The 139,144-nt window shown below is 54.2% G+C and overlaps 5 protein-coding genes across 13 annotated transcripts; 2 read left to right on the plus strand and 3 right to left on the minus strand.

Moving 5' to 3' along the window:
- The first annotated feature begins 4,364 nt into the window (after positions 1-4,364).
- KLHL30 (kelch like family member 30) lies at positions 4,365-16,228 on the plus strand. Of its 2 annotated transcripts, none has more exons than XM_019740952.2 (8): positions 4,365-4,470; positions 6,357-7,170; positions 8,494-8,629; positions 10,514-10,600; positions 11,138-11,293; positions 12,544-12,732; positions 13,614-13,759; positions 15,279-16,228. In XM_019740952.2, the coding sequence occupies exons 2-8, from the start codon at positions 6,397-6,399 to the stop codon at positions 15,528-15,530; spliced, it is 1,740 nt and encodes a 579-aa protein (XP_019596511.1). In that variant the 5' UTR covers positions 4,365-4,470; positions 6,357-6,396; the 3' UTR covers positions 15,531-16,228. The 2 variants fall into 2 exon arrangements, with proteins under 2 accessions (XP_019596511.1, XP_074171984.1); XM_074315883.1 differs by having other exon boundaries at positions 6,357-6,963.
- A 7,051-nt stretch (positions 16,229-23,279) lies between these two features.
- Positions 23,280-31,088, plus strand: ERFE (erythroferrone). Of its 2 annotated transcripts, XM_019740880.2 has the most exons (8): positions 23,280-23,858; positions 26,291-26,413; positions 26,954-27,056; positions 28,229-28,473; positions 28,545-28,653; positions 28,758-28,848; positions 29,761-29,839; positions 30,962-31,088. In XM_019740880.2, the coding sequence occupies exons 1-8, from the start codon at positions 23,436-23,438 to the stop codon at positions 31,058-31,060; spliced, it is 1,272 nt and encodes a 423-aa protein (XP_019596439.2). In that variant the 5' UTR covers positions 23,280-23,435; the 3' UTR covers positions 31,061-31,088. The 2 variants fall into 2 exon arrangements, with proteins under 2 accessions (XP_019596439.2, XP_074171993.1); XM_074315892.1 differs by lacking the exon at positions 28,758-28,848.
- A 3,318-nt stretch (positions 31,089-34,406) lies between these two features.
- Positions 34,407-58,532, minus strand: ILKAP (ILK associated serine/threonine phosphatase). 5 transcript variants are annotated; one of them, XM_074315905.1, is made up of 13 exons: positions 58,371-58,504; positions 50,945-51,010; positions 50,425-50,481; positions 49,107-49,292; positions 47,858-47,977; positions 46,516-46,642; positions 44,836-44,942; positions 44,363-44,456; positions 44,002-44,089; positions 42,610-42,731; positions 36,057-36,176; positions 34,887-34,968; positions 34,407-34,672 (listed from the first exon to the last, which is right to left on the minus strand). In XM_074315905.1, exons 5-13 carry the CDS (start codon positions 47,958-47,960, stop codon positions 34,532-34,534), a joined length of 984 nt encoding a protein of 327 aa, XP_074172006.1. In that variant the 5' UTR covers positions 47,961-47,977; positions 49,107-49,292; positions 50,425-50,481; positions 50,945-51,010; positions 58,371-58,504; the 3' UTR covers positions 34,407-34,531. The 5 variants fall into 5 exon arrangements, with proteins under 5 accessions (XP_074172006.1, XP_019596474.2, XP_019596475.2 ...); XM_019740915.2 differs by lacking the exon at positions 49,107-49,292 and having other exon boundaries at positions 58,371-58,529; XM_019740916.2 differs by lacking the exon at positions 49,107-49,292 and having other exon boundaries at positions 50,922-51,010; positions 58,371-58,499.
- A 20,066-nt stretch (positions 58,533-78,598) lies between these two features.
- On the minus strand, positions 78,599-80,725 carry HES6 (hes family bHLH transcription factor 6). Of its 3 annotated transcripts, none has more exons than XM_019740876.2 (4): positions 80,202-80,386; positions 80,042-80,128; positions 79,855-79,936; positions 78,599-79,619 (listed from the first exon to the last, which is right to left on the minus strand). In XM_019740876.2, exons 1-4 carry the CDS (start codon positions 80,280-80,282, stop codon positions 79,195-79,197), a joined length of 675 nt encoding a protein of 224 aa, XP_019596435.1. In that variant the 5' UTR covers positions 80,283-80,386; the 3' UTR covers positions 78,599-79,194. The 3 variants fall into 3 exon arrangements, with proteins under 3 accessions (XP_019596435.1, XP_074172023.1, XP_019596436.2); XM_019740877.2 differs by having other exon boundaries at positions 79,352-79,619; positions 79,895-79,936; XM_074315922.1 differs by having other exon boundaries at positions 80,042-80,725.
- A 3,931-nt stretch (positions 80,726-84,656) lies between these two features.
- On the minus strand, positions 84,657-122,975 carry PER2 (period circadian regulator 2). The gene is made up of 23 exons (XM_019740944.2): positions 122,834-122,975; positions 113,868-114,109; positions 113,210-113,272; positions 112,085-112,239; positions 109,829-109,950; positions 108,632-108,833; positions 106,388-106,439; positions 105,394-105,536; positions 103,750-103,828; positions 101,514-101,620; positions 100,799-100,952; positions 100,440-100,548; positions 99,561-99,686; positions 99,028-99,112; positions 97,682-97,841; positions 97,478-97,602; positions 96,624-96,788; positions 95,399-95,629; positions 92,544-93,352; positions 91,308-91,494; positions 90,191-90,383; positions 89,109-89,259; positions 84,657-86,797 (listed from the first exon to the last, which is right to left on the minus strand). The coding sequence occupies exons 2-23, from the start codon at positions 114,089-114,091 to the stop codon at positions 86,660-86,662; spliced, it is 3,780 nt and encodes a 1,259-aa protein (XP_019596503.2). The 5' UTR covers positions 114,092-114,109; positions 122,834-122,975; the 3' UTR covers positions 84,657-86,659.
- Positions 122,976-139,144: the final 16,169 nt, after the last annotated feature.

Here is a 139,144-nt window from a genome sequence, read left to right on the forward strand (position 1 = left end):
CCACTTGCAATCTGTATTGAAGGAGCAGATTCCAATGAACAGGGTGCCGACCCTGGGCTCCTGCAAGCATCTCAGCACTGTTGGGGAGGCCCCAGCTCTTGGCCTCAAAGCATGACTGATGGAGTTAGATGAGGGCTCCCCGGGGCTGGCCGGTGGTGCAGGTCTGAGGGTGGGGCTGGTGAGCCCTGGGGTGGGGGCCTCAGAAGACGTGGGTACCACAGGACGTCATCCTTGTGTGCTGCCTGATGAAGTGCTGTTCCCAGGGCCTAGCATGGGGGTGGGGGCCAGGGACCGGGATAGGGTCCCTCCTGTGGGGAGCAGAGTCCCCGCAGGAGGTGGCCTGGCCCCGGCAGGACCACACTCTGGGCCGTAAGGCCTGTGTGATGCCCATAAGACTGTTGTCCAGTTGGCAAAAACTCACAGAGGACCCAGAGTCCTGCTTAGGCTGCAGACCTCAGTGAGGTGACCAGACACACAATAAGGGGAAACCCCATGAGTTAGAAAAATGGGGGAGAAAGAGAACCCCTGCCCTTTCCCTGGCCTACACCTGTGTGCAGGACAAACAGGGAGAAAACAAAGCTGTAGCAAAGGCGGAAGCCGCTGCCATGTTGGAAGCAGCCCCATGCAGACACCGTGTGGGAGGAACTCAGGCCTGCTGCCCAGGTCCAACTGTCAGATGACTGTGGTGCCACTGAGCCCTTGGTGCCAGCTAGGGACAGACCGGGCCAGGACCACCCCAAGTAAGCGCTCCAGGAACTGTGTGAGATAATAAACATTGTTGTTTTAAGACACTGGATTGTGGGGTCATTTGTTATGCTGCGACAGCAAACTAATACAGCAGATGAGAAAATGTAAAGGGGCAGCGAAGTGACTCACATTTCAGGTATGAAAAGATCATAATTGGAGAGCAATACTGTGGGGACAGAGCCAGGAGTGCAGTTTCCAGGCTCTCGGCCTCACATGGAAAGGTGCTGGCTCAGGTAGTAAATGGGCATCAACTGTGATGGGATGGCCATCAGCTGTGGCTAGTTGGCCGTCAGCTGTAACCAGTGAGCCATTGGCCACTAATGTAACTGCCATGGCTACGCTAGCAAAAAAAAGGGGGCTAGCAAGAAGATGGTGGCTGAGCTAGCAAGCACGGATTGCAGTTAGCAGGGTGGTTTGCAGCTAGCAAGTGAGGTTGGTTGGCAGAGACAAGCAGATGGCAGGTTGTGGATAGTGTGGCTCCTGCTCCCTGTGTCTCCAGCCCAGCCGCCAGCGAGACTATAGTGGTATGAATCCTACCTATGGCTCCGTGGGTGTTCCTTTTTGGCCTCACCACGTTCTATGTTCTTATGTGGGGAGCGGGACTAGAGACACCGCATGACACCCTGCATGACAAATAGTCCATCAAACATGGTGGTTCTGACCCCAGAATACGGCCCCTTGGATCAACAGACCAGAATAGAGGAAGCTGAGACAGTATGCCCCGAAATCACAGCCCTGAAACAGATGCCCTGGGGAAGAAGGCATTGTCCATATCAGTCCTACAGGCATTGGTCAGCTATTCTGGGGGGGGAGGGCGGGGGAGGATGACCTGAGAGCACCCCGTGCCCCAAATAAATACCAGGCAGAATAAGAGATACTGTAAGCAAGTAAGGCCGGAAGACATCCGAAGGGGGTGGGCGGGTCTGCTGCCCTGGGACAGCGTCGCAGCCTGAAGGCTCCAGGCAAGCATGGGGTCAGTTTACTGCCTGCTGGAGACAGTGCGTCACTCGCCCAAGCTGGACGACCCTCGTCACTTGTCCGTGCATCAGGCTGTAAAGACGATCACGCACCTTAACTTGAAGATGTCACTCTCTGAATCTATTCCAGGGAAGTAATCACAGAGGTGACACCATATTCCTCGTCATGGTCCGAAATGGCACACAACCCAAATGTCTATTAATAAAGTGACTGGTGGTCGCTTCCAACTTCTTAAGGTGTGATGGATCCCTTTTAGGGTGAAGTTTAAAAGCATAGTTTCAAAGCCCAGTCACATCAGAAATGCTCGCCATGCGACATAAGTGATAAAACAGGGCACAGAAACATACCTGCAGTCGTTCTAGCGTTGACAGTGTGACAGCCCGGAAGGGAACAGACCAATGTGTTAATTAACAGGGATTGTCTTTTATTGGTTGCATTTTCTGCTTTGTATTTTTCCACACTTTCCACCATGAGCTTGTGTTATTTTTGTCGTCGTAAAAAGACACAAGCAGCGTATTTTTAAAAACTGCACCACTTGGTAGTGACCTGTTGATGAGTATCTGTTTTGAGTCCCTGGTGTCAAGTTTCCCAAACTGACCTGTCATACGAGGTGCTGAGCCTCCTGCCCAAGCTGGGCAGGCCTGGTGACACAGCCTCTCCTCAGAACCCCCTGTCCTCATTTCCTCCAGCCTGAGGCTGGGGCGCATTAACCCTCTCATGCTCTGCCTGCAAACCGAGGGGGAGTGGGACAGGCCAAGGCCAAATCCTCTGTTGCCCCTCCAGTGCCCTCCCTGTGATAGGGCTGGATACAGTGAGAGCTGGGGACACCCACGAGGGTCCCCTCTCTCCACATGAGGCTAATGCCCAAGGCTGGGGAAGGTCCTGGGACTGTTTGGGGCAGGAGCAGAGCCTAGGACAGGGCTGGGCTGGGCTGGGCTGGGGAGTGAAGCATGGAATCAGGAATTTATATTAGCTAATCAATCATTGTGGTGCTTGTGTAACAGCTGTGTCCTCAACTAGCTTGCACAGGTTGTGAGAGCAGGGGTGTGTTTCCCAGCTCACAGCCATCTCCTCAGCAGGTAGCAGGGCCAGCAGCTGTGCTGGTGGGCAGATGCCATCTGTGCCGGACCCAATGTCATGGCACCTTGCTACATTGGAGAAATTACCTAACTCTGCCCGGAGTGAGGGCTGTCACTCTGGGAGGCACCTGGGCTTTTCAGCATCATAAGACCATCAAACCGTTCCTAGTGGCCCCGAGGCCTCCATAAGACTTGGCCTTCCCTGACGCGCCCATGTCCCCGTACACCCAGAAGTGGTTGTATTAGTAAGGCCCACAGGCGTAAAGGGGGTAAAGCAGGAGGGGCCGACAGGTAGAGGACCCACCTGGCCACCCCAAGCTGCAGCTTCTCTCTGTGTACCTGCAGGCCCGCGTGGGGAAGCTTTGCTCTGACCACTGGCATGAGAGGTGTCGGAGAAGCCGCCCAGCGTCCTGGGTCCAGATCCCAGTTGAGACTCAGACGTGAGGGCTCATCACTGAGCACCATGTGCCAGGATTGTAGGGGAGGCTGAGAGACGCTGCTGCTGTATTTCTTTTTTTAAAAAAATCCTCAATATTTTTTTGGGGGGAAGGAGAATAGGACTTTATTGGGGAACAGTGTGTACTTCCAGGACTTTTTCCAAGTCAAGTTGTTGTTCTTTCAATCTTAGCTGTTGAGGGTGCACTCAGCTCCAGGTCCAGTTGCCGTTGTTAGTTGCAGGGGGCGTAGCCCACCATCCGTTGCAGGAGTCGAACTGGCAACCTTGTGGTTAGAGCCCACTGGCCCATGTGGGAATTGAACTGGCGGCCTTCAGAGTTAGGAGCATGGAGCTCTAACCACCTGAGTTACCGGGTCGGCCCATTGCTGTATTTTTAGATGACCCCATTTCTTGGCTGTCTTTCGCTCTCACAACTAATGAGGACACCGGGGCAGGCCCAAGGTCAAGGTCATGATACAATGGGGACAGGGTCTCAGGATCCTGCATCCTTGTCACCAGCCTGATGGGGCACTCAGGGATGCCTCCTCACCTCTCTGGCACCCCTATAACCACCAAAGACTGCCCCATGGCCACCATGGAACCCATATTTTGGAAACCTTTGCTGACCGGCCTGCATCTCTTCGTGAGTGTCACTTTTTCCCACTTGGCAGAAGGACAAGAGGCCACATGGGTACCTGTCAATAACCACTACCATCGCGAGGGTGCCTGTTGGACCCTCACAATGACAGGGACTGAGCTGGGGCCTCTGTGTGCCCTCCTGAGTCCCCAGCACAGGCCATCCCACGGATGAGAAAGCAGATGAGAAGGCAGAAAGGGGGAGCTGCGCCCCACCCCAGTCAGCCCGGTGCCACTGGGAGGGGTGAAGCCCAGATGCGCCCCTGCCCTGGAATGTATCCTGCTATCTGTCCTGGACCCTGGTCCCAGAAGCCTCAGCCTCCCTGCCCCGATGTGGCTGACGTGCACTTTCAGAGCAGACAGTCCAGGAGGAGACACCAGTCTCCTTCCCCCACTGGCCCGTCCCTCACCGCCCTCCCTCCCAGTGCAGACAGAGGCTAAAAATACGATCTGGTTCCCACGTGGCCGCCCAGCCCAGCCCACCCAGCCCAGCCCAGCCCAGCCCAGCAGGCCCGCCATGCCCTCTCAGCTGGCTGGTCAGTCCTGTTCTTCAGCCTGAGTTCTCAGCAACAGGTTCCAGGGCCCAACTCAGAGGTAGGGTCTGGAGGGCTCTGGAGTGGGGGCTGATGAGGGGAGGAGGGGGTTACGGTGGGACAGCCCAGTGGGCTTGGAGATCACAGCGCTGGGCGCTTTGGCGAGAGACCCCTGACCCTGGTCAAGCCCATCAGGGTGGGGAAGGGGCTCAACAGTCATGCTTCCCTCTGTGTTCTAGCTGGAGGGGGGTGGGTGCTGGACCACACCCTGACTACAGCTAGGGCCATGGTATCTGGTCACCAGCCTGAGCTTGATTAAGGCCCTTCCTTTGCTGTCCTGCCCTCTCAGGCCTCCTTGGTCCTGGCCAGGACCCTCCAGAAGCCCCTACCCTGAGCTGGGCCTGCAGGGTGGCAGGTGTCAGCAGACTCCTCTGAGGCCCCACAGGAAGGTGGTTGGGCGCTCCTGCCTTCTGGCCCCTGTCATGGTAGTAGCCGACCAACGGGAATACAGCAATGATGGGAATGCATGGCCTGGGGGCGGCAGCTGGCAGGCTGAGCTCCTGTCCGCCCCTTGGGAGGACAAAGCCGCCATTACCAGCTAGAGGGCCTCCCTAGGAAGGGGTCAGGCAGGGTGGATGCTGGCTGGGGCCCACTGACCGGTCCTGTCCGGGCACAAGCCCAGAAAGGTCCTCAGGCCCCTGGGTGGGCTCCCTGGGTCTGCCCTGCATTGTAGGGTGGAGATGGGCACCAGTGGGGAAGGGGGGTGGTCTTCAGCTCCCACCACTGGAACCGGTATCATAGCCCAGCAAGGCCCCCAACACCTAGCTGCCCATAGGTCACCACTTCTCTTTCCGGGTTTTGTCATTTTGATCGTATTTATTTCACCGAGCATGTTGTCCCCACAGACACCCGGATGGCTCCAGAAGGCGCCCCCTGGTGGACAGACCGTTTCTCTGGGGTGCAGCCTTTTGCTGCTGTGGGGGTCGCTCTGGGTGACTGCCTCCATGCAGACCTTTTATTTCTCCAGGGTGGCTTTCTTAGGGTAAAATATCAGAAATACATAACTAAGTATGCAGGTGGCTAAATAAGCCCAGGAGTGGACTTATTGAATCAGAGGATATGAACACTGGGACGCAAAATCGCTCTCCAGAATGTTTCCCTTGGTTTGTCTTTACCAATTTACACATGGGGATGGGGAACGTGGGGTTCAGGACAGGGTCCCCCCTGAGTCTGGCTCCTCCACCTCCTGCTGTGTGATCTTGGAGAAGTGACTTGCGCCTTTTGTGTCTCAGTTTCCCCACCTGTCAAAGGGACACTAAGAGCACACACCTCACAGGGCTGTCGTGAGGGCTAAGTAGTGACTGTGTGAGCCCCCATGGGACGTGGCCAGGCACACGGGAGCACTGCCAGCGTGAGGTTGTGCCGGGTGTGATCACACAGCCCTTTCACTGCCAGCCTCTCCATCTGCAGATGAGGAAACTGGGAGAGAGAGGGACATGGCTTCCCAAAGGCACCCAGCAGGGCCAGCCAAGGTTCTGTGTGGCCACGGACAGTGAGTCCTCTCACTGTCCAACATTCCCTGTGCCCTGCCCAGCAATGGTGGATCTGGGAGCAGAGGAAGCCAATGGGGGGTCACGGGGATTCCCATGCGCCAGGGCTCTGTTCTGTGGGGCCCAGGGCTTGGGTTCCCCTGCTGGCCCCATCCTGTCCTGATTGCCTGGCCGTGGGTAGGCCTCCCCACCCCCAAGCCTCAGCCTCCCGCTGGAAAGCGAATGACACCAGTGCCTGCCTCACAGGCTACGGGGCTGGGTCAGGGGAGCTGTTAGGTAAAGCGCCTCACACATCACTGATGCCCAGCCAAGGCCTGCTGAGGGGTGGGAAGGATGCAGGTAGATGAGCACACCCCTGCCCGCCCCGCCCGCTGACCCTGCTCCCTTCTCGCCCTAGGGGCTCCTTCCCCAGGGGACTGGCCGGCGGCCCCGGCATCATGGTGCGGAACATGGACGACCTGGACTTCTACCTGCCCTCGCACGCCCAGAACATGCTGGACGGGCTGCTGCAGCTGCGCTCTCAGCCCAAGCTGGCCGACGTCACGCTGCTGGTGGGCGGCCGGGAGCTGCCCTGCCACCGCGGCCTCCTGGCGCTCAGCAGCCCCTACTTCCACGCCATGTTTGCAGGCGACTTTGCTGAGAGCTTCTCGGCGCGTGTGGAGCTGCAGGACTTGGAGGCCGCCGTGGTGGGGCAGCTGGTGGACTTCGTGTACACCGGCCGGCTGACCATCACCCAGGCCAACGTGGAGGCACTGACACGCACGGCCGCGTGCCTCCACTTCCCCGCTGTGCAGAAGGCCTGCGGCCGCTACCTGCAGCAGCAGCTAGACGCCACCAACTGCCTGGGCATCTGTGAGTTTGGGGAGCAGCAGGGGCTCCTGGGCGTGGCTGCCAAGGCCTGGGCCTTCCTGCGGGAGAACTTCGAGGCCGTGGCACAAGAAGACGAGTTCCTGCAGTTGTCCCAAGACCGGCTGGCCACCTGTCTGGCCAGCGACCTGCTGCAGGTACAGCCGGAGCAGAGCCGGCTGGAGGCCCTGCTGCGCTGGGTGCGGCACGACCCACAGGCCCGGGCCTCCCACCTGCCCGAGCTGCTCAGCCTGGTGCAGCTGGATGCCGTGCCCAGGCCCTGCGTGCAGCAGCTGCTGGCCACAGAGCCACTGATCCTGGAGTCAGAGGCATGTCGGGCGGCCCTGTCCCAGGGCCATGATGGCGTGAGTGAGGCGGGGGGGAGGGGTAAGAAGGGACCTCAGAGACTTTACCCGTACGGGGGTGGAGAGTACACCATTCACCCCCAAGTACAGATTGTGCCCTGTGTGTGCCATGCCCAAATGTGAGGGGAAGGGGAACCCAGAAGGGATCATTCTCCATCCCTGTCCTGAATGCCCCCTCCACTCTGTAGGGACAAACCTGGAAATACACCTAAGGTGGCATGAGAAAGGCCAGCTCTGGGCTGGGGGCATCCTTGGAGGGGCGGGCAGTCAGGGAGGACTCTCTGGAGGAGGGAGCATCTGAGCTGGGCTTCAGAGGAGGGATAGGAGCTCAGCAGGAGGGAAGACAATCAGGGAAGCAGGCTCAGCTTGCACACGGGCAAGGAGCACAGGCCGGCATGGCAGCGGCCACCACCTGCCCCTGAGGAAACTGCTCGAGCTTTGATGGGGTGCCATTTCCTATTCAGGCTGGCAGTGGGCCTGGCAGGCAAGACAGGTCCTGATGAAGTGACAGCCCAGGGTGTGGCCGAGACAAGGAGCCAGCAGGTCCACTCACTGCTGGGCAGCCTGCTGAGGGCTTTGCTCCAGAGGACCTCAGGAGCCAAGTCTGGGGACAAAGACATGGCTTAGACCAGGAATGGGTTGCATGGTGGCAACTAACCCCTGTACCGCCAGGCACGCAGGGCCGGCCTGGTGGAGGAGCCGGCTGAGGGCCTTGCCCCGACAGGTAGTCGCCTTGTAATTGCTGGTGGTGGGAGGTTCAGGCATTACGTAGGCCAGAGAGGCAGTGGGACCCCTGTGTCCTGGGAGCTCTGGACAGTGGCTACTCACCAACCAGAGAGGAACCATTCCAGCATTTCCTGCCAGCCAGGCGATCTTAGTTCAGGTTGCTACGTGCCGGCCCAGAGGAGCAGGGCCCCCAGGTACAGGGGGAGGCTTGTGTGGGGACTTGAGGGCAGCATCTGGGGGTCGGTTCCAAAGATGGGTGCAGGAATGCCTTCCAAAGGCCTGTGGTGACTGCTGGGAGGACAGCAGCCCTCATGCTTGGGGCACACAGGGACCTGCCACCCCACCTCTCCCAGTTCTGAGTTTTGCCACTGTCACCACATGGGCACACACAGGCACACACACACTGAAGCTCACTTCACCCACACACATGCACTGACACAGAGGCACGCTTGTCCCTAATTGTCCCACAGCTGCCCTAATTGTCCAGGTCACTACCTGCCTCAGAAAAGGCCACCAAGGCCTGTCAGTGCCCAGGCCCAGGGCGCGGGGAGACAGTGGTCGCCCTGGCTCTCTGACCACAGCTCTCCTGGCCCACAGGCATTGCCCACCCTGCCGCAGGAGCTGGAGGAGGTTCTGGCGGTCGTGGGTGGACGGGCAATGGAGGAGGATGAGGAGGGCGCCGAGGAGCCCGGCCCCCTCCCCGGGAACTTCACCTTCTACAACACCAAAGCCAGTGAGTACTCCCGGTGTCCTGACAGCGGCCACTTGTGTCCACCTTGGAGGTGGAGCGGGCGAGGTGCACAGAGAACAGGGCCTGTCCTGGGTGCGTCTGGGCCTCCGGGCTGCAGGAGGGCCTGGGGGCCACAGCATGGGCAAGGAGGCTTATAGCGAGGGGCATCGTGAGCCCCTCTCCCTCTAGCCACAGGCCTCAGTTTCGTCTTTGAGGCCCTCAGGTCCCAAGTAAAGGGTCCTGTTGCCCAGACTGCACCATGTGGGGTAGAGGGCCTGGACAGTTGCTGCCACTGCCCTGTGTCCTGATGGAACCATGGTCCCAGGCTGGGGAGCAAGCAGTCTGGGGGTGAGAGCTCAGATTCTGAATCGGCCCAAATGGGATTCTAATTCCAAACTTTAAGCAGGTCACTTCACTCCCCTGAGCCTCAGTTTCCTCACCTGTGAAGTGGGCTCCTCACACACTTGAAATGAGGAGCGATCAGGCATGGGGGCAAGGCCTGCCATTTGGATGTGGCTCTCTGGCCTGGGCCCCCTCACAGGGAAATGAGGAAGAGTGAGCAGGCAGTAGGGGTTTTTGGGGGGCCATGTTGACCCCAGGAAGCTCTTCGGACAGCATTGATGCAGGCTGGCTGGAATCCTGGGGCTGCCGGGCAGGTTGCCAGCCACCCCATGGCACCAGTGGCTTTCAGGCTCGGGGCCAGCTGTCCCAGGTCAGAGGCTGACGAGAGGGGATTTGGGGGCTGACGTCAGGAGATGAGCTCGCCCGGCTCCGCCTGGGAACAGCTGTCCCTTGGACCCCACTGGGAGGGTGGCAGGGGGGAATGCTGGCAGACAAAGGCCTGGCGACTTCTGGGCAATCCCCACCGTGGGGAGATACAGACATGAGTCAGGGGGACGCGTAGTTCCTGCATGACAAGGCCTGGCATTCCACGTGTCCAGAAAGCTGCTGTCAACAGTAAACAGTCTTCCCCAGGGCCATCCCCAAGGTGGCGTCTCTCCCACAGCCTTCCAGAAACACCCAGTGTGTCCACTTGTAGGACTTAAGTGTTCCCGCTGCATTCATTGATTTTGACTTTTTTCAAAGCGTTTTCTCATCTCTTGCCTCAGTTCACCTCCTGTAGGTCCATGAAGGGCAGGTCTGACTTTGGGGCAGTTCTGTCTGAAAGGCCACCTTTGGCTGAGCAGTTGCTGTGTGACAGACACTCGTCATCTTATGTGCTCCCCACACCTCCCTGGGAGGTGGGAATTATCCCTATTCAATAGATGAGGAAACTGAGGCTGGGGCTTGTCCAAGGCCACACTGCTGGTGCGTGACAGCTGGGTGTGTGGACCACTCTGCCTGCTGCAGGCCAGCGTCTGGTCCCCTGTGTGCCCGAGTCACGTGAGCACAGAAGGTGCTCAGGATGAATGAACACGTAAGGAATGAGTGAATGAACGATGTTTCTGTTACAACCCACTAGTGACTTGAGATCAGACCCCTTAACCCATCACTCCTCCGACTGAGGTGGGACCAGACCAAAAAGTCCATTCAGGGTCAGTGGGGTCAACTGCAGGGTCAGGGTGAGACCAGCCTCCCGAGCCTGGGTTGCCTCTCAGTTCTCCCTGGGGCAATCCTGTGTCCAGCTTGGGTGCTGGGCTCCGAGGGGCAGCACTGGAGAGGTGGGCGCTGCCAGAAGCCAGGCTTAGCAGCATACGGAGCACCCAGGACCGCTTTGGACCCCGCCCCACTAGGGGTGTCCCCTCACCACTGTGGTAGCTGAGACCCCCACTTTCTCTTCTGCTGATGAGGGGACATCTCTGCACCCAGAGTGGAAGAGGTGCTGAGGGGGAGGGAGTCCCCAGCAGTGAGCTCTGCACGCTGACCCCTCGCCTCTCTCCCTGCCAGAGAGATGGATGGCGCTCCCAGACTTCCCGGACTACCACAAGTGGGGCTTCTCCCTGGCCGTGCTGAACAACAGCGTCTACGTCACAGGTGGGCAGGGCAGGGCTCCCCAAAGAGCCGCGTAGCAGCCCAGCTCCCAAGCAGCCTAGCTGAACGTAACACCCTTCACTTTGTGACAGTTTAGTCAAGACTCTTCCAGAGCTTTCCATGACATTAAAACAAGGAAATTAAAACTCCGCGGGTGCACACAGGGGTTCAGGGAACAGCTCGGTGTATGCTGTCTGACGTGGACCCCAGGTGCCCGCTGCAGCCAGAGCTTCCCCAGACGGATCTGTGTGGCGGGTCTCTGCCTTTTTATAGCTTAGAAGTTGGGGTCCTTGTATGATTTGGTTGGGAAAGAGCTTCCACTGATGGGGCTCTGAAACCACTGCCCTCGTGCCCCTTGCTGGTGGTGCTGCCCAAGTCACACAGCTAGACTGTGCCACCACGGTGCCACCAGTGTCTGGCAGCACGAGGGTGTGGTGTGGCAAGAAAGGAGCAGGACCCTTGGTGCCCACTCCCCACTGGCTGGTGGGCAGAGACCCCAGGCTGCTGGGCACCTGAGTGACAGAACCTTGGTACCCGCAGGTGGCTCACGGGGCACCAAGACGGACACCTGGTCAACCACCCAGGCCTGGTGCTTCCCACTAAAGGAGGCTGCCTGGAAATGTGTGGCTCCCATGCTGAAGGCCCGCACGAACCATGCCAGCGCGGCGCTCAACGGGGAGGTCTACGCTATCGGTGGTAGGGCCACCCTCTCCACCTCCCCCCAGGGCTACATCCTGCTCATCCGAGCCCCCACCACACCTCTTTGCAGACTGGGAGCCTCTCAATCCTGCAACAGTAGCACCCCAGCCCCACGCTGGCCTCAGGGACGACAGGGGTGCTGCTCCCACTGCTGCCCTCGGGAGCTCCCTGTGAGTCTGGGGTGCACAGGAGACATGCCAAGGCCCCTGGCCAGGCTGGGCATCAGAACCACACCTGGGCTATGCCACCTGCTACCTGGACATCATGGAGGGAGGCTCAGGCCCTAGGTAGCCAGCCCCCGGGGATTCTGATGCGCTCCAGAACACAGGACAATGAATCCATCCCCAGAAGGGACCTGTGAGGAGCTGGGGCCCCAGCTGCCAGTGGAGATGCCACTCCTGTTTCAGAGCCTGGAGCTCAGGTCTCAGCGGGGGCTCCTCCTCAGTGAAGTCCCTGGGGTAAGGGGACTCACAGGGGGTCCCTTGCTGTCACCTTTGTCCCTATGGCCCCAGCCTGAGAGCAGAGCAAGAAGCCAGCCCAGGGATGTCATGGTTGGATGACTATTGACAAACAAAATGCATGTGGCACGTGGCTGAGCAAGAGTTTCCTAAGGCCTCTGTGGGTGACAGACTGACCCTAAGGTCACTTCTAAATTGTTCCTTGTCCTGGCCGGCCCCTTTTTTATCAATGACTGCCGTGTTCGGCCCAAGAGCAGAGGACACGCACAGGTCCTGAGCCCAAGGCAACTCGGGGTCCCCTGCATGCCTTCTCACCCCTGGCAGGCCCCCATCATCACCACATCCAGGCTGTACCCGGGGCTGGTACGGGAGCTGCCTACAGCTCTCCCAGGGAAGGACTCCCACCATGTGAGAGGCCTGGGGGGCTGGCCTCCTGGGGGCTCCCACCAACATCCTTCCAATGTACCCTCGGCCCTGAAGAGCTGAGAATGGCTGGGCTTTGTTATGAGGCTCCATCATCCCTGTGCAGTCGGGAATTCCTACGTCCAGGTACTCACCGCCCTCCACACTTCTCGGCGGCGTGGCCTCGGGAAAGCACCCTATCCTCTTAGAACCTCACCTGCCCTCTGAAATGGGGTAACGCACCTGCCTGGCAAGGCCATGCCCTCCATTACCTTCCCCTCTAGGGGCACCTGGGGTGGGTCTTGCCAGCTCTGCAACGTCCAGACCCTGCGTGTCCAGGAGACTTCCCTTGCCCCAGCCCCCTGCAGCCTGACCCCTACCCCACAGGCACCACTCTGGACGTGGTGGAGGTGGAGAGCTATGACCCCTACACAGACACCTGGGCGCCCGTCAGCCCCGCCCTCAAGTACGTCAGCAACTTCTCTGCAGCCGGCTGCCAGGGCCGGCTCTACCTGGTGGGCTCCAGTGCCTGCAAGTACAATGCCCTGGCCCTGCAGTGCTACAACCCGGTCACAGGTGAGGGGACAGCAACATGCAATGTGGGGTCTGGTGGCGAGTGGGTTGGAAGGGAGTGCCGGGGTGGGCCCCAAGGGACAGGGGAGAGTGGCCATCGGCCCCTCTGCAAGGCTACAGTCTCATCTTAGTGAGTGGGAGGGTGGGGTACCGAGGACAGATGGGGCCCAAGGTAACTGAAAGGGTCACCAAAACAGAGCCACAGCCCCAAACCACACTAGAGGGGGACTAGGGGTCAGTGACAGGGAAGCACATCCATGAGTCCAGAAGCTGTCTGGCTGCTGCCGGCCTGGAACCGGCCACATGGGCCAGGAGCAGCGGTGCAGACGCTCACAGCCCAGTAGGCACCAGCTCGGGCTCTGGACTCAGTGCCAGGGTTTGGGCCCTGGCTAGGCTCACTCTGGCTTGGTGGCCCTCCCTGCTTCGTCTCTCAGCCACTGTCTCATCCCCTGAACGGTGGAGATGACAACAGGACCCATTTTGCAGGATGGGTGTGAGGATCCCATGGGAGACCAGCTAGACCCAGGGTCAGGTGGGGCCCCCGGGTTACCAGACCAAGGGGACAGGGCAGGAAGGAGGCAGAGGCCCAGGCCACCCAGTTGGGGTGGGGCGGGTAGGGTGGTGGCCAGGCCAAGGCTTCTGAAGCCTTCATGCCCCTGCCAAGGACCTGAGGACGAGGCTCCGAGGGAGTCCTACCCGAGGCCCCCCCATCCCCCCCATAGGGAGAGTGAGGCTTAGTGAGGTAGGGGCAGTGGGCTCGGGCCTGTGGAAGCCCCACCCCACACTGCAAGGGGCCCACTCCCAGTCTCAGGGAGGTGCTGCCTCAGGTCAGCCCCACCTAACCATCCTGGTGACAGTGAGCCTCTGACTTTGTGTCCCCGCAGAAGCATGGAGCATGATTGCCTCGCCCTTCCTCCCCAAGTACCTGTCCTCGCCACGCTGTGCTGCCCTGCAGGGGGCGCTTTACCTGGTGGGTGACAATACCAAGAAGGTCTACGTGTACGACCCTGGGGCCAACCTGTGGCAAAAGGTAGGCCTCAGCCTCGCCCCCCAGTGTGACCCCCCCCCACCCCCGAGACCCATGACACCACAGAAAACAGATCTGGGGGCACCGGGACATGGGAGTGTGGCCACAGGGGCAGGACAGTGACAGGACAGATGAGGGCACAGAGTCTGGGCCAAGCCTTGTGATGATGGGGAGGCAAGGTCCCGGCCTGCAGGTCTCGGTGGCACTCTGTCCCCAGCACGGGCAGCCTGTGAGCCTTCACAGGGACAGCTGTGGACTAAGAGAGGGCTCTTCCTTCCTGGTGTTGGCCAGGCCCAAGAGGGAGTGAGTCTCCCACCCCCGGGGGCATTCAAGCAGGGGAGAAGATTCCTCAGCTGTGGGTGAGGTGGGAGCAGCCAGCTTCTTGGTGCCCCATTTCCCAGGTCTGCTGCTGCTCTCCTCTTCTGCCACTGGCCCAGGGGAGCAAGCAGGAGGTAGGTATCTCAAGACGCGCCCTAGGGGACACCAGAGCCTTGGCCTTTCTCCTGTTTCTTCTGGAGAAGGAGGAGAGACATTGCCCAGAGCCCATAGTGGCCACAGCAACAGCCAGATGCCCTGGGCCCACCCCACCTGCCTTGAGATTCTCAGTCCCTGGAGACCCTAGGAGGTGGCACTGATCCCTACAGCCACCCAGGAAGGCTGCTGCGCTGGCCAGGCCACAGCAAGACCTCGGTGATCCTGCTGCCCACAGCTGTCCCCTGGCGTCAGCACTCAGCTGACCGGAGGCCTCCGTCAGAGCAACTAAACAGGTGCAGGGTGCACCCTGCCAGGCGAGGCTTTCTTCCTGGGCCCTCTCAGCTAGGCCTCAGCGGGGCCTCCCCGGGCCCACATCCCTGCTCTGGGCAGGGGTCCCAGTCACACAGGGCTCCACTTGCCCTCCCCAGGCCTAGGGGGCGGTCTTCAGGTGGAGCCCACAGACAGACCTCTGCCTCCCGCCGCCCTGGGCTCTTCCAGAAGGTCCCACATCTCTCTCTGGCTTCTGGCAAGCTGCTAACCTTGACCCCGCACCTCTGTTCAGGGCGCTCCTGAGGCCATGGGCCAAGGCTAGGGGTGGCAGACTGAGCGAAAGTCCCATGGGGCAAGTGGCCCCACACATGCATCCGTCAGTGCTGAGACCACCACATCTGTGCCTAGAGGGCAGCTGAGAGTGGGAGGCCGGCCAGACCTCGTCCTGGGAGGCGGCAACAGGCTCAGGCCGCCATGTTCCCCACCTCCTCTGACTCCCCATCTTTCAGAAAGGAGCAAACTTGGACGTAGGAGAGCAAGGGGGCTGGAAATATGGCCCTGAGGTGCGGGTTGGGGAGGGGAGCAGTGGGGTCTCCCCACTAACACAAGAGTCAGAGGGGGAGGAGGAGTGACAGGGAGGCTGGGCTGCGGTCCCAGGTGGCAGGTGTGGGGGTGTGCTGGATGGGACGTCTGGCAGGGCGCTGGCTGTCCTCTCTGCATGTCCCCTGGCCACCACCCTCCGGCTGCCCACAGGAGGCTGACCGCTGACCATTCCCAGGTTCAGTCGCTGCACAGCCTGCACGAGAATGGTTCGCTGGTGCCTCTGGGAGATGCGCTGTACCTGACAGGTGGCCGCTGGCAGGGCATGGATGGCGACTACCACGTGGAGATGGAGGCTTACGACCCTGGGCGCAACACCTGGACCCGCCACGGCGCCCTGCCCCGGCTCTGGCTGTACCATGGGGCTTCTGCCATCTTCCTGGACGTCTCCAAGTGGACACAGCCCTTCAGCCCTGCCCAGGAGCACTGAGCGGCTCCTCGTCACATCTGGAGGCAGAGGCCGGGTGATTCCCCCCATAGGAGGGCCATTCCTGTTTAGTTTTGCTTGTGTGTTCACTCGGGGCCACTAACCCCTCCAGGGCTGGGGCTGGGCTCAGGCCACCAGGGAGCTCAGAGGGACAGTCTTGGTTCCCAAGGCCACCACACAAAGTCTGAGCTGACCAGTGGCAGGGGTGGGACTCTGGATGCCTGCATAGAGGGAGGAGCAGCTCTCCAGCCCTCAGGGGTGTCTGACCTGAGGAAGGGGCCGAGGGGTCCAGGGAAGCACTGTGAGAACTCCCGTGCTCTCCCCATGTTGGCTGTGGGCTGGCCCTGGAGAGAAAGTTGCACAAATGAGGGGTGACACCAAGTGACTCAGGAAGCTGAAGCTGTTGGGGAGGGTAGGCAGCCTGCTTCTGCCTGGCCCACAGCTGTGTGACCAGCAGCTGCCGGCCCCTCTCAGGGCCCCGGGCTCCACGTCCATGGCACACAGACAGCTCAGGTGGGCTGTTGGCATTCCCTGCCCCCAGCCTCTGCATGTTGACACCTTGTTTCCAAAGGTGCTTCTGGGGACAAAGGAGGCCCTGCCCAGCTCATTCTGTGTCACACCCTGGGGAGTGGGGGCAGCACCCCCTAGGCACTGGAAGGAAGGAGGGGGGCATGGGGCCAGGAGAGGGGCTGCGGGGGGTGGGGTGAAGTGGGGGTGGGGAGAGGGGCAGTGAAGTCTCCCGGGAGGGCAAGCAGGAGGGGTGCTCACTGGCCAGGATTTCCTGTTCCTTGGGGGTGGTTTGCTTCCAAACGAAGGCTTTTCATCAGAATGGAAGTCCACAATGGGGGCCCATGGCCGGGGTGGGGGGTCCTGCAAATACTCCCAGAGACGCCTGTTGGGTATACTGGTGGCTTGCTGCCTGGTGGCCTCTTGAGCAAGGGCAGCACGCTGTCGGCTCCTCCTGCCAGCATGTGGCCTAAGTCGGGGAGGCTCGGGCCAGCCCCTGAGACCCCTGAGACCCCGAGTCCCCAAGTTTGACTGGAGTTCCAAGTAGAGCTGGCTCAGGCTCCCGGTGTCTTTTCACTCATCCTGAATGAGGCACTGCGTTTGTCACCAAGGGGACAATGACGGGCTCTCATTGGATGCTAAGTGGCCCTCCCCTTTGTCACTGGCTTTGACACAGGGCTGCAAGTAGGGGTCCTGCACTGACTGGCTGAGGGCCTGGATAGGTCCCGCCTGTCTCCCCTGGACCTGGGTTCCTCTCCAGGGCCCCGGGCTCCTCCTTGAATCCCACCGGGGACCGGACGCACGCCTGGCACCCTGGACCTGAGGAAGCACCCCTGGGCCCCCCGCTTCTGTAGACTAGACCCACTTTGCTCCCAGACCTGACTTCTAACACCCATTTCTTGTGGGAGAATTGAGTTTGCCCCCAAGCTTCAGACAGCGGGGCCTCCTAGGTGTCTACTCCCAAAGGGACACGAGCCCCAGGCCCGAGGACACCTGGGCAGCTGGTGGGTGAAAACAAGGATGAAGGTTTTGGGATCCTTGAATCTTTCTGTATGAAAACCTGACAGGTTTTCCAGATTCCTGATAGTTACTAAAGGTGCTCAGCCAAGTGCTGTTTCAAAACAAAGACTCAGCAGGACAAAATGGACTTGCTTTTTATCACAAATGGGTAGTTGAGAGCATGATGTCCTGGGACAAGGCCTGTTTCTGCTCCTGCACACCCTTGTGGCCAAGGGGGGCAGTTCCCGGGGTGCGGGAGCAACCCCATTCCAGGGCCCGGTCCTCAGCTTGGGGTGTCAAACTGCCCCTCCTCTGATTGTGTGGCACCTGGATCAGGCCAATTATATCTTTCAGGGTCCCTGGAGGAAACAGACAAACCCTCAAATTGAGTAATGGAAGAGGGTTTAATGAAGGGCCATTTCCAAGGTGTGGGCAGGCTGAAGGAATTCAGCAAGAGTTGGTGAGGTTCCCAGAGCAAGCAACAGTGGGAAGTCGAGCTCACCTCTCTGGCCCCGGGGGCAAGGGAAGGGGCAGATGTGAACTCCAGAAAGAGCTGGAGGGAGAGGGCTGCAGAGGAGCCGGGCCTTTGAGAAAGGAACGCAGCCATTGCCACTAGCAAGTGTGACCCAGCAGGGAGGCGGTGGAGGAACATGGACCCAACCTCACTCTGTTTCCTGCCCGCCCCCCACACCATCTCCCATTAGTGCCTCCCCTTTGGCCCAACCCAAATAGAACCAGAGGGAAGACAGGCCATTGACACCGTCCATAGCAGCCAGCCCCAGGGGACCAAGAGCAGGAGGAGAACAGGAGCGTGGACAGGGCACCAGGATGGGCCCACAGAAGCTCCCTGGCATGTCATCAAACACTCAGAGATGCTTGTGTGAAAGGCCACCAATGTGCTGATTCACACAAGGAATGTCCATGCAGTCAGCCAAGCCATCCTCTTCACTTATCAAAGTCCCCAGGAAAACAAGGCCTCTTTAGAAGGTTGGGAGCTGCTATGGACTTCCAGAACAGGTAATGGACAGCCTTGGAACATGTGCAAAGCCCACCAAACTCTCAGGTCCATGGTGGAGGAAAACCACTTCCCCAGTCCCAGAGGGCTCATGTCTGCCGGGTGGGTGCATGCTGTCTTTCCCACAGTGAGTGTTGGGTAAACTGAGACACCCCCCACCAGACCCCAGCCTTCAGTGACCACAGTGCCCTCCATTGCCAGGCCCAGCACCGCCAACTTGGGCTCAGCTCCCTTTGGTTCCCAAGTGAATCAGAGTCTGAGGATGCTCTAGCCACCTCCAGTGGACGTGGGTTTTCCAGGACCTCCCCAACAAGACCCTTTTATTACTGAGCACCTTCCCTGGACTAAGGACAATGATTGCTGGAATCAGGCAGTTGACACTCCCATGAAAATGTTTGTAATTAAAGGGACTGGTCCAATGACAACTCACTATAGCTCATTTAGACCACCATTCCAGTTGGTTGGTCGACCAGTTGGCCCAGTGGAAAGTAGGTATGAGCACAGCAGGTTCTCAGATAACATTGTTTTGTTATAATGTTGATGAGATGCCTGTAGCACTTAACTCTTGGGGTGGACGGATGGCTCCGGTGGTTAGAGCGTGAGCTCTGGGCAAAGGGGCTGCCAGTTCGATTCCCACATGGGCCAGCGAGTTGCGCCCTCCGCGACTAGAATGAAGTCAATGAGCTGCCGCTGAGCTCCCAGGTGGCTCAGTTGGTTGGAGTATGTCCTCTCAACCACAAGGTTGTCAGTTCGACTCCTGCAAGGGATGGTGGGCTGCGCCCCCTGCAACTAACAACGGCGACTGGACCTGGAGGTGGACTGCGCCCTCCACAGCTAAGATGGAAAGGACAACAACTTGACTTGGAAACGTCCCGGAAGTGCACAATGTTCCCCAGTAAAGTCCTGTTCCCCTTCCCCAATAAAATCTTAAAAAAAAAACACCCCAAAAACTTAACTCTTGTTTGTATTAATTAGCCTGTGGTAAAATTGGTTTGTTAGATGTCATTTTGCTTAAAGTTGTAGAACCTGTTGATGATGTTAAGTGAGGACCTACCTTACTGACCTGGAATCTGTCAGTGACTTAATGGGGGGAGAGGTGAGCACAGCCACATACGAGATAAGGACGCCTACTCCTCCAGGGCCAGGTCCTCGTCGTTGGTCCCCAGTGCCCAGCCTAGAGTGTGGCTGTCGTTGCTTCTCCTGAGCGCCCAGCACCAGGCATACAGCAGTGCAGCCAGGCGTGCAGCTGCTTCTGAAGTATGCCATGCACGCCACAAGACCTTCGCGGAGGAAGTAATCAGTCCCTTGTGTGGAATGAACGTGGCAGGAGCCCACATGACGTCCTCAAAACTAATGGACTGTCCCATGGTTTCTTCAGGGCCAAGACCTGGGGTTATTTTGGTCACAGTCACATTTGAGAATGTGATTCTTACCAAAATGGCAAACAGAACTACAAATATCTACCCTTTTGCATTAAACTGAGAGGTGAACTAAAATGTAATTTTTGAAATTAATCTACTGGAAACATGGAAACAATTAGCAAAAAACAACCGAAGAGACCGCCTGGGCGGAAGTGAGAAAGACTGGATTGTGCAGAGCCCTGCCCAGGAGGGGCTGATGACAGACGTGACCCTGCGCCTGGCACCCAGCAGAAACTGAGCAAATGTTCGCTGCATTGAATTGGGCCTGTGGGTTCCTCAGCTGTGGGGGCTGGATCTGGACGAGGTTTCCCTTGGCGGCATCGGGACCTTGGGCCAGTCCCGAGCTGAGCCTCACTGTTCTCATCTGTGCAGTGGGGACATTACCTGACTTGAGAATTAGATGATGTCACATGCTGGGGAGGCTCCAGTAAACAGCAGAGGTTGCCTGTCTGTACACCGGGAGGCCACACAACAAGCCGACTTCAGGCTCCCACTGTTTTTGCGGCAAAGGGAGCTTTCATTCCCATGACTTCATCCGCAAAGGTCCTTCCTCTGGAGGAAGAGAGGAGAGTGGGAACAGCTTGACTGAATCAGGCCTCTGGGAACCCAGGGCTGAGGCCGTGACATGACGGCCCAAGAATGAGGATTAGATTTCAGCCAGCCGTGAAGGCACGTGGGGGAGGCCACCTCGTGCTCCGCCTGAGCCCCCTCTGCGGCCCCTTACTCAGTACCTCCACCCTGGGATCCGTTAACCACCCCCTCCATGCTGCCCCCATGGGCTGCTGCTGGGGGAGGGGCATCCAATGCCATCTGGTGGTTGGCCTGTGTGAGTCTTTGCTAGGCCCCGCCCTCCTTTGATGGATGTGGTTTTTGAAATGTGACCCTAGAAACACTCAGGGAGCCCCACCTGAAGGCCCCCTCTCCTGTCCTGGGCCAGGCTGTGTCATTACCTCAGGACAGTGTTCTAGGAGCTTCACCAGCACCAGAACCGATTTGATTTGGACCCTCTGCAGGGCCTATGACATCACTGGGACTGTTCACTGTTTGGAAAAACAATTGTTTTCACATGGCAACAGCTCCTGATCTCAGCACTGGCCTCATGCGGGCCGGGGCCCCCCACTGTGAGGTGGAAATGGTGTCACATGAACATCGTAAGGATCACATGGGCCCCAAATTGGGTTTCTCTGTCCCCACACATTCCTGGTGTTGCTGAAGGTGGCAGAGCCTGAGCCTCACCTCCTGGGTGCAGGGGGGTGCCCATGGCACCTGGTCCTGAGAGCAGCGTGCCTCATGCCCCTGTGGACAGAATCTGGGCTCTGCGCTGGGGGTGAGCACCACGGTTCCTTCCTCCTGGCCTTGGCCGAGCTTTATGAGCGAGATCCAGACAAGAGCTCAGGGCCACCAGCTGTTATCATGCCTACTTTACAGACCAGCAAACCGCGTTTCAGAGGGGTGATTGCTGAAAGGGCGCAGATGTGCCTCTTCCAAAACCACAAATGACCTTTGCTCCAGATGGCTGTGCAAGAATGAAATTTGCTGAACAAACCCACTGCTGGGTCAGTCCTGGGCTCCGACCATGTGGCCCAAGCCTCTGCCTTCGTAGGTCTAAGGGCACCGCCCTGTGGCGTGGTGCTGGTAGCCCAGCCCAGGGACCCATACTTCTCAGGCAGCCTGGGAGGCAAGCAGCGCCCACCGTGAACTCAGCTCACCCGAGAGCAGGCCCCAAGAGCTCCTGTGCATTAATCCTTGCTCTCTGCAGGGAAACTGAGACTCCAAGGTGCTCTGGGACAGGCCAGCCACCAAGCAGAGACCCTTTCCTCCCACTGTGTTGGCTGCACCCGTGGCATTCCCTCCTCGCCCCCCAGGGGAAGAAAGCTCTGTGGACAAGCCCCTGGGCTCAAGAATGGCCAGGCACACCTGTTTCCCTGGGCTTCCCTCATAACCAGACACCACAGGAAACGCCACACCTGGGATACCTGCTTGCCTTCAGGGAAAAAGCAGGGCCATATTGTCTTCCATAACCTTTGATCTCATCACAGAGCTCAACTCTCACACCATTTGCAACAGGAAGGACCTAATGGGCCCAATGTGTGGCTGTGAAGATGTGACCCAGCTGTGTCCCTGGGCAAGCCAGCCACCTTGCTGAGCCAATCAGTGGGGCCTGTGAGAAGCGGTGGGTGCTGGGTGCAGACCTTCACAGAGCAGCATCGCCTGGGGATGGGAGCCCCCTCTACCAGCCAATCGCACGCAGGTTTCAGCAAAGAGAACAGTCTACCCTCAGCGTCCTATGGTCACAGTCTCCCCAGATGGAGGAAAGTAAACAAAAGGTTAATACTTAACACTGAAGCACACGCCCCAGCACATACAAACATGTCACTATGAAGTTTCACCAGCAGGCTTCCTATCAGACTTTCCTCGTGGGACCAGAAATGAGAAACCACCTGAGAAATCCTTCATTCTTTGAGGGGCTTTCCAGCAACACCTTCCACGGATTTGGAGCGAATGTCCTTATTTGTAACAAAGCTGATGAATGTTTGCAGATGAAATAAGTTCATAGAATGTGTTAAGTGCAAATTCCATAAACCGTGTTTCTCAACCATCTTAGAGATCTACAATTTCTATAGGAGTTTTGATTTTTCATTCTACTAATAATTTTTTTTAATTGTTATAAAGATAAAGACAGAACTTCTTTTTCAGACATCCTCGTAGAGTAACGATGGGACACACTGACTCCTGGGGACACGCACTCTCAGGATGGGCAGGGTCATTTTCTTCTTGTACCCTATCCCCCCAAGAAAAACCCCTCTACATCCCCCCACACGTCCTACAGGAAAAGAGGCAGAGTCACAAGGAACAATTAACACCTAATACCAGGCTTTTTCTAAACTATGGAGCACTTCCTGTCTGGGGCAGGAAGCCAGCGCTGGAACAGTGTCCGAGGGCAGGAGACCAGGTGATGCAGGGCTCCTGACTGAGTGTCACCCAGGGGCCCTGCCCAAGGCTGGGGGGCGGCATCTCCTGCTCTCAGTTGGAGGCACCACACTCTGTGAAATAGGGCAGAGTGAGGCCTCTTCTCTTCCCAGAAGAGGTGAGAATCATCCCTTGGTGTGGGTGGCAGGCCTGGGAAGGGGCATTCCTCAGCTGTGCCTTCCCCATGCTTGAACAAAACGCACTGTGTGCCCACTAGGTGTGGGGAGCGGGGGTGGGGGGGGTTGGGGGTAGGACGTCGCAGAGAACCTGGAGTGCTGACCTGATGTGGTTACCTTGGGTGGGGGACGCTGACAGGCAGTAGGCACTTAATAGAACAAAGAGCCCAGGGAGGGGGTGGGGTGGGGGCTGGCCCTTCTCCTGGAGGTGCCTGGAGTTTAGGCCTGAAGGGTCTGGTCCACCTGTCCTGGTGGGGTGCCCTGCGCTGACCGGTGGGCAGTGGGCAGCGTGCTTCCTGGTGGTGCCTGCTCCCCACACCTGCCTAGGTCACCACAGGGCTCAGCTCTCTCAGCCCAGGTCTTGTCCACCCGCACAGCGTCTGCCTCAGGCTGTGGATTTGCTTCGGGCACCACCCCTCCAGGTCCCTGTAGGTGCTCCCGAGCGGGGAAGAACGGTGCATCCCTGAACTTAGGGCGCCCCAGCCATGGGGAGAAAGTAGCCCCGGAAGGGAGGGTCCCCTCCTGGGAAAGGGACTCCGAAGAGGGGCCCTGAGGGTCTTCCCGCTGATGTGCTCAACCTGGATTTCGCAGGACGCTCCTGGGGAGAAAGGATGCCCCGGGGCCGACAAGAGGGAGGTGCCCCGGCTCCCTGCGGAGAAAAGGGAATCGACAGGGCGGAGATTTCAGGGCAGGGAGAAGGGGCACCCCCGCTCCCCACAAAACAGAAGTGCTGGACAGCGCGCACGGAGGGACCCCGGGAGCCCGCAGTTGGAGCTGAGACGCGCTCGACGGGAGGGGGCGCTCAGGCCACCTGGAGGAAATGCTCCCTGCACCCCTTTCCCTACCCTGCGCCCCAGCCCACAACTCCTCACTGCAGCGTCCCTGCACTGCCCGCACCTCCGCTGCAGCGCGCGGCCCAGCCGGGAGGGGGCGCCGGGCGGTGACGCGCGGCCCGGCGAGGCGGGGGATTCAAGCGCTTTATAAGGCGCGGAGCCGAAGAGCAATTCCGAGACGCCGCTCTGGGAGCCGAGAGGCACCCGCCGCCTGCATGGCCCCCACCCGCCGCCCGGCTGGAGCCCACTTGTTGCTCCTCTACGCGGGCCTGCTGGCTGCCGCCGCCGGCCTCGTTCCCCAGGACCCCAGTGCGCCCTCGGGGAGCCGAGTCCGCGAAAAGCCGCCACCCGGAAACGAGCTGCCCGCTGGCTCTGGGGAGAGCCGCGCTGGGCCAGCCACCCGCCCGCCGGTAAGACGCCGCGACGCGCAACCGGCCCACTCGCGCCCCGGCCCCACTGCTGCAGACACTTCCGGACCTCAGTTTCCCCACCCGGAGTCTGCACCTCCCTGAGGTCCAGGACGCACCGAGAGAGGGAGGCTTGCTTCCAGGGCGGTGTAAACGCGGCGTCGTGGGCAGGGACCTGGCCGACTTTGGTGACCTCCTTTCTAACGTGGGGATAAAAACACTTAGCTTTCGGGGTGCCCTGGAGACGGGGCGGGGAGGGGGGGCGTCTGGACGCCGCCCCTCTGCGCCGCCGAGTGCTGTAAAGGCTAGCTAGCCTTGACCTTGGTTTTTGGTTAGTTTTCTTTGGCATTAAAGTAAAATTCTACTAGGCCAGGGAAAATGCTGTGTTTTGAAGAACAGAAAGAGGTTGGAAAATAAATCTAAATAACTTAATTCTCATAAAATTGGGAAGAACGTACTTGTGGTAAACGTGTGAGCAAATTACTGACCCGCACCCCCAATCTATTTGGTGCAATTCCCTGTGAAAAACAAAAACTGCCTTTCTGCAGGTCTGGGGGAAGGAAGTGTGTGTGGAGGTGCAGAACCCCCTCCCATGATGTGTGGTTTCTGGCTGTGAAGGGGTGACCTTTAGCGCTGCCCGCTGCCCCGCTGCTTCATTCCCAGCCGGTGCAGAGGGTGGTCAGGTTGGAGAAGGCGGGCATTTGGGGGCTTTGGGAAAAGCCCTCAGTGTGGGCGCGGCCTTTCAGATGGGAAGGTGGTTTGGGTTCCATGTGTTATCAAGATGCTTATGGGAAATGCAATGGGCCGAGCGTCAGTGGGGCCTCAGGCCTGCACCTCTCTGCTCTCAGCATCACACTTGGAACCACGAAGGCCAAGGAAGCCCCGACGGTGGAGGTGGCTGCCAGCCCTTTAGGCTCCCTGGGAAGGGCCTTCCAGAAGTCGTGTCTCTACCACCCAAGCCACTTTCCCTGGATGGAAGGCAACCCCGCCCAGACAGGCAGCCACACCCCCAAGGGGCGGGGCCACAGATGTCAGGATATGGTTGCCAGGAAGCAAAGGGGGAACTGGGGTGCTTCCAGGCAGGGTTCTGGCTTTAGACCTTCTGTGGGGGCCAAGGTGACACCAGAGGCTCCCCAGCTCTTTTCTGGGAACCCCTCAAGGCTGGAGACCTCGGTCAGCTGGCACAGCTGCCGGACACCCATCCACACCGCCGCAGGCCTGTCTCATAGGTCCCCAGACCCCTGTGGCTCCACCTGATTCTGCTTCCCCGAAACCACACTGGTGTTTGAGTCCACCCAGAGGCCAGGGGTCCATCTGCGAGGTCAGCTGGGCATGCCATCCAGCCTTCATGGAAAACTCCTGCCATGTGTTTCCACCGAAGTCAGGCTTTAAAGTGGGATGGCATGTCCTGGGGGAGCAGCCAGCAAGGTGGCGCCTTGCAGGGCACCTGCCCAATGAGCCGTGGAGAATCTGGGAAGACGGAGGGCCCCGGGTGCTTTGAGGCTCCTGCCATGCAGAAGCCCCCACCTTCCCGCCACAGCACAGTGGCTCCTGAAGGAAGACTGAGGTCCCTGCAGAGTGGCTGAGGGACCGCAGTGTCTGTCTAATGGAAGGACCTGGCCAGCTCTAACACCCCGGGACCTTCCATCAGCCACCAGAGTGGCACCCATGACCTCATCTAAGCCCTCTTGGGCCAGTTTCCTTCCCAGCTGGCAGCCTTGTCTGGAACCCAGACCATCTGAGGCCCACTGCCCAAAGGGCCAAAGGCTTCTTCCTGCCAGATCCCGCCTGGAACTTAGTGTCAGGACGGTCAGAATGCAATGTGCGGAGGAATGGATGGGTGTTTCTGGAACCGTCACTGTCCTTGCTTGGGCTGTGTGCCAGACATCCCAAGGAAGATGAGCGGTCACACCCTATGCACAGACCTCGAGTCATGGTCTCACTGCTGGACCACCCAGACCGCCTAACCTCCCTGGACTATGAAGGCTGAAATTGGGCTCCCTGGAACTCTGGAGCATTAAGGAGGGGGTGCTGCTGGTAGCTGGAGACCCCAGTAATCAGTCACCTCTTCCTGGGCACCTGTGGGTGTCAGTGGTCCAATCCTCCCAGTAACTCTCCCGGAAAGGTGTGTGCACTGCAGCTCCTATGGAAGAAGCAAGAAGAGGCCTGGTAGCCCAGTGGTGCCAGGATTGCCACCTGGTACAGAGCTCTGCACCCCATCTTTTTCTGCCCTGTCCTGGGTGCTCTTCTCCCACAAAGTCCAGGCTGTGGTGTCACCTGTTCCCTAGGGGTCGTCCCCAGGAGCTGTGCAGACTTTGAGGGCACCACTGTTGACAAGGCCAGTCCTACCTAGTGACCTGAAAAGTGTTCCATCTGCTCAGTGGGTGCTTTGGGGGTGAGGGGTGGGGAGCAGCCTGATGGCAGCTGTGTTCCAGGAGCCGACCACTGGGCTAGCACGCAGCGTCGACCCCCGGGACACCTGGAGGCTCTTCGTCAGGCAGAGTGACAAGGGTGTCAATGGCAAGAGGGGGGGCAGAGGCAAAGCCAAGAAGTTGAAGGTGAGTAGGGGAGCCCCAGCAGTGTGTGTGTGTGTGTGTGTGTGTGTGTGTGTGTGTGTGTGTGAGAGAGAGAGAGAGAGAGAGAGAGAGGCCTCCACCTGCGGGTCCTCTCACAGCCCCACCATCATCCCCCACGCCCCTCGCCGGCCCCCACTGGCACGCCCTGAGCATTTGACCCAGCCTGGGGTCAGGGAGCACAGAAAGTGCCACGCCAGGGGCCCAGGAGACCCTGTTTGGGGGCTGTTCCCATTGGCCCTGCACCCTTGGCATGTCAGGCAGCCCCATGGGCTGCCCCTTTCTCTTCCCTCTGCATCCTGGCACTGGAGGCCTGCGTTGGCCTGGGAGGGCAGCTTTCAAGCAGGGATGCTCACTGCCTTCTCAGCGGAGTCGGAAGCCCCTGTGGCTGACCTCTGCTTGGAGGTTGGGGTCACAGTGGGAGCCCTTCTCGCCTGCCTCTTAGGGGCAAGAGCTTGCAGAGCAGGTGCCCACGGTTTGCTTCCTGCCCATTCAGATGTGCTCACTGCCAAGGTTCCCTTTCAGCTTGGCTTGCCAGGGCCCCCAGGACCCCCTGGCCCTCAGGGCCCCCCGGGCCCCAATATCCCCCCTGATGTACTGCTGAAGGAGTTCCAGCTGCTGCTGAAAGGTAGGGGTGCACACCATGTGGGCACATACCCCCCTCTCGGGTGTGAGTGGGCCCGGGGAGGTCCTGGAAGAGTTGAGACGGGCCCCTGCATGTCCGCAGCACCCAAGGAGGCCCCTGTGCTGTGCCAGGCTCAGGGGCCCCCCAGCTGGCCTGGGCCAGGCCGAGGGTCAGGGGCCGGGGGTGGGAGAGTGGTAAGGAGGACACGCCACAGAGCAAGGTGGACTTGGCCACTTGGTGCTCGGTAGGTGCAGGGGGACCAGCACCCACGCCCCACCTGTAAGTCAGGTGAGGCCAGGAGACTTGAACCCCTACCCCCAAGTGGGACTATCAGGGAGGGGTCAGGGCTCTTTAAGTTTGCAGAGTGCTCCCCTGATCCCCACAGTGACTCCAGGGAGATCTGAGGCTCACCCCCTTCAACATAGGCCCTGGCGATAGACACCAGCTTCTTCCCCTTGTCACCTCTGCTTCTCCCTCTGATAGATCTCAGCTGCTGGCACAGAGCCTCATGGGAGGGCACCAAGAGGGGTAGGGAGGACAGTGAACTGGGGCAGCCCACCTTGGCATCTGGGGATGCCCGGTTACCGCCAGGCCCAGGTGGGACAGTGGAGCTGGAGGGCAGAGGGAGACAGCAGAGCTGAGCTGTCGTGCTAGGGGCTGTCCCTGCACTGTGAGCAGATGCTCATGGATGAGTCACGTTGTTCACTAGATTGATTTCGTTATGAAGAGTTAGTGAGAGAGCATTTTCCCCATCAATTCGATGTTGCTCATTGAAATAAACCAGCTTCAGCGGCTGAAGAACCTCCATATTTCCAATATAGCTACAATATTTATTTACACCCAGCTTCTTCCCAAAAATGACCAGGGCTGGCTGAGACCACTGCATTTACCAATAAAAACATAAACAGAAAAAAACAGCAGCACGAAGGGGGAAATGTGAGTAGGATAGGGAGGTGAGGCACAGAACAAGGGCACCACTGGGTGTGCGTGCCCTGAGCTTCCTGGGAGCCAAAGAGTAAAAGGAAACAGGAGCATCAATAGAATCGGGAAGCAAAGTTTCTGCCCGCCTGCAGCCCGAGAGGGGTGTCTCGAGCCAGGATTTGGAGAATGGGTCCGGGGCACGGAAGGGAGGGCAGGGTGCGCCCGGCACACGGCTACCACTTGCTTTGTGCCAGGCGCAGTGAGGCAGCGCGAGCGCACGGAGCCCGAGCCCTGCACTCGCGGCCCCGCCACTGTCCTGGACACCACTCGGGAGGACTACGAGGAGGCAGCCGGGGACGCGGGCGTGCTGGCGCTGCTGGCCGCGCCCCTGGCCCCAGCCCCACGGGCTCTGCGCGTGGAGGCCGCCTTCCACTGCCGTCTGCGCCGGGACGCATCCGTGGAGCGACGTGCGCTGCACGAGCTTGGTGTCTACTACCTGGTGAGTCAGGGCCGGGCGGCCGGGGCTGGGAGTGAGGCAGCGCTCGGGATGACCATGCATGCGCCCCGCAGCCCGACGCCGAGGGTGCCTTCCGCCGTGGCCCGGGCCTGAACCTGACCAGCGGCCAGTACACGGCGCCAGTCGCTGGCTTCTACGCGCTCGCCGCCACGCTGCACGTGGGTGAGGCCCGGCGCCGGGTTGGGGAAGGTAGGGGGGAGGAGGGACCGCCCATACCACCCACACCACCCACCGCCAAACCCTGACCACCCGGCCCCCGCCCGCAGCGCTGGCGGAGCAGCCCAGGAGGGGGCCGCCACGCCCCCGGGACCGCCTGCGCCTGCTCATTTGCATCCAGTCCCGGTGCCAGCGCAACGTGTGAGTGGGCGTGACGGCGGTGGGGGGCGGGGGCAGCAGGCAGGCAGCTGGGGCTGTCACGCTGCTAAACAGACCCGGCTCCTCCCACTGTCGTCCACCCCCCCCCCCCGCCCCACCCCCGCCCGCTTGGACAGACTGTCCTTCATCCCCACCGCCACTGTGGCGTGGGTGACCCTGATGCCTCCTTCCTGCTCCCCGGGTCTGCTCCCAGCCCCATCAGCTGACCCTTCTCGGCAGCGGGGGTGGAGGGGGGGCGGGGGGGACGGGGGGCTCCTAACATACACGGCTGCCTGGGCACACCCCCCAACCCCTTCCCAGAGCGTGGGAGCCTGATCCGCCCAGCCTCTCCTACGCCCCCAGAGGGAACTCTGTGGTCCAGAGGCGCTGTCCCCTCCGCATTCACGCTCCCACCCGTCTCCTGTGAACATTCTTCACGTACCCCTCTTCTCTGTGTACCTCGTCTGGGAGTGTAGGCCTGCTCCCTCTGTACCCCAGGACAGACCAGCCACACATAGGCACCCCCAATGGCTGTAGAAGGCATGAGTGAATGACGCTCAAAACTTCTGTGGTTTTGAAAGACCCTCCACAGATTGGCCTGAAACAGCTTTTTGTGGCAGCACTGCTTCCCACCCACACCCCCAGCTGCACCAGCCAGTGCCCTGTTCCCCAGCAGAGCTGCCCCCTGGCTGGGGCCCAGGTTGGCCTCTCCTGACACATCTTTGACCTTGTGGAGACTGTCCTCACCCCTTTTGGCAACCCAATTCAGATACCACCTCCACCAAAAGACCTGACCAAGACAACTGTCCCCAAGGCACTTTGCTGGGCCCCGAGTCTTCTGTGAGCACATTAGGGTTGCAGTTGATGGGATCAGGGTGGGGGCTCTGGCTAACCCTCTGTCTGCTCTGGCTGCAGCTCCCTGGAGGCTGTCACAGGCCTGGAGAGCAGCAGCGAGCTCTTCACCATCTCGGTAAATGGCATCCTGTATCTGCAGGTACGGGGCAGGCTCGGGCATGGGGGCACCACCTGGGCATGGCGGTGGGTGACCTGGCAGGGAGCTCTGGGGCCAGTGCCGACTCCTGGCCTGGGAGAGGTTCAGGGCAGTGCCACAGCACTCAGGCAGAGCCTTCCCCCAAAGCTGCTGAGCCCACAGGGCCGCCCATCCTCAGCAGCTTCTCTCATCCGTTTGCGGCTTTCAGATTTCCTGAGGGTTGGTGCTCCACAGGGACCTGGTGGAGCGAGGGCACAGGGGTCAGCTCCATGGCCCAGGCTGACCTCATGACACCGGGGCCCACCGCCACTGCAGGAAGCAGGGCATGTAGTTATGTCCTGCACAAAACCCGAAGTGACAGTCGCTTTCTGGTACTGTGGGCAAGTAGTTAAGGAACTGTCAGGGTGGGACTCACTGAAAAAGAAAAAATGTAAGAGGGATGTGTGGACAACAGCTCCCATTTAAATAGCACTATGGCAGGCCCCCTTCTAAGCGCTTCACATAAATGAACCATTTAGTTCTCGCAGTGCTTTGAGGTTGGTACTAATATTCCCGTTTATAAATGGGAACTAAGGCACAGAAAGGTTGAGTAACTTGCCCAAGCTCAGACAGCACTCAGGATTAGAGGCCAAGCTGTCTGGCTCGGCAGCTGTGGTTGCTGAAAGGCATTTAGTGGTCTGGTCCTGGGCACCGCAGAGCCTGCTGGGAGAAATGAAATGGCACACATGGTGCACCCAGGGTCCCCAGTCTGCAGTTCTGGGAGTTCCCAGAGGAGGGGACTCTGCTGGTGCCTGGACCACACTTGGAGCAGCCAGGCCAGAGCACTGATGGGTCAGGAGCCAGGCCTGTGGGGCAGGGCCACCCTGACACCCGTTTAGAAACCAACAGGCTCCTCGAGCAGTGGGGAATCCCGTCTCTGTCCCTCTGGCCCCGAGCAGAGGCTTGCTCCCACACACGTGAACTGTCGCAGCCGTGGGCATAGAGCAGGGGTGTGGCGTTGGGAAGCACTAGAATAGGGGTCGGGCACTGGGTCTGAGGGCAAGGCGTGCCAAGCCCGGCCGTGGCAGGGCCGAGCGGGCAGGGGGTGTGGCTGGCCGTGCGCAGGCTGACTGCCCTTCTCCGCAGACCGGGCAGTACACCTCCGTCTTCCTGGACAACGCCAGCGGCTCCACGCTCACAGTGCGCAGCGGCTCCCATTTCAGCGCCGTCCTCCTTGGTGTGTGACTTCAGTGCTGCCCTCCTTGGTGAGGGGTCACCACCCGGCAGGGTGAGCTGGGGTCCAAACTATATCTGGGCAGTGTGGGAATGGCACTGGCCACGTGCTGGAGGAAGCCCACTGGAACTGCCCACGCTGGCCACACGGCCCAGCACCAAGATGGCCACTGCAGACAGCTGGGGGAGGGCCCATGCAAACCTGCGTGGGTCCCAGAACCAGGACCGACTTCAGGACCCATCTTTACAGGGGAATGGCCCTGGTGGGCTGGGGTCCTGGGACCGTTTCCAGTCGGGGTCAGCGTGCCCAGCACTTGCTTTGTCTCTGGCTGCGGACCGGGACCCTTCCTGGCCTATTAGGCAGCTTGCCTCCAGCCTCGGCTTCTGTGGCCCAGCCCCACCATGCCCTTCTTTCTGTGTTCTCTCCTGTGGGCCATGGGGGAAGGCTGGGCTGCCTGCTTGGGTGCCCTGCGTGGAGGGCCAGCCTGTGCAGGGATGAGGGGCCTGGAGCTGAGCGGTGTGCTCAGGTCTGCAGGGGACATGCACCCGGCAGGCGGATCTGCCCTCTCAACTCCTCGGCCCGTCTGTTCACAGACAAGGTCCCTCTTCCGTCGCCTTTGAGGCTGACTCACTGCTGGGATCCCCCTGCCAGATGACACAGCTAGAAACCCTTTGCAGACAAAGCAGAGGCTTCCCAGCAGCCCACAGCTCCGGGTGCCCACCCATGGCCTAGCTGGGTCGTCTTCCCCACCTGGCTGGGAATATGGCCCTGGGCTCCAACGGGTGGAGGAGTCCGTGCCGAGGAAGAGCCGGCCGTGGGGAGGCTGGGGACCAAGTCCCTGGCGTTGCTGTAGCAGTGATGGGACCTGGGGTGGGGGACATACCCAGGAGACGGGTGTCAGCCTGCAGCATGTTTCTTCCACGTGCAGGGCTGTCCCAGCTAGGTGTGCCCTCCCGCCCCCCCGCCCCCACTGCCTGCTGAGGAGGTTACCTCAACCCCCCTTCCTACACACACTGGGCTGACACGACACCTGGTGCCACGGGTGTCCCAGGGACCAAGCTGGGTAGTCAGACCTGGGAAGCAAGGGGGCAATGGCTGCTGTCACCTTAGCCTCCTAGCTGGCCTCAGAATGAGCAGGTGACCAAGGCCTGCCTGTTCCCCAGGAGCCCGAAGCTCCCATTCTCAGAAACATCTCCCTCCCAGCCAGGCCCCCCACGCACAGTACACACGAACCCACCACTCTGCCCCTTGGCAGGTCTGACGCAATTCTGAGTAGGACTTGCACCCACCCTACCAGGAAGTACCAGCTGGCCTGGCCTGCCTCCCTACGGCTCCGATAAGGGGCGGTGCGGCCACACCCTTTTCTGGATTTCACTTTGTATCCAGTGGACACAGATATTTTAGAAAATTTATCTTTTACCCTCGAAAAAGCCACAGATCTTTCATTTTCTCAATGTGTGATATGCAGCAATTTATTGAAATATTTATTATATAATATTGCCGGGTGAAATATATTTATATATATGACTATGAAGTGATTCAAGTACTTAAGAATTGTGTTGTGTGATTATACAAAGTGACAAAAAACAGCATAGACTTGAAGATACGGAGTCATCATTTAGGCCGGGTCCAAGGATGACAAGGGACTTCGGGGTGGGGGAGGGCTTTCAGGGAAGCCACAGTGCCCAGCCTCCCAGCTCTGGGACAGTGGCACTCTGGGAATTTGGGACGTGTGAGTCACAGATTAACACCTAGTTTGCTACAGGAAGATGTTTACTGAATAAACTGTTCTACTTCCGACTCTGAGGTTCTTTTGTTCAATGACGACATGCCACACTATGTTGTCACAGTCCTCAGCAGAAAAGGAACCTGGCTCTTGAGGGTGGGGAAGGCTGTGCTCCAGACGCCCCCGAGGTCCTGGCAGGCAGCAGGGACAGCAATTCCACCAAATGAATTGACGGGCAGATAAGGCCGAGTGTGTGCTGGGCGGGGCCAGTGAGCATTACAACAGCTTCAAAGGCAAGTTTGGAAAATCTTACATCATCCTGAGGCAAGCACTTAACACACAAATACCTACGAGCTGCTTTACTAGCAGGTCAGTACAGCAACGCTGACTTGTGCATAGAAATACGGGCTCGAGAAGCAGTCTCAAGTTCTCCCTGGGCTGAGCACACGCCTTCCTCCTTTCAGCACCTTTAACGTGGGGTTCCCTTTGGGGTGTCAGTGGGCAGACCAACCTCAGCCCAGCAGAGCCAGCAGAACATTCCTAAGCGGTAGGTGGGCTCCAGGCCACACCAACAGCAGCCTGGCTGCCCACACCGGGACAGTGCACATTGTACACCGGGGGCCTGGGGGGAGCCACCCAGCTGCACTCAGCCCTCCGTCCAGACTGCATGTTACCAACGGAGCCAGAAACAACTCCGTGCTGCTTCCGAGGGCCTGTCGGGGCACCTGTTCCACAGGACATGACCTCGTGGTCTGTCTACTCTCCTGGCTAAGGCCAGATGAGCTACAAAACGTTTTGTGAGCTTTTTATACGGAAAGCAGAGAGAAGCCAGAGGGCTCCCACAGCCTGTGGTCAGGACCTAGCCTGCCTGAGGCTGTCATCACCTCAATTTCCTCACTATAAAGGGCCATCATGAGGGTGACGGAACACAAAGTGCCCCAAAACTACAAGGTGTGATAAAAAAACCAGTGAATGTTTCAATTTAAAAAAATGTATTACCATAAAAGACACATTGCCATTAATCCCCCTCAAAATACTCTCCCTCACTTCGAACACATCCCATCGTTCTGGCCACTTTCTGAAGCAGTTCTGGAAGTCCTCTTTCGTGAGTGTCTTTGGTTGCGCTGTCATGGCTGCCTCAATGTCCTGAGTCATTTTGACTTTGGGAAGAGCCTTAGGTCGCACGTGCCAGATCTGATAAGGTGGATGAGGACACACTGCAGTGCTTTTATTTGACAGAAATTGCCATATACCAGAAGCGATGTGTGACACGGAACATGATGGAGGATGAAGTAAAGACACTCACGAAAGAGGACTTCCAGAACTGCTTCAGAAAGTGGCCAGAATGATGGGATAAGTGTGTTCGAAGCGAGGGGGAGTGTTTTGAGGGGGATTAATGGCAACGTGTCTTTTACTGTAATCATTTTTTTTTAATTTAAACATTCACGGCAGTTTCTGATCACGCCCCGTACGAAACAGTGCCCAACAAGCAGTTGTGCTTCATTATTACAAGCTGATCCTCCAAGGTGCCTGCAATGGTTTTAACACGAAGACCCAGAGCATATTCAAAACCAAACAGAACCTCCAAAGGGTCAATCTAGAGTTGCTCAAAATGTAGTAACTCAAAAGACTAGAAAAAAAAGGAACCTTTATTTACAAGCACAGGAGTCCCACGGGAGTACACGGAACACAATGCGCACACACAAATCAACGCCTGCAGTCGCCAGCACCGCCGTGCGTGCTGGGCCGGGCGCCCTCACAGCCCAATCCGCACCACCATGACCGTGACGTTGTCGGCCGAGCCCCGCTGCACCGCCTTGCTGGCCAGCCTGTTGCAGGCCGCTTCGTAGCGCACATCGATGGCGGGCTTCCCTTCCCGGCTCTGGATCTTCTCATCCTGCCGGACAGGCAGGCTGGTGAGTGGGGGGCCCTGCGCCGGTCACCCTCCTGACACAGCATCCCCACGAGGAAGACGTGCTCCCGTGTCCATCAGGGCAGGCGGGCGGGCAGAGCTGCTGCTGATACCACACAGGGCTGCCCGCCAGCAACGGGGAAGGACGGGGTGTCTCAGGACTTCCCTAAAACCTAAGGTGCAGCTGGGACAATCTTACCTCAAGGCAGGACAAGATGAAGTTCACAGCTTCTTCTGGGGTGAAGACCTTGAAGAGGCCGTCACAGGCCAGCAAAATAAACCTACAGGAAATATAAATGGGTTTTAACGGTCAACTTTATATGAGAGGTAAAATAAACACTTGTCCAGTTACTCAAAGGCTAAGAATTTTAAAAACCAATTTAACTTCTACGAGACCAAGATTAAAACTACTTAAGAACAACGGTAGGTGGGTATTATGCATGAAAACTGGGCCTCCCTTCTGCTCGCCAATATAAGAACGGATTAATTCAAACATGAGGTGATGCTCTTAGAGAAACCAGGAAGGCACCGAATGAAAACATGAGGTATTATGGTAAGTACTATACACTGAATTTCCGTCACCACGTGCCGTGGGACATTTCCCAAAGACACAAAGCTGGGGATGCAGACCTACATGGGATGTCCCTGAACACTCGCCCCCCACACGAAGGCCACGTGTGACGTGAGTGGGAAGCCCCGGGAGGATATCTGTCCACTCTCTGTCTGAAAAGCCCGCCCTCCGCACATGCCAAGGAGTCTTCGGAACAGTGTGGCGCAGACGAGAAGGTCCCCGCTCTGCTGGGAATACTGCCCTCGGCTTCATCACCTTTCTTTTCTCACTGTGACACCCAGGTCTCAGCTTTCCTCTTTGGACGGGACATTAGTCACTAAGTATTTACCGAGCACGTTGTCTGCTTGGGACCAGCAGGCACGAGTCCGAGGAGGCTCCTGCCCCCTCCAGTGAGGTGACAGACCCTGAGCAACTGATCGCTCAAACCCATGACTACAACCCAGAGTGGACGGAGCTCGCGCAGCACAAACGACAGGGGCCGGGTCTGGGGGAAACATGTCCCAAGGCCCTCGGGTTGGCGAGGAGGAGGCACGGTGAGGGCAGGCGTGGAGAACGGGGAGAGGCTGGGCAGGGTGAGACGAGGCAGCCCCCCCGAGACACAATGGACTGGAGGCAGCCATTCGCTCGTGTGCTCCCTGCCAGCCTGTGGAGCCCACCGGAGCAGAACCATCTTCTCTCTCTCAGCACCCCCAGGGCCTGGCACAGTACCTGAGACACGGCTCCTTCCACGAGCTGACAGAGTGAGGAGAGGGACACGACCACAGTGTGCACACCCGTGCCTCTGGTGGGCACCTTTACCTGTCATTGGGGGTCAGCTGGCAGCGTCTGATGTCTGGCACGGATGTGACCCCACAGCGCTTGTACTGCCCGTCCCCAATGGAGCGGGACACCTCCAGGACACCCAGGACACGCCCATCCCTGAAATGAGGGGACACATTCAGACTCTGTTGGCCTGCCTGTCCTGGGGCCACAGTCCTTACCACCTGAGCTGAACAGAGACGCGCAGCCGCAGAACTTGCATTACTGAGCAGCACTGACAGCCCTGACCGACCACACACAGAAAAGGGCGCTCAGCCCTCCTGGTCTAGGTCATGAACATGAACACCCCCGGCCCCTGGCCCAGCAGCACACACGCGGGAACAGCGCCTCGTCTGGAGGCCGCTTAGGAGGCGGCACAGGCCTAACCTGTAGATTTGCCCACCGTCCAGATGGACTTGCCTGGAAGCACACTGGCTGGGGGCCTGCTTTGTTTTCTGTTGTGTGTTTTTTAGCTCAAAGCTCCTCTGGCGACTTGCGCAGGCAGCCAGGTTAAGAACGGGGAACAGAGGGCTATTTCGCATTTCAATCTAATTCGACTGGGAAGATACCAGGAAGTGACCACTGCCAGGTCCTAAGCACCTCTTCTCTCCAGCGGTCACGGGTAAGATGTCATTAAATACCATCGGTAGCAGTCTGCACAGCATGACACTTTTGCCCGTTCTGTTTTTAGGTGGGGTACAGAGATGGGGGGTGGCCTGTAAATGGAACGCGGTGAGACAGTTCTATCAGCAGGGAAACACTGTGGCTCGTCGCCCCCGAGAACTATTCAGAGGGGGCTTTCTCATCGAGCAACCTCGGCAGATGCCACCTCCCAGGCCCTCAGACCCTCGTCTGTACAACCGATGAAGAAGCCACACTGGACAAGGTGTGACACCAAAGCTGCGCCTGGAGGTTTAGCGCCACTTGGGGCTCCCAAAGGATGGCGCAAGCAGCTCTGGAGATGCTGCGGCACAGTGCCCGCCCGCAGCGGAAGTTCCTTGCCTGGGCCTGGGCACCAGAATTCCTCTGGCCCTGCACTGTGCCCACAGTGACCCTCCTGATGGAACAGCTGAGGAATGAGCGATGAAGATGTGTGCTGGCATCTGTGAAAAGCCGAGCACTCCTCTCCAGTGCAACTGTTAGAATGAACAGCGAGTGGCCGAGGCGCACACAGGAGCAGAGCTGAACACCGGAGGGGGTGTGGGGCTCTGCCCTATGAGCACCATTTAGGAAGCAGCTCAAAGAACAAGTACCAGGAGAAACCAACAAAGTGCATCTCCAGTGACCAGGTACCTGGTGTGTCATAAATGCACCCTGTGTTATGGAGACAGTGCAGTGACAAGGCCCAGAAGGCCCACACTACCAGCAACTCTGGGTACAGCACAGCTGAGGACAGGAAACGTGGAACAATTCCACGTATACACCCCCCCCCCAGGAGCTGCCATTTTCACTCGTGTTTACTGAGCAAAGTCCCACACTGTGGAAATCTCGCACTCACTCAACAACTAGTGACAGGACACAGCAACAACGGACAGAATCATGGACCCAGGCAGTCACTCAGATTTCAGAAAACGACACAGCAAACTGGCCTGGCACTCTGCCTGCTCCTAGTACAATAGCCTGCACAGGACGTGCGTGTGCAAACGCCAGCCAGCTCAGCGAAGGCCGATCAGAGCGCCAACTCGAAGACCGCACATCTGTGGAGCACAAAGCCACCCACGGCCCTTCGTGTGCAGTTCAAGTTCAAGAGGACGCTCCTGCCCAGGCCGCGCAGGAAACAGCCACAGCGGGTGCGTGGGCTCTAGGCTTCCAGCCTGCGTCACCCTCCTCAATGGGACTCTACCACGTACTCCATACACAGCCAGCCTCCTGAAGCCACACCACTCTGGACACTACAAGTTTTGCAGCAGGCTGTGCCCCAACAACCTGCTGAGAATTCATTCTCCTTTGGTACCCTCAAAGTCCCCCCAAGACCACCGTGCTGATGAGGGAGGCGCTGTAAATCCCAACCCAGCAAGCCTGGGGACCACCTGTCCTTTAGCATGTGCAAGGCTGGCTTCACACTGCTTTAGTTCCCACCCCCTCTCCACCTGCCCATCAACCAGAGAACCCTTTCCTATTGGTGGGCAGGCCATTCAACAGAGTGCCCTATCTTCACTATTTCCGCTGGCACTTTCTGTTAGTTCTTACTTCACAATCAGAGCGAGAGACGCTGAGATGGCCGAGCTGGCTGCTCTGACTTCAGCTCCTCCAGCACGTGAGCAAAAGCAGGGGCATGCTCTGTCATGACCTGTTTACAAAGCTAAGCCTGGGAGGTGTTAGACGGCAGACACCCAAGTCCAGGATCTCCGGATACTGGGTGCTACAGAGAAGACTCAAGGTGCCATCCAGAACGGTTCCTTTTCCACACCAGAGCCTGAACTTGTCCAGGTCCCAGACACATAGCACTGCCCATGTAAAACTCAGCGCTACATGTGTAAGCTGGCCTCACCTGCTCAGCTGCCTTCCTTGTAAAATAAAACTGAAACTGTCTTCACCTGCTCAGAGGAACTCACAGGAGAAAGCTGAGGCATTGCTGCATACAGTAGTCTGCCTTCGGTGTAGGAGAGCAGGCTAAGTAAGAATAAGCACACCGATTTGCTTATTTGGTAAGAAGCACTAGAAAGAATCAGGAAATGGTGAAGGGGACAGAGATGGAAACATGGTATCTCTACATATGCCTTTTTATTTTATTCAGCTATTTAACCATGTAAACGTGGGTTTTCATTTTTCAAACTGTGGTAAAAGTATACATAACATAACATTTACCATTTTAACTATTTTAAATGTCCAGGACAGCAGCACTAGGTACGCTCACTCCGCGACCGTGACCGCCATCCACTAAACACTCACCCCCTCCTGACAGCCCCCACTCCACTGCCTCTGCGATGAACTGGCCACGCTACGGCCCTGGTATGAGTGGATCCCGGTGTGTGTCCTTTTGTGGCCGTCTTATCTCACTGAGAGGGTGTCACGCTTCATGCGCGGTGTGGCGTGACAGAATCCCTTCCTTCCTGAGGCGGAGCAGAACTCTGTGGATGGACCACTGAGGGACGGCACTCGCGCTGCCCGCTCCTCTGGCCGGTCAGTGCCGCCGTGAACACGCGTGTGCCGCACCTCTGCAATCCTGGCCTTCCATTCTCTGTACCCAGAAGCAGGAGCACATGGTAATTTTGTATTTGATTTTGGAGGAACTGCCACTGTTTTCCACAGCAGTTGCACCATTTTACATGCCCACCAACAGTGCACACGGGTTCCAATTTCACCATGTAAATGACTTATAATCAAGGGGAAAAAGCCCTAAAAATCTAAAACTAATGAAAACCAATGATCGTAACAACCCAGGTGGTAACACAGGCAGTGAAAGTAATTGTTCCACGTTTGCACACAGCACCCTGCACGTCCTTCGTGACGACCAGTGTAAGGACAAGAGAACTAAAGGAACTCAAACTTCATCAACAGTGATAATGCCAAGTCTATGATTTTAAAGCAACTCTGCAAATAAATATACTGTTATTAGGAATCAAGATTTTCAGCAGAAAAGAAAAGAGCTACAACTACTGAGACCAAGAAATGAAGAGAAAGGCCTGAACTATTGTGGGGGCAGAGCCCCAGAAAGTAGTTTCCAGGCTCTCGGCCTCACATAGACAGGTGCTGGCTCAGGTAGTAAATGGCCATCAACTGTGATTGCATGGCCATCAGCTGTGGCTAGTTGGCCGTCAGCTGTAGCCAGTGAGCCATTGGCCACTAATATAACTGCTGTGGCTACACTAGCAGAGAGAGAGAGGGAAAAAGAGAGAAGAATGGGGCTAGCAAGAAGATGGCAGCTGGGCTGGCAAGCGTGGATGGCGGTTTGCGGACAGTGTGGATCCAGCCTCCAGTGAGAGTATAGTGCCGCCAGAGAGAATATAGTGGTATGACTCCCCTACCTATGGCTCCGTGGGTGTTCCTTTTTGGCCTCACCATATCCTGCGTTCTTGTATGGGGAGCGGGACCAGAGACCCCACAGGCCTCCCTGCATGACAACTATTAAATGAGTAAGAAAGAGCGCTCGAAGCTCCCTTTCCCAGCTCTGGCCTGGACCAGGCTTAGAGTAGTGAGCCCGCAGCTGAAAGCAGCGCCCCCAGCACATGGAGCTGGGTTTCAAATGACTGCAGCTGCCTGAGGCCCTGGAGTCTGGAAGTCGCTCCCGTCCCTGGCCGCGCAGGGGTACTGCTCGGCCTAGGCTCGCACAGTGTGCAGAAAGCCCAGCGGCAGTGACTCCCAGGGCATGGGCACGGCAGGGTGGGCGGCGGGGCACGGAGAGGGAGAAGCAGAGGACGGGAACGAACGCGGATTTCCCCCACGGCAGACGGCTGGCTACCTGATGCTGCAGACTGGTAAGGAAAGAACTGCCCGTTACCCTGCTTTCTGCGAAGACACCAGCTCACTCCCATACGAGCAAGGCCAGCCTTTCTCTGTACACACAATGCCTGCTCAGACCTGCGGCAGGAGTCCCAGAAGCAGAAAGTCAGACTTCCTGTGACATACTGATTCAGGCAAAAATCACTAAGCGGGGTTGACACCATCAGGCGAAAAGCTGACAGGGCGCCAAAGTACCTCCCCAGGCCACCTGCTGACACGGAATCTGTCCTTTCACTCCGGGACTCTATGTTAGTTACCACGGCAACCCAGGGCTGAGACTCAGCATCACCTAACGTGACCTGACCTACTGACGTAAGGGACTACAAGTATAGAATATCCCTCAGCAAACCTTTCTGCTAAAAACGTTTCCCTGAAGCTATCTAAAGAAACCTTTAGACCTAACTTCCGGGGCATAGGAACTGCATGCGAACAAATTCAGTGACACCATGACAACGCTGGCAGGGACACTCAAGGTGGTGAGCCGGGCAGGCTGCTGGCCTCACTACTGCACCGCCCAAGCCGAGGGAGGTGTAGACCATTCTACACTCAAAGATGAGTCCACGGGAAACACGGACGTGGCTGGAGCCTGGCTTCCAACACACACACTCTGGGGACGACAACAGGGAAACATGAACACAGACAGGATGCCAGACAACCTAATGCAACGCAAGGAATTACTTTCTGAGGTGTTACATCTGCAACTAATAGTTAGTTCAGCCATACACACACTTTAGATAGTTCAGCCATACACACACACCCCCACACGCAAAGCAAAAACAGCACCACGTTAACTACTGAATCCAGGAGGAAGATACTGAAATGTTTGCCTTCATTGTAAAAAATGCCCTCATTCTGCACATTAGAAAAGGCTCCTAGGAAAAGTGGGAGGGGTGGGGGAAGAGAAGCAGCGCCCTTCGGCCGGAGCCGACGGGGCCGCAGCCTGGCCAGGCCGCAGTGCGAGGTCAGGACGTCTGAGCTTCCCGCCCCGCTTCTTCGCAGTGAGGGCTTCCCCGTGGGCCCAATTGTCAAAAGGTCCCTAAGGCATCTGAGCACGGCCCTTCCTAAGTGGGCACTAGGAAGCAGGAAGAAACGGCAACCTAGCTGATTGTTCAGCCCCAGCACCATCCATGTCCAAAGTCTTTCCCGGGAGTTCAGGCAAAGTTGTAAGGGTGGCAGAGAAGGTGATGCCGACAGTAACACGGTTCCCACGCTGACAGTGCACTGCCTTCCACAGCAGTCACGGGGGGGAAATCGGGTCCACGGCACCGGCCAGGGTCTGACACCAGGCCTGCGAGCCCCTCGGTGCTCACATACGTGGTGGCAACCCCCACTCAAGTCACCTTCCCTGACCCAGCAGTCTGAGGAAACGGGCCAGTTCTGCCTCCTGTCAGGCTGTCCCGCACCGCTGTGGGTTCGGCCTGGGGCGTCACCTCCCTAGACACACAACACATCCAAGGACAAGTGACTGCAACCTCACTTCTCTCTCATCTCCAACAAACTACAATGAACCAGAACACACTTCTGGTCACACCCACAATGCCATGTCCCTGGGGTGGGACCCTACAGTGGAGAAGTGACTCTCCTTTCCTACTGTGGACACAGGGCAAGCGATGGCTCAGGACAGGCACACAGTCCTCAAACACTGAGGCCGATGGAAGTGCCGCAGGCGGAGCCAGGCCCCAGCGGCCCCCGTGCCAGAGGACTACTCCCCCGGGAGCCCAGACAGGGTCAGCCAACAAACATTTACCGTCTGAACCACTTTAGATGTTCTCTCCGGAGAATTCGCCGAAAACTAGCTTCCTCGGTGGGACAAATGCTAGTATTTATGATAGCTCCTAGGCACACAGAAATGTTGCACATGATGAACTGCTATCTGAGGCCAGTCTCCTCCTTCCGCAAATTGAGGGAGGCATGTTTCATGTCCACACTGTTCGCTCCCACAAGACATACGTGAAATCCTACAAGCTCCATTCACCTACTTCACTGGGCCAGACCTCAGTTTCACTGCACTCACGGCTGCACCTGGAAAGTGCTACCCTCAGAGGGCTGCCCTCCGCTTTCACAGTGGACAGCCCGCCTCCCCGGGTCCCGGCAGCGCCCGGTTGGTTACCTGACGTTCCCTCCAGCCTTCTGTATTCTCATTCGTTCTTCGTACTGGGTTGGATTATGCTCCTTACTGAGGCTTAAGGCTGCGTGTTTTTGACTCTCCTCATTGTAACGACACAGGATTGCCTGGGGAGATGGACATTACAACATGGTGAAATTCGGGGAACAAGCGCCCTGGGTTAGCAGTCCAAGGGAAGGGGTGACAAAGAATTTCAGACTCAGACTCCCGCGGACAAACTCGAGTTCAAAGTCGCAGCCAAGTGTCACAAAGACACCAGTCGGGGAGAGGCCCCAGTGAGGGTCTCAGCTCGGGTACACGCTGCTGGATGACCACAGCCGGGCTCAGCCTCCCATGGCCATGTCTTCTCATGGTGACATGAAAGGGAGCCACCTAACGACTATCAAAGTCCCTGGGGCCAAGTCCCCACTCAATAAGCCTAAGATGAGGCCGAGTTTGGCATGCTGACAAGCGCGTCCCCGTGTGTCCCCACCACGGTTACCGTGCAGTAACGTCTGGCTAAACCCGCAGCTGACAGAGGAAGCCGAGGCCCAGAGGGTAAGCATCACGCCTGATGGCATACAGCGCCAGGGCTCAAATCTGAGCCCGACTGACTGCAAGTCCTTTTGTTTGCCCAATTTTACTCATGCTGTTTTTCAAGTTATTCGGTCTAAACTCATCCGTACTAGAGACAGCCTACGGGACAACCACCAGAATATCAACCCTATCAGGCGGGGACTGTCACCTGTGACACTCACCGCTGCGTCCCCAGTGTTCATTTCCTCTGTAAATACACAGAAAAGGCCATGAGAGCTGAGGGGACAGCTGTCTCCCGGTCTAAAGCTGCTGCCCAAGAGCAGGGAGGGTCACCTCATCACCGTGGCCACTGAAGGGACACAAGGCTGCCCGGAAAGCGGCCATGGCACTGATACAGGGGGAGGGGCTGAAGCCAGCCTTGTGAGGGTCATTTCCCACCACAGTGACTGCGACCAGGCTGTCACTAGTGGGAAACGATTGGGTTTTCTCCTTCAGCCACGTCGCCTGGGCTCAGTACATGAACGGCCCACACCCAAGCACTGTGCTGGCTACAGCTTCTGACTTCATCTGAAATCACATGATTCTGAGAGGCAGGGATTCGGAAATACTTTTCGTTCATGCTGCCCGAGGTCAGAGAGCGGCAGTTCAAGCATATTTCAGTTACCTGCACACACAGTACCACCCAGGTAATGCACACACAAGAGAAAGCAAAGCAAACGAAGACAAAAGAGCAGGTTTCAGTCTGAAAGGGGTGGCGGTTCCAACCCGCCACCGTCATTTTATACTACTGAGCAAGCGCTTGCCACGGACTTCCCCGCACGACATGCTGGTATCTCAGTGGGTGGCTCTGGGGCCACATACCCGACTATCTCCGAGGTTGGCAATATAAAGAATGTTGTCTACAGCCAGGACACACGTGGCAGTGGACCCATCTTTCCAGGCAGGCTTCCTACGGGGAGAGACATGAGAGACACAATCAGCACCACCACGCCGGCACTGAGGCTACTTTCCAGGGCTGAACGGGCACGTGTCTTATACTTTAACAAGGGCCAACTTCCTTGACACCTGCTTTCGTTCCGCTTCAGACTCAGGCAGCGGTACAAGAGCTTACTTGGAGCTAAGTACTTCGCAGTGAGCATGAGTAGGAAACCAAATCAGAAGGCCTGAAGCACGTGTAGGAAACACACACACTGCACTCACATCTTCCCGCGGCTGTACTCACTGGCTGGAAGCTTGTTTAAGGAACTCTTCATCAGTGTGCTTGAAAGTGTCCAAAAGGCATCTCTTCACGGTTTTCTCCACACTGATGACATCTCCTGTTACAGAGGAACAGGAAACAAACGCCCAGGAGGGGAGGTTCCCTCCTCCCACTGTCACTATGTTCACTAGGACCACAGGCCACCTATGTCCTCGCCTAGGACACAGTGCCACTTGCACTGGGTATAGTGGTTGCCCAAATGTAAAGACCAGACACGCACTTGCGCCCAGACCCTTCCTGAGAGCTACCCATCACTCAGACACGAGAAGTGCTACAGGGTACACGTGCACGGCCGCTACACCTGCTTCCCTCGGGGCCCACTCCTCTGAATCCCTGTCACCAGCGATTCTCTGCTAAAGCCAAAATGACCTTCCTCACCGACTCACACAAACAGCAAACATTGAATGAACACAAGCCGATTCAGTTCTCAGCCTCACCTTTAGGAAATTTCCTGATTAAGTTCTGATGCAAATTCTGCGCAGCAAATTTTGAGGCTCGGATTCCTCCGTGTCCATCAAAAACAGCAAAATACGAAACGCGAGTACTAGAAGAATGAAATCAGAGTCAATGGGATGCTCACAGCAAACATCGCTCCTTTCCGTTAAAGCTTTCAAATCTTATCAACAAGACACAGCAAGTCCCGCGGTAAGACACCAGTCACACTGTTACGAATGGAAAAAAAGGTGGTAGGTAACATTGAGAGAAACATTTAAGTGACTTTCATGGTACTTTCAAATGAAAAGTTAATCACTCAGACTTGTTTCAAAAATCAAGATCTATTTACTCTAATTTCTCACTGAAGATGAAACTAAAATTCAGAACTTTTTCCTATTTAAACCGATTTAGTTTTAAACACTAGACACAGGTAAACAATTACTGATCCCAGACAGTCAGAATATCTGTAAGAACGGGGGTAGTTCCAGAACGGTTCCTCAAACCCTGACGGGTGTCCATTCTTAAAGACTGTCTTCCCACGTTTATTCCCATTCCATTCCAAGTTTTGCCCGAAAACTCACATACATGACATAAATAGCAGTAAGTAATAAACTGCTTCAAGAAAACAAAACAAAATGCCTGGGAGAAACGACCTTTATTCTGCAGAGCTGCTCTTTTTCCTAACATTTTTTGAATTGCTTTTCAGTTTGGGACATCATGAGCTTCAGAAAAGAAACGTCACGTGGTGCGGACGTCAGAACTGTGAGCTGACAGCACGCTCTCTGCCAGGTGGGTTCAGTGCTCCCAGTTAAGTCCACCCCAAAGGATCTGTCCCTGGCGCCCTGCAGCAGGGCGACCCCACTGCACCCTCCTGACGTTGGCAACCAATGGGTGCACGTGGGCAGTCACCTCCTCCTCAAGCCTCAGCCACTGGACAAAGCCACTGGCACCAACGGCTCCAGCGCACTGTGTGGTAATGACCAACCGCATGGAACGCAGCGACTGTGTGACTCTGGCAATGAGGCGGCATGTGTTACCAACACACACATTACCAGACGTGTGAACACAACGCATGGCAATGGCCGCCTCCGTGTCCTACCTTCCGGCTGCTTTCTCTCCACGCCTAAGACCCAGCCGGAAGGCTTCATTTCAGTTTGCACAGATGTAGGAAATTCTCCCCCTTTTTCTTCTCGTTGATGCCATTTCCGTGCCCTCACTCCCTGTACTGCTCTCTGGATCGCCACTCACTGCTGGACTCAGTGGCTGGCACCTCTATCTTCTGGGTCACAGGCCCAGAATGGTCCCTGCCAGCTCTTCAGACACTAGTGAGGAGTAATACACCCCAAAGGCCCACTGTGGGGAGCCAGTGCCCACGGAGCAGGCCTTCTCAACCTCAGCGCAGCTGACATTCGGGGCTGGACAATTCTTCGCGTTAGCTGTGGGGTGTGGCAGCCTCCCTGGCCTCCCCCACCACATGCCAGCAGCGCCCTTCCATCGTGACAACCAGAAATGTCGGGGGAGGGGGCAGATTCACTCCCAACTGAGAAGTACTAAGCTTGGAGCAAGCAGCTCGAGTGATACATGCCAGTCCTAACACGTACAAACTGGACACAGCCCCACACCCGTCAGACTTTGGTCCCGACACGTGTCTGCAGCCAGGCTTGCTGGAGCGTGGAACTCACATGAGGGACGATGGCGGACTGCACTCCTCGGTGATGTCGTTCAGGATCACATGGGCGTCCTGCATCTCCTCCCGCTCGCCTTTCCGCTCGGCCACGTAGCCTTTCAAGCCAAAGATCACTGAAGAGGCTGAGGAAAAGAGAACAGAGCCAATACAAAACTGTGCCCTTCCCTCTGGAAGCCCTAGTCCCAGAGCAAAGGAGAGCGACCTCTGGCGGTTGAACGCAGCAGGGTCCTAACAGAGCAAACACACAGCTACACCCCACAGGGCATCTCCCCACAGCAAGTCTGGAACCCCAATCAGACCACTGTTGAGTGGGGCCCATCTCTGCAAGGCTGAATAGTGGGCAGCAGTTCGTACAGGAAGGACAGCTTGTTTAAGAAGGCAACAAACGAGAGCACCAGAACAGGGCGTGCTGTCACCCCAGAAGTGGAATTGGAACGGGGAAGGAATCATGTGCAAATCTAGTCTTGTCAGTAATTTTATGAGACAGGAAAATTTCTACCTCAGAGACATGCAAGTAACTAGAGTTTATCCCAAGAGCCCTGTTGGGCATCACAAAATATGCATTTCATGCTTGAGGCTAGTGAAGAATTTGAACAACTGAGGAAGAAAAGGAGACAGGAGTCCCCGTGGGCACAGAAACCTATTTATGTTTAAGGGCCAGGCTGGGCGAGCTCCTGGTCACTTTCTGACCCCTGGGGCCATGTTAGGAACAAAGGAGCTTCTCAAAGGCTGCTGCTGGCAGGCACGGAGCAGTGTAGGCTGGGGGTGACGTGCTCAGCTGCGGCCAGCAGAGTTGAGAAGAAGGGCCTTTCATACACGTCCTTGGGCGCTCTATGGCTTCGAAGGACAAAGGGGTCGGGTGCAGTGCCCGAACACCCACAGCGATTTCTCCTCGATGCTTTTCATTTCTTCCCCACTATGACAAGTCACAAAGCTGCCGACCAACTCCGATGGCCTTCCCAGTGCCGGGCTCTCCCGGGAAGCCGCCCACTGAGCTCACCACTGACCCTAAGGGCTGATCATCAGGCTGGGACAAGACAGGGACTCGGAGAGAAACGGGCGGGCAACAGGCGGCCTCCGTAAGAGGGGTGCTTCTGAACCCCCAGAACAAATGGAGGCTTCCCGTGTGATAAAGGTGGGGTGAGGGTCCAAGATGCCCACGCAAAGCAGAGAGGAAGCACAGCTAAACACAGAAACCTGTCTGCAGAAAGGGAGCCCTCCCCACTTCTCAAATACAGACACAAAAAGGAAGGCCTATCAGAAAGCTGAGCTTGGTTTTGCTCTGGGTGGTTTTAAAATACCAAGTCTAATACATTTGTTTTCAAACTGTCTAAAACCTTTACAAACTTTCTTTTCCACAAGCTCTTCGCTGCCATTCTTCTCTTCTTCAGAGGTTTTTCTCTTTGCTCCTTTCCCTTCATTCTTCACCATTGTGGACATGGAGGTGTCAAGAGAACCTGGAAATAAAGTGAAAGCCAGACAGAAACACAGCTGTAGACTGTTACACAAAGACCCCCAGGCAGACTGGGGCCGTCCCAGCCCTTGAAAACAAAAGGACATTCCAGTGCGGCCTGGCTGAGCAGGCACAGCAGTCGTGCCTCCACGGCAGGGCGCCTGGGCACCCCCAGGGGAGGCCACGAGTCAGGGTCCAGGCCCTGCTCACACCAACCTGAGAGGCTTTGCAAGAGAGGCTTCTCTGGTCAAAAGACACACAGGTGTGTGAGCTTTACATCCACGTGCTCTTATTTATAAATAGGGAAGTTTCCAAAGTCCACCAAGTGGCACTTCCTGAACAAGTTCTAAAAATTACAAGTGCCAAAAAAGGCTGAAAATGCAGTCAATGTCGGGCTTTAAGAACTCTATGTATCCCGAGAGGCACAGCAGGGCTGCTGAGGCCATTCCCAGCTGTGAGGGGTGAAAGTGCACCCCAAGTCAGCGCTCAGGGCCCCTGCAGTGTGGACGAGGTTAGAAAGGTCTAGTTTCAAGTCCCAGTTCTGCCACTCACGAGGAGGGGTGTCCCTAAGGCGTTACTTCACCTTCCAGCCCGTGTGTTACCCATAGCTCGGAGAACACGGTCATCTCAGGGTTGTTTTGAAATCGATGGGCACCACAGTGCCATCGAGTAGCCAACAAACGGCCGCTGCTGTCCTAAGTGGCCCTGATATTCTCCACACTTAGGTGTAAAGGCATGTGACCATTTAGTCAACTACTCTTTGCCAGACATTTCCGAGCACTGAGGGAAAAGGAGGAAAATGTCCCTGCATTTTTATAATCGGTCCTTTTGCAAGTAGTTGACTCTTATGTCACACAACAGTATTAATACAACACACGTGCCACCCCACGTAACAAGGCAGATTAACTGAGAAAATGTCAGGGACGTTTCCAATAGACTCTCCCAATGGTCTCGCCACTAGCCTCCTGTCACTTACTGTCTTCTGTTTTCCCAATGTGTACGTACAAGAATCTTCCTTTCTTTTAAGTTGCAAAACAGAGAAATTTTTAAAGCTTTGTTACTGATGTCTAATTGAATCACACTAGCCAGAGAATGTGGTCTGTACGTGAAATTGATTCTTTATTGGGACTCACTTTATGTCCTAGAATGTCGTCAATTCTTGTAAATGGTTCTTGCCTCCTTGAGAAGAACATGTCTTCTCAAGAAATCCAAAATAGTGCATGCAAGACTGGATTCTATGTCCAAAAACATCAAACTCATTAATGGTGGTGTTGGCATCTCAGTTGTTCCCAGTTTATTGTCTTTCGCCCTGTGGACAACTAAGACATAGCTATGCTGAGTCGTTCTTACTTTTACTAAATCTGTTAAGAGCCCTGTCTGCACACATTAACTTTCATTATAACTAAATGTCCTATCTTTATTGGGAAGGTTTTAGGCTAAACTGTGAGCATGACAATGCTGTAATTTTTTGGTATGGGTATGTAAGATGATTGTAATACTTTTTCTAAATATAGGAACTATATTAATTCAAGCCATACTTTCTAGACTAATTCCAATGATTTTATGGTAATGAATTAACAATACAAAAAAGCTATCTGAAAAGCAGAAAGTGTTCTATTTGACAACTGCATGTGAAAAAAGACAGCCTGCAACCCCACTGAGCCACGATGGCAGTACCTTCCCCTCACTGCGCGGAATTCCACGTGAGAAGCTGTCAGTGAGAGAAATACTAGAGCCCTCATGCGACACAGAGGAATCTGCTCCTTCCCTTCTACTTAACTGGGCCATAAAAAGAAGTTAAACATTGACAGAACAGGTAAAGCCAATGTTAATAGGCTTGACAAAAATAAAATTACATCAGTAAACAGAATCTTGAGAACCTATGAATTGACTGGAAAATAATTAATGAGGGTCTGGAAAATTCCTGCACATGGTCTGTACCAGTCACTAAACCAGTGTCATTCAGACTTCATTTTTTTAAGTCAAAATTCTTTTTAATGTAAGTAGCATAACATAGAAGACCTGTTTATCTGTATTTATGGGTTCAGGGAACTGAAAATATTTTAACTGTGTTTCATATATTCAGACACCTGCCGGATACATTTGGATCTGTTGGGAACATAACAAGGAAACCAGAATGACCGATACTGATTTTTTTTTTTTTAAAGTTAATAAAAATTTCAAATTAAATTACTGAACTCTTAATTCTTAGTCGTAAGAGGCTGAACCCCAAGAAGTTAAAAAAAAAAAGTGACCCAAAAATGATGCAGTGTTTAAGTATCTAATCTTTCTGCTTCCACCCGATGGCGCCTATTTACTTCTAATAAACCTCCTCTGTACTATGATCTAACGTCACCCTAAACCCTGTTACAAACTTTAAATCAATTCCACGTAAGAGTAAAATACATAGTATTTCCATTAGCACAGTGGATTTTTTTCCCTTCCACTTACCTGAATCACCACTGCTGGCTGGTGGGAGATCATCAAAAAGCAAAGGTCCCCCTGACCCTGAAACACAGCAGAACACTTAGTGAACCCACAAAACCTGGATGAGGCCTAAGCTTCAGAATCCATCCCACCAGGACACCTACGCAGGTCATTGAAATAAACTCAAAACTCTTGTGTCAATCCAATGGCAACTCAGACTGCAGTAAATAAGGCCTTGAACCTATTTTAAAGTCCTATCAATGAAAGGAAACAAAACCTGCCTTACAGAGTTAAATCCTATTTCAGCTAGTAAAATAAACCCTCAAACGAACCAGAGAAAGCTGCTCAACATCTTTACGCAGTTTCTCAGGACTAGCGACTAGTGGATCTTCTGCCTTACCTGACGCCATGGATTCAAAACTTAAGACAGTCCAACACCTAAAACATCTGTGTGTTGAAAACGGGGGAAAGGGAAAAAGATTGAGACAACTACAAGCCCAGGATGACACGTTGACACACACCTGGGACAGCCTGGAGACTGTACCTGAGTCAGCACTGCTGGCTGGAGGCAGGTCGTCAAAGAGCAGAGGTCCTTTCTGGGCTTCTTTCCCTAGGACATGGACACATGCTTAGAGTGTGGTCATCGGCCACCAGGGACTTTCAAAGGGGGAGACGTCTGAGACTGTTGCTATTAAACAGCAACAGTTTCTCCTCCCTATTGGACAAAATTTATTTTTAAAAATATCTTCTTGACAGCTATTTAATATGGATGTTTGTTTCCAACAGTTCCAGTCAACATAATAGTGAAAGATGACCCAACAAGCATTTTAGGGGACACTGGGTAATTTGAGAAAAACAATTGTTTTTCTTGGTAATTTCAGTATTGAAAGCAACAAACATTCAAAAATGTTTCTTTCAAAAGTGAATCCTGAGAAGAAAAAAAACGATTCTAGAGCAAGAATACAAAATCCCATTTCCGTAACATTCCGAATTAACCACCAAGTAGAATGGGAAACCAACGAGCACAGAGATGAGAGGCTGAAGGACGCAAACCTGTCTTACGTGGCGCCCCTAGCACTGTCAGACTCAGAAAGTGTCTACAGAGAAAATATGGCGAGGAATTTGAGCTACTCCAAGACCAACTCAGGAGAATGCCAGAGAAATTTTTATCTAAAAACCTGAAGGCTTACACAACAAAATACTTGTCTTAAATGTTTTACTCTGTTATCCCTCTCCACGTAACATTTAACCACAATCCCTTATTCCCCAGCTTTCCCCCCAATTTCTATTTAAGCTATTAAACATAGGAGAGGGCACACAGGAACGTGGGCGGGGGTGGGAGTGGGGCGAGCGACAACACAAAGGGCTGAAGATGCTGAAGGTACAAGGTCACACCCTGTAAGCTCAACACTCGACTAAACAGACCTTGTTCTGTCACTTGTTTCTCTGAGTTCAAGCACAGAAATGCACTCATTTAAAACCCAATTCATCCATAGCACCTTTTGCCTCTATGTAGGAATAAACTGGGTGTCAACTGTACTCTTTTAAAAACAAAAAATTTTAATTAAAATTTATAAACTCCAAGGAAGGAAATGTCTTCAGGAGTCTTTAGGTCAGAAGTACTACCTTAATACCCAAATAAATTCCTGATTTAGCAAAAAGTAACTCTTCTGCTTTATAGCCCCAATGCAAATGGGAAATGACGACTCCACTAAATCATATTCTTCTCCCTCAGGATTACCCTAAACAAATTAAGTATTACCGTTGCCAGTACTTTCCTTTTTCTCACCAGCGACATAAGGACTGTCTGGCAAGTATTCAAGAAGGAGCATTAGGAGGACCTTCAAAGGCACTTAGGAGAACCATTTCCTCACTGCAGTAATCCTCCTGCAAGAACCCCAAATATCCTAGCAGGCCGCTTCCAAGGGAAACCCACACTGCACTGGGTGTAACCGACAGAAAGCCCATTCTCCTGACACTCAAAGATGCCTGGGCTTTCAGCGGGGACAGAGAGCCAGGCATCGTGGGACAGGGGACATTACAGGGAGGACAACCTGGAGAACAAGCAACCCTTCCACTGTGCCTCGTCAGATTTTAATTTCTGAACTGAACTCCCCTCTAAATCAGGTCTCTCCACTGCCTGTGTCCAATGGGGTGGGGTCCTCTTGGACGCAGGCAGCACGCATGCCTCACAAGAAGCCCCGGCTTTAGCCTAGGCTGGCCCCTCTCCTTTAACTACAACTCAGTCGAGGATACTCCCCACAACTGAGCATGCTCTGAGAACCACTCACCTCCTCCTGCTGAATGGAATGGCCCCTCTTGCCTCACTGGAATACGATGAGTGGTATTTCAATGAAACACATGAGATCACCACACCTTTGTTGTCACAACTGAGAACTGTTAATAAAAATGATCACTGACATTCACTGCCTGCCAGGCTCTCTTCCAGTACTCTCCCAATTTTAATGCATTTAATCCTTATACTGACCTTGGGAGGTAGATTATTATTACTGTTGCTCACTGATGAGGAAACTGAGACACTTAAGTTAAACAGCTGCCCGACAGAGCCAGTGAGGAGTGGGGATTCAAACCCTGGCTTCCTGGTCCCCAGTGAGTTCTTGGCAGGGCGCTACCCTGCAGCCCCCCCACCCCCACGAGGTGCCACTGGAGGACGGCACGGAGACCAGCTCACTAAGCCAGCACAACCCCACGACGATAAACTCGAGGTCTGAACATCTCCGGAGTACCTTCTGTCTCAACATAAGGCTCAAACTCAGTGCTAGCTCGCCTCTGGGTCTTTTTTAAAAATCCATAGGTCACAGATACTCTAAGGGGAACTTCTGATTATCCAGATCCTTACATCCTATTCTAAACAGCAATTCAAAGTACTGGGGCTGCTATCATTGCACAAAGTATGACCTTGACCCAAAACTTTGGAAGAGGCCCCCCAAATTCATAATATAAGAACCCTAATAATGAAACAAGGCTGAAGACAATTTTTCATTACAGTTCATGTCACCCAGGACTTTAGTTACCTACATTCTGAAGCTAAGTCTGCTGAAAGTGACACACTATGCTGAGAACAGTGCCCGTGGGCCGATTCCATTCAGGTTGGCGAAAGGTTGCTATGGACAATACAAAGATCAAATATTTTGCCTAAACTGTTTTTGATAACCGAATTTTCTTTTCAACTCCATACATGTGTCCCAAACTCCAGAGAGGTATTAGCATTAGGAAACGGCCCCGCCTCCCACCACACTTCCCAATCACAGTAACAGTGGAGCGTACGCGTCCCACTTTCCTTTATGCTCATGCACTTGCATTTTGAGCACAGGACACTGCGGACGTCACTCATTCGTAGGGTCACCAGGAGTCAGAGCCTACTCAATGGCATGTAACACACAACACACACACTGTACGTGCATTTTAGGTTTTTAAAGGTAGAAGTTTGCTGGGCACAAGCCTCTACACGTCTCACTATTCACGCAGGCCATCAGGGCACATCCCCAGCCAGCACTGCGGGGCCTAATTATTCTTTCCAACAGTCGCGTACTATTCCACATGGGAAGCAGAGCCAAGCACTTGTCCAGTTCTCTTAGTGATGGGCGTGCAGGCCAATTCCAGTTTTTTACATGACAAACAACGCCACAATAAACAACCTTACACACACATCTTTAATCTGCTAGACTGCTGGTCAAAGGTATTAGTAGTTTAAATTCAACAGGTGCCAAAAGCTGTTCCGAAAACGTGGTAACTTCCACTCCCAACACACTTCACGAGAATGTCCATTTCTCTACATTCTCACCATGCTGCCAATTCTGAAACCTGACGGGTGAAAAGCGTGGGACACCAGTGACGTGCTACTCCTCTCCTCATGACTGGTTCCATTGATGGGTCATTTGCACTTCTTCTCCATAACCTGTCAGGATACATCCTTTGACCATTTTTCTAATGGGTTATCTGTCTTTTTCTTATTAATCTGTATGAGCCTTTCACTTATTAGAGATAGTAACCTTAAGCGCTATGCATGGCAAATATTTTCTCTCAAATTGTCTTTTGCCTTTGTGGTATTTTGTCCTGCAGAAATTTTTAATTTTAACATAGTTAAATCCATTTTAATTTTTTATAACTTGAGTTTGTTCTTGCTAAACTCTGAAGTTTTACAATTAGTCCAAGTTTTTTCTAACATCTTAAAATAACCTTTATTTTATATTTAGATCTCCAATTTTTCTTAGAAATATTTTGAAGATGTCCTGTCAAGCAAATATTTATTTAGTCCTTGACAGCTGACCATCAGTTTTAAAGTGTACTGATGTAGCAACGTAGTATGTGAAAGAACTACGCTATAAAACAGAAACCTAGCGACTGGCAAAGCCACCTTAAACCAGCACACCTTTAACTTGTTTGGATTACCAAATAAGCGCTGTCAATCTTAAAGACACCCAGTCAGCACTTTTATGAGAGTGATACAACTGAGCAGTTCCACTTCTGTCTGATGTGAACAAACGTTACCTCCTCTTTTAGGAAAACTACAAACACACACAACTTGGGTTTGAGCCATGCAGGTCCACTTTTACACAGAGAGTTTTCAACTGATTCGAACAGGTCACCTCTGCAGTTGGGAATCCACGCATGCTGGGCACCGCTGTAGTTACACATGTAGTTACAGCAGATTTTCCACCGTGTGGGAAGACAGCGCCCCTAACCTCTGCACTGTCCAAGGATCAACTGTGTGTGCGCACGCATGCACGTGTGTAAACTTGATTCAGCAATCAAATCTGTAAGTGCTGGAATGAAAAAACTTAATTTAGCACAAATTCTGAAAACATGAACAGGCACACCTCACTTTACTGTGCTTCACAGATGTTGAGTTTTTTTTTTTTAACCAACCGAAGGCAAGACACTCCACCAGCAAAAAGATTACGAGTTACTTTATCAGATTCCTGCTTTATTACGGTGGTCTGGACCCAAACCCGCAATATCTCCGACGTATGCCTGTAATGCATTCTTTCTACATTTGTCTTCAGACCATAAAAAATTAGAAGGCTTGGAGGTAGGAATATAAGATGTGATGTTTAAAACAAAATTCAAAGAACTAAACAAAATACACCTGGTGATCTGAGCTGGCTCACCTATCTTCCCTTTGGACACTTAAGTGTTTCCCACAAAACCCACTGAAGAGTGCATCTGCTGCGCCCCTTAAATAGCTGTTGAAGCTAAAAGTTATGCACTAACATCAACCAGGCACTGACCATGTGCCGCCCCCCACCCCACGCTGAGCTCTACAGTGCTTTCTCTAATCCACACGTTAACAGGAGGTGAGACCCCCACTTCACAGATACAGGAGCAGCCACAGAAGGTAGTTAGTAAGGACAGAGTTCGAATTTGAAACCTCTAATTTCATGTCCCGAACAACTCTTCTTGGAGACTCTGAAAATGACCAGGTCTTTTATCGCTATTCCTGCATTAATAATAAAATGTGCATTTTATTCACATTCCTGCATTAGTCAAAAATTTGTGGCACCTGCACGTCAGGTGTGAGGCTCAAAATGGTGCAGTTTAGCTTCATCTTTCCATCCACTTTAGAAAGCCAACTTATTTTCCCTTTCATTTTTCCCATTTTTAATTTTATCAGTCAATACCATAGCTCTTCTGAAAAACTATGGCGGTTCACTTTTCAAAAATCAGTATTTTCACAAAATCAGATTCTGTTCTTATTAAATAATTTTTTAACCGTTAAATCTCTTCTTGTTTTTAACTACTTGTCAAGAGAACTTTTGATCCCAATTCTGTCACTCACTTCAGTAGTTATCCCTCTCAGCTTCACGTCATCTACAAACATACATGCCTTCTTTGTTTTTAAAATTATTTTAAAAAATACACTCAGCCAAGCAGGGCCCATCACAGTGCCACGACCCTTCCTGCAGGCAGGGAGTACCCCACTAATCCACCCTCCAGGGAAGGGGTGTTTAAACGCCGTGCAGCCCCCCACCCCGTATCTGGGAACAGGCTTCCAACTGCCCACTTGTAAGACTTAAGAGTTGTCAGGTTTTTCACCAGGATATATATAGTCAACAATAATAACTATGTATGGTGTCACGTGGGACCTAGACTTACTGGGGGATCACTTCATCAGTTATATAAATGTCTAATCATTATGTTGTGCACCTGAAAGTATTATAATATTGTATATCAACTATAATTGAAAATTTAAAAAAATTTTTTTTGAAAAAGAATTGTCAGGTGTTTTTTTTTAAATCATCTTAAAGATGCCTTCCTCTAAACAGACCCATGTTGATTTCAGGTAAAAAGTTATGATGGAGTTTTAAAAACAAAACAAAACACAAAGGATATGCTTCCAGGCACGTCTGCGAATCTAGACTCTGCCCCAAACATATTCAGATAGAAATTATACTCCATCAACAAAGACTACATACACAAAACCAGAGTTTTTACGCACTAGAACAATCTAGAAAACAAATGGCCGAGTGGAGTACACTCAGCTCAAGGGCCAGTTGTTAAGCCGCTTCAGTACATCAAAACGGTCAGTGGGGAGGAGCACGGTGCCATTAGTGGGAAGAATGGCCTAGAAAGACTGGCCAGGCCATTCACACAGGACAAGTCAGCATCCAGGCCCCGTGGGGGGCAGACCCACACCTTCTTTAGGGCCCAAGTCACACTGCTCCTCTGCACTGTTTGCTCCGGCAAACTGGAGAACTAAACGTTCCCCTGTCAGCACATCGTTCCCTGGCCGCCGGGAATCCCTGCAAATCACAAGCATACTCATGTTCAGAGGACCAGTTCCAACACCACCGCCTTCCTCCTTCCCCACTCCCTGGATGGACTACAAACATCACTCCCGCCAGCACTCAGCAGCTCCCACTGTCCTTAACTTTGCCAGTTTCGATTTTGATCATTTGCACTCAGAATTAAGCTCTTTGAAAGCAAAGGCTGGATCTTATTCACCTTCGTATTCCCTGCAGCAGCAGTTCTCAAACCGCGGGGTCCAGGCCCCTGCTGAGCGGCGGGGGGTGGGGGGGAACACGACTGATTTAATAACACTGATTCCAGGCCCCACCGCAGACTTTCAGACTTTGTTTTTAAAGTGTTCTAGTTTTCCGCCAACAAGTTAGGTCTGGAAATAGGCCCTAAACTACAGCATGTAGCCCAATGTCTCGTATATGAAAACATGAGGAGGACGCGCCACGTTAAACTTGGAGCGACTGTGATGCACCCGGCACAGGACTAAAGGGCACTGGTCGCACAGGCGCCGACGGAGCCCGAGCCCCAGCCCCCAGGAGCTCACACGCCGAGCTCGGCCGGGCAGCGCAGCCGTGCGGCCCCGGGCCAGCGCTCTGGGCTTCGGGGAGACGGGGACACCCTGGGATCCAGCTCAGAACAGAAAACCACGGTTAACAGAAACCTCCGAAGCACAGAGAGCCAATCCTCTTCTCTGGGCTTCGGAACCACGGAAGATTAAGTTGCTGATTACTTCAAGCTCCGGGGTAAAAACAAAGCCAAACAGAACCCCGAACGTGCGCATCAGGGAATAACGCTGCTCCAGGGGAAAGCGCTTCAAACGCAGGCCGGAGAGCTGCGGGGCAGCGGCCCGCGCGGGGCAGCTCCGGCTCCGGACGCCGCCCGCCCGCGGAGGCGGCGGGACTCCGGGCGCTGGCTCCGAGGGCGACCGGCCCGGGGCTCCGCGGGGTGGGCACGTGTGGGCCGCACACAAAGAGCGCGGCGCCGGGCGCTGCCCTCGGCCCCGCGCCCCGAGCGAGAGCCCTTTCTTCCTGCGCAGCGAAAATGGCGGAGGCGCTCAGAGCTCCCGGTGCCCACGCCGGGGTCCGGCCCGGCGCAGGCCGCGCTCGCCCTGCCGCTCCTCCCCGCCGCCCGCCCTGGGCGCCGCGGGCCTCCAGGCCGCCGTCAGCCCGCCGCCCTTCCCCTCGCCCGCCCCGCGGCCACCCGCTTACCTGCAGCCGGACGCGGCGAGCGCTCAGGCTCCGGCAGGTCCCCAAACAGGTCCATGGCGGCGGCGGGGTTGGCAGACGCGCAGCCCGCGAGCAGCGGCGGGCCCCACACCCGGCGGCAGCGGGCTCCACACCCGGCGGTGGCGTCAGCGACGGGATGGCGGGGCCCCAGCGCCGTCAATCAACCGAAGGCGGGTCCAGAACGCCACCAATCGGCGCGCGGCGTGGCCCGGCCGCCCCAGAGTTCTGCGCGCGAGCGGGGTGGGGCGGTGAGGGGGCGGGGCGGCGCGGCGCGCACGCGCGCAGGCCGCCCCTCCCTGGGCCGGAGGAGTTGAGGCTGCGGCTGCCATGTGTCCAGTAGTGTCCTGGCGCGGGCGCGTCCTGCTCTCCCATGGCTGGTTTCAAGAAGGCGGGTCCAGAGACAAATGTCTGAGCTCAAGGGCGACTGTAGTGCCCTGATGTCTGGGAAGACTTCATGGGGCTTTTACATGCGGGCCGTCCCTTTGTCTTCCCAGCCCCACAGCAGACCTCCATTCCCAGCCCACTTTACAGATTGCAAAACCGAGGTTTGGTCAACGGGCTCTGAGCCTTAGGACTGAAACCCCGTATGATGCAGGATGTAGAGGAGGCATCCCTCCACGGGTCTGCACCCACCCGGGCACGTGGGGGGAACGGGAAAGAGCGGCTTCCACGTGATGTTCCAGAAAAGCAGCCGGGACACCTGGGAGATGGCCTGGTATGCACTGACCGGCCTTGTTGTTCTATTGAATGTACACAATTCCATATCAGGCTATGACAGCAAAAGACAAAAACGAGGCCACTCTACGTCTGAACACAGACAATATATGAACATGGTCCAAGTTACAAAAACGCCCAACATCCCTCTATCTTGGCTAATAAGAGTGATGGCTGCTTCTTTATCAAGTACAAGGTTAGCGGTGGTCTAGTTTTCCTGCCTTCTATTAATAGATAAGCTTTATTAAGACACCCAGTCAAGGAATTACCTCCTCTTTCTGACAGTATCCAATCCAGACCAAAGCTGCGCTTCCTTAAATGTTTCCCCGAATCACCTAACACAAACCCAAATCTTACAAGTCCCTCCAACATCCCCTTCCTGAGGCTTCCCATGGTGATGGTCTACCTGGCTGTGACCAGTCATAAACCCGACTCATTCAATGGCAGATGTGTTTCTGGTGATCTCTGGCTTTAGGACATTGATGGGCCCAGCAAGCCTCCGTACCTCTAAGGCTCACTCACCACCATGTGAAACCTTCACCGCCTTCTCCTCACCTTCAACGCGTGAACTGCCTCCTCCCTTACGGCAGAAATCCACTAACAATACTCACGATCTCCGTTTCCTTCCCTCTCATCCCCTCGGCCCACCGCAACCTAGCTACACCTCATCCCTTCTGCACTCCAGCTCTTGCTAAGCTTACCAGTGACTCCCCACTTTGTTGCTAAACGGGACTGACCTTTTTAGCCATCATCGTGCATGAATCTCTGCAGCACTGACATTGTTGTCCTCCCTTTCCCTTTGGTTTGTGGGACACACCCCTCGCCTGGGTTTACTCCTGTCTCTGCTCCATCTCTGTCTCCTTTGCAGACCCAGCTTCTTCTCCTGGCTATTAATTAATGGAATTCTTTAGGACTTGATCCTGCTTCCTTTCTCCATTCCACACGCCCTCCCTTGCCAAGCTCATCCACACCTGGCTTGAATTACCATTCATCTGAATGTGATTTGTTAATTTATATTTCCTACCAGCTCCACATGTTCAAGTAAGTACCATGTGATACCTGTTTGGATATCTCAAAAGTACTTCAAACTCAATGTGTCCCAACTGAGATCATTTTCTCTACTCCCCACCCCGTCTCCTTCAATCCGCCCTCCTTCCAGGGTCAACACCTCCCTTACAACAGAAATACTCTTAACTCCCTCCCTGTGTTTCTACCCTAGAACCTCTCTATGGAACATAGCCCCTAGGGTGCCCCAATCTCCTACTATTCAGCTCTTGTGAGCACCTCTGCCTTTGACGGTGGCCAGGGCCTGTGTCTTGCTCTGGCTAAGAGAGTCCAGCTAAATGTCAGGCTGTATGTGATTATGTGGATATGATTCCTTCACACAGGTTTGTGACACCCATCCTGCTAGGACACTCTCTCTCCCTTGCTGGCTTTGCAGATGCAAGTTGTCATGTTGTGAGCTGCAGTGTGGAAGGACCATGGCATGGAACTGAGGGTGGCTTCCAGCTGACCGCCAGCGAGAGACTGAAGCCTTCAATCCAAGAGCCCACACAGAAGTGAGTGCTGCCAACAGCCACGGAACGTGGAGCGGATCCATCCGAGTCCTGCCTCAGACGAGGCCCCAGCCGTGGCCGACACCCTGACGGCAGCCTCGCAGAGGACCCAGTTGTGCCCAGACTACTGACCCATGGGCACCGTGTGATAATAGATGGATGTGGCTTTAAGCCCCTAAGTTTGTGGTAATTTTTTACGCAGCAATAGATGCCCTCCGTAACCAAGTCCTATCATTTCACGTCCTGAACGCCTCTGAACCCACCCCGATTCTCCACCCCCATAAAGTCTCTGGCACCAAACCACAGTGTCCTTTCAGGTTCCTCCCTCAGGTCTTCTCTCAGTCCCTTGTACTTGTCTTTCTTTTGTCCCAGGACATTTTCTCCTGTGGGTCCCTTGGCTTGCAATGTTCTCCTTGGCCCCCTCCTCCTGGGTAAATCCCATTCTCTCCTCAGATTTCTGCAGAGTCGTCAGTTCCTCAGGAAAACCTTTCATGAGAGCCCTAAGCCGGACCCTCTTTACACCTGTCCTTTATAGCTTTCTCATAGTTCCAGTTGTACATTGATTCATGCCATCGTCTTACATGAATGACTGTATCACCCATCAGAATGTAAAGCGCTACAGGACGGAAACTGCTTTTGCACATTGCTGTACCCCCAGCACCTGGCACATAATAGACACTCACATATCTAGGTTGGATGAAGGAATGAATGAATGAATGAATGTGTCCATTTCTGATGCTCAGAGTACATGACCCAAGCCTTCCTACCTCAGGAATGTCAGGAAGCTTGGGGCAGGGAGTGGTCCTCCTGTGTGCTTGCTCAGGACTGCCCAAACGAAGTTCACTATTGTGTTCGTAGAAAAAGTCATAGGCTTCTGATTTTGAGACCTTAAACAGTCTAGAAACAAGGAAAGCACGTAATGTCCCAGGACATTGGCTGCCCATGTGACACATGGTATTTTCCAAAGTTTTCTGTAACAATATCTCCCGTTCCATGAGTTCGTCTAAGATGTGTCCTTGCCACTCCCTGTCTCCTTCCTTCCAACCAGAGTGGAAGGTGTACCAGGATTTTCGAGGCTATTTCATCAAAGGCCATGCAGCTTCTGCCTGGTTATCTGGAGACGCTTGCTCAGGGGAAGTCTGTCACCGAGTAAGGAGCCCACGTCCTGTGAGGCTCCCTGCTGGACAGGCCACACACAGGCACTGCGTTAATGCCAGCTAAGCTCCCAGCCACCAGCCTCCGCTGCTGCCAGCCTTGTCAAGTGTGTCACCTTGGACATTCATCCCACTGGAACTGCAGGTGGCCCAGCCCCAGCCAACGTCTGACCCCGTGAGAGACCCCGAGCGAGGATTGACTGCCCAGCTGGGCGCTTCATGAATTCCTGACCTGCAAACAACTACAAGCAAGATTTTTTACAAAGGGTTTTAAGCAGCTAAGTTTAGAGTTCACAACCACAGTAACTGGAAGAGAAATTTGGTACCAAGTGCGGTGCTGACCCATCAGAAGCCCCGAACAAAGAGACTGCCTTTGGGATGGGGCAGCGGGTGCCTGGAAGGGCCTGGAGAAGACTGTTGTGGGAACAGTCTCGAGGCTGGTGACGAGGCCTTAACGAAAACTGAGAAAGATGTTCTCAGGAGATGGAGAAAATAATATCGTTATAATGTACTGATGGAACGTTTCCAAGACTATTGCCTGCTAGAATGGGAGGAATAACAATGTACACAATGCACTAATCATCAAATGAACTGATGACCCTTTCATTTCAATGAAAGGGCCAGCCCCAACCACAGCAAGGATGTCACATGAGGTGCCACGCCCAGCCCTTAATTCCTGGTCCACAAGTAGGAGAAAAATGAGGTGGTGGTTTTAAACTGCTAAGTTTTGGGGTACCGCGAATGCAGCAATACTAATGGAACAACCTGTGCACTGAGAGGGCTGAAAAATGAAGAAAATGACAAACAACTGTCCTGTTTTCCGTGGCAATGGGGAGAGGGGTTTCATAGCAAGTCCGGCTTAGAGAAGTTTGAATAAATGTCAGAAAAAGTCTTTCGCACTGTGCAAAATTAATTGACTCTGCTGTTTTTATTGTGAACTGTATCCTTTAAGAAAGAGTCTGTAAACAAAAAAGGGACCATGTAATAAACCTGACAAGCTCAGGGGGCCACATGGCAGGCCTGACAAGCTCAGTGACTGAAAGTAACCACGCAGGATGGTCTGATCACAGATTCCTAACGAGGCAGGTCATGGCGGGTTGTCACATCCCAGGCCTCCAGCTGCCTTCACAAAGGTCAGCCTTTACCATAAGTGAGCCCTGGCCACGTTCTTAGGTATCTCGGATACCGTATCAGAGTAATTTTCTTTTCCTACCCCTCAAAGGCACACCCACTCCCACCAGAGCAGGAGACCACAGAACCCCTCCTAGTTGTCTCATCCGCCACATACCGTCTCTATGTGCTGTGATAATTATTAACTATCCTGCACCCACCAATGAAAAAGAAGTATGTTTTTCCGTTTTGCCTTCTATCCAATCCTAGGCATCCTCCGACCACTTTGCTTTCTCCAGCCCCCTTAATCTGCTACCAATGGATTTCATGTGCCTTCTTTATATCTCCTCTTTTGATTCTAATGTATGAAATAAGCTGCGAAACAGCCATTCTCTGGAACATTTTCTCAATCCACTGAGATTTTGCTTCTGGGCATGTCCTCAAAATTTGGCTCAAATACACTCTCCTAAGACTTTTCTGAGGGCTGGACGTTCTTTCAGCTCTTTACAGACAGGCAGAGAACTGAGAACACTGCACCTGTTTGGGGCCAGGCACTAGTCAGGGGCTTTGCGAAGACTAATTTGCTTTCATCTCTCAACAGCCTGAGAGGAAAGTAATACTGCCTTTGATAGGTAGGTCTGCAGAGGGTTTCCCCCACCCCATCTCCAGGTGAAATCCGATTAACATTTCAGTGAGAAGTCCACCCACGGCTGGGGAAAGAAAAACCAGGAACACAAATAATTCTTCAAGTCCACCCAGGGTCAGGAGTAGTTCCTGTATCCAGCAGCCAGAGTGGAAAAACCTTGTAATACATGGGACGTGTGTGTGTTTGCTTGCACACACAGGCGCTCGGTGCACATGGAATGTGGAGAAATGGTAAGGGCTCTGAGGGCACTCGGGCCGGACACCCACAGAACCTCCTACCTAGGACTTTGGAGGTTGGGTGTAATTTTAAGATACTAAAGTGAGAGGTTCACTTTGGGTAGAGGGCAGAGCACACCAGTGTGGATATGGGGCTGTCACGCCCCTGTAAGGGACAGAGAAGAGGGGGCAGAGGGGTGAGACAGTGAAGTTGGGGTCATTTCCCAAGGGGTCTTAAATGCCGACAGGGAGAGTTTAGCCCAACAGGGTAGCCATTTTTTTGCAGTTAGAAAAATCTCAGTGCTTCCACCCTGTTTGCCATATGTAGTCTTTCCACAGAATTATAGGCCCAGCGATTGTCACAGCAGATGGAGGCCCAGAGGCCTTGTGTTCCCGCCCTTCCCATTAGAGGGGAAACGTGGCCACTCTGAACCCTCTTTTCAGATTCAATTTATTGGCTTCTCTTTACCTAAATGTGACATGCCCCAGGGCCTAGTCCCAGATCCTCTTTGATTTACTCTCTTCCAAAGTTATCTTAGTCCCTTGGGCCTTAAATACACCTATATTCTGATGACACACTTGTGCGAGTCTCTTACCTGACTCTTCTCACATACCCTCAGCTGCCTACTCTACGTTCCCACTTGGAAGTCTAGTAGGCATTTCAAACTCAACATACGAGGATGGACAATTAAGTTCACGAACTTGTTGCAATGATGTTGCTAACCTTTTTTGGTATCAGAGGGATTATTCATTGTGAATTTGTACCAATGGGACAAACAGTTAACTAAATTTAGTATTTGGAAGTGCTGAATAGGCTGTGTGAAAAAGTTAGACAACGTGAACTTTTTGCCAACAATTCATGACTCTTGCATCAGGACAATGCACCAGCTCACGCAGCACTGTCTGTGAGGGAGTTTTTAGCCAACCAACAAATACCGTGTTTCCCCAAAAATAAGACTGAGCCGGACCATCTGGTCTAATGCGTCTTTTGGAGCAAAAGTTAATATAAGAGCTGGTATTATATTTTATTGTATATTAATTATATTTATTATAAAGACCTGGTCTTACATTATATTAAAATAAGACCGGGGCTTATATTAATTTTTGCTCCAAAAGATGTATTAGAACTGATGGTCCAGCTAGGCCTTATTTTCGGGAAAACACGGTAACTGTATTGGAACACCCTCCCTACTCACCTGATCTGGCCTCCAGTGACTTTTTCTTTACCCGAAGTAAAGGAAATATTAAGAGGAAGACATTTTGATTACATTCAGGACATCAAGGGTAATACGATGACAGCTCTGATGGCCATTCCAGAAAGAGTTCCAAAATTGCTTTGAAGGGTGGAGTAGGTGCTGGCATTGGTGTGTAGTTTCCCAAAGGGAGTCCTTGGAAGGTCACCGCAGTGATACTCAGCAATGAGGTATGTATCACTTTTTCTAGGATGAGCACGCAGACTTAATTGTCAGACCTCAAATGCCAACTGTAATTCCTGCCCTCTCCCCAAAACTTGTCCTCCCAGCCTTTCTCAAATCACCACCCACCAAGTGGCTCCTGCTAAAACCTAGATGGCACCCGTGATTCTTACCTTCCCCTCTTCCCAGACAGCGGGTTCAGTAGTAGGTCTCGCCTGCTCTGCTCCCTCCACGTCCCTTTCTGCCACTACCATCCCAGACCAAGCCCCGGGGTTTCTTTCCTAGACAAACGAGACGACCAGCTCTCTGTACATTCTTGCCTTGCTACAGTTGATTTTCCAGAGAAGAGAGGGAGGGATCTTTATAAAACATAACTCGGCCCACTGTCTTCCTCTGCTTTAAGGCCTTAATTGCTTCCTGTCGACTCAATAAAATCCACTGTGCCATGCTTGTGGGCCCTCCACGCTCTCACCTGTGTAGGCATTTCCAATTGCATGCAGCCCACCCCTTTATGGGGGCCAGTCCCCTGGGCTCCTTGCTTTCCTGGACCCCCATCCCAGGCACTGAGGTGAGCAGTGCAAATTTTATTTAGGAATATATTTGACTTTCACGAATGGTATTTGATCAAACATTTTTTGAAAATTTTTAACCAGGAAAATAAATTGACCAGGAAACTTTTATACTTTATCCACTTAAGACAGTGACAAATAGTTCACCGTCATTCACTTTTCATGTAAAAAAAGTTTTTACTACTTTACTTCCATCAGGTTCCTAATTTTCTGCTATTTGTAATGAATGTCTGTATTTCTTTAGTAAACTTTTTATTTGATGTAAAACCACACTTAAAAAACAGTACATGAGTCATAAGGGTATAGCGTGATGCATTTTTACAAGGTAAGCACACCATTACCTAGGACCCAGGGCCTAAACCAGAACATTCCATCCAGCCCAGAAGCCACTTCCAGGCCTGCCAGCCCTTGGTTAGCACCACGCCACAGATTTGTTTGGCCTGGTTTTGAACTTCACGTAAATGGAATCACACAGTTTGTGCTCTTCTGACGCTGACTTCTTCCGCTCAGCCTCATGTTGAGATTAATCCGTATTGGTGACCATCACAGGTCATTCTGTTTCATCGCCGTCCTTTGTCTGGACGCACCCTGGCTCACTTATGCATTCTCTTCTGATGAACAGTCTGGGGCTGTTACAGATGGTACTGCTACAAACATTCCTGCACACGTCTTCCGGTGAACACTGGTGCTCATTTTTACTGGGATATGCCCAGGGATGGCCCTACTGGGTCACAGGGTACGTTCATGTTCAGCTTAGTCGATACTCTTCTTAGCTGGTTTTTTGGTGATAAGATACACAAACAGAAGATTTACCATTTTAACTATTTTTAAGTGTACAATTCAGTGGCATGAAGTACCTTCGCAGTGTTGTGCCGCCGTCACCACCATCTGTTTCCAGAACTGTTTCATCCTCCCAAACAGAAGCCCAGGACCCGCTCAGTAGGATCTTCCTTCCCGCCCTCCCTGGCCCCTGGAACCTCTATTCTAGTCTCTGTGAATCTGCCTGGTCTGAGTACCTCGTGCAAGTGGGATCAAACACTTTGTCCTTTTGGGTGTGGTTTATTTCACCTGGCAAAACGTCTTCAAGGTCCATCCATGTTGTAGTGTGTGTCAGAACTTCCTTCCTTTTTGTGGCTGAATAATAGCCCATTGTGTGGCTGGACCACTTTTGTTTAAACATCCATCTGTCTATGGACACTGAAGTGTTTCCACCTTTCTTGGCTATCATGATTAGCATGGCTGTGGACATTCGTGGACATTTATCTGTTTGAGCCCGTTTTCCATCCTTTCAGGAGTGGAATTGCTGGCCATGTGGTAACTGTGTAGCTTTCTGAAGAGCTGACAAACTGTTCTGCACAGTGAATGTACCATCTTACATTCCCATCCCAAGTGATTTCTGTATTTTTGATGCAAAATTGTATGTACACTTACTTGTTAAATATCATAATTCATATTAACTTAATTAACGATACATATTATATGGGCTATAAACATTATCTTAATATATTTTAAATGTATAGTAACCTTTTTTTAGGTAAATATCGAATCTAAAAAGCCAAGTGGTACAATATTCAATAAAAGAAGAAAAATATATGCAGAAATGGAATAAAATTATAGAGGACAATTAGAAGTGTGACTAGAAAAACAGGATTCCAGCTACCAAAAATGAGTTACTTACCATGACGTTATCAGAACAGGATGACCATCAAAATCAGAGTTAAAGATTCTTCTTCAGAAAATGAAGAGAAACATTAGCAATTTCAGAAACTAGTGATATGAGTGTGAGCAAAAGAAAGAAGACGCCATTTGAAATACATTTTAATAATTCTCCATTGCAGCTGCTATTTTGTGATAAAATAAAAAAATGATTTACTAGAACACAGACCTGACAAGGGACAAGGTGTAGATTTTAGAGACTCTATTTCACATGATAACCAAAGATTTTTCTAAGGCCTTTAAAAAAAAAATGTCCTAATGGCAAGTAAAGTCATCATGACTGGTTTATTTACTCCAAAGAATTGTCTTGATTTTTTCATGCATACTTTTCCACAGTAATATAACAGAATCAAATTTTTGCAACTCAAAAAAATGTTTCAAAGATGAGAAAAACTTAAGCAGAGTTTGTGATGGTAAAATTTGATGTTTCCTTGTGTTGTTTTTCTAAAATGGAAGTGCTTTTAAAAAATATTCAAACTGAGAGTTACGCAAATGATCCTTTGCACAAGATGATAAAATCAGAGAAACAAAAACAGCAGAATATTTGGAGTGATTTCAGATGTTACGCTTTGAGCAAAAAAATAATTTCATCTTAGCGATTAATAAGAAATGACTGGAAGTCCATGTTTCTTGTCCAGTCAAACTCAAAACAAGTGTATAATGCTACAGCAAATCACGCGAGAGCTGAACCACTGTCAAGAATAAAAGAAGCAGATACTTTTTCTAACTTTTTGATTATCCACCAAATGTAGCCCATTGTGAACAAGTGTGTCAACTATGAGATCTGCTTACATGAAGAATGATGTCATAATAACAAAATAAGTTGCACTGACCTTATGGAAATTAAAGAAGAAAACTTCCTGGTCTAGTTCATGAAATTAGGTGTTGGAAGAAGGTATTGACATCAAACATGCTTGTGACCAGGGACAGAAGTTTGGAGCAAACATGGCAAGTTAATCGAGAGTGTATAAGCCATTATTTCCCCCCAAAATGATTATGCCAAATTTGCACCTTCCTCAGCTTATAGCCTTAACATGCAAAAATGATGCTTCTGGGGGCCGGCCTGGTGGCTCAGGTGGTTAGAGCTCCGTGCTCCTAACTCTGAAGGCTGCCGGTTCGATTCCCACATGGGCCAGTGGGCTCTCAACCACAAGGTTACCAGTTTCAATTCCTCGACTCCCGCAAGGGATGGTGGGCTGTGCCCCCTGCAACTAGCAACTAGCAATGGCAACTGGACCTGGAGCTGAGCTGCGCCCTCCACAACTAAGACTGAAAGAACAACTTGAAGCTGAACGGCACCCTTCACAACTAAGATTGAAAAGGACAACAACTAGACTTGGAAAAAGTCCTGGATGTACACACTGTTCCCCAATAAAGTCCTGTTCCCCTTCCCCAATAAAAATCTTAAAAAAAAAAAATGATGCTTCTGCGAAATCAAATCTGATAACTTCTTTTAGCTTTGCACCAAGGACATACAGACATATGTTTTCGTGAATTCAAAAAATGAATGAGCAGATGGCATATTCTTATGTCTGTTCTAAAACCTACATTAAAGCACATAGATACCCTATGGGGAGCATGGTGAAATGCAATCAAGACACTTCACAAAGACATTCATAAATATTGAAAACCATATCAGATGATAAATACATATGCTGATATTGAAAGCATCTTGCTGTAAAAATATTACACAATTTGTATGGGATGATATTCTAAACAAAGTAGAGAAGTTAGGGTTATATAATAAAAGACATGACTGTACATAAAGCTGCGTGCTTAACAGAAGATCCGTCCCTTTGCTTAGAACAAATAGAAGTAACTTTGAAAGTATGTCTGATGAATGTAAAATTTTAGCAAAAGATAGGAATATACTGTCTGAATTTTAAAATAAAAGTATGGAAATTGGAAATGAATCACTGGATGAGTGTCACTTATTATGAGAAAAGTGTGTGTCAAATGGAAATTAAGGCGATTACAGATGCCCTAATTTCACATTTGAAATGAAGATATGAAAAATGAAAGTGTCCTTAGATTTTGCTTTTTCGTAAAGGAAGAAGAGTTATTTTTTACGGACACATCTGATCTACACAAAGCAGCCACTTGTTTGACTCTCAAATATTCTGATTTAAGTTCTACAGAAAAAATTTCATCTGACATAGCTTTAAGCAGCTTGCAATATCAGTAATTTGTAAAATTAAAACTGGTAATTTGTAAAACTAAAATTAAACAGTAATTTGTAAAATTAAAATTAAAACTGGGTCATTTGTAAAATTAAAATTAAACAGTAATTTGTAAAATTAAAATTAAAACTGATTCAAACATCTGCTGGTGCAATCTTACCTAGTTTGGATGTAGCCTTGAGAAGCCTGTTAACGCCACCAATGACAGTGGCATTCTGCAAGACATTTCATTAAGCTGCCGCTAATGAAAAATTATTTAAGGTCACCAGTTGGTCAAGAGAAATTAACATGGCAATTCTCAGCATTGAAAAGGAGATAAGTAGTAGATTTTGGAAATGTTATTGATGGTTTGTTTCCAATAAAACCAGGAAAGTAAAATTGTCAACTGGTTTTTGGAAAAGTAAAATCTTTAAACTGAAAATATTTTGAGTTTTAATATACCTACTTTTCTGTTTTTCAAGGGGTTTTCACCTACTGTAATGGTCTGGGAAAAGATTAACCATTAAAACAATGTATTTTCCCTTTTGCTTCAGCATCCAGTACCTCCGGGCAGAGTTCTGAGTGGTGGTCTCTGAGTGGGGGGGGGCTCACTGGGAAGGAGGACGAGGGAACTTCCCAAGGGGACGGGAATGCTCAGAATCTCGGTAAGAGTTTGAGTTACAAAGGTGTGTGCCTTGGTCAAAACTCAGCACATGCTCACGTACAAGCAGGGCATTCATTGTAGGTCTTACATCACAAGAAAAAGACTGTGAATAGTGAACTTTAGCAATGATGTCCATGGCACAGTATGCAGGAGAAGCTTATGTAGGTCTGTAATGTACTCTGAATGCATCAAAAATAAAACGGATTAATGGAGGGAGGGCTGCCTAGATGAGATAAAGCGATGACTGATGTCTAGCCAGATGTGAATGGTACAATCCGTGGTGGTATACAGATGGGCAGTGTAACATTCATTCAACTTTGCTGCACGTTCGCAAATTTCCCCAATGAAGCGTTGGGACAAAGAGGTAGCTCTAGTCCTCTCCACTTGTTTTGGACGCTGGTCCTTCTGCGAGCGGCAGCGTCCAGGATGCGCTCCCAAGAACCTGTCTCCAGGTGATGCCAGACCACCTGGGGCAGATCTGGGTACAATCCTCACGGGTGTGCCTTCCCTCGGGAGCCTGCCTGTGGGACGTCACCTCACCTTTCTGTCAACCCTCAGCCTCATTCATTGTTCTTCTCTCACAGCCTTTGTTTCTTAGACATTTCAGGAAATGTCTGCTTCTCTAAAATTACATTCTTTTGACAGCAGAGGCCCTGCTGCCCATAGGTCATGTGGTCCTTCTGGAAATCCAGTCACAGGGCGCATGGGCTGTCCCCAGGGAACTGTCCTTCTAAAGCGGGGTGCCCAGGCCTCAGAGCCCACGCAGGGCCCAGTGGAGGTGCCCACAGCCCGGCTGCCCCTGTAGAACACACAGGGACAGCCACACCTCTGAGACGCCAGCGACAGGGCCTGGTACAGACCGGGTCTTAAGGCAAAGCTTGAGGACGAAACACCAAGAGCTTGGTGCTGAAGGGCCTGCGGGGACTTCTGCAGGACAGACCAGCTGGCAACCAGGCTCCTCTGAGGTGCTCTCACCAGACCCGTTGAGAGAAGATCTGGAGTCTGGCTCACGGCCTGCCTGTGGCCAGGATATTCCCACGGGCCAGTTCATATGGGAAAGGGTCTTCTGCCTCCTGACTGGCCAGCATCCCCAGCCGAGCCTGTGCTCCTTTAGTGCCCACCGGACCCCTCCCCTGCACTGGTCCTCAGCTATGGGCACTGGGGGTGGTCCCTTGGAACCACCAGAGTCAAGACCTGGAGGGGCTGTCTGTGGGCACAGGAACGGGGAGCAGCCCACCCTCCCCGAAGACTCACCTTGGCAAACGCTGGGCACACACCCCTTGGTGCCACTGAAGCTCTTTCAGCACAGTGACTGTGGTGGCCCAGGTACTGCCAGGTACGCTCAGACCCTGACGGGAAAGGAGGAGGGTCTCACGTGCCCTGCAGAAGCTGGACTGTACCCCCTCCACGCCCACGGCCGGAAGGGCAGGAGGCAACCCCCGGACATGGCCGCTCCCCTTGGGAGGGAGGGAGGCAGAGGAAGGCCAGAGAAAGACAGAAGGAAGGGCAGGTGCAGAGGCTGGAGGACGAGGAAAGGGGAGGGAGAAAAGAGAAAGGAGGACAAAGAGAGAAGAAGAGACAGAGACTGTGCGGTGAGGACAGGGGAAAGGTGAGAGCAAGAGAGAGAAGAAGGAAAGAGAACAGGGGGAGACAGAGACGTTCTCACTGAGACCAGGCCTGCGACAGGGCTTCGCTCAGTGTTTCACGGAGTCCTCAACGCAGGTAGGTGCCCTTACAGTGCCCATTTTACAGATGGAAGGACAAAGGCGGACCAGATAAAAAAGGAGGGGGAGAAGAAGGGGACAGGAGAGGGAACAAAGAGAGAAAGAACAGAAGAGGCAGGAACAGAGAAGAGGCAGAAATTGCCTAGTCAAGGACAAAGAGGCAAAAACAAGCAAAGCTCACCCACCCCACGTGGCCTAAGGAGACGCGGGAAACCACAGAACACGGCAGCAGGACCACGCCCAGAGCACTGGGAGGTGGACACTTACAGAACTTTAAGGACTAAATGACCCCAACGCCATTTACATTGCTCTGGAGCCCGGGGAACAGAAGCAAGTCTCCCAATCTTTTCACAAACCCAGACACCCAAACCAGACAGCACACAAAGAAAAAAAACTAGAGAACCATCTCCCTTAGGAATTTTGATGCAAAAGTCCTACATGACATTCTGGAAACAGCAAAACTACGGAGACAGGAAAGAGATCAGTGGTTGCCAGGAGTTGTGGCAGGGAGGGCACAGAGGATTCTCAGGGCAGTGGAACCACTCTGTGTGATGCTGCCACGGTAGATGAATCACAGATTTGTCCAAATCTTAGAATGCACAACACCAAGAGTGAACCCCAACATAAACTGTGGATTTTGGGTGATGGGACCCGTCCATGTAGGCTCATCAATGGAAACAGCTGCCCCACTCCGGTGGGGATATTGGTAATGGAGGAGGCTGTGCGGGAGTGGGGGCGGGGGTGACATGGGAACTCTCTGTACCTCCCACTCCATTTTTCTGGGAACCTAAAACTTCTCTAAAAAATAAAAGTCTTGGACCGGCCCGGTGGCTCAGATGGTTGGAGCTCCATGCTCCTAACGCCGAAGGCAGCCAGTTCAATCCCACATGGGCCTGTGGGCTCTCACCCACAAGGTTGCTGGTTCGACTCCTCGATTCCCACAAGGGATGGTGGGCTCCGGCCCCTGCAACTAAGATTGAACACGGCACCTTGAGCTGAGCTGCCGCTGAGTTCCCGGATGGCTCAGTTGGTTGGAGCACGTCTTCCCAACCACAAGGTTGCCAGTTCAACTCCTGCAAGGGATGGTGGGCTGCGTCCCCTGCAACTAGCAACTGGAGCTGAGCTGCGCCCTCCACAACTAAGACTGAAAGGACAACTTGACTTGGAAAAAGATCTGAAAGTACACACTGTTCCCCAATAAAGTCCTGTTCCCCTTCCCCAATTAAAAAACAAATAAATAAAAAATAAATAAGTCTCTTGAAAAAAATCCTGCACCAAATTATATACACAACAAATTCAGCAGGATCCTGACCCCACCATGACCTTTGGGGTTCATTAAAAAAATACCAGCATGGCTCAAAATACCTCATATTGATAGGTCAAAAGGGCCAAAAACACAGAAAAGGAAAAAACCACATGACAATCACAACAGATGACGAAAGGCACCCCAAAATTCAATATCCTTCCCTTTAGGAAAAAAGTTTGAATTGCAGTAAATGGGTAAAAAAGGAAAGCCTGCTACTGATGAGTTGAAACCTGCCACCCTCATCCTGAAGGTGCAAGTGTACAGGGAGACGATGTTTTAGGGCAGCAATCTGACAATATTTACAAATTTTTCCAACACACCTTTTCCCCAGCTATTTTAATTCTTGAAACTTGTGAAGCATATTGCAAAGTACACGGGATGTTCGCTGAGTATTGATCTTAGCAAACCTTGGAAACCCTTTCTACGTCCTCAGTGAGGGCCACCCTGTGGGGGCAAAGTGCATGAAGAGGGTCTGTGTGTGCCGACAGAAAAGTGTGCCAGGTAGGCCCCACGAGGGAGGCCTTTTCCCTCCTTGCCGGTGTGTCCCCAGCACCTAGGATCCTACTTGACACACAGTAGGTGCACAGTCTACACTGCTGAGTAAACAATCCTCTCATTGGGTTAAAAAGCCACAGAATGGTGCACACAAAATGGTCCCCCTTACATAAAAAAAAAAAAAAAAGACATTTATCCTAGATATATATGCTAGCAAATGCACAGAAAGCATCAAAAAGGACATGGAAGAAATTGTTCATCTTGGAGAGTCCTGAAGAGAGAAAGACGAAAGAGTAAGAAGAGGGAAGAGTTGGGGGACTTCCCACTGCCGGCCTCTGTGTTCCGGGCTCTTCCAGGGCGTGTGTATTGCTTTTATAACAAAAATCTAGTGTAAGGAAAGGTTACTTAACCTAGTACGCAAGCCTGTTTCCTCGTCTGTGAAATGAAGAATAGTAGTACCTACCTCGAGGGCTACTGTGACATTTAAGGGACAGATAAGGACCACTGCACAAAGCACTTTAAATACAGCCCCTGGTGCCTACTAAGTGCCAATGAATGTATGCTACTGCTGTTATTATTGAAAGAAATTCAGAAAAAACAGGGAATAATCCTTAAAAGACTACAGGGACCTTGAAGAAGCCCCACAGGTCCTACCTCCAGGCCTCTGCACCTGTTGTTTCCTCTTCCTGGAATATTCTTTCCCAGGACAGCTGCTTGCTTGTTCGTCACTCAGCGATCTACTCACATAGAACCTCCCAGAGCGGTCATCTCTGATCAGCTTTCCTAAACCTGCACCCTGCTCCCACACCATCACTCCCTGCCCCCTTGGCCTGATTTCTCTTCTCAGCACCTGAACACCACCTGGCATATCCTATGTTTATTGTTTGTTTCCCTCATTACAGTATAAGCTTGAGAGGGAACTTTATCTTCAGCAACTAGAATAATGCCTGACAAAGAGTAGGCATCCAGTAAATACTGTGGAATGAATGAATGAACATAGTGTGAAATATACTATCAGGGGAACGAAACAGAGAACGAAAGAGAACGAAACCTTGGAAACTGCATAAAGTCAGGGGTGACCAGGAAAGGCTTCCCACAGAAAGTGACACCTGAGCAGACAGAGCAGAGCGGGGGTGGGGGGGTGTGGGGGGGTGTGTCAGTGGTGGGAGTGGTGCTTCCTGAAGAGGCAGCAGCCAAACACCTGGCAAGGGGATGGGACAGGAGAGGGGCTTCAAGGTGAAGCGATGAAGTTCGGAGTTGACCCATGGGAGCTGGGGGCCTGCTACACCTTGCAAATCTGCAGCGTTGGGCTTCTGAAGGGCTGAAGTGCAGGAGGGGAGACTAGACGCCCTGGAAGTTTTCTTAATAACTACTGCCGTTCTCCAGGTGAGAGAAGACCCTGAACTAAGAATGCACAGCAGGGACACAGCAGGGACGGAGGGAAAGGGACCGGGCATAAGACGCAATCTCATTCAACCTAAGAAGAAGTGGAGTGGCAGCTCCGGGACGCTGCTTGCATGGTGGGGCACGAGGAGGTGTGTCCTTGTGGGTCAGGGACCTGCCCTGGGTGCTTGAGGATGGCCCTGGAGCTCTCAGGGAGCCAGAGCATGAAAGCAGGTGCAGGTTTTGCATGAAAGCAGGTTTGCACTTGCTGAGTTTGAAGAACCTGTAGTCTATCTGAGAGGTGAGAACTAGGGGCAAATGGAGAAACTATAGCTCAAGAGCACGGGGCTGCACGTCGTTTTTGGAGTCAGTGGTACAGTGGAAGAAGCCATGGAGATCAGACTATAGTCTGGAGGACCAGCCAAGCAAAGAAATATTTGCTTGGAGCACAGCAATATTTAAGGGGCGTCCTGAGAAGGGCCAGTTTAGAATCTGAGAAGGAATGGTTGAAGAGGAAGCAAGAAAACTAGACGGAGAACAGTGTTCTAAGAAGCAGGAGGTAACTGATGGTGTAAATGCTGCAACAATCAGGAAAAGTGAAAACTGGAATCTACTGGGCAATTAGGACTTCACTGGAGACAACCAGAAGTTTTCCGTAGAATGACAGAAGACGTGGCCATACTGAAATTCTGGGAGGAGCAAGCAGGTGAGGAAATGAGGAAAACGAGCATGAAGACTATTTTCAAGGAACTTGACTGTGAAGGAAACACTTGGACAGTAACTAGGAGACCTCAATGAGGTCTAAACAAGTTTTCTGGGATAGAGTGGACAAGACAGAGGTGACAAGACCATGGTCACTTAGATGTCTAAAAGTAGATGCAACGTTTTCCAATGAGGTGGGGCCAGCATCTGGAGGGGAGAGGAAGGCAATACCCTAAGCCCCACCCACTGACAGTGGATGGACAGCAACAACTGGGGGCAGGCGAAGGACAGCCAAATGCCCCATCTTCAAGGGAGGGCAATTTTTTAATTTTTTTTTTTTACACACGAGGCTGGAAGAGCCAAAAGCCTGGGCCTTCCAGGAAGAGCAAATTTGAATCCTTACCCCTCCTCCTTCCAGATCCATTTAAACCCAAAGACTGACGTCATGAATCTGATAGGCTCTGGTCTCCCTGGCTACACGCTACCCAGCAATGCTTCTGTCTGCCTCTGGGCAGTCTGCGGTGGCCTGTGGCTCTCCAGCTCATCTTAAGATAATGCAAGTTCCACGACGGCAGGGGTCTGATCAGTCGTCTCTGTGTCCCCAGCACGTAACACGTCCTCATCGCACCTGCAGGATGAATGCTGAGCAAAGCCTTGGCTTGGGCTCTGGCGTGGTCCAGAAGCTTGGAATGGCTTGCGTTGCCTCCTCGAGAAACCTGCTTCCATCCACAGCCTGAAATGACTCCTTCCTTCCTCGACATCTTTGGCTTTGGATGCACTTTCCAACCGTCTGGGAGCTTTTAACACTCCTGACTTGCAGGCCGCCTATGACCCACGCTCGGTGGTACGGGTCTCCAGCCGTGGGCCAGTCCCAGCGGCCCTGGGCAGGAACCAGCGCAGACGACTGCCCGGCCGGCCAGGAGCCCCCTCTAGCTTCGCCTCCCCTCGCGTAAAATGGGCGGCTCGAGCTATGGAGGGCCCGAACTGCGGGGCGCCGACGCCTACGTCGCTTCCTTGCCTGATCCTGGGGATGCTGGCGAGACCGCGGGCCAGCCTGTGCGCGGCGCAGAGCCGCCCTTGAACTTCACAGGCATAATAGGGCAGGGGGCTTGGAGCTCAGGGCGGCGGAGTGAGGGGCCTCCGGGCCGGGGAGGCCTCTGGGAGTCGCAGTCCCAGCTGTGCCTGCAGTGGCCTCGGGGAAAGGGAAGTCGAAGGATGGAAACTATATCTCCCAGGAAGCCCAGCGGCTCGCCTCGGGCGGCGTGGAGACGGAGCGGGGGGCGTGGCCCAGCGTCTCCGATCGCGGGGCACCATCCGAAAGCCTCCGAGCCTCTCCGAACGTCTCCAGCGCCTCCAGCGCCTCGGAGCGCAGCGCGCTGCTCGAACTCAGCCCACGGGCGCCTGGAGCTCTGCACCCTTTTTCCCCAATCCCTCCAACAGCCGCAATGCTTCGGGCGGTCCAGGAACGGCTCACCGGCCGGCGCGCGGCGCTGAGCGAGACTGGCCGGATACCCGCTGTCAGGTCGCTAAGCAAAGGTCCGAGCCTAGAGCAGAGCTGCGGGAGGGAGGGGGCCTGGAGGTGGCCGGGAGGTCAGGCAGAGCCTTAAAAGCGGCGGCCAGGCGCTCCGCGTGGAAGTGCGGAGGCGAATTAGGTCTGCTGCCCAAATCCAAGTAAAAGATGGACTCGGCTGGTGGGAAAGGTGACACAATGGAGGTAGGATTTAGAAATAGTTTAATGAACTTGATTGAGTAGGAGTGGGATGACAGGAAAATAAAGAAATCGAGGGTAACTTCTAGATTCTTTGCCTAATTAACGGGGTGCCGTGAAGTGGCAAGGACTGGGGCAGTGACAATGCGTTTGGAGGCACACAACCAGGTGTCAATACTAAATTGTCACACCTAGCTCCAGGCCTGGGCACTGCCAACCCAAAGTGAGAACAAGCTGCTTTGCAGTCCTGGAGCAGATGAGGAGGTTGGGCTCCCTGTGGGAGTTACTGCTGGCAATGGACCATATGCCAGCTGCAGCCCTGACCCCGCCCAAGAGGACAGTCCTCCCTAAACCCCAATTACCCATCCTGTCACCCTTCTTCCAAGGTTTCTGACCTCTTGACCCCGTTTGACCTCCAGTCCAAGCTGCCTGCAGCCACGGGCATCTTCACTTCAAGACATGAAATGGGTGGGTCTCCATAACCCTGAAGTCACTGGCAGTGGTGGAAGCTCCCTCAGTCAAGAAAAGTGATAACCTAACACAAGTAGACGGACATCATGCTCATAGATCCCAACGCAGGTCTTTGAAAGAAACTTCCAAACCACATGGCTAGCAATCAGGCATCAGTTTGTTCCTGGGAACTCATGAACCAGAGAGTGGTCTGGGGGCAGGCTGTCTCCCTATTGCTTGATTACTCTGGGACAAGCCCTGTGCCAGTGGTATCCATCTTGTCTGCACACAATCCTGGGGAGAGCAGGCCAGGCCTGCAGGGGAAACCCACCTGGAACTGCCCAGCGACAGGGAGTGGGGAGCACTGTCCACTGAGACATGTCCCAGCTCCACCGCCTTCACTCTACTCACTTTGCTGACAAAGGGTGAGAGCTTTCAAAAACATCCCCAGCATTAGACACAGGAAGAACGTGCTTCCTTTACTATTTACACATTTGACAAATTAATGACACCACACCATTCAGTAATACTTCAGAAGGGAAACTAACTCTCCCAAATCCTTTATTTAATAGAATTGGAACATTCGATGGCAACCTAATACACACACAAACTCAAGTGTGCTAAATGCAAGACATACAGAAAGCCGCACTACTCTCCAGCAGCTATGGGCAATGCGGCACCTGCCTCCCATGTCCTGGCTGAAGTGGCAAGTGCAAGCTTCTGCTCAGGCCAAGGCTGCCAGGGCCTGAGGTCTCCTTCTGCCCAGACACCAGTGCCCAGCATGGAGGAGAGGCTCAGCACCACTCCGGTCACCTCTGTCCCCTGACAGGGACAGTGCCTGAGAAGGCTGGGACAGGAGAACCCAGGAGGGCCCTGGAAGCTCTGCAGGATTCTTCCTCCTGCCTGTAGTCCCCTCTCCACCCACCCGGAACTGTGGGGGTCCATAAAAGTTACTCCCTTAAGAAACAGGGCTAGGGGCCTGACTAGTTGGGTGATCCAGGACTACCCTACAAGCTGTCCACTGGAGGAACAAGGCAGGCAGACCTGGGAGACATCCAGGACCCTGCCCCACGACATCTGGACCCCAGGGAGGAGGGACCAGAGAGCAGGCCGGTGTTGGTCACCAAGGCCTCCAGACGCTCTGCGCTATGCGGCCAGTGGTCAGGCTGCTCAAGGCCGCTGGCACTAAGTCTGGTCCCTCAGCAGGTGGGCGGCTCAGTTCAGCCTCGGTGGCCTCCTCCAGGTCGGAGCACAGGTCGTCCCCGTGGCCCAGAGGACTGGGCAACGGGGACCCTAGGGCCCCCCCTGTGAGCCAGCCACTTCGTCTGGGGGCTCCGGGGGGCCCGGCCAGGGTGTCCCCCAGCAGATCCCGGAAGCTGCTGCCCTCGCGCAGCGGCATGGACTCCAGCAAGTGATTCAGGAGCTCGGCGGCGACGGTGGCATCGATGGCCTGGCATGTGGACACAAACGTGTGCACCTCATGCATGCACTGGATGTAACCGGCGGCGAAGCGCTCACTCGCTTCCACCTGCAGCTGCTCGCGACCTGCGCCCGGGGATGGGAGGGAGAGAACCGCACCCGGCCCTGTGAGCCGGGACTGCCGTGTCCCGGCCCGCGGGGACGCGGCTCACCCAGAAGACGGAGGGGCGCGCGCTACTCCGGGGAGAGCTCTGGTAGTGAACAGCACCGGGGCGCCCGGAGGAGATGTCCTAACTCTCGGGCAGGGGCGGGGTGGGTAAACGCGTCCCGCGTCCCGCCCGCTCGCCTGCCCTCCACTCACCGCGAGCTCGGCCCCGCAGCGCGCCCTGCACTCGCCGCACCGTCAGTTCCAGCACCTCGGCGTTCTCCAGTTTGGCCTGCACCTGCGCCGGCGGGGGCGCCGGGTAGGGATGGACGGTGAGGCCCGGTAGAACCGCGACCACCCCCACCCGCTCGGCAGCTCCTGGGCACCCGCCCGCCTGCCTCACCTCGGGGCCCGCCAGCAGCAGCCGCAGCTCCTGCAGGCTCTCGTTGATCCGCGCGCGCCGCTTCTTCTCCACTAGGGGCTTTCGGGCCTGCGGGAAGTGGGCGACTGAGCCCCAGCGCCGCGCGGCCCCCCGCACGCCCGCCCGCAGCCCCGGCCTGCACCTTGCGGTCCCCCCGCGCCTCCCAGAAGTCCTCATCCTCCCGGCCCGCACGGTCCCGGCCCGACGCGAGGGGCGGAGCCATAATCGCACCGCCTGGAGCGCCGCGAGCGCGCTAAGCGCCGGCGCCCCTAGCAGCGCCGCCGCCCTGCCTGCCACCGCCCTCACTCTGTCGCTTCTTCCGCTCCTTGTGGCCCCTCCCCTTTTATAGTGCCTTATTTGCATCTCAATGCGCCGATTGGCCGCGCGGGCATGGAGCTGCTGGCGGGGAGGCGCTCTGCAGCCAACAGGAGCGGAGCGCTTTGTCCAGTCCCGCCGCCGGGGTCCACCAGCAGCTGGCGGGGCGTGGCCGACGGGCGTGGCTCCCAGCTTGGCCTCCGCGCGACCCCCGCGGGGAAGGCACCCGAGGGGGCGGTGAGCCAGGGGAGCTGCGGCTCGGGGCGCGTTTGTTTCCCTCCATTCCCTGAAGAAGGCCCCCAGGTCAGCTGTGCGTGCGAGCAGGAGCTCATCCATTACTTCCTTCATCTAATTCACTCATTCACACTGGGCTTCGTTCATCGAAGGTGCCTCGCGAGGAGCGCCGTGTGCCGGCGTGCTGGGTTCTGAGGGTGGGGGCGCAGAGGCGGTCGAATCCGCGGTCTCCAGACCTGGGGGCTACGAGTCTGGACTGGGGTGGCTGCAGAGCCCTGGGGAGATGAGGACTCATGGGGCAACGGGTGTGGGAGCAGGCCCATGGCCCCCTTGCGTTTCTTGCGAACTTCTGTGTCTGGACACCCGTCGCCCTCCGCCTGCGCGGGGGCGCTAGTGGGCAGGGTTCGCGGGCTCGCTGGCACCGTTGCTCCTGCAGGCTCTCCTCTGGTCATTCCCCGACCCCCGCACGTCTTTGCTCCGTCCGCCACCCCTCCCCCGCCGCCGGTTCTTTCCTGGTCACCATCTCCGTCACCGCCGCAGTCCCCCATCTCCCCCTAATACCCTTCGCTCCTTCGGTCCCCCTTTAACCGCCCTTTCCCCCCCTGCCCGATGCAACCCTTCCGCGGTCGCCTTCCCCCCCCCCCCCACCCCGCCTTTCCCTGGTTCCCCGCTACCGCCCACCCTTCTTTGGTCCTCACCCTAGTTGGTTCGCCCCGGCCCCCCTTCCCCCAGTCCCCTTCGTCCCCCCGCCCGGTCCCCCTTCGGTACCCTTTCCCCCGCCCAGCCCTCCACCCGCCAGGCTCGCGGAGGCCGCCGTCTGGACCTCGTAACTTGATGCCCGTGACAGTTGGCAGCTGCAGCCGCTTCGGCGGAGAAAAGCGGCGGCCGCGCCAAGAGCGACAGGTGTTGGCCGCGCCTTTGTCTCTGCCGGCTTTGTCCCGCGGGCGGGCGGCGGGCGCGCCTGTGTCCGCCAGACGACAGCCACCCCCACCGCGGGCTGCCCATCTGCCGGCCCGGCATCCCGGCGGGTGGGGTGCGTGAGTGGTGGGGCCGCGCCCTTAGGCAACGCCCTGGGGACCGAGGCCTGGCCACTTCACGGGCCTACTACGTCCGTGCCTCCAGGCAGAGCCGCAATGCCAAGATGCCTCTGACCTTGGTCTTCCGCTTGGAACACTCTCCAACCCCCCCTTCCCCCCCATGGCTATTTCCTCACTGTTCAATCTCAGCTTATTCATCTACCTGGGGGGAGAGCACCTGCACCTTCCCCAGCCTCTCCACTCACCCAGGATTAGGATGGTCAGGGTCTGGTCTGCACCCCGCAGGCCAGGAGCATCCCTGGTCAAGAGACAGTCTGATCTAGGACCCCCTATCTACCTGGTCTCACAGATACAGTGGGTGGGTAGGGCAGGTCAGAGGGTGTCCCAGGCCTGGCTGGAAGGCAGCAGGGAAGGAGACATCCAGGAACTGCAGTGTGATGCAGTTGGTAGGACTAGGCCTCAGACGTCATCACCCACCCCACCCCCAGCCACTGGAAGATGGACCTGGTGGCCCTCCAGGTGGCTATTTCACTTTGGGCTCCCCACCAGAGGGATCTCCACAGGAAGGGCGAGTTTAGTGAGAGGTTTGAAGGTCCCCAAAGTCACCTCACTGACCTGTGTAACTACCTGGGAGCCCCTCCTACTGATTCTCACCTGCCCCTGTGCTGCCTGCCGCTTGGTTGCTTCTCTGTGAGGAGCCCCCTGAAACTCCCCCAGCTGGGTGTTGAACCCACTGCTTTCCTTCAATCACCCCTGTTTTTCTCAGGCTCCCCCACAAGCCAGAAAACTCAGCTCTCTTCCTCCTATGCTCCCGGGTCGCTCAGACCCACTGTCCTTTCTCCCTGCTCCTCCTGGTGGGGTTGATAGTGCAGGCAGTTGAGTGATGGACCCCAAGCTGGCCCGTAACTTTATTCTTCTTTGCTATTTAGACATTGCCTCAGAGAAGGAGGCACCTCCCCCCCCCCCACACACACACACAAGTAACTACAGTTAAGTTTCTACTACTTTGAGAAATTGAGGTATGGAAAAGCACTCAGTGATCTCTCATACTCGGATTCACACCCCTCATTGCCCGTTATATTGTGTGAAGGAGGCCAGACAGGTATCATAGAATGCTCTCTATGAAAGGTAGTTCACTGGGGCAGGATGGTCAGGTCCCCTGGAGCAGGTGGGGAGCTTGGGGAAAAGATGACTGGAAAAAAAATTGCTAGAACCCCTGATTGGATGGGGTCCTGAATGCGGCAGGTGGAGGAGGACATGATAAAAGCAAATGGTGCAACAAAAAACTGAAAGGCAGCTTGGAACTTAGGAAAAACAACACGCTGCCCAAGAAGAGAAATGTAATCTTAGCACCTTATTTGGCTCAGTAGCCAATTCTTTCACAATCACAGCACTGTTCATAGGTTTCAACATTTAGAATCATCTAGAGAGAAAGCAAAGAAGGCTTAATTACGGTTACGGGACGGTCTGAGGTTGACTATAGAAAGCAAAGGACAAGTGACAGTTGTCAGGAGAAGGGAGGAGTTGAAGGGAGGGCCAGGGACCTCCCACACCTGTCCTACATGGGGCAGGGGCATTGAGGAGGGCTGTCTACATTGCGGGAAAGGGAAGTGAAGTGCTGGCATCTGCCCCAGTGTGAGCAAGTACCCTTGGGGAAAAAGCAGAAGGATAGAGTAGGGTGTGTGTCTTGATTGGACTGGGTGTTGCCCGAGGTCCCACCTTTTAAATCAGCCTCAGTTTCCCTTAGGGGGCCACTGGCTGACTGGCTGGCTTGGCCTTTTCCTCCCAGAAACCTGGCTGCTCCATGTTGGGGCCACCAAGCCCTCATTCCCTCCTTCATGTAGCCTCCCCGAGCAGACCCACTTCCTGCCATTTGTCCCTTGGACCCATCCCACCTTCAAAGGTTGCCTGAGCGTAGAACTTCCTGAGCATTTGGGCCCTTTGATCTCCTCAGATCCAGGAAGAGAGGAGAGCAGAGCCTGGGCAGGGCTCTGGTGGCTACAGGGGGACCAGATAGCGGCAGGGGTGGCAGGCCGTAAATCCCTAGGGAACAAAGACAGTGGGCAGCCTGTGGGTGTGTAGGCGCCTGTGGGTCAGCCCAGGAGGCTCTAAGAAGCTCCTGTAAATAAGGGGGTGGGATATGCCTCTGGGCTTCTGTGGTAAGTGCGATTAAGAATCCCCACGGGCACTCAGAAGTCCAGGGCAACAGAGCCACATCTGGCCACTTAGGGCCAGCTTGCAGAGGTTTCTGCCCACTGGGAGACTCTGCCTTTTGTCCCCACTCCCCCGTCATCACTTAGTGTTAGGCAGCCAGGCCAGGAGGGAGAGTCAAGCCGTCCCTCCTGTTTAGGGAGCTTCTCGAAGGTGGGGCACAGGGTCCAGTGTCCATTCATCTCCTTGCTCTGACCCCCACGGTCCTCCACGGTTTTGATCAGGCCCCACATGGCTTCATCACTGTGGAAGGAAGCACTGGACAGCTGGGGTGGGGCGAGACCGTGCTGTGCTGCTTGTACCATCTCTGATAGACACATGAGGACTTCGTGGCCCTGCCGTCTCTGCTTTCAGCCCATGGCCAGCATGTAAGCAGCCAGCCCAGGAGGAACAGACAACCATGGGTGGGGCACTAAGGGACAGGAGTAGGTGACTGAGGTCACCGCAGCGTGAAGAGGAGCTCCAGGGGTGGCGCCAAATACCCTCACCCCACCCCATCTGTAAGTGAAAACAAGTGGGAGAACTGGATTACAGGACTATATTTATATCCCAGAAAGTTCACTGGGCCAGGGCTGTGGCAGCTCCCGCCCAGCTCATAGGTACAAAGTATGTCAGAGAGACACACTCAGGCAGGAAGGGACCAGCGAGAAGCGCGCTGTGCAAGGGAAGAGATCAGAGAGGCCTTTGTGATAGAAAGTCCCTAATGCAGAATTTCCAGTTTTTTGTTTTTAAAAAATCTTTTGATAATCTTTGATTTCTATTACGGGTTTCTTCCGTGTTACATTGAAAATACATACAAATAAAAATATACTTGCTTTATTTACCAATTTTCTAAAAGGCAAAAAAGTCATAAAAAGACACAAGCAGTCAAACAAACATATTGCACTGGGTGGAGAAAGCTTGGTTTGCTCATGAACAAACCACTTGTCCGGCAAGTCATTACACAGACTCGGATAGCTTATTTACAGACCTTTTTAAGAAATATATTAAAAAGAAGGCTCAGTTTAAAATTGAGAAGGTTTTTATAATACCCGTGTAAGCACACATTCTAAAGAAAACATATGACTCGATGCGTGGCACCGTGTAAACAATTTCACAAAATGCTCCTACCGTCACCTTCTCAGCACGTTGAAGATACACAGTTAACAATCAATGAGGATACATAAAATAATGAAATAATGCTGACGGTGAACATTCATAACAGCGGAGAACGTTTCTGCAGTTTATGTTCAGGGAGCAGAAACGTAACCTTGACTCTCGTTTAATCCCTTAATGACGAGATCAGGGGCAGGAAGTAGTTTGCAGCATCTAATTTCCACACACGCCATATCTGAAGGTGATGTTACTTTGTAAATTCAAAAAAATTTAAACAGTGTTTTCTGTTTGAGTTTATAAAAAATAGAATTACTATTCAGGCATAAGATGGTGTCACTACGGAAACCGGCTGGATGACAAGCAGACGTCACCTGTTGTAGCAGCCGCTTCTCCAGCAGAAGACAACAGCAAACCTGCTTCCTTTTGGTCTCTACAGACTCAGTCCAATTCTAAGTCAATTCTTTCATCAGTGGGATCTTCTCATTCACTCCAGGGACCAAGAAAATTCCAAACAATCTTTGGGATATATGATGCAGCATGAGATTTGGCAAAAAGTTGGGCAGACTGGCCTTACCTTCCCAATGGTCTGAAAGTACCCGTGACACTAGGGCACATTACCTCGGAGACCGGAAGGTACACCCAGTGAGGTGAAGCACACAGAGGGCGAGGGCCCATGTCGTGGACCATGGGGCAGAGGTGAGGGCACAGCACCCCGGGAAATGCACGACGGGTCACTGAGGGCCCGCGGTGTCAGCGGCAGCTCTCTGCCAGGGCCAGAGCTTATGTCTGGGAGGTGTCAGATGAAGAACAAACACGAATGGGTCCCAAATACAGCGATCAAAGCCTGATTTGCAGAGGGCAGTCACCATAAAGAGATGACCGACAACATACAAAACGGGTCATGGTCTGGAAAAGGGTCCCAGAATGATCTGGAAACACACAGGAGGGTCTGGCCATGTATGAATCTGAAACCACTAGGCTTTGTTAATGCAGAGTGAGCATTTCAACTTTGTTCACCCCAAACGAAAGCTACGTCACGTAGAAACTGTTACCACCACAGTACTTGAAGCAGAAGCTGCTGGTTTGTCAAACTACATACACTTCACACCATTTAATGCGAAAACATTTTGAAAGAAAAGTAGGAGAGGCTGTGATCTCCACTTGGTAAAAAACATCTAGTTTGACTAGATAATAATTTAGATAAAAAGCAGCCCCCGAGAGAGGACGGAATTTGATCTGTACAAACACACCCTGGGAAAGTTCCAGGAGGCGGGTACCCTCAGCTCCGAGTCGCATGTGGTCACAGCCTCGGGACACCCCACTGGAGGCCAGTTGGCACAGATGTGCCGTTAGAGGCTCAGCGCATCCCAGGTACTTCTGCGAGTGTTTAGGCAAGTTCACTGACACTAAAAAAGGGGCATTCCGTCTTTCTCAAGTTAAATAGTAACAAAAATCTCTTCCCCGTCCCCCCAAGTCCACATTTATTTATATTTTAAATATAAAAATGTATTTCTTCCCAAACCCTTCCCATGTCCAGTTTTCAGTCACCCCTTCAGAATACTATTTTTTTCTAAAACAAAAAAAACAATGTTAAGTATATCTGTCCATTTCATTAGAAACAAATGTGAGGCTCTGTCATCCTCCCTTCCAGCACCATCTAATGTAGATCGCAGGCTGGTAGGGCAGGTGGGCGGGGTTATGTCCGCCTTTAGTTTTTGTGACTCAGGGGGGGTCCATTTTCCTCTTCTTTGGTGCCTGTCACTTCATTGAGTCCCAGAGCAGGGATATGCTCCTCATATGGCACACAGATGTTGCCTTTTTCCATGTTTTCACAGTAAATGCATTCCTGAAGAGAAAAATATGTGAAATCAGTAATAAAAATGAGATCTTCGTTACAAAGACGCAAGCCACCTGAGTACAGGTGACCAGGTGTCAGCTGCCAGACTGCTGGAGAACCAGGTGCTCAGCTGTGGGGCCCCCACCTGCTCCCAAGGGCCCCCACACCCAGCTCCCTCAAGGCCAGGGGGAGTCTGGGCCCTTCTCTGAGAGGTGGTTTGGCATCAGGAGAGGGTGGCGAAAGCCAGCAGGCTCAGGCTATATTCCCAGCTCCTCCTCTTTCTGCTGTGAGACCTGGGGTTAAGTTACCTGCCTTCTCTAGCCTCAGTTTTCTTATCTGTAAAATGGGACATCAACAGTGTACCTGTCTGTTTGTTCCCTGACTATGTGTTAAGCCCCCGTCATGTTCCAGACATTTTCTAAGTACTGGGATTCAGCAGTGAACAAAGACAAAAATCCGTGTCCCAGTGGAGGTGACATCCTAGAAGGGGAGAGGGACAATAAAGAGAATGGGAAGTGTTCCATGGTGTATGAAAAGGTGGAAAGTGCTAGGCATGTGGAGGGTGTCTGTAATTTTACACTGGACATTCAGAAAAGGCCACAGAGAAGGTGACAGATGTGGTGTAAAACGTGTCCACAAATTCTCTGACGCTCCTCCCTCAGACAAGGGCTGGACAAAGTGACTGCCTCACAAAGAGCTGATGGAAGTGACACGTGTGACTTCTTGGACTGCGGTTCCCTCATCCTCCCTGGGGAAGCCGCTGCCACGCTGCCAGGATGCTCCAGCAGCCCTGTGGGGAGCCTTGCGTGGCAAGGTGCTGAGGCCTCCGGCCAGCACCCAGCACCCAGCACTGACCTGACAGACATGGGAGGGCGCCTCCCAGGAACTGGGTCCTCCAACCCCAATCTAGTCCCTGGGGGACAGAGGCCCCGGCTAGTCTCTTGCCTTCAACGTCAGGACTATTCCCGACCCGAAGGAACAGTGGAAACTGAGAAATATTTATTGTTTCAAGCTGCTGTGTTTGGGCTATTTGCTGTGTCACAATAGATAACTAACACAGTGGCGTGTGAAAAACAGATGTGAAAGAAGCCAGAGTGAGCCATGTGTCTGAGGAGAGAGGATGCCAGGCCGAGGAAGGGCAGGTGCCTGGCGGGTCAGGGAACAGCCGAGAGGCCAGTGCAGCTGGAGAGGAGAGGGAGGGAAAGCAGCAGGAGGCCAGGTGGCAGATATGGGGGTGGGTCAGCTTTGTCCGGCTTTGCGGCACTGTATTTGGATGACGTGGGGCTCCGTAGGAAGGGATCTGAGCTGAGGGGGACGGATCTGGCTGGAGGGGACAAGCGAGTACAGCTGGGAGGCTGCAATGACAATCCCAGTGAGGAAGGATTGTGGCCTGGACCAGGCTAGTGATGCTGGAGACGGTGGCTGGTTTCAGTATAGCTTGAAGGTTGGGCCAGTGTGAATCGCTAGAGGGGAGGGTGGGGTGGGAGAGGAGGGGAGCCTGGGATGACACCAAGGTCTGTGGCCGGAACAAATGGCGTATGGAGCTGCCCTTGAGCGGGACGGGGAACAGAGTGTGGGCAGATTCTCTCTGAGCGTAGTCGGGACAGGTCAAGCTCAACAGAGGCCGGACTGGAGGGGGACGCCAGGGCATCTCATCACATAGACGTTTTTCTAATCAGGAGGCCAGAGAAGACAGTTCTGGGGGGGGGGGGGCTGTGGACGGAGAGAGGGTACAAATCCTGGGCCTGGGTGCTTCAACACTGGAGCGGGGAGCAGGGCACATGACCAGCAGGCCGGAGCCTGAACCTGAGAGCACAGGGCCGGTGCCAAGCCAGTGACCTGTCCTAGACGTCGCGAGGGCGGGTCACGTAGGACAAGGACAGAAGCCACAGTGGATTCTGGGGTACTCTCGGAGGGAACAGAGACAGAAGAGGTGCTGGCGGGGACAGGCCTGCTGAGTGCTGGGAGAGGAAATTTCATATTCCCACCATTATTTAATGGTCTACATGGCTGTTGAGGGTTTATGACAGGAGAGGGTTTTGTTGTTGTTGTTTAAATAGAAAACAGAATTGGAAGAAAGAAAAGCAACTCAAATTTCAGCACACGATTAAGATTCGACATTTCGAAGACCTTTTTGGGAACAATGTTAAAAAGCCACTGGAAGAAAGTTCTTTGAAGTAGACTTAGTGTCACCGTATCTTTTTTTGTTGATGAACTTTTAATTTTGGAAGTTTTAAATTCAGACTAGGTGCCAAGTGCTGAGCGTTCCCATCATGGGCCCCTTTCACGCAGTATCAGAGAAGCACTCCCGTGAGCTTACCGCCACGTCCATGGCCGCAGGCAGGCCGCCCGACCGCACCCATGGGTGCACTTCTTGCAGCTCCTGCTTCTGACCCTCCGTGAACCTGGGCTGGAGCGCCTGCAGCTGCTTCAGCTTCTTTCTGTCCTTCTTCAAAACCTCTTCCAAATTTCTTCACAGCAAACGTAGAAATAGGAAAGCATCAGAATGTCTTCAGGGTTTTAGTTTAAAGAACACACTCGTTTTCTACCAACTCTTTCTGTATTAATAACGGAATTTCACATGATTGTGTTTAATGCAAACTTCCTCTTCATTTAAAATAGATGGTTACCCACAGTCACCCTAGTAAATATGTGCTTTTTCTATTAAGATGATAATCCAAGTCACGATTTTAATTTTACTTTCAATTAGACACGGGAGCTGGGTACCTGCAGAGGCCTGGTTCTGTGTAGGGCGGTTAACCTGGGAGGTTCTCGCCGGGACTGCCGAGAACTGGGTAGATCACCGGCCCTCGCCTCCTGCCAGCACTGGGCCGGCTTGAAGCTGCGCCCGCTGGAGACCGCGGGCTTCCCGACAAGAGGCCTGATTGTCCTGAGCCTCAGAGTCAGTCAGTGGGTCCCCCCTCCCCGCTTCTTTCCTTTCCCCCAGCTTCGCAGGGGCAGGGACCAGGATGGCTCCTTAGAGCAGCCTGACATGGAGGAGTCACAGCTGGGCACAGACCCGGGGGTCACTACAGCGCAGCTGGTAGCCTCGGTTGGTCACCTCCCTTGCCCTCGGTTTCTGTATCTCTGAGACACACACAGCCCACCCACCCCACAGCGTTACTGGGCCACAGAGCAATGAGACGAGTTGGCAGAAATGCTTCATAAACACCAAGGATGACACTGTGGAGCGTTGCCGGGAGCCCATCTCCCTCACACCCGCTCCGGGTACAGTGCCCACACCACAGGGCTCTGTGGGACCAGCAGCACCATCTAGAAACACTCTGTTTCTCTCTGTGTCTGAAAGGAGGCTTTCCGAGGGACGTCCTCCCTGACTGGGGGGCCCTGTTTGGGAAATCCTAACCCAGCCCTGACGTGTCCCAAGGAAGAGGCGAGCGTTACCGGGAAGGCATCTGGTACGTCATCATGACGCTCTCGTCCGTGTCGGCCATCAGCAGCCAGACGGGGTCCTGGAGGACGTACTTGATGAAGTGCTCGCTCTCCTGCATGGCCACCCTGGCTCTTCCTCTGTGATTGTTCTCTGAAGAGTCAATGCTTCCGAAATATTTGCTGGTGTGACTTGTGTCACTGCTGCCTTTAAGAACACAAAAGGTGGCGGGTCAAAACCTTTGTTGCAAATCCAAGCTCGCACCACGTGCTCATGTCAGTAACGGCCACTTAGGGAGCCGGGTGTCCTACTGGTGGCATGCGCCCAGGAGGTGTTTGGTGGGTTTTCCCGCGTCTTCCCAATTCTGCAATTACCTGGGTAGTTATAAATGGGCTGTCAGCCCGTACCGTGGCGGTGGCTGTCCTGGGGTGCCCCAAGCAGCCCCGTGGGGCCCCATTTTAGCAATCGTGCACCTCTCCCCTAGTGCTCACCCCCTCTTGACCGAGCCAGGCCACAGAGAAGCCGGACTTGGCTTCCTGAGAGGAGGCACTGGCCAGGAGCCGAGTGTGCTCCCGTGAGCCTCCCGCAGGGAGAGGCCAGCAGCTGCAGAGGGCGCGGCAGAGGACATGGAGGCTCACTCCAGGACAGCAGGGTCTTCGAGTTTGCGGGGAGTGCACTTCCTGTCCCAATGGGTCCAGATCACACTTGAGCGGTCTGGCAGGTGAAGCACTTGGTCTGCACGCTAGGCTCACCAATGGGAGCCAACTCAGGAAGGTGAACCATGACCGGCTCTCCTAGGAGTCGGGAAGCCTGAGGGTCCAACCAGGGCCAGGGGGGCCCACGTGGTGACCCCACATGTTGAGAGCCCGCCACCGGGGGCAGAGCTGGGGCAGGACCAGCACCTGCCTGCCTGCCTGAACCACTGTGGGCATCTGTTGGGCCTGGTGCACCTGCTGCTGGGCCCTGAGCACGTATGGCCTGTGGCCTGGGTGTAGCTGGGTCCCAGGAGTGCGGGAGAAGTCAAGGACGCCCAGGCACCGCAGGTAAGAATCTTCCAGATGCACCAGGAACCCACAGCCTGAAATGCACCCACTGCCCCAGAACGCAAGTGCTCCCATGCCGCCAACATACCTGTCCCACTTATGGACACGTCGCAGCCCAGCGAGCCGGAGCCCAGGGAACCGGAGGTGGTGGAGGCCCCACTTCCAGACCGGGGTGACTCTGCGGCTGAGCAGAGGTCCTCGCGCAGTAAGAGGTCGAGCAGGTCGCTGGACGTGGATAGGGCATCACTGTTCTGGGCGTCTGGGGGCTCAGTATGCTTAGGGAACAGGGAGAAGACCCAGTCAGGACACAGCTCCCCACAGCTCCCCAGTGGGCGCAGGAGGAGAGCTGCACAGGTCACGCGGGGACATGGCGAAGCCTGGTCCTCAAGTTGAGGGCCCTTCTCTCACACGGCAAATAAACAGCTGCGTGGGTGACGGCACTACAGAGTCCACGGACACCATCTAATTCAAGTTAGTTTGGGGAGAGTTGCACCTAAGGCATCAGTTTTTGGATCCCTGGGGGAACGCCTTATGTATGACCTCCACAGCACCCCAAAGGCTGCTGCTCACAGGGGTAGGCTCTGGCTTCCCCGCTCCTGTGCCCCCAGAGGGCCCTGGGAATGAGGGCGGGGCTTGGCCTGGGAGCACCCTGACCCTCTGGCCCTTGGCACCCAGACTGTAGGTCCAGGACCCCAGAAGGAGTCAGGAAGGAGAGCTGATCTGTGCCCAGGAGGTTCCACTTCCTTTCCTGGGAGCCAAGGCAGGGAGCCCCACGCAGCTGCCCCTTGGAGCACCTGCAGATGGCACTGCCTCAGCTTGGGCTTCTGCACAGCTGAGCTCGTGCAGAACACAGAGCATCTGCCTAGGGGACAATTCCATTAACCGAGTGAGCACGCCCGCCGGTCCCTGAGGCTGGGGAGGCTGAGAACCAGCTGGCGTGGGCTTCAGAGCTCCCCTCCTTGCCCTTGGCTGTGAGCACCCCGCCACCATCACCCTCCAAGAAGCCTGAGTTTCAGCATTTAGCCTGATCATGCTTTATCCTTAAAGTTTTCATTTAAAATTTCAAGGCCCGTGACAAGTCACGAAGTCCTCTGCGCTTACTGTCAAATAGTCAATCCATCTTCCTTCGTCGATTTCCCAAGACAGTTAAAAAGCCTACTAGTCTACTCTGATAGGGGCGTTTAACTGAAACATGGTCATTTTTAGCACATGTATGTATGTCAAAATGGAAACGCTTGGGGGAACCTCAGGTACACCACACCCACGTCTGAGAAAGGACGTGCGTTTGACCTGCTTTAGAGGAAGAGCATCGGGAAATCCTTACGGTTGGCGGTGCCTTCGGCTGCCAGTCCCAGGATGTGCCAGATTTGCAGTCCAGCCCGGCACCTGTGGTCCCAACTGTCGCTGAGGCTGCGGGGCAGCCTTCGGGGGCCTCCTCCAGCTGTAGCAGGTTGAGCTGCAGGGGTGAGCTGCCTCGGGACTGGAAGAGCGGCGGGGAGGCCCGGCCCAGGGGGCCAGCAGCAGACAGAGGTGTAGCTGGGGTGGTCACACGTGACACCGGTGGCCCACACTCTGTCCGAGGACAAGCGCACAGCTGTTTGGGGGGTGAGGTCTGACCACAGAACTCAGGCTGAGAGGCAGGGATCTGAGACGGCAAGTTCGGCTGCCCAGGGAAGAAGGCCTGGGGCAGGTTTGGGTGCCCTGGGGGGAAGGCATAGCTTGGTAACACCAGTGCCATGACTGGGGCCAATGGGGCGGTGAACGGCGGAGGCTGGACTGCGAAGTCGTGCTGGACGTCCATGGGCACTGCGAAGCTAGCGTGGGGGGCCCCCGGTGCTGCTGCCACGGTCCCCGGTGCTGGCACGATGGTGGGGGCTGGAAACACGGGCAGGGAGTAAGCTGGCACTGGGGTAGGGAAGGGCACTGTGGGGCAGCTGGACTGGGAAGTATCTGATGGCGACCAGGCTGTAGCATTCAGGCCCACCAGCGGGGGCCGCTGGGGCACAGGCCCCCCAGACCCAGTGCTCTCTGAGGAGTCTCGAGGCTTGACCCGTTTGGACTTGAGTTTTCTGTTCTTCCCGGACTTTTTCCAAGATGAGTCTATTCCCGAGGTATTTCTCAGTCCTGGAGCAGCTTCAATAATGGAAAAACAACCGGAGTTAAAAATGTAGCAATGTATACGACTCTTGTTATGTCCATTGTCAGAGACTCGTGGAATCTCAGAAACTTGAAAGCACCTCCTAGTTCAATGCCCCATGTTGCCAGATGCCAGCCTGGGGACCGTCGAGCCTCCCACATGGTTTCCCCGGCCCTCAACCCTGGGTGCAGTGACACAATCAGGCCAAAATGGTAAGTGCCATAAAATGAGAGTCACTCACTTCAAAGGACTAGCCTGAATTGCAAGATCACATCCTTGTTTTCCTCTGGCATCACCATGTCCTTTCTTTTTTGATAATGGATGGTGATACGTGGTATTAAAAAGGTTTTATTTACCCAAAAATAAAGTTAAAAAGCTGGCAATTCTATGCCGTTCCCCAATATTGGGTTGTGAAGTCTGATGTCATGTGCTTTACCACTACTGTGTCTTAAAAAGAGATGCCTCCTACTCCTCCATCAAACGAAGCCTGTGATTCCAGCCCCAGCGGAGGTCAAAGTAGGGAAGGGAGCATTTGCCCTCGGAACAAGCTTCTTTCCCTCCAGTGACAAGTGCTGCTTTAGGAGGCTGGAGAGACTCAGCTGGTAACAGCGGGGACTCTGGGCATGTCCCCAGGCTGCCCCCGGGCACAGGCCAGCGTCAAAAGTACTGTGCTGGGGGTGGGGCGGGGGGTGTCATGCCAAGTTTGGGGCAGGATAGGCAATGGGATACTTCCGGGAACCTAAGCTTTTCTTCTCATGGAGGCTCTTGCAGCACATGTGCCAGCTGTGCAAGGAGGGTTCCCACCTGTGCTGCATGCTGAGGCCCCTGGGCCAGCCCAAGGCCGACTTCTAAGTAGGTGGAGGTTCTAAGATTCAGACTCTCTGGCGGGTGCTCTTCCTACAGGAACTCTGCCTCCTGGTGGGACTACGGCTAAAGCCCCGGGCTCTGGAGATACCATCACGATCTGGGCAGGGCTGCTGTGGACAGCTGTGCAGTCTGTGCACTGCACAAAGTACTGGGTCAAGGGAGCAAGAAGGAGCTGGAACTCTGCACCCAGCCAGGCCCACTGGGTGGGTCTGCCCAGGGCGGGGAAGGACACCTTTCAGTAATTTCCACAGAGGTTCCCTACAGCCTGGCAGTAACTCTAGGTCTGGGGAAGGAGAAAAGAGAAAGCGGAAAAGACAATCTTTACAGAGGGCGTCAGCTTCCTTCACAGACATTCACTTCGCAGTCTTCCCCGAGACCCAGGGAAGCTGGCTCCTGTGCTATGTGTCTCCTGGGCTCGCTAGCTCTGACCCTGGGGCAGGCCCTGGGAGCCCTGGGCATCTCTGAGCAGCCCAGCCTCATCTGTGGGGCCCGGGAAGGTGGTTGGGGGTGGAACCAGGCTCCTGGACCAGAAAAGGGGTGAAGAAGCTAGTCGATTCTCCCTCATCCCTTGCCTTTGGACCACCTGGTGGCTCTTAGCCTAAAGGGCTGCTTCCCACACTCACTGACTCTGTCTGGCTGGAGGCTGCAGTCCAGCTGAGCCAGCTCAACTAGGAGGGTACGTTTTCTGGGGAAAAGGACACTGTTCCCCCCTAGGATGTCGGCCCAAGCGCCCTCCTTCCTCAATTGTCCAACACCAAATGCCCCATTAGTGCCATGCTCATTCTCTTTGGGGCGAATTCGCTGTGGCCTGCCTGGTTCTCCAAGGATCCTGTCTGGGTGGGCAGGTGGGGTGAGGTCCCCCGCCCCTCACCATCACCCAGGCAAGAAATATCTGACATGGCAGCATTGCAACTGCCCTGCCCTGCGCTCCACAGGGGCTGGCCTGGGACTGTCACTGCTATTTACAGCACTGTTCCCTTGGGAACACGAGATGGCATCCTTGAATGAGTCCCACTGAAACGGACTGTGTCACCAGTAAGGTCCCAACATCTGCCTTACCAGTGCACACGTGCTAAACTGGGACATCTCACGCTTTGAAAGCAGCACTGGACTCAGTACCATTAAGAATAAAGTTTTATTTTAAATCCACCTTTAATTCAGGTATCACCACTTACCTCTTTCACTCGACTGCCCCTTGGATCTTTCTTGTAAGTAATAATGGCAGCGAGACTGGAGGACACTGAGTCTCCTGGTCTCCTTGACCTTGAGTAGGAAGCTCTGCTCCTCCTTCTGTGTGTGGGCAGCCAGCACCTCCTTGGTGAGACCCAGCCTCCTGAAGGCCTCCTTGTCTTGGCCGAGGCCGCCGTCCAGGGACTCGGGACCGCTCGCAGGGTCTTCCACCATCTCTGTAACAGAAGAGGCAGACCTCTCATCTGTAAAGGCCCTTGTGATTTGAAAGAACTGCCACACTCCACCCACATCTGTGAGGAAGAGATCATTGCTGGGTGTGGTGCTGCACGAGGCCCCCCCCCTGCCCCCCGCCCCCCGTGTGGGGATGATGTCTGTGACTGCATTCGTTTCACTTTCTGAGAAAGTTCACAGTGAAAGGCCCACAGCAACAACAGACAGCCCCGCCACCCAGCAGGATGAAGTTTGGGGTACCTCGGGGTTTCAGCCTCTGCCTGGGCTGTCTTTAGCTTTTAGAGCACAACACACTAAGGCTGGTGCCCACCCCCTCCTGGTTCAGGACGACCGGGAGTCACAGCCGAGATCACCAGGGACTCTAAGTACTGAGGCAGGGGCAGGAGGCCTGCTGACCGTCCTGAAGGGGGCTCTGGACACGGACTGTGACGTGCACTTTTTCCCTCATCACCCCCTCTTCCAGGCAAAGAACAAATTCAGGGCTCGTTTCACTCGTGGGTGTTCTGGAGAACAACGCAGAGAGGCGGTCCTTGGCTGTACTGCTGTGTACACCTGTACTGGCTCCTTCCTGCCCTCAAATGGGGTGGGGGTTCCATGCAGGGGCGGGCGAGGCTGGGCAGGGCCAGTGGGCAGGGGGCCATCTGCTCTGGCGTTCTCTTAGCCCAAGGAGGGGACTTCTGGGTTCCCAGCTCAGTCCCGGGAGACCCAGGCTCAGCACCCCTGCGGGCCCCGTCCGTATTTACACCCGAGCAGACAACTGCCAGCAGGTGGCGCCAGAGCGCAGCGGGGACCGGGACCGGCGTGGCCGCGCCCGCCCTGCAGTTCCTGCACCTGGATTTCCTGCGCCCCCTATTGGCCTGTGGTCGGTTCTTCTGCACGTGCATAAACTCAAGCACGTTTAAGACGGCAGTCTAAATTTCTAATGCCTATTGTTAAACTCAGGTTGCTGTGGATACCATCCCGGAGTCAAGGGCGTACCTAGCTCAGGCTGTGGCTTCTTGTCGCCCACGTGCACGATGGTGCTGCTGTAGCTGCACTGGCTGGTGAGGGACACCACGCTCTCCGCCTTGCCCGGCAGCGTCAACGAGGGCAAGTGCGCACTGACGTCCGTGTGTCTGTTCACTGTGGAGGGCACCACCACCTCTTTAGAAGAGAACATGGAAGAAGACATAAGAACACAATAAAAAACGAACCGTTTGGATAAGAAACACCACTGTGGAGATGGGTCCAGTACCCAAGGGACCGCACCGTCTGCAGGTATCCTGGCATGTGACAAGCTGTCCTCAGGTGTTAGTCACAGGGGAGAGGTGGAGAAGACACTCTGACATGGGAACAACTCAACCCTTACATCCTGGGTCCCTGTGGCAGCCAGGAGAGTGCTGGCAAGCAGTTCGCTGTCCCTCCCTGAGGCCGGGGCACAGGCTGGCCACCACGGGTGACTGTCCAATCAAGTGGGCTTCTGTCAACAATACAATACCTGACTTCCCATCCTGGTAGGACTACCAGCAACTCTCATGTTTGAGCCGCCTGAGAGTTAATCTGACTGAGCAAACGTTCAGACACCAAGGATGACAGCCTGAGAGGCCCTGAGCCCTCCAGCAGCCCCAGGGGTCCTGGTCTCAGATTCCAGAATCCCCTTTATCTCTAGCTTGTAAGAAGGTTGCTGACTTTTAAGCTACCTTGGTCATTTACAAAATAGCCTACACCCACATACTGTGTCTCCAAAGCTGCTCAGAATTCACAGTGGAGGGAAGGGAGCTCCAGGTCTTCCCACGACACCTGGGGACCTGTGTAAGTCATTACACCTGTAACAGCCTAGACAAACACGATACCTGTGGGAAGCAGCCCGGGGATGCCTCTGGCCTTCCGCTTGTCGCTGGCCTTCTGCGTGGGGACGTGGGCGGGGAACTCACACTTCCTCTTTAGGGTGGTGGCCTCACTGCAGCTCTCCAGGTACCTGTGAGGATGGTCACACAGCTCCAGGTCACTGAGCCCTGAAGGTGGGTGACCAACGGGAGAGGTGAGAGGGGCCGTACCTGATGACGCTGTCCAGGCAGCTGATCTGCTGGTAAGAGCCGGCTGGCTGGCTTTTGCAGGCCAGCTCCTCAGGGAAGGCGGCCTTGGGTGGGCTAGCGACTGAGCTGTCCTCCATGGCCTGGGCAGCTGTCATCTGAGCAGGGGAACTGCACTGCATTTCTGAGAATGACACAATTGTTCTTTCAGTCAGTACTGGTGTTCCCCAACGGGTACACTTGATATTTGTATTTCTACCTAAAGATAAGGCTGGGGGCTCAGAACATGCTTCACAGACACAGCCAGTATCAGCCTGACCTCCAGGCAGCCCTGCGGGGACCAGTTGCTGGGCCATCTGCGCAGGGAGCCTGGAGGATGCTGTCGACCGGACCTGGAGCTCAGCGGCACTGAGTGCAGGCTGTCCCCAGGCTCCGGGACTCAGCAGCGGGAGAGGCCAGTTCTCACTTGGACTCCCGAAACTTTGGGGACCTGGAAGATTCCAGGTGCTTTACGGTCAGCCAGTGCTCCCCGCCTGCTGGAGGGCATACCTTTGCCAACAACCCAGCCTCAGTGGTGGTAACACTCACAGCGGCCTCCAGGGCAGCTTGCCGTGGGCACTTCTGTCCCTGTCCTCACCACACGCACCGTGTGCCTCCCTGGGGGTCCTTGAGGGCAGAGCTGGTCCTGTGCGTTAGTGTGTCCCAGCACCCGGCACACACTGTGACACGCGGTGCACCCACAGAGGTTAAGTGCACACCCATACTTCGCAGCCAAGAGGAGATGTGGGGGGGGGGGAGTCCTGAAGGGAGCTCCAGCCTCCGCGGTCCTCACGGGAGGCTCCCTGGAGGCGGCGAGGCCTCGGCTCGAAGGCTGAGTGAGAGCCCACCTGGGGAGAGGAGCGGGCTGCGTGCATGTGCACGTGTGAGCAGGAGCCCAGGCGTGAGGGGATGAAGTTGTGACATGGGGAGACGGGATCAGGCTGCAGTGGGGGTGACTGTGGGGCCCCACGTGACAGGGCGGCCCAGAGGCAGCACCGGCATTTTCAACTTCAGACCAGGTAGGATTTGAGGGTTTGCAAGACAGCTGGGCAGCCCCCCTGGTGCGAGTGTGGGTGTGTTCACGTGAGTGTGAGCACGCAGCACTATGGCCACTCTGTAGAGCGAGGAGAAGGGGCCTGCAGGGTGCCAGGTGCCAATCCAGAAATGCAGGTCTGCATGTTGATTGAGTGAAGGCCCATGCTGCTTGCTGAACGAGACAGGGGGCTTGCACACTTAAAACACAACGTCCCTGCCACCTAGAGTTCAAGAAAGCGTGGGCCCACTTTGCTAGACTACAGTTTTACTGAGGAAATGGTGAATAGTTGTTTTACCTGTAGCAGATTTTTTCTTCTGTTGTCCAGATTCATCAGAATAATGACCTTTGTTTTTGACTTTGTTACCAGTTTTTGAAATTTCCTGGAAGAAAAACAAAATGAACGCATTAGTCACCATTGGAGACTTCAGCCCCACAGCAAGGACAGAGAAAAGCAGGAATAACTCGCCACAGAAAAGGTAGCTCTGAATGAGAATGCGAGCTGTGGAGCTAGAGAAACGGACTTGACGACCTGGAAGAATAGTGGAAAAGAAAGTGGAACGGCACGTTATATTTCCTCCCTTCCGTCCTACATTGCATCTTCCCTTTTGCTTTATTTGCCCGCTTCAACTAAATTTCATGCAAACCTTTAACCACAGTTTTTGGCTGCTTCAACTTAAGAGATTATACAGTAAGTCCCAGGGAAGAGTTTAGGGAGTGGCCAGAAGTAGCTGAGATCGTAAAGGCTTCAGAAACCAGCAAGGTTGTTGTAAACATGCTTTGTGACTCCCATGTGCACAGACAGGTTCTGAGGGACAAAGGGGGACCTACGGCTCTCCTCCGGCGGGCGTCCTCGTGGCCGTTGCTGTCGCTGGAGGAGGTCTGGCTCATGAGGTGTTCGTGGGATCCATTGCTGCCAAGGCTCCCGTAGCCGCTGGAGCCACTGTGGGGGACGGGCTGGGGAGAGAGCAGACAGGACTTGGTTCAGGGCTGGGGCAGGCAGGTCCCCCCAAAGTCAGAGTCAGTGAGGCCATGGCCCGCCCAGGGCACCGCGCGAGGACCAGGATGAGGCTCCCAGCCTCTACCTGGACACTAGTCCCTGGGGAGACCCCACTAAGAGGTCTTTCAACGGCCCCTCTGCTCACACCATGCGGGCCATCTCAGGTCTATTGAGGGATTTTAGAAACTACACCTGATGCATTACAGCTTCACCAGTGTGGGGACCGGGAAGCAGAAAGCTGCTAGACCACAGGGTTCCCTGTGCTCACACTGATTTTTCTTGAGTACTAGGTCCCCAAGCACCAGGGACAGGGGTTTTCAAGGCCCCCTTGGTGCTAGCAGGTGGACGGAATGACCCTTGTCCACCTGTGGGAAGCCACATGTGGGGCTGGCACTGTGGGGAGCCATGGTTACAGGAAACTCTGAGGCCCAAGTTGGGGCACAGGGGTCAGGGCATGTCCTTCAGCTGCTAGCCCAGGGCTGTAGCTCAGAGGCAGACACCCCAAAAGTGCAAGGCTGGGTCTGCCGCAAACTGGGAAAGCCGTAGGTGTGCCCGACTGTCTGGGGTCTGGCATAGACTTTGCCCAAAGTGGCCCACGCAGGTGGAACAGAGTACAGGCACCAGGGTGCAGGGCGGAGTGAGACGGGCAGGAGGGGTGGTGACCCCAGGACTCAGGGCAGCGCTCAGGCTGCTTGGGGTGGGGCACCCACCTGCAGCAGCAGCCGGTGAATCTGCTCTGTGAGCTCCTGAACGCAGGGCTGCATGGCCTTCTCCTCTGTGCACGGCTGAGTGGAGAACACGTCCTCGTTCAAAGGGCCCCTGCGTGGTTTGCATTTGTCTGTCAGTCGGGCCACTGCCCACCCCTGCAGGGACCCACTTCCTCCCTGTAGCCCCCAGGCTGCCCCTGCCTGCTCACTATAAGGCCTCAACCAGGTCCCTCCCGGCTGGGGGCAGGGGGTGGGTGACCCCAGGTGTGGCGAGGTGACTTGGGCCCTGGTCTCCCAGGTGCCCCATGCCATCTGCGGTGGGGGAGCGAGGCCCTGCCCTGCCCGGGCCCGGGGGCACTTACATCCTGACTCTGTGCCGCCCGATGATGAAGGAGATCTTCCTGCTCCAGGGGTTGATGAAGCTGGACCAGCTGGTATCCAGCGTGATGTACTCCCCGTTGCGGGCACGGAACCGGAGGGGCGAATAGTCGAAGGGCTGCCCGCCGGACTGCACGACTAGGAGAGGGAAGGCAGAGGTCAGGGCGGAGAAGTGGCCCGGGGACCGGGAGGAGAAAGGCCGGGCCAAGACGCCTTTGAGGTCGGCGTGCTTGGAACACGTAAGAGCCACCGACCCCTGTTCTGGGCCACCGCTTTCAATCTCTGCTTTGCTTTAAATTGCAACAAGGGGTTGCTTCTGGCCGTGTGATTACACATTCATGACTCATCTCTGCCAGCTTTGACTGGTCCTCTCCAAGTGTCACACATGTCTGTGTGGATGGGCGTGGGGCACTCGTGCTGTCCACTACCCCAGCCTGGTCACCACCTTCCCCACCATAGCTGAACCTGTCTCCCTCCACCCACCAGCTGGGGAAGCCAACAGTAAGAACGAGATGCCAGTCGGGCCACAAAGGAACCCACTGACAGAGCCAGGACTCAGGCAGGAGGTGTGGCACCCGTCACCCATCCGTTGTGAGCTGACCCGGCCCCGCTTTGCTGAGTGCTGACCTAGGGAGAAGCCCCAGGCGCACACCAGCTTGTGCCAGAGCCTGCAGGGTTGACCATGACAAGGGGACCTACTCTTTTTGTGGATGGCGAGCATCAGGGGTCTGTCGCTGGGGTGAAGCTGCAGAAGCACGGGGCTTTCAATCAGGTCCTGAGGTAGGTAGCCCAGGAGGGGGACCGCCCTGCAAGGCAAACACACACAGGGGTCACCACGGCAGCTGGTGCCCAGCTCAGCCCTATACGTGCGCTAGACACAGTCCAGAGAACAGCCCCCAGCGGGCGGCTGGACACCTCCACGGGGCTGTGGTACCAAAACAAGGTCCTGCAAGGGCCTACCCAACACAGGCTGGTGCTTTAGCTTTGTCTGATTTCCTGAAAGAACAAATCATGAATGTTTTTATTTTTCTTTTAAAATCTTTTTCTTTTTTTGTGTCGTTCCTAAGTTTGGCCAGAGGTGGGCTGGCATCGCTTTTTCTTAAACAAGTTTTGCCTGGACCTGGAAATCCTGTCTGTATCTTTTCCAGTGGAAGAGGTTTGCCTTCTCCTATCACGTTGGCCACTGTGTCTAGTTACATTTGCTGTGGCTCTCCTGGCTATCGCTGTCCCTGGCAGGGGACCTGCCCTCTGTGCCCACTGGTCTTCTCTGAGCTGTTAGTTTTCCAAGAGAATGTTTTGTGTCAAACTTCTGCAGTGCTCCCTCGGCCTCTGCTGTGTCCTGTCCCCTGTGGTGTCCTGTCCCCTTTGTGGTATCCTGTCCCCTGTGGTGTCCTTTCCTCTCTGTGGTGTCCTGTCCCCCTCTGTGTTCTGTCCCTTCTGTGGTGTCATCCCCTCTGTGGTGTCCTGTACCCTGTGGTGTCCTTTCCCCTGTTGTGTCCTTTCCGCTCTGTGGTGTCCTGACCCTGCTATATCCTGTCCCCTCTACAGACCGGGCCCCTCTCCCTCTCTGAGCTACGTCTCAGCCTTCTGCTTAGTTTCCTGGTGTGTGGAAGGACACTCTCTTTTGAGTCTGAGAGCCAAGCTTCCTGTTCCCCAGGTGTGGAACTTTCTCGTACACCCAGCGTCACTCTGATTTCCTCCTACTTATTGGAGGCACACTCTCTTTGGGCCTGCTTTCGTCTTTGGCAGGATGTACAGAATGTTCCTGGCGCCCTCCCAGCTCAAGGTCAGGAGGAGGCCGGGAAGGAGGAGGGGGAAGGGAGGCTTTGCTAGGGAGGGCTGTGCAGACTGTGGGCCCTCAAGGCCACATGCACCTGCTCCCCAACCTCTCCCCTGCCTCCGTCCCCACTCCACACACGGGTGAGTAGACTCCTGGGGCGGGTGGCTAACAGGAGTTCTGAGACCTTTGGAGGAATCGGAATTACCCTGAGATTGCCTCACAAGTGCGCCCAGGCCTCACCCTCAGAGATCCTGGCTGGGCAGGGCTGGGCAGGGCCAGGAGCCTGCACCTTGAAACTGTTTCTCGGTTGTTCGGCTGGAGGCTGCTAATCCCTGGCCGCCTGAGAGCAGAACTTCCCCAGGAGGCCCGGTGGCCTGCACCCAGGGGTAGGCACCTGGTGTCTCAGGCCAGACTTGGGCAGTGGGACGTGGGGACGACCTGACTCTCCACAGAAAAGCGCAGCATACTGGCTGGCGCTCCGTGTCCACCCCTCACCGTGTCCTCTGAGCAGACTTCTCCCAACCACTGCCCGCAGCCTGGAGCATGTCCGGCCTTCACGTATCAGTGCAGGAGGGGCTGGGGGAGGCACCCTGGGGCCCTGGCCCAACGCCCGCTAACCTAGAACCCACTCAGAACTCATGCTCCCCCAGCTGCAGCACCCTGGGTGGGGCACCCAGGAAGGGGTGCTGGACAGAGGAATGGAGGTGACAGCTCCCTGTGGCACGCAGCTGGCGGTGCACCTCTGCTGGGAACCTGCCAACGGCGTCTCCAGCTTCAGGCACACTGTCCCCAGTTGTACCCTTCTTTACTCATGTACCCAGTTTTTGAAACGAGTTTAAACAGGCCCATGAAGACAGGCTCAGCGGGAAAGATTCCCAGCTGCCCAGAGGCCCATTCCGTGTTCATGTTGCAGGTTTCTAGTGTAATGCCATAATTATCTCATTGCCTAAATATGGTTCCACACTTCGCTGACTATCACACATAACATGCAGGCTTAGCTTTTCCTCAACAGCTTCAATAAGCACGAACGTGCACTGAGCTTGACTTAGTTACGGAGGAACGACCGAGACAATGACAACAGAGGATGCAAATCGGTTCCAAGACAAACTACGCGTGAGGCGTGTGTGGCGGTGGGGACAGTGCCGTGAGGCTTACCTTTCGTCCACGTCCTGGAACAAACAATTTGGTGTGTGTGTCGTCGTAAAAATTCTCTTTTCAGGAGGAATTCGAGGGGCTAAAAGAAGAGAATGTTGCACACTCTTGATTCTGAGAAACGCATCCTTAATGTGGTTACATTACAACCACTAGAGACACCATGTGTCTTCAGTGAGGGGAGCCTAGAAAAGTTAAAAAGCTCTGAACAACAGCCCGTCACAAAGGGAGCAGAGCGCACATTGGTCCCAGGATCACCAGCCAGCTTCTCAGCTCCGTGGACCAGTTTTAGTCTAGAAAGCTAGGCATCCACGTTTACAGACCCACGTGTGATGTCAGGAGTCTTCACTTGTGACAGCCAACGTGATGAGCTGAACAAACGCTTTTTCAAACACGAGTTAGTTACTGGGGTTCACACTTGCCCACAGATGTCACTGCACTGGGACCTGGGTTTCTAAGGGGGGCAAAGGCCATTTGCATAGAGGAAGTCCTACATCCAGAATTTTCCTCAATTTCCAAATTCATGGACAAAACATTCAAAATTCCAAAATGTTTCATTCTTGAAGGACTCTCCTCATTTGGGGGAATAACCTGCTGAAATCTAAGTAACCCGCTAAATCTTTATGGACTATTTGGAAGAGAATATCCTCTATGCAGGAACCCGCTGACTATTTGAAAGAAAGCCAAATACCTAAAACATTTCAATTATTTAAAACAAGTGCCTTTTTGAAAAAAGCCATCACTACCCACTGACAGAAGATGGTAAATATAATTGAACATGGACTAGACTGGACCCTGGCGGCTCAGCAGTTACGGTGGCGCCTGCTGTCACAGAATTCTGAAATCATGTGACTGGCGGAGCTGCCACGGTGAGGACCTGCTGGCCAGTACGGGGACTGGGTCACAAGGCAGTTTAGTAGGAGGGTGGCTCGGAGGATGCCATTAGGGGGGCAAAGTGCCATGGGCCCTTTGGGCTTCAAGGGAAGAGCCCAGATTTGGGGTTTTCCTGAGGGGGAGGGTGGCCTGAGGAGCTGGCAGGACCCGGAGGGGGTACCTGGTGAGAAGTGCCTGCGTGACGACTGCATTGCTACAGGCAGAGGGGGAGAGGGGAGTGTGAGGGACTAGTGGGAGGGAAGATGGGGGTATGTGTGGGGAGGGCAGGAGATCCAAGAGGAGGGAGGATGGGCCAAGGCGGGGAGGGCGGAATGCCCCGCACTTTATTTCTTAGGGGTGCAGGTGGTTTGGGGTTCTGAGCACTTCCGAGGGGCCTACTGGGGCTGAGGCCTGGGGGTGCATAAGGCTGGGCGGGTCCTGGGCCCTGGACTGTCAGGGCTCTTCTCACCACGTGGACGGTGGGCAGTGGCCAGGGGAGGGGAAAGGTACCCGGAGTCACAGTGATGGCCTGGGTGTGGGTGAGAGATGCCGGGACACACTCCTACTAACTGCATGAGAAGGGGGTGTGGCAGGGGCTCCAGGGAGGGCCAGGAGACAAAGGTGGCTGTGCCTGCCCTCTCCAGGGAGATGGACACTCTGCCCAAGGCTGGGGGACAGGCTGGGCTGCTGTCAACCTTACAGACGTTGTGTCTGAACCCAGGCAGTAGTGAGGGACCCGCCAGAGCCTGTGCCTGGCCTGGGCCTAGCTGTTACCTTCATAGCCCGAGTGCACTCTCTCTGCTAGCAGCACGCAGCACAGCTGGCTCTCGGCACCCTGCTGGCCCGGCACCTTCACCAGGTAAGGCGTCATGCGGAACGGGTGGTAGCGGACCTCGTTCTCGTGGTTCTTCCCGACACTGCAGAGGAGGGCGTGGTTAGAGGTTGGGATTCTCACAGAAGAGCTTGTCCTCATGGGTGGTTCCCCCTCCGCCACAGCTGGTGCTCACGTCCCAGCAGCCCTTTCGTTTGTTGTACAGATGCCCACGGCCCTGCTCCTCTGTCCCCTCCCTCAGCTCTCCGGTGACAGTAAAGGGTAAGTCACAGAGTCACCAGCCCTGAGCAGTGGGAGGGCTTCTGAGACCTCTCTAGAGCAGTTTGCATTTTAACTGGGGAAAGGGATACTACTCCAACAGTGGGGTCCTAGCCCCAGCTTCTGAAGGCACCGCTGTCTGGCCCAGGGTCACTCTTGACACTGCAGCTGGATGCTCAACTGGTCCCTCTGTTTCAGGGAACTACCTGTTGGGAAAGCTATGGGGTTTCCCCGGAAAAGCGTATACTCTACCTAAAGGCTGCATGTGTTTTGGGGTCCTCACAGGCCCCGGGGTATGTACTTCCCCAGGTAAGGCCCTGGGGCCTGTTTCCCAGGTGACAGATGGCTAGGCCAGGTCCCTCAGGCCGCCCTTCTCCACGAGGACTGTTAAATGACTCCACCTGACCACGCTGTTTCAAGCCCTTGCACATACTTAAAACGTAGCTGTGACAATGTGCTTGCATACACTTTTTAGGAATACGCACACTGCGTCGCAGGGGCCCTCCTGCAGAGCCTCTCGCCCCAAAGAACGGGGCTCAGGCAGGCTCACAGCCCTTCCTGCCTAGAGGGGAGCAGGGACTGGTGGGGAGCACTCTGAGCCTCCCCGCTTCACACAAGGTGCCTACGACGAAATGTCTGTGCCGTTCCCAATTTAGGAAAACCAGTAACTGGGCTTACCTGACACGGCAGAAGAATGACTTCTCCTCCATGCATTCTTGAGTGAAAGAATCTAAAAGAGAAAGCCCGAAGGACACCCATCCAGTTAGACAACCAAATACAGACAGCACCCTGTATTTCTCCTGCACAGAAGCGGCGCATGCAGAGGCAGGTGTGATGCCAACACACCCAGGCACGAAGCAGAGCACCCAGAGATCCCTTATCATAGCTCTGACTACCGGGGGATACAGCTCACGCGTGCGGTGCACACGTGACCAGTGCAGAAGTCTCACGTGTCTGAGGCAGTACCCAACACTACCGCAAACACACCTACTAATCAACCATTTTCCTCTGAAGACACAGAGACTGATGTGCACATGTTATGCATATAAAGCCCTAAACATTCCAATCTACATATTTTGGGGGATATTTGGTTCTAATAGAAGCAACTCAAAGCTTACATCAATCCTTTTGCTAAAATACTAACTTACTTTAAAATTGAAAATATCTAGTAAAAACACAAGGTCAACTGGGTGACCTCATCACAGATGAGGGAATGGTGTTTCCATAATAAAGGAATTTTTTCAAAGAAATCTTGGACTTTGATTTTTCACATAAAGTTTCCTCCTACTCAAAAGTACACACTAGTTAGGGAAAATGATATAAAATGACTGGCCGGAAAGGCCTCCGAGAAGTCACCTGGTCCTTCTTTCTTATTCACACAAACATTTGGTCACGACCATCAGGGGAGATGGTCATGCTGAGCCCATGTGCACAGTGGTCTCCCTTCCACGCAGGGACCTACCACTGACTGCCTTCTCCTAACACGCCCTGCAAGCTTCAGTGAGCTGACCATTCCATCCTTAGGTTGGAATTCTGGGAGGAAGTGGACGCCTCTGTATCTGAAACCAAAAGATGCCTCTGTAACTTCTGTGAGTTAACCCAACAGTGAAGTGCACTTCTGGGCCCAGGTTGTTTGTCGCCAGGGAGGTACAGCTGTCACAGAGCGGTGGTTGTGGGTGAGGGGGCTAGGGCTGGCGTTTGGGCAAGTTTATCAATGAGATCAAGCTTGTCTGGGGGACTCCCCGTCCCATCTGTTTCCTGTTCATCTCTCACAGAGATGGCTCCTTAGTGCTTCTGCTCTGCCGTCAACCCCAGCTCTGAACAGGCAGAGCCCCACGAGGAGAGAACACTCGTCTAGGGGCAGGCAGATGGCTGAGGCAGGGCTGACGCTTCCACAGGGGCCTGTGCGGGCCCCCTGGTCAGTGAGAGCATGGAGGAACCACAGGAAGGCCCGAGCTTGTGGGGCCCTCCCCCTCCGTCCCTTATGCTGGGACTCTGCTGAGTCTTGTCAGCTGGCCCAGTCCCCTCCTGCCCCTACTATGTGCAAAGCCTGCGCTGGTCACGGGGAGAGCACCAAGGCTTCTAGACTCGGTCTGCCCAGGCACGTTGGAGGAGGACGACGTGGACACGCCAGTTAACTGCAAGAGCCTTGCGGTCAGGCTGATGAGTGCGGCGCTTCGGGGAAAGTCTGGACACAGATGGGACCAGGCCTCAGCTAGCAGCACCCCTGGAATTAGGTGGGGGGCCAGGGGCATTTCAGCGCAGGCATGGGCAGGGGCCAGAGGCAGGCATGCCCAGCTGTGGCTCTGGGGACCAGAAAGGCAGTAGCCCGGCTGTTGGGATTTGAATGGCGGGCTGGGGTGACAAGCCCGACACGAGGCCGGATGGATAGGGGACACCCCCATGTGCCCGCAGCCTGGGGAAGTGGCCGCTCGTGGCTCAGACCTGAGCCTGAAGTGCAGGCCTGGAAAGCCCACGGTGTGAGCCCGGGAGGGTGCAACTGGCCACATTCATGGAGCTGCTCTGGCCAGGGTGAGATGTACTCCCATGTCACTCTGCCACCTGCCACCCAGCATGCTGCCGCCTGCAGGAGGCGGGTGCCTGCCTGCGCCCCCGGTCCTCTCCCAAATTCTGCGGACTCACGGCAAGACCAGCTTCTCTGAACAACTGCCCTTCCAAAATGCCTTTCTTAAAAGCTTCTGAAATGGTTCCCTTTCTAAAATCTATGAAGAGACTATTTTTTCTCTAAATTTACCTGAACAAACAACTTTTTCTCTTTTGCCTTTGACAGAGGGGGTGGCCACAGCCCCTTGGGTGGGTTGGCGGTGCTGGTCTCGGGTGAGGCGAGGTGGGCCCAGCCCGGCCCACCCGGGAAGGTGGAAGCACCCCCCTCGCCCCGTGCTACCACCGTAGGGCCCTCACCTGCCCCTCTACAGACGCTCCACGGCGGAAGCTTGTAAGGTGTGGTCGAGCTGTGGAACACGCTGACATCGTGGGGCGCCAAGAACTCCACGAACTTGGCCTCATGGAAGGTGTCCCTCTTACAATGAAAGATGGAGGCAACTTGGTTGGAGATGTACAGGATTTTCCCAGTGACCAGGGACACAGCTGCAGCAAACATGTCCTGGGGAGGAAGCACACAGGTCAGGGGAGAACCTCAGGGTAGAGGGCACTGGACAGAAGGAGCACAGACTCGGGCAGGCGGGCGGGTGGGCAGGGAGCTAGAGGGCCAGGGCCCCTGTCCTCAGCCCTGACCCATTAACTCTATTTTCCCCTCATATATACTGAGGTCCAAACAGGATATGACAAGAAGAAACACACATGGTTTCACTGCCGAAGGAGCGCATGTGTGTGGATTCCCCATGGGTGTTGTCCGTCCAGTCTTCTTAGCCAAGGAGCCCCTGGTGTCTGGGTGGGGCTGATTTGGGAGGTGGAAGGGGCCTTGCACTCCTCCCTCTCTCACCTGGGGCATGTCCCTCTACTGGGGTACCTGGGGGGGTGGTTCTGCCTGGGATGCTGCTGGCCTGGGGGGTGGCCTTCTGAGCTCAAGGCTGCAGTGGGGGCCCTGGAGGAAGGCGGTGGGAAGGAGCGGAGCCCCGCCCTCCAGGCCAGCTCTGCCTGCCCCGCTGTCTGCTCTCACTGAGAGCTGGGGTTCAGGGGATGGATGCCTCACCCCCTTCCCCAGACCTCCAAAGGCCTTCTTTATGGGTCACTTAAAAATGCATGAGCTTTGGAGGCTCACGAAGCCGAGTTCAAAGCCCACTGCACCCCCACAAAGCCCTGGACAGTGAACCAACAGTCACGTGGTAGTGTGCAGTGTGTCCTCACCCCACACTGGCACTGCGCTCGGTCAAGGTGAGGTCACTGTCACACACGCGAGGGATGGGGTGGAGTGGCCAGGAGAGGAGGGCAGTGTCACAGAAAACGGTAGCCGTCTGCAACATGACTCTGCTCCTGAACCACTGGCTCTAGGCTTTTTTTTTTTTTTAAGGTATGAACTCAGTTCCTGAAACTTGGAACTCGGCTGCTATAAAGCCAAGGCCACAGCGATCAGCTAGCTCATCCGGACGAAAGCCACATGCCTTCGCGGAGAAGACTCCACGTGTGTACGACACTCACCACGTTCTTCACGATGAACTCGGAGGTGACACTCTCGATCTCGTCCACGGTGTAGGAGGGCACGTCGACACCGCAGGTGTGGTTCTCACTGGACATGAGCAGCTGGTAATACTCCTCGTTGGCTGCAGAGAGACCAAGGGGAAGGGGTCCTGACCCTCACTTTCCTCAGGAAGAAGGGGCGTGGGGCCTATCCTCCTGGGACACCGAGAGAACGGTTCACAGAGAAAGATGAAGCAAAACAAGGAGAAATCTGGAGGGTTTTGGTTTTCTTACTGAAAATCAGAAGGCATTTGATTACATGATGAATACACATTTTTTAAAAAACATGGCACAGAGCTCTACCTGTCGCTCACTTTCCCGACAAGGTCAGTAATCATGACACAACACAGGTGTTTCCACGAGGACAGCTGTGGCCGCCCCTGACCTGCCTCTCTTGGTGGCCTTGGCCAGACACGCCATCCAGACAGAATTGACTGCTCAAGGACACAAGGCATGAGAAACAACATGTGGAACCAACTGTTCGGACAGAACCTGAAGATGAGGGCCACTCATCCTGGAAAGTCCAGCATGGCTTTGGGATGTCACAGCCATGGCTGGGGCCAGCCCCCACCCCGAGGGCTGAAGAGGGCACCCAAAGGTCATGCAAACCAGCGCACAGCTGGGCCCACACTTCCATGCCTGGCACAAACTCTCCCAGCCAGACCACGTGGGATGACCAACGATGAGCTTCCCAGGAAAGTTGTCCAAATGTTAGAAAATGTGAAGGGTACTTGAAATAAGGCTTTGACTAGAATAATCACACCCATGTTATTACTGGCAAACCTCATCCTGACTGTATGCCGTGCCTTGAGATAGTAACTAATGATATAAAGCCACCGTCTCACCTTTACCTGAGCCTTTAAGATTGTTCTATTTTTCCGCATGTTTCTAATGTGTGTAGTCCACGGGGATTCCAGCCATGTGTGTAATGCATAAATGAGGGGGGTAGCTCACACTCCCGCCCTAAGAGATGCTGACGTTTCTTCTGTCTCAGCGTGCACGCCCTCAGACACAAACAGCTGAGAAATTCTCCAAGTGCAAGAGCTGGTGGTTTCCTTGGTCATAAAAAAAAGCCACGAAGTGCCCCATGTCACACGCCCAGGACGGCACGCAGGGCTACCTGCCTCCAGATTTCTGCTGTTTCTCGGATGCACTGGGGAAATCTGCGGAACTCTCAGGGGTCTCGCCTCCATCCCAGCAGCAGACTGAAAGGTGAGGCTGCAAGGCCACCTGATGGCATTCTACAGCTAAACCTCCCCAGGAGGGCGCCGGCCCCAGCCCACAACAGGCTGGGCGCTTGGCAGCACAATCAGAGTGTGTTCCTTCCTTCCTGGAGACAGAGCAGCTGTGGTTATCTGAGACCCAGGAGAGGGGGGTGTCTGACGGAAAACTACACTCTGTTAGAAGCTATTTAGGGGCTTGGAGTTGATTAAAATGTAAAGCGTCTGAACTCAATGATATGAGTATTTTGGAATTTGCAGTGTTTGTGAAGATTTCTGCAATGGCTCCTCAGACAAAAAGCTAGTCCACTGTCCAATGCTAAAAGCTCTGTCATATTCTGCCACCTAATGATAAAATCCAAACGTGCCCACAGATGGAAGTGGGGTATAGGTTTTGGCGATCCCCTTACCGTGCACCTGTGACAGAAGGAGGTGCTCTGCCCTGCCTGCCTTCCTGCCCAAAGCCCACCCCATGGAGCTCACACATTTAAACAAGACACGAACGGCCTGAAGTCTTGAACCAAGAAGCTCTAAGCTACTGTCCCTCAGGATGAGCTCCGGTGATCCCGTCCCTTGTATCCCTTCCCATTACCTTTTAAAGGAGGGCAGGCCCCCAGCTAAGGGCTGTGAGACGTTTTGCTTCAGTGCCATCCTGAGCTGCTCACACGGCACGTCACTGACGCTCTGGACAGAGCCTGGACATGCTGGACTCCTGAACATGACCTGACCCAGTCCAGAGCACAAAAGTTTTACATTGTAAATGGGTTTCTTTTATCAGCTGGTTTTCTACCTGCTTTATTTTTCCCTCGAGAAGTCAAGTGCAGTAGCAAACGTGCAATGAATTGGGGCTTCCAATCATGGCGGATTAACCAGACGCCTACATTTCCTTCTGCTGTGTCAGGACTGAGTTTGAGAAAGCCAACACAGTCCAAGCTGCAATGTGGGGGGACATGGAACTTATTTGTATGGGTTGGAAGAAGCCTGTGAGCGGACGTACCTTTCACTTGCTTCACGCTCCTCAGGGCATACTTCAAGGTCGCCAGTGTGCTGGCTCTGCCCTTGGCCTTCTTGTCTGCGGGGAGGTGGACCTTCAGCTCCTTGAGCGTTCTGACCAGTTCTTTGTGTGTATCTGCTTTGGCAGACTGCTCACTGCTGTGGAGTGAAAGCAAGACACCAGCCGTTAGCTCCCCGTGCCTTCTCTGTGGTTTTTCTCTTTGCCCTTTTCTGAACGGATGTGCCTCTAGTTGAGTTTCCCAGCCAGGGCACTAAGACACCTCAGTCTGCGTACTTCTTGGTGGCACTGCAGGATGGCTGGCAGCCTCCCTGGCCTTACCCACTGGAGGCCAGCAGTACCCTCGCCACTTGTGACAACCCAAAACATTCCCAGACATTGCCACCTGTCTTCTGGGGGAGATGAATCGCCCGTGGCTGAGAGCCACTGCTCTCACCCAAGTGAACGGGTTAGAAGCCCCCCTATGGGAGGGAGCTGGGCTGTACCCAGCCAGGCCTGCTGGCCGACCCCCAGTCTGGCTGAGCGGGCTGCATCTTAGAAAAGGCTGGCGTGATGGAGATTAGAGAGGACAGCAGTGGCTGTGCGGTGTGAATGTGAGTCATGAGCACAGGACGACCTCTAAGGAAAGGGCGTTTACAGAAGGACCTTCACACCGCAGGGTCCAGAGGTAGGAGAAGGCAGGGCAGTGAGCCTTGCTGAGGGCGTGGGCCTGTTTAGAGCAGAGGGGCATGGACATTAGGTATCTGCTGTGATGGCCAAGTGCCCATGTGCCCAGGGCGGAGAGCTGGGCGTTGCTCCAGCCGTCATGTGAAAATGTGGATGGGAAATTAGGATACATTTGTTACAAATCCCTAAGAAGGGCGAGGAATGTCCCCGTGAACATGTCTCAGAGGCAGACAAATCTGCTTACATCGAGTGGGACAAGCTTCAGAGGCAGAGCAACACCGGGGCTCGGAGCAGCCGGTGGGGATGGACCGTGTGTGGAAGGCTGCAGCTGGGCTCACCGCAGACAGCTGCACAGTGACAGGTTCTTGGAGAAGCTGGAAAAAAGTCACCTCACCCACCAAACCCAACCTCCAATAACAAATCTTTCAGTTCAGCTGTCCTTACCTGCAGCCACTTGTAGATGGGTTGTGGTCAGCTTTTGCCATAATCAGGCTAAAGGCGTCCGGACTGTAAGAACAAGAAATCAAGACAGAACTTACTAGACTCATTGGGGTGGGTTGCTGCATAAAATATAGAAACGTCTAACCACTATGCTGTTCACCTGAAACTAATAGAAAGTAATACCTGATGTCAACTGTAACCGAAAAAAAGAAAAAGCAAAGGGAACCAGAATACTATGTTCCATGGACGTGCCCCATCCAGCCGGTGACAACAGCACAGCATGAAGCATGAGGGTAAGGTGACACTGGGACACACAACTTTCAGGGAGCAAGAAAACTAAGTACTGGGAGATGCGGCCCGAGCCTAAAGCAGCAAGTTCATTTCTACAAACCACCCAGCTGCTCGCTGGGTTCCCTGACATGTCTGCCTCCTGAGATCTCGCTGTACCCACTATTGATCTATTGGCAACCGGATCCTCAAAGAGGACAGTGGCATCGTTACTGGGAAGGACAGACCCTAGTCAATTTTAGTTATTCTAAGTAAGATCTTAAAAAATCTTAGGAGAGTTAAAGGCAGCAAAAGCAATGCGATGACAAGGGAAATGAGACCCTGAGGAAGCAAACAACGCGGGGCTCCGTGGGCAGCCGAGCACTGAGCCCACCTCTGCCGGGCGTCCGGCGGCTCCAGGCCCAGCTCCTTGCCGCTGTCGTCACAGTCGCTGCTCTGGGAGCCCCGCCCTGTGGAGCAGTTTTCGTTGGTTTCATTTCCGCTGGAGCCACTGCTCATCTCGACATCCTCCTGGAGCGGGGCCCCACTGGGCGTGGGCTCCATGGGCTCCTTGGTGGGGCCGCTGGGGTTGGGGACAAACCCGGCGAATCTGTTCATGCTGACTCCCGAAAGAAGCTGGCAAATGAGAGAAATGTCGTCAGCCACGGGGCGCAGGTGGTTACCTCACGCGCATGCCCTGTGGCCGGCATCTTTCTCCACATTCCGCTAAATGAGCGGGTGTCGTCAGGGTCACTCGTGGGCATTCTTTTTCTTTCTTATTCGCTGAGCTGTTGCCTGCCCTGAACTAGGAAGGCAGCAGAATCCGGCAGCCACAGCCCTGACAGCCTAGTCAGAAGGTGAGAAGGGTCGGGGAACACAGCCCAACCGGGGAGCTTGGGGAAACACACATTCCCACTGAGTGGCCGGCAGGGCCTGGACCCTGCATCTTATAAACCTCCCCTGTGATGTGGGGGAGCAGTGGGGTGCAGAAATCTTGGCCATCACAAGTTACAGTTGACCCAGAAACCATGCTGTGGGCAAGGGGAAGCCTCGAAACCACACTGTGGACAGGAAGAGACCCCAAAACCAGGCTATGGGCAAGGGAGACACTGAAATGGACTGTAGGTAGGGGGAGACTTTGGGGAGAGATGAGGCTGTGGGGAGCGGGGTTACCCTGTGAAGAGGGCAGAACAGGGAGGGCACACAGGGTTCCAGGCACTGTAGGCAGTTCCAGCACCCACTAAAGTGGTTGTGGGTGGGGTGCAGGGGTGAGGGAGGCCAGCAAGGAGTTCACACCTATCTGTTTATCCGGGAAATGACTAGGAACCCCTGAGCATTGTAAACCCCAGGCTGATCTAACTCAGTTTGCAGCTGGACAGCTCTGCACTGCCGCACGGGACGGAAACTTTAACTTTGGTGCTGCGGGGCAGGTGGGTGGGGGGGCTGACATTAGAGCCAGGCCAGCCACAGGCTTCTGCACTAACCCTGGAAGACAAAATGAGGGGATGAGCCAAGGCAGTGCATGTGTGGGTGGGAGGGGTTTGACCAGAAGCCTGAGGACAGGGAAGCTGAGATGCCACAGGGTGAAAGGACGACCCAGGAAGGTGTCTGCCTTGGGGACCCAGCAGGAAGCAGACGCCCAGTCAAACCAGAAGAGTGTCTGAAGAAGGTACAGCATGAACGGGCAAGGTCAAGGTTAGGGAAACAAAAGCTGTGTAGCCTGGCAGCTGCCAGGTAGGGGTGGGAGAAGCTTTTTGCCCTGGGCCTAGCCAGGAGGGCAGGAGGAGAGGGCTACTGAAACCAGTGGGACCACACACCCTGCGGCTGTGGGCAGGAACCCAGCTTCCCTCTCCTCCTGACTTCCGAGGGCAAGGGGACCCAGCCTAGGCCACTGAGCAGGGAGGGAAGACCTAGAGGGCCCAAGCAGTGGGCCTTCCAGGAAGGGGGTGTCCCCAGAAGGCAGAATGTGCCCCTCAGCTTCCATGTGCTCAACGGCCAGATGCTGGCCCGTTGGGCTCTGGTTGATGATTGACAGCTGCCACAGACACTGCCAAGGGCCTGTCACATGCCATTTCACGTAATCCTCGGGGTCCCTGTTTATACTGCATGTAGAACACCCTTCTGGGTTCCATGGATGAGAAAACAGGTAGGTGTCTTGCCCGAGGCCACACAGTGGCAGGTGACAGCACTAGGTCCCTTGAAGACAGGGACCCATGGAGAATCCAACCACATCACTCTTTGGAGAACAGCAGGTCTAATTAGATCTTGTCTCATTCATGAACCAATAAACAGACAAGACATGTAGCTTTTGAAAAGCCTGCAACAAAGACAAGGTGGGCACAAGCTCCACGGCAGTGAAAGGAGCAACTTTAGGACCGCACCTCCTCTGTACCTCAGGTGACAATCAAGAGGCAACCAAAAAGGAACGCAGATGAGCCAGAGCCACAGACTGAGCCGACAACACCGCGGGAGAACAGAAAACCAGGAAGACAATGTTCAGAGTCAGTAATGAAGAGGATGGCTTCAGGGCGGGAGGCTGACAGTGAAGCCCCGTTTTACCACCTGTGGATCGTAGCTCTTTCTGAGAAAGACACCACAGCAATGAAACAGAAAGATGCATGTGAAGGAAACCATCCTGGCTGAAGAGAGATTGGCTCTGGCCATTAAAAGACTCCTTGAATACCAGGCAAAATGATGTGAAGTGTGTCCAGGCCTAGCTGCGTCTGATTAAAAATGATGTTTTCGAGGAAAAAGAAAATTCTACCTGCATCCAAACAGGAAAAACAAACAGGTTACCAGAAAGGGTGGAAAGCCATGCTAGTCTTGGACAGCTCTGCTGCATATTTAGTTTTCAGAAGATACAGCCGACACATCACTCCGAGAGGAGAAGGTCATGGTCAAAGGGAGACCTCAGGCGGAGGACACGTGCTCATCATGCTGAGAGACAGCTGCCGCTTATCAATATCCCAAATCACAGAGAACCTGCAACAGGGGCACGTTCCAATGAAAGCAGAAACAAAACAGGCACATCTACTGTTGGGTCTTTTTAAACAAGTTCTAGCTAATTCAATGAAAAAAACGCAAGTGCCACTTTTGGGAAGAGGGAGACCAAAGATGAAGAACAGGCGACTTCCACGCCGAGAAGGACGCACGATGTACAAACTCCCTCATCAGCAGGGAGGCTGTGGGCACCCTGGCCAGGGCACCTCGTCCACTATGGCTGCCCTGGCCAGGCGCCAGCCTCCAGCCTCAACTTCCAACCTGGCCCCTGCCTCACCCGGCCCTGGCTGCAGTCCACCGGGCCACCAGCGAGACCCCCTCTCCCCTGGCTCAGGACAAGGCCTCCTGGCGGCCTCCTGTCACCTCCTGCCGGGGCGGGCCCTCGGGCCAGACACCGCTCCTCAGGCACGTGGTCCTGCTGCTCCCTGGTGCCCACAGTGCCTCATGTGCAAACAGCACGATCTTGCCCCTGCCATCTCCACATTCCCGCCGGCTTACTCTCCTCCACGGCACTGACACCACCAGGTTCCACAGATGTGTTGGAGCTTTGAGTGGTTCCCTGCTGTAACCACAGGCCTGGCACCTGCTGTTGAAGGCACAGAAACCGGGACATCTGCACTAGGGGCACTATGCACCCATTAAAAACAGGGAGGCCAGACAGACATTGGTGTGGGAAGCTGCTAGGACATGAGCGAGCAAGCCCCTTTCGTAGGGCTCACACTGGAATGTGCCGGCACCGTTCTACACACTGTCTTCCATCGACTAACTCGCTCTTGCTGTGTGCAGCGCTGAGGGCTGGCCTTATGGCAGAGAACAGGACAGACACGCTTCCTGTCCTCATGGAGCTTCCATTCCCCTAGGAAAACACCATCGCCTAAGGGAATGGCACAGTAAGAGATTCATGCTGCGTGCTGAGGAGAAGGGGGCAGAGCAGGGCTGGGGAGGTGTGTGGGAGGGGCCGTGCGACGTTTTAGGGAGCGTGGCCAGGGAAGGCCCATGTGTAGGTGACAGGTGATAGTTGACCTCAAACCCGCACCCCTGTCCGTGGTGCTGATTCAGAACCCTTCTGCCTCACTCTCCCCAGCCTGGCAGCCACTTGCTCCTCTCCAGCCGCTGCTGGGCACACACGCACGTGGTCCTCCTGTCTTCACACCTGAGGCCACCAGGATTCTCTGGCTCTGCCAGCCATGTGTGGCCTTGGATGAAGTGCCACACCATGGGGTGGGCCCTTGCTTCCCCAACTGCTGCCAAAGGGCCTGGTGAGGCAACTGGACCTGAGGGAGATCATAATCCCTGGGAGTAATTGGCCACGGGGGACAGGAGAGAGGAAAGGGCCAGAGGGTAAGTCCCCTTTCCATCCGTCCCTCGAATGGACTGTTCTGAAGCTTTTCTCTCAGTCCTTCCTTCCTTCTTTTTCTTTCCTTTTTGATAGTCTTCCTGATGAGGTCTCAAGGGGCCAAGCGACCCGCTGGGTGTCTGAAGCAGGGCATCATCATTAGGATGTCGTCTTGTGCGTGCATCCCAGCCTTCTCATTCTCATTTCCCTTTCTCTAACTCTTGCTGCTGGGGATTGCCCCTCCCAGGAAAGTGTAAGCCTCTGCCCAAACTCTGCCTTTAAAAGAACCCAAATTAAGACAGACTGAGCCAAGTGAGAGTGGGCCAGGTGCATGCTGGAGGAAGAATCGTCTAGGCAGGGACAGCAAGTGCAAAGGCCCTGAGGCAGGGCGTTTGAAGAAGATGGACGAGTCTGGAGCAGAGAGGGCAAGGCGAGGTAGGAGGGCGACATGAAGTCAGAGCCAGATCTGCACCTCACAGGGGCAGAGCCAGAACGCTGGCTTTATTCTCGGTGAGTCAGGTGAGTCGGGGAACTGCCGGAGGGTTCTGTGCAAGATTTGACTCACCCTTTAACGGGCTCGCAGAGTGGGGCAAGGTGGAAGCCATACCTCTTAGGGGGCTCTTGCTATGGTTCAGTAGAGTTGCCAGGGGACTGCCCATGGTGCCGAGGACATTCTCTCATTCCCGCCCCCTCACCTCCCTGAACACTACCCAAGTCCCCCTACAGCCCTCCCCAGAGAAGCAGCTGGTCCTTTCTGCTGAGTGAATTATGAGGGCTGAGTGCTCAAGTGAGCAGCCACCGGATGGCGGGGGCATCAGTGGGCCCCGCGGCACATCCCCAAGCCGCCCGGGCCTTGTTTCTTCGTCTGTCAGGTGAGGCACCAGCAGCGCCTGCCTCCTATTGGCTGCTGGGAGGGTGAGATGACGCAGCCTGTGCAAGGTGTTGAATGCAGTCAGGTCCAACACAGGGTACCTTTTATCATCACTGCCAATTGCTGCAGGAACACAGCACAGTAACAGAAGTCTTTTGTTTTGTGTTGTTTTGAAGGAGATATCTCATTGCCAAGAGAGCTGTCACTGGCTTGTATTTAAGGACTAAGAGCTCAGCTGGCGCCCCAGCCCAGGAAGGAGGTTTTGCCTCCCTGCATGCCCAGGGGCTTCACTTAGCCCCTCACAGGAGCTCCTGGCTTTTACCGCCCGGCCCCTGGGAGCCTGTCTGAGTGGGCTTCATGGAGCAGGAGTCACAGGATGACCTTAGGTGGAAGAGAATCATTTTGCAAAGAGGGTCGGGCAAGCATGGCAGAAGTGTGAAACAAAAAACCAAATCAAATCACCCAAAACTTCATTATTCCAGAAAATGCGCTGCTCAGCACTGACAACTCTAACGGACTGACCTCATATTTTCTAGTTGGCAAAACCACCGTGCCTGTCAAAGCAGACTTTGCCTCCTGCTTTCCACAAATGTTTACAGAACATCTGCTCTGCCAGCACTGCCAGGCCCTGGGGAGCCCCCGGGAAACCTGGGTTTCCATCCCTGGGGGGGCGGTGCTCATAGCCTAGGGCAGCAGGGGCCCCGGGAAGGAAAGGACAGTGGGCTGAAAGGGGCTGCCAGGGAAGCTGGGGCACGCCTCTGGGCATGAGCTGGCACGCCGGTCCCGGGAGGCCCCGCTGCTGCCCCCTCAGTGTCGGCACATGCCTGTGTCCCCAGAGAACGGTCAGACAGAAGGAAAGGAGCTAAGTTTGGGTCCTGCCTCTGGTCATCTGACCACACCTTTGGTAGCAAGGACTGCCTCCACCAGACAGAGAGCGTTTAGAAAGTGCAGCCCGCGATGAGGTCATAGTCTGGGATGGGCTTCACAATAATACGGGAGGGGGAGGAAATGGGGGCGAATGGAGAGGGGCCCGGAGCTGACCCTCTTGATGCTGGCCCATGGATTCACGGGGGTTCATTACACTATCCTCTCTCCTTTCACCTATATTCAGAGTTTCCATAATATATAGTCAAAAAAAGGGGGGGTGGAGCATAGCCTGAGCCCCAGTGCCACCCTCCACTGCCACCAGCAGGACTGGTAAAGCCTTCTCTTACTCAGTACCTTTGAGCCTACCAGGGAAGCACATTTCTCTCTGAAAGTCAGAAATCAGAGTATGGTTCAATCCCTTAAGGCGATCCATTTTTTGAAACTGAAGTATACTGTAAATTCCATGTAGAAAAGTCCCAAATCGTAAGGCCAAGGCTTGATGCGTGTCTACAAACTGAGCACCCATGCCCCCAGCACCGGGATCCGGAGGTGGAAAGCTGGCAGTGTCCCGGAGGCACCTGGTGGCCCTCCCAGCTGCTACCACCTCCGTCACCACTGTGTGACTTCTCACTGCCTGGTTAATTCCGCCTGCCTTTGCACTTTATATAACAGATCTCATAGCCTGTACTCAGCGTCCACAAGCCGGCAGTATTTTACAACCCCAGATATTATAGCACGATGCTTCTTCCCGGTAGGAGCCAAGTCCCCGAGGCCAGCTTGCTGTAATCTGGAGAAAATGTTTGTCCTGCTAAATAAACACTGTGCTCTCCATGGCAACTGGGTAACTGAGGAAAATGTGACCGTGGCTGTCCAAATATGGAAGGAAGGAGGCTGGGGAGAGGCATGTCTCAGCCTCGCTAAGACCCCTTCCCATAGTCTCAGCTCTGCCTTTTAACACCTCAAATATGCAGCCGCACAGATTTAAAACAATAATGCAAAAACGCTGGCTTCCTGGCTTCAGAGTTCAGCTCATGAACTACTCTGGGTGCCTGTGAACCCCGAGCTGTTCTTACTCCGCTCATCACCCCAGGCAGAGCTCTAGGAACCTTCAAGGCCTGCGAGGGCTGGAGCCCACTCCGCCTGTAGAATTGCCAGCAGCCATGACCCCCACCGTGACCCGTGACTGCTCATCTGTTCACTTACTGCTGATTTGTTCTAGACTTGGAAATACAGTAACAAACTCATTACAGATGTGCATACAACGAGCATAAAGAGTTGACAGAGGCCCCTGTCCGGACCTTCCTGCCCCCTGAGGGTCCGCAGGGGCCAGCTTTCCACAGGGAGGGGCACAGAGCGTGTGCATAGCTTTGGGGTTACGTGTTTCTAGTCAGTGTTGCTGAAGACGATAGTTTTCAACGTCACTCTTTCTTTTGATTAACTGCTCAGAGGTCCTGCCAGACCCTCAGTGACCGGACAGTCTGGTTTTTGCAGCCCAGTGCAGTTACATCATCATTTAAAAACAGAGGCGTGCCCACCAGAGTTCTTCTGCAAGTTACATGCGTGCATGAGCAATAGTACAAATGAAAGGAACCTTTCCTATCTCTTTCTAAGCAGGCAGACGTGCCTCACAGGGGACGTGCCTCACCAGGTGCCCTTATGTGGAATTGAAACAGACCTGGAAGACCGTTTAATCTGAGCCCGTCTGCACAGATGAGGAAACTGAGGCCCAGAGGGGGAGCTGGCGGCAGGGCTCCCCATCCCCACTCAGCACCCAACCGCCACAGAAAGCCAGGGCTGTGTTAGCTCTGCACCAGTCACACTCAGACGACAGCGACAGATAACTGTGAACACCCACAGCACCAACCCTGGGATGGCATATCACGGAGCTTCCACTTAAAAATAAGCAGTCCTTCTGTCCGTCATACTCATGCGCCTTATAAAAAGTGATCAACCTTGTTTTTAAAAACTCAGTTACCATTTAAAGCCTTCAGGTCAAATCCTGTTCCCTTCTCAGCCAAACCCTGCCTGGGACCAGAAACCCTGGGTGGCTGTAAGGGCGGCATCTGTCCTTTGCAGTCAGGGAGAAGCCAGTGGCCCTGCTGTGTCGGATGGGGGAGGTGAGAGAGGTACTCATGGGGGCTCTGCCATGGTGCTGGGGTTCTTAACATTGGGGGGACCTGAGGCCCCTCCCCCAGATTCCAGCCCACTCAGGATTCAGCACCCAAATTCAGGCTTCATAGAACCTCAGACGGAAAGACCCTGCAGACACCCAGAGCCCGGGTCAGGTCCTGCCATGATGTATGCCCAGCAGGTATCCGGGCCTCAGTTATCTCATCTGTCAAGTCAAGGGGTTACCCTGGATGATTTCCAGAGTACTTTCTGGCTCCGTTGCTCTGTAAGTATGAATCAGCTTCCCAAACTGGTTTCTTTTGTGTGGGTGATAGAAACCATGGCAACCGAGTTGTCATCCCTTACCCTGGCCTTCCTGGAAGGTTTATGCCACCCGCCCCCTGGTCCATGTCCCAGGCTTGGCAGCCAAGGGACACCAAGGGACATCCCAGAAGGATGGTGTGATTGCTGTACCACAAAGTGGGACTCCCCTTCCTACCCTACCCGGGGAGAGAGAATAAGTACAGGGAGATGCAAGGTGGGCATAGGGGGTGAACATCGCATGGGGCCTCCCTGTCCGCAGGGTTCCTTCCTAGGCTTTCTTATCTCTGCTCAGGCACTCCAGGGGACCCATGGACTATCCCTCCTAGACCAGCGCCCACCAGTGGCCCTGCCCCCGCTGGAGACTTGGCTCTCTGGCCTCAGAGCAGGAAGCCAGTTCCCCAAGGGGCCTTCCATGTTCCAGGGACAGTTGCACTGACCCTTGGCTGCCCTTGGCCTTCCCCTATTCTCTCCCCTTTGGGGGAGGGAGGAGTCATTTTTTAAAAATCGTCTAGAGAAAGTCAGTCTGGTGTGGGAGTCACTGAGTAGCGCTGTGACCATAATCAAGTTGCCTAACCCTTCCAAACCTCAGTTTCTTGATCTGCAAAATGGGGATAACAGTACCCATCCCCGGGCGGATTTCAAGCCGAGGAGGAGTCAAAGGGCCCCGGAAGCTCTCGGGTCGCGCCTCACTAGCCTGGAGGAACCGCCGCCGTCGCCCGGAGCCCGCCCGCCGGGACCCAGACCCGCCTGCCTGAGGCCCGAGCCGGCCCGGGCAGTTACGTAACCAGCAAGCCGGGCGGCCAGACTGCTGTCCACGCCTCAACCTGGCGCGTGCGGCCCGCCGCGCACTCACCGCGGAGCCGCGTCCTCCCTCGTCTGTCCGCCGGTCCGTCCGCGCGTCTGTCCGCCGACGCCGCACCGGTTGCAGCAGCCACCAGAGCAGCGCGTAGTCCGCAGCGCCGCTCGCCTCTGCTGCTGCCGCTGACTCGCCGCTGTCACATAGTGGAAAACGTGACCGCGCGCGCCTTGCCCGCCCTCGGCGCCCTCCATTGGCCGCCGTGCCTCCTTATTTGCATGCCGGCGGGCGCGGCCTGCGAGCGCCGTGCGTCCATTGGCTGCAGTGCCCGTCGCTCTCTTTACATAAGACGCACATGGAACTCCATGTTCACCGCGTCGGTTCCTCAATGAAGACGCGGCGCTCTCGTGCCCCCCTCCTCGTCTTCCCGAGTGGTTCCTTCCACTTCCGGCCTCGGCGCTTTCCATTCAAGACAGCTCGCGTCCTCCGGCTCCGGGAGCGCGGAGTGGCGCGTACCACCGCTGGGCGGGGGAGCAGCGCGGGCCCGGATCCGCTCCTGTGCACCTGGGTCTGGCCCGTCCCGCGGACGAACCCCTGCTGAAGCCCAGGCCCCGGGAGGCTGCCGCCATCGGCGACGGGCCAGAGGCGCGACCCCGGCCGCCACGGCCGCGGGAAACTCCCTGTGGACATCTTTCATTCACGCGTTCACATTCATTCATTTACTCTCATCCATTCACCGGTAGGCCCTGACGCTGCCTAGGAGACAGAGACCGGTGGCCCTGTAGGAGTTCCCGGTACATCCCCACCCGGGCGACCAAGGTGGACACTTGTGCCAGATCTGCCGGGATGGTCAGCTTCCAAGTGGCCTTGATTATTTTTGAGGCCATGTGTCCCAATTTTTGGTGGAGGAAATAGGATAATTTTTATTATGGGAGGTACAAAAGAAATAAACGATGTTGTCCCTGCCCCCAACCACGTCATTAGGAGAAAGGATTGTTCTGTGAAAAGCGAACTTAATAGAAGACTGAATTGGGCATTCTGGGTCATGAACGGGCCTGGCCGGAGCTATCCCCAGAAGCTTCATGTTGGAGGCAGCACTTGGAAAGTGGGAAGGAAGGCTCAAGCCGCAGAGACACATGAGCCACGGCTGGGCCTGCAGCAGAGCGCTGGGCCCTGGAGAACCTTGGCCAAGCCCGTTTGTTCTTCCAGTAAGCATTGTTTGGTGCGTGTCAGACCCCAGCCTTGTGTCTAGTGTCAGGAGAGAAGCCCGGTAGAGGGCCGAGACTTGCTGGTGGGACCTAAAACAGCACGCTGGCTCCACGGCAGCTCAGCTCCTGCAGGTTCTGGAACACAGGGTCTGATGGGGGAGGCAAGGCTGGCAGAGCTCTGAAGGGCTGAGGGGGCACTAGCCATCCAAGAAGCAGGGACCTGGAGCATCTCCCTCCATGGGTCCTGTTCTTCTGCTGGGACTCTCCTGGAGACCAGGGATGGGAGGAAAGGAAGATGTATTATCTGGAGCCTGCAGGCAAACTAAGCTGCCAATTTTCAAAGCCGAACACACATTCTGGAATTCCTACGGCCAGCCACTTCTTTCTGCCTCCTTGACAAGGTGTGTGTGCAACTTCCTCAAACACAGATGCAAACCGGGGCAAATACCAAGTTCATCGGGACAAGTCTTCCCACATAAGCCCTGGGGGGCCTGCTGTGTGCCTTGCACTCTACTATGAGAGTGTCCCCACCTTCGGTGTCCCTGACATTGACACCTGGACACGCTCTCCACCTCCTTCACAATGAACACACACCCCCAAATCCAGGCCCAGCTGCTCAGACACACCCCAAAGCGCTTTTGTTTCTTCACACATTGACGTCAATGGTGAGCTCTGTCCTGGAAACAAGAGTAAACGGACAGCTCATCCACACGACAGAGTCTCCTCCTGCTTGTCTTCTCTTGGGCTTGCTCCACATTCAGCCTGCAGCCTAATGTCACATTTCCTCCCTAAATTTAACCCTATTTTGATATTAAAAATAGTGAAATAAATTATTTTAGAAATTAAATGGTGTAGGTCTCCAGAACTCTTCGAAATCTGATCTATTTCAGTGTCTCACAGCTGGTTTCTTCATTCCTGTTTTTGGAAACTTTCATTCACTCCACTAGTATTTGTTGACCCCTGGATATGGGGGGAAGGAGTGTTTTGCAAACATGCATTTCATTGGCTCCTTTGCTTGTCAGGAGTTTGCAACGCAGCAGGGGTGATGAGGCAGGCTTGGAGGCAATTTTGTCTAAGATGGGGTGTGAGTCGCAGGACAACAGGACAGACCTGGGCAGACGTCTCCACCCCAGCTCTAACAGGAGAATGCTGAGGAGTGCAAACCCCCAGGACCAGGCCGAGTCCATGGGTGCCATTCTCACTGAACCAACATGTTGAGTGTGTGTGCACGCGTGCGTTCGCTGGGGCCTTCAGGTTGGGGGGTGGAGAATGAATCCTTTCCTGGTCAGCCTACACTCACCTGGAAATGTGTCAGGATTAGCCATCACCTCTGGTACAGAGCTCTTGGCCAGGCAAATTGCTGTTGGCATCGGAGGAGGCAGGCTGGCAAGAAGGAAGCCTGGGGAAAGGGTGGTGAGCCAGGTCCCCAGCTGCCTGAGTAATGCTGTCCTGGAAGGACCTGGCTTCTGGTCTCAGCCTTCACCCTACCTCCCTGCCAAAGGCTGCTCTCCCCCTGTCCCCAGTCCAGTCCACCACCCTATTGCCTCCGATAGGCGGGGCCTGAGTCAGCCCTGCCCACCCATGCCAGGCCCTGCCTGGAGGGCTCCTCAGCACCTGGGCCATGCCACTCGCAGGCAATCTCACCCACTCAGGCACTCAGTTAGCCATCTGTTTACTGGGCAACTACTATGCGACAGGCATTGTGCAGCCGCTGCTTCCTCTGGATCACATGGTTTGTGGATCACCTGGTTATAGATTGACAAACTGGGGCAAGAACAAAGGACGGGGGCCTGGGAAGTGAATTATATCTGTAAATATAATTTACGGGGTAGGGGACAGCTTGTCCTCTCTGAGAAGATGAAGGCGACACTGTTAATCTTCCCTTCCTGGGTCCAGGGACATTGCAGACGAGAACGCCTGACCTTGGCCCTCACTCTCCAGACTCCTCATACCTGGCGCTGATGCATGGCTGCTTAATGCATCTGCTGCTGGCTGGCACAGTGGCAACTCTTGGCAGCAATACCCTGAGGCAGTTCCCAGACGTGGACACACAGACAGGGGCAGCTGTGTCCTGGTTCTGCAGACACTGGTGAGACAAGGCCCACCTGCTCCTCGTGGTTGGGAAGGCCATTGGCCAGGTGGTGACCAGAGGTCTGTTGCTTCGTGTCTGGGTGTGAGGTGAGTGGTCTGTGGACCAGTGTAGAGAAGGTGTCTGTATTGTGCGCAAGTCACCTACTGAGAAGGGCTTTTTGTTTTGTAAATTAAATATGGATCCAGGGAAGGCTGTCCACTGCTTTGGGGAGTCGTGTGTGTTCTGTGTGCTCATATGTCTTCTCCCAGGAATCATAGGTTGAACTGCCAACAATGAATGTGCAGCCTCCATCTTCCCTCCCCTCCCCATGGAGGACCTGAGCGCATCTCTGAGCAGTGCTACTGGGCCTGGAATGTTGGCATCTAGTATATGCCTGTTGTCCCTTTGCAAATGACATCCTTGCCATCATAGTCCGATGGCACGGGCTAGGACGTCCTGGACAACGTCGGATACAGGTGGTCAGAGTGGACCTCCTGCCCTGTTCTCAGTCTGAGGGAGAAAGGGCTCAGTATTTCACCAGGAAGTGTAATGCTAGCCGTTGGTGTTCAGTTTTTTTACAGATGTCCTCTATCATATAGAGGTTTCCTTCTATCATAGTTTACTTAGCTTGCTGAGAGCTTTTTAAAAATCATACATTGGTTCAATGGGCTTTTAACCCAGGGCAATTATTCTTTTAAAATGTCTCCTTCAAATAAATCTGATCTATTTTTGCAGATCTGTAAATAATTTAATCAAACAGCTTTGTCTCTACTATACAACACTCTGTACGACTTGCTTACTTTGTTATTGTATCTTAAAATGAGGAATGTAAATGAATAAAAAAATTAGTGCCCAAGTCCCGGCTTTTCTTATATTGTAAGTTCCCTCTTTATTGCTACAGGAATCCAACGATTAAATGTGTACCCAACTGACTTCTCTCATTACAGGTTTTTAAATAAAAGGCCTGGTTTAAACTGAAGCCAAAAGACTATTTGCTATTGTGTCACTTGAGAAAGGATTAAGCTTCAAACTTCCTGGTCATGAGGCCATTAAACAAACGCCAAGGATTTAAGTGAGATGAGAACTGGGCCCCTTGGTGAGGGAGATGGGGTGGCAGTGGGTAGGTTGAGCGGCCGTCAGATCTTTGACTCGGGATCTGGAGGGAAAGATCTATTGGTCAGCTTTTCTGACCTCTGGAGGCTTGAGCCCCTTCCCAGTTTCTGGGTCACCAATCCCCCTTACTCCCCTGGTGGGGGCCGAAGACAGACAGCTTGCTAGCAAGGCACCCCAATGTCTGAGTTGAGGCCTATGTCTAAGGTGAACCCCATGTCTGAGGTGATGCCCCATGTCCAAGGTGATGCCCCAAGTCTGAGGTGACCTCCATGTATGAGGTGATACTCCATGTTTGAGGTGACAACCATGTCCAAGGTGATGTCCCATGTCTGAGGAGATACCCACATTTGAGGTGACCCCCACATGTGAGGTGGTATTCCAGATATGGAAGCAACCTCCATATCTGAGGTGAGGTCGCATGTCCAAGGTGACACCCATGTCTGATGTGACTCTTTCTTCAAAGGTCAGAAGGATCTCTCATCAGCTGGTGTGTCATCCAGTTCGTCTTTGGGGATGTAGGCCTGGCCAGGTAGGGTCCAGGTCTCCTGCCCTTTCACCTTCCACTTGATGTGTGTCCCCCAAGGCTGTCATCTCAGCTTGGTTCTGCCAGCATTGCTGCTGGTGCTGAGGGGTAGCCCAGCTGGCAGCCCCCAACCCTGGATGTCCTGGGGCAGTGTCAGGAATTGGGGACCAACACGGCCCCTCCCTGTCAGGGTGTCTGCTCCTTCAGGAGGCTGAGGTGCAAGGATGGGCATGGACCTCAGGTGGCCCCTCGCCTGTGGACGAGTTATGACAGTACATGCTTACTAGGCACACGCATTTCACACGCACTCTCTTATCTAATCCTCACAACTCTGCAAGGCATGTGTGCTGACCCTTTCGCCCCTCGTAAAGGACGTTCTTGATGTCACGGTGCAGTAAGGAATCATGTGGGGCCATGTTTGTTGTGGAGAAGACAACCTTTGTCTGCAGGATGATGTAGTGGCCGCCCTCACTGCACACCCCTGCGGAGCCTGGGAATGAGGCAACCGGCGTCCAAACTGCAAAGTACCTCGTCCCCAGAACATTCTGCCCACCCAAAGTCTCCCTCTGGGACAAGCGTGGCTGGCCAAGTACTCCCTGCTTCTTCCTAACTCTCCTTCAAATTCACAAAGGCTCACAGGTGGGGATGGTGGGGGTGCAAGTCCCTCTCGTGGGCCGCCACCCACCATTCTGCCTGCAGCCACACCAGCGGCTCACTGCGCCTCTCCTGGGATGACAGGGTCCCTCCCGCACATTCTGCCTGAGTCGCTGCCTCCAGTAAGACTCTGCCCTGTGCTTCACTGCGTGTTACCTGCTGTGTTTGTCCTTCACCAGGTTCTCCTTGGAGCCCAATGTGGAAAAAAAAATGCCACTTGTCCCCAGACCAAAGCTTTTTGGAAACCACAAAGGGGTTAGACTGGACCTCTGTTAGGGTGGGAGGTGGGGATGCCTGGCTGAGTTGCAAAGGCAGGAGCCCAGGTCACTGTGGACCTCGGTAGCTTTGGGGTCCGTGGTGGGCCCATTGTGAAAGACACCTAGGGAGAGAAGGCCACTGTGTGCCCACCCCCCTGCTCCTCCTCCACAGATTGTGTCCTAAGAGGGAGGAGGAAGGGAAAATGGGAGACCCCACCCCTCGGCACTAGGAAGCTGCTGCAGCCCCAGGTTGCAGGAAGGAGCCTACGTAGAGGGGGGAGCGTGCGGGTGCTCAAGGAGAGATGGGCCCCCTGGCATTGCTGCCACCAGTACCCCATACTCTCCGAAAGCCTGGATGGTTTGTCTGCACACTGAGGCAACATCGGCGTTACTGAGCAGAACAAATGGCCGATGGTGGGGGCCAATCCGGGACCCCTGCCACCAGATCAACTGTCTGGACCAACTGGCATTTCTGCTTAAGTCTTGGAATGGGTGCTCTGGGAACTCGGCATATGTATGAACCAGGACACCCCACCGAGGCTACGGGCACCCTGAGAAAACTTGTGGGAACCCAGAGACCCCTGACAATGTGCTCTGGGCTCCAAAGGTGCTGCAAGATTTAAAGTAGGCGTAGCCTCCAAGGTGGCGGTGTCCTTGGCTTTGCTCTTCCAGGCCAGGGGCACTGCTGAGACAGGAAAGAGGAGCAAAGAGAGGGCAGAACCTGCCCCCCTCGCAAACTGTGTGGCTGTGACTTGGGAACAAAAGGCATCGGGAAAGAAAATGACGATCTGCCCTGCCCTAAGCGTGAAGGCTGGTAGACCAAGAAGAACGACAGGGCCGGTGGCAACAGTAGGTCAGGGACTGTTGTGTGTGAAGTGTATGGGGGGTGGGGAGTTGGTGAAGCAAGACCGCTTGGAACTGGGAGGAGGGGACAAGCAGAGGGCTGGGCCCAGGGCTCCCTGGGAGACGAGAGCTTGTCACTCTCACCTCTGCGGTCCACCCTGCCCAGCTTCTTGTCCCTCTGAATGACTTGGGAGACGAAGCTGGGGAGCTAGCGTGCCACATTCTGACAATACAGAAACGGGAACTCCCGAAGGGAACTCTGGGGTATAGGGTCCACCCTGGGAGACTAGTCTGGGTCTAGCCTTCCCCACACCATTTGAAGCCTTGAGCCAGCAGAACGAGGCCCTGTCCCCTCTACTCTGTCCTGGGGTCACAGGCTGTGTGCTCCAGTGCATGTGTGCCAGCAATAGGAGGGAGACCTTGGAGCCCTGGTGGCTATCACTGACAGCCCGAGAAGGGCCACTGTCATAAATGCTGTTGGGTTTCTTCCCATGTCCCCTCCATGGGCACCGCAGAGCTGGCTTTGTACTTAACCAGGGGGCAGGAGGCAGCCAGCTGGCCAGGTCCTTGCCCTTTGCCCTCTGGGGGCAAAACTCCAAAGCCTCGTTTTTCACTCAGCCCATCCGGAGAAGGCTCGTGGGGCTGAGTATGCAAATCTGCTGAGTGTCTGCTTGGTCTCCCATGGTTCGTCGGGAAGCAGTGGCTCAGGTGGAAAGGCCTCAGCTTGTGTTTCTTCCCCTTTGCTTCACTCTCGCTGCCCCGGGAACGTCCTGAGAACACAGTTCTCAAACCTGTCCTCAGGCTGTGTTTCTAGGGAACATAAGCGGAGACCCAGATGCTGAAAATGGCGCTAGAAAGTGGACCCCCAGGGTTCATTTTGGAATTAAACTGCCCACCTGTCTCAAAGCCATAGGGGCCCCATTCCGGGTGGTAAGTGGGCCTGTAATAACTGGGGTTCATCCACGGCCTGTTTTCAGATGGCCCTTGAGCTAAGAATGGTGTTCACATTTTTTAAAGGGGAAGGGGAGGGGAAAAAGAAAGCCACAGAATCTGCTACAGAGATCACACGGGCCCACAAAGCCTGAATTATTTATTATCGGGACCTTTACAGAAAGAGCTTGCTGACCCCCCGATATCACCCATCGTGCATGGCACCTGTGCTGAGTTATGAGGGGCGCGGGTAGAGAGCAAGGCCTGGGAGATGAGGCCGATGGAGATGCTGCTTCAGTGGGGAAGACGGTGATGGCACTGATGGTGGGGAAGGGTGGCTTCTTGTTACTGCTGGAGACCTTGAAAGAAGAGAATGAGAGGCTTAGGACAGTACCGCCAACCTCAAACACTTTGCAAGCCTGAGGACCTCGGAGGCAGCTCCTCGGATTCACCGCTGTGGACACTGGGCAAACTGTCAGAAATCAGTCCTGCTCTCTGACGAGAAGACTCTCAGAGCTACGAAGGAGACCAAAGTCACGGCCTTGACAGGTCCCTGTGACAAGGTCAGGGGTCAGATAGGGAATGATCCTGGGCTGTGGGTGTGGGCAACCGGGCCCCTGAGCTGAGAGTTTCAAAGCCCCAAGTTCTCAGGGGCCTCCTGGTTGACAGAAGCAATCACTGGCCCCGTGCCAGAGAACAGATTGTCCTTCCCAGATGCCTCACCAGGAGCAGGTGTCTGCCGAAAGGACGCTTGTCCTCCTCTAGACCTGCTCTCAGCACCCCTCTTTGATTCCAGGCCAGGAATGAGGGTCAGGTCTTGGCAGAGGTGGAGCAGAGTGTAAGCGCTGCTCTGGAAAGAAGCAGCCTGCACGGCAGAGGAAGTACACACCTGGCTCATATGGATCAGCAGACCTGAGGCACGCACATGACAGTGGGCCTGCAGACTGCTGCAGGGGCGACGGCAAGGCTGGCTTGCCGGCTAGAGAAGTGACGGTAATGGGGCACGCGTCTGTGGTTTAGAACTCAGTGTTTTGGCAAGGACACAAGGAATTGGCTCTTCGTTTCTGGGGACGACTCCAGAGGATGCTACTAAAAGTGTGACAACTGGCTCCCTGAAGTAGAAACAAAATGCGCAGCCTTTGCCAATTGCTGGGGTGTAAATATGCCCACCACGAACAAGTGTAAGCCACCAACCTGACTCTCTTACGAAAGTGGCAATACCAAGACCAAATGTGTGAAGAGAAGAGGCCCACCCCTCCACACCCTGGGCTCAGTCCCCCACGGCCAGTGTAAGTATCTCTCTAGACCAGAGGTGTCCGAACTGCGGCCCGCGGGCCAACTGCGGCCCGTAATCCATTGTTAATTGGCCCACAGCAAATTCCAAAAATATATTTAGTTTACTTAAATAAACCAGGTGAGGCAATACGTACTTCACCTCGAGTGAGTGGCCCTGCTGTTTGTGTATTTTAGCGCATATGGCCCTTGGTAAAAAACGTTGAAAAAAGTTTGGACACCCCTGCTCTAGACAGTAGGGTCTGGATCTCCTCAGTTACAGGGAGAAATGGGTTTCCCAAAGTTTAACACCCAAAAGAGAAGGTGACTTTTCCAAAGTCTTTATTTAGGAGATTTTAAAAGGGACCGTTGTTACCAAATAATCTCATTAAAGTTCATTGTAAAGTTATGCTTCCAGGTTATTGAGACCGCTGGCTTCTTGTAGGAAGGGATTGCTATACGTTGGTTCTGGTTGGATCTGTAATAGTGGCTCTTGTGGGTCGTGGCAGGGATGGACCAGTCCTCAGTCAAGGCACTCCCATCTTCGTGGCCGTAAAAGCTACTGTCAGCTAAAAGGAGGCTGCTCACGTTTCTGTCCCCTGGGTGAGGGCCCCGGTTATGGCAGTGTCACTCTCACAAGTATTGGGGTAAGCCATTAGGGCTCCAGTGAAGGAGAGATGGCTTCCAGGCATCCCTGTTGTCTCCTCTGGGAAGGACCCGGGCCCTCTGTGTCCCTTCCTCCTGGCCCCGCCTCTCACCGGCTGAATCTGGAGAGCCACAGTCTGGGCAGCCACAGTCTGGGCTGAGCTCAGTGTTCCGGCTCCAAACCAATTCCAGCCTTTAGAGTTAAAGGCCAGGAAGAGATAAGCAGAAGTCTCCGTGTCCCTGACAGATTGTGCCACAGTGGTGGGGACAGTAAGCTTCTCAGCCACAGACAGATGAGCTGTGTCCTGCTTTTGATGTCCAATACTGCCCCGAGAGACCCAGACCTGCAATTTATTTAAAAAAAAAAAAAGGACTTACCTTATAGATGAGGTGCATAAATTAATAGTTTTTAGGGGACTGTGTTTGTATGAATGTGTACCTAGAAAAACAACTAAAAGGAATGTCAAAACTTTTACAGCAATTTTTCTCTGGATTGTGGAATATGGGTGTATTGCCTTCTTTATATTTTTCAGTTCCTTCAGATATCCTATAATAAGTATAAATTCTATATAACCTGCATTTGTGTATTATCATAAACATTTTTTATACGCAGAAAACAGTTTCAAATGTTATAACCTAAGTTCAAAGTAAAAGATTAATTTGGAATATGATGTTTAGCATCAGTTTAAAATGGCTTGCTTTGTGACCCGGGCTCTCTTAACAGAGATGGAGACTCAGGGCAGCAAAAGTCAAAAGCACTGAATTCTTCATATTGTGAAGTTCTTATTTTTTAGTTGATTTGACTTTTCATTTTCCAGGTTTTGTCTTCAATAATTAGATGAACATGAGTTTCACGTTACTTTGCACAACCACTGCTGGAGATTTACCAAGTGTATATGTATCGTCCAAACCTTTGCAGAAATTATAAACAGTTAGTCTACAGAGCAAAAGTAAGATGATAAAACAATAAGCAAACCCCAGAAAACCAGGTGGCAGATGCGGACCAGGCAGACCGTGAGGCAACGAAGAGCTGAAATGGGAGCTGTGAGCTCGCAGGTGGGGACATAGTTGCTATTTGGGGGCTAGGAGTCACGCCGGACACAAACGCTACACAGAGGTCAAAAATATAATGCAGCCGTGGATACATACCTGTGAAACCAAGAGACAGAAGGCCTACCAACAGTGCTGGAAGATCAAGCAGAATTTGTGCGTTTTGGGTAGGTATCTTACACATACAGCCGTGTAAAGCGTACACGCCAGCGGAAGATGCTGGGAAGGCGAACAGACTAGGAATATACTTCTGCCCAGACGGGTGGAGTGAAAGACTCCCTCACCTGTCTTCCAGGCTCTTGCGTGGTCTTGTTTTGTTTGCACAAATAATCCAGGTTACCAGGTTGCTAATCCCAGGGCCCTCCTGCATTCTTAGGAATTCTTCTAAGGATGTATGCTTACAGGCCGTGTACGTCTCATGAGTGGGATTTCAGGCAGCTGAGGTGGGGCTCTGGCATGAGGCTCTTCTGGAAAAGCCAGGGCAGTGTGGGTGTGTGGGTGGGCTCACCCCCTCCCAGCCTCCTGCTCATAGCTCTGAACCCCCGCTACCCCGTGAGACTTTAGTGTGTCTCTGGGTCACTTTGCAGCCCCTTCCTCCTCTGGCACCCCACAGGCGCTCGGGTTTGAACGTGGGGCTGCCCTGCTCATTCTCTTCCATCAGTGAAGATTAGGCGTGGCCCATGTGTCATCAGGGTGAAGACACTGAGCCCCGAAATAGCGATGTCAGTCAGGACTGGGTGAGTGTCCCGGCAATTGAGTGATGCTGAAAGTCTGCACTTGTCCCCAGCTCTCACTTTCTGCCTGTGCCTGAGGCGGGGACGCTGTACACCCGTGCCTCCCACTCTGGTCCCAGCTTCCATTCTTGCCCTCCTCTCTGCCTTCACTACTCAGGACTCCAGAATTCTTCTAAGTCTCAGAACTCCTCAGCCAACTGCCTCTTTAGGCAACTTTGGATGGCATCCACACCTGGGATCATGGAGGCTTTTTTATTCTTAGGGACTAAATTCTGATCACCTTGGGCTCTCGGTTTTGGAGGGTTCTCCAAATCCTTTTGGAATGCACTCAAAATAAAGTGAGCAAAGGCTGAGTAAGCACCTCATTCTATTGAAGGTGTTTTTGTGTTTCTTGCCTCTTTTATCCCCCATTTCTCCTCCCTCCCTCTCCATATTCAGGTCATCAAGATTTCAGGCCACATTCATGTAACTGCAGAGCTGAACTGTCATCTAAGCCACTCTTGGCTGGCCAATAGAGCAGCGCACTGCAATTTGCAAGTAGAGCTTCCAGAGCTGGGAATTGCCCCACCCAGGTCTTTGGAGGGTGCAGAGGCCAAGGCCTTATGGCACCTGGTGGCTCTGGGCCTCTGGCTGCATGGTCGTGTGTGTGTGTGTGTGTGTGTGTGTGTGTGTGTTGTGTACCTATCACCAGGGACCAGCATCTTTCACCAGCATCAAAAGACTGACCCATTTTCGGTAACCACCTTCTCGCAGCCGATGAAGCCTTTGTTCATTTTGTATAGAGACCTGAAACGCGTCTGCATTGACTGGGGCTGTGTTTACAAGAAGTGCTGGGGAGGACGGAAGCCGGGGGAAGCAAGCTCGACCATGGCTCTCAATTGAAATCTCACCTTTCTTTCCGGAAAATTTCCACGACTCTGGTTCCCTTTTTCTCAGTTATAATTTAAACCTCACTTCAGACACAGTCAACAGTGGACAATGGGAATACCCGGTTGGTAACTGGCATTCAGAGCCGGCTGTGAAAGCCTCTGGGTGGGTGCTGTGCAGGCCCCTGGCTCAGTGCTTGTGCGTGGCTGAGCCCCGCATTGGCAAGACAGCTCCCAGGCAAGGCAAGCCAAGTGCACTCAGCCTGTGCTGCGAGCCTACTGAAGCCCAGCAACTTGAACTGTGTTCGGTTTGTTTGTAAAATTTCATTGCATTTACAGTAAAAAATGTTGCTTCAACTCTTAAAATATCCCATGTTCCTCCTGCACACGGACCCCCAGTCTCAGGGAGGGGCCTGGCCCCATTTAACAGCTCTGTTGAACGGTGCAACCCGCTTCCTTCCAGATGCTGCTGGCACTGTGCCGAGTATTACCTGTCCTAAATTTACAGCAATTGTTGGGCATAATATAAAATCCATCTAGTGGACTGAACAAAGTGAATGGACAAGACTAATGGCTACCCTGTCGGCCAAATATGGTCTTTCTGAAGAAACATACCATGCCTGGACTTCGGTCTCAGTAAGGACCCAGAAAGGGGTGTGGTCTCCCTCTGTTGGGAAATGTTCGTCAGCCGAGAGCCAGTACCTTGCCGCGGTGCTGAGAGCACAGACCTGGCCTGACCCAACCCCAGCTCTGCCATCGAGCAGCCCCGACGTACTGGAAAAGTTCTTGAGCCTCAGGGTTAACAGCAGCACCTACCCCGGGGGTTGTTTTTTAAAAATTTAAAAAATGTTTAAATTGGGGTGAAATACACACAGCACGAAATTTACGATCTCAGCCATTGTCAGGCGTACATTGCAGTCCGAGTATGTGACACACGCACGTGGCTGTGCAACAACCTCCAGACTCTCTTCGTCTTGCAAAACTGAACACTTGTGCCCAGTAAACCACCCCCACCCCCTCCCTCAGCCTCTGTCCGTATGAATCTGCTGCTCTAGTTCCCTCACAGAGGTGGAATCCGACGGTGTTTGTCCTCCTGTGACTGGCTTGTTTCCCCCAGCACGGTGTCCGGAGGGTCTCCATGTTGGAGCAGGTGTCAGACTCCCTCCTTTCTAAGGCTGACGGGCCTCCCCTGTGCGGACGGACCACACTCGTTTATCTGTTCAGCCCTCAGTGAACAGCTGTTGTGAATGCTACTGCTCTGAGCTCGTGTCCGGAAAGACTGTTCTTGTTCTTTGGGGTAAATACCCAGAAGTGGGGTCGCTGGCGCACATGGTCGTTCTATTTTCAATTTTTTGAGGAACCGCCATGCTGTTTTCCACAACAGCTGCTCCGTTTTACATTTTCATCAGCAATGCACATGGGTTTCAGTTTCTCCACATCTTCCCAACAATTTGTTATTTGCTAAGCTTTTTTATTTTGTTTTTTGGACAGTAGCCATCCTAATGAGTATGAAGTGGTATCTGATTGTGGTTTTGATTTGCATTTCCCTAACGATTAATGAATTGAGAATCTGCTCGTTGGTTATTTGCATATCTTCTTTGGAGAAATGTCTGCCAGTCCTCTGTCCATTTTTAAATCGAATTGGTGTTTTTGATGTTGCTGAGTTGTCTCGGAGGTTGTTTTGAGGATTTAATGAGAAAATACATAAAATGTGCTTAGCACGGTATTTCAAACACAGCCAGCACTTGACTCATGTCAGTTGCTATGTTTAGTGAGGCATGAAACAGTCACGCTTCAAACACTGCTTAATGGAGAATGGAGGAAAGAAGTTTCCAGCAGGCTCTCCTTCCTCACCACAACTCGGAGCAGCCTCCCAGGCCTCGTATCTGTCCCTCCATCTCACTGTCATCCTTCAGTCTCACGCCTGTCACGTCACAGCCATAACCTCAGACTAGACAGCTGTACCTGCCCCAGGAGTCTTGGCTCGGCCCCCTCCTGCCACACAGCTGCCACTCTGCATCTGGGGGCAGTGGGTCCCAACGTCACGTCTGCCCTCCCTGAGCCATACAAAATGGGAACTTCAGGAAACGTGATTGAACTTTTTACATAACCTTTTAAATAAACGGTAAAGTTGGCAACATGAATTATAAAACCCAAGCCACTGTCCTGCACAGCACATACGGCATACGTTTTTTTCAGTAAGATAAAAAACAAAAACAAACCAAAGGATGCCCAGGGGTTGCATCTCAGGAGAGAACTCCAACTCCCACTCTGGTTGGTCCCAGTCACCCACCCACTCAGCCCCTTTCACAGGCCACACCATGGGGATCACATTGGTGGTCATACCCTGATGTGCCTCGCCCCCTCCCCTCCCCAGCCCCACAAGCCTGCACCCCTGGCCTGCACTGCCTCTTCCCAGCCACCCCACGCCTTTTCCTTTCCCTTTGCCCATCGGGTTTTCTCTGATTCCCGCAAACAAGCCTGTTTACTGCCTTCTGAACAAGCTGTGGTATTCCCTTCCTTCTGATGCATTTGCCTTCAAATCCAATCAACATTGTGCAAACAAAAATAACACAGGCCAGAGACACAGGAAAATAACATTTATGTCGACTCTCAGTGTTCACTATAATGCAAACAAAAAGCTGCTACTGAGAAAAGCAAGAGCAAATATTGCTGACCACTGCTTGAGCAGCTGCCATCCTTGGGCATGCTCTATCTCCACAATCGATCGGGGACCAGAGATCAGAGGTGGCCATGCTGGCCTGGTCAGTGCTGGGGTGACATTCCTCACCCCACCACCCCCCACCTCCCAGTGCCACTGCCCTGCCTCCTGCTGCCTGCCTGATTTTCTCCCGGGCTTTCTTATCCTTGCTGGAGATCGACTTACTTTTTGGTTTTGTGCAGTGTTATTACAAAATCCTAGCTCACACGGCTTCAAGTGGCTTTCTCATTTGTGCTGTTTGGCCGGGTTTTCTCTTTGGGGTACAGTGTTGGTACAGCTCAGGATTCAAAGGAACCCCCACCCGGGGGCTCTGGGCTGTGCATGGCCTTGCAGGGGCCTCCTGAGTCAGGGCGGGGGCCTGGGCCCTTATACCTGAGCAGCTGGCAGTCATTGAGGCTCGCAGCCTCGTTGTGGGGGGCAGGGATGGCGGGAGCACCCCCACTGGGCTCCCATCCCACCTCACTGCTGGGGAAGTTTTCAAGGTTGTATCAGCTCAGTTCTCCCTTTTACACTCCTCCTGGGGTTTTTGGTTCAGTTGGCCAGTGGGTGACTCAGCTCCAACAATCTCAGGTTAGATGCTGCTTCCTCAGACGGCTCCTGAGAGCAACTCTCTTAGGTGGGGGTCCCTGGAAAACTGGATTTGTACCCCCATCTCAATGAGTCCTCCCACGGGGGCTGCGATGGGGAGCAGGGGCGAGGTAGGCATCTTTGTTAAGTGTCCCCAGAGAGGAGCTTCCAGTGAGCTGACAAGGACCAATACTCCTTGTGGAGAGGGCCTTGGTCCCCACGGGCGGCTGGGTGGCGGCCCACAGCAGACACTCAGTGGTTAAGCCTTCCTCCTTCATGCTCATTCAGCCAATATTCTGTGTGGGCCCCGAGTTGACAGTGGAGTTGGCTCCTGCCTTTTGGAGCCTGTTCCAGTGGGGACGAGGCATTGTATTAGGTTGGTGCAAAAGTAACTGTGGTATTTGCAATTAGTTTTAACCTTTTAAACCGCAATTACTTTTGCACCAACCTCATATGAGCAGTTACACAATTCTCACCTAAGCGTGTCTGGAGGAAGCCTGATGTGGACCCAGGGGGCACCTGACAGACAGAGGTGAGGGGAGGCCGCTGGGTGTAGAATATAGGGTTGCAGGGGTGGCAGGTGCCGATAGTTTTAGGGGGGGACTCAGTTTTTTTAAAATTTTCTTTTATTTTCAATTATAGCTGACATACAATATTTATTAGCTTCAAGTGTACAGCATAGTGATTCATATACATAGTGATTTATGACATTTATATACTTTAGAAAGTGATCCCCCATAAATCTAGTACCCACCTGACTCCATACATAGTTATTACAATATTATTGACTATATTCCCCACGACTATTTTGAAACTGCCAATTGTACTTCTAATCCCTTCCCCTTTTTCACCCAGCCCCCCCGACCTAACCTCCCACCTGGCAGAACTCAGGTTTTACGTAATTCAAGTGGAG

This window comes from Rhinolophus sinicus, linkage group LG01, assembly GCF_036562045.2.
Source record: "Rhinolophus sinicus isolate RSC01 linkage group LG01, ASM3656204v1, whole genome shotgun sequence".
NCBI classification, from domain to species: domain Eukaryota; kingdom Metazoa; phylum Chordata; class Mammalia; order Chiroptera; family Rhinolophidae; genus Rhinolophus; species Rhinolophus sinicus.

Excerpts from the sequence above, each read along its gene's own strand:
- KLHL30 (XM_019740952.2), top strand. The coding sequence starts at position 6,397 with ATGGTGCGGAACATGGACGACCTGGACTTCTACCTGCCCTCGCACGCC. Across the intron at positions 7,171-8,493 it reads TGTCCCAGGGCCATGATGGC|GCATTGCCCACCCTGCCGCA; the intron begins GTGAGTGAGGCG and ends CCTGGCCCACAG. Across the intron at positions 10,601-11,137 it reads CAACAGCGTCTACGTCACAG|GTGGCTCACGGGGCACCAAG; the intron begins GTGGGCAGGGCA and ends TGGTACCCGCAG.
- ERFE (XM_019740880.2), top strand. The coding sequence starts at position 23,436 with ATGCTCCCTGCACCCCTTTCCCTACCCTGCGCCCCAGCCCACAACTCC. Across the intron at positions 26,414-26,953 it reads GCAAAGCCAAGAAGTTGAAG|CTTGGCTTGCCAGGGCCCCC; the intron begins GTGAGTAGGGGA and ends GTTCCCTTTCAG. Across the intron at positions 29,840-30,961 it reads ATGGCATCCTGTATCTGCAG|ACCGGGCAGTACACCTCCGT; the intron begins GTACGGGGCAGG and ends CCTTCTCCGCAG.
- ILKAP (XM_019740915.2), bottom strand. The coding sequence starts at position 58,425 with ATGGACCTGTTTGGGGACCTGCCGGAGCCTGAGCGCTCGCCGCGTCCG. Across the intron at positions 50,482-50,944 it reads AGCCAGCAGTGCTGACTCAG|GGTCAGGGGGACCTTTGCTT; the intron begins GTACAGTCTCCA and ends GCTGTGTTTCAG. Across the intron at positions 34,673-34,886 it reads TCATCTTGTCCTGCCTTGAG|GATGAGAAGATCCAGAGCCG; the intron begins GTAAGATTGTCC and ends CCTGTCCGGCAG.
- HES6 (XM_074315922.1), bottom strand. The coding sequence starts at position 80,722 with ATGAAGGAAGTAATGGATGAGCTCCTGCTCGCACGCACAGCTGACCTG. Across the intron at positions 79,937-80,041 it reads TGCTGCTGGCGGGCCCCGAG|GTGCAGGCCAAACTGGAGAA; the intron begins GTGAGGCAGGCG and ends CCGCCGGCGCAG. Across the intron at positions 79,620-79,854 it reads GCTGCGGGGCCGAGCTCGCG|GTCGCGAGCAGCTGCAGGTG; the intron begins GTGAGTGGAGGG and ends CCCCGGGCGCAG.
- PER2 (XM_019740944.2), bottom strand. The coding sequence starts at position 114,091 with ATGAACAGATTCGCCGGGTTTGTCCCCAACCCCAGCGGCCCCACCAAG. Across the intron at positions 97,842-99,027 it reads GAAGAAAAAATCTGCTACAG|AAATGCAGTGCAGTTCCCCT; the intron begins GTAAAACAACTA and ends TGTCATTCTCAG. Across the intron at positions 90,384-91,307 it reads CGTGTCCATAAGTGGGACAG|GCAGCAGTGACACAAGTCAC; the intron begins GTATGTTGGCGG and ends GTGTTCTTAAAG.